Raw genomic sequence first — 144,179 nt, 5'->3', positions numbered from 1 at the left:
GTTAAGAGTCTGTTTCTTGGTTTGCCTGTCTCTCTTTTTTTTCTCTTTGCTCATTTATTTTGTTTCTTAAATTCCATAGATGAGTGAAGTCATGTGGTATTTGTCTTTCTCTGACTTGTTTTGCTTAGCATAATACTCTACCTCCATCCATGTTGTTACAATGGCAAGATTTCATTCTTTTTATGGCTGAGTAATATTCCATTGTGTATATATACCACATCTTCTTTATCCATTTATCAGTTGTTGGACACTTGAGCTGTTTCCATAATTTGGCTATTCTAGATATTGCTGCTATAAACATTGGGGTGCATGTATCCCTTTGAATTTGCATTTTTGTGTTCTTTGGGTAAATACCTAGTAGTGCAGTTGCTGGATTGTAGCGTAATTCTATTTTTAACTTTTTGAGGAACCTCCATACTTTTTTCCAGAGTGGCTGTTCCAGTTTGCATTCCTACCAGCAGTGCAAAAGTGTTCCTATTTCTCCACATCCTCTGCCACACTTGTTTGTTGTGTTATTGATTTTAGCCATTCTGACAGGTGTTAGGAGATACCTCATTGTGGTTTTTATTTGCATTTCCTGTTGATAAGTGATGTTGAGTATCTTTTCATGTGTCTATTGGCCATCTGGATATCTTCTTTGGAAAAATGTCTGTTCATGTATTCTTCCCATTTTTAATTGGATTTTTTGTTTTTTGAGTGTTGAGTTTTATAAGTTCTTTATATATTTTGGATACTAACCCTTTATCAGATATGTCATTTGCAAATATCTTCTCCCATTCCAAAGGTTGCCTTTTAGTTTTGTTGGTTGTTTCCTTCGCTGTGCAGAAGCTTTTTATTTTGATGGAGTACCAATAGTTTATTTTTGCTTTTGTTTCCTTGCCTTGGGAGACAGACATATCTAGAAAGAAGTTGCTATGGCCAATATCAAAGAAGTTACTCCTTGTGTTCTATTCTAGGACTTTTTTGGTTTCAGGTCTCATATTTAGATCCTTAATCCATTTTATTTTTGTGTATGGTATAAGAAAGTGGTCCAGTTTTCCACCACCATTTGTTGAAGAGACTGTTTTTCCCATTGGATATTTTTTCCTCCTTTGTCAGAGATTAATTGACCATGTAATTGTATGTTTATTTCTGGGTTCCCTATTCTGTTCCATTGATATGTGTCTATTTTGTGCCAGTACCATACTGTTTTGATTACTACATCTTTGTAGTATATGTTGAAATCTGGGATTGTGATACCTCTAAGTTTTTTTTTTTAATTATTTTAATTCAATTAATTAACACATAATGTGCTATTGGTTTCAGAGGTACAAGTCTGTGATTCATCAGTCTTATATAATACCCAGTGCTCATTACATCACAGGCCCATCTTAATTTCCATCCCCCAGTTACCTCATCCCTCCCCTCCCCTCCCCTCCAGCAACTTTCCTATGATTAAGAGTCACCTCCAGTCTTGTTCTTCTTTTTCAAGATTTCTTTGGCTATTTGGGGTCTTTTGTGATTCCACACAAATTTTAGGATTATTTGTTCTAGTTCTGTGAAAAATGCTGTTGGTATTTTGATAGGGATTACATTAAATTTGTAGATTGCTTTGGGTAGTATAGACATTTTGACAGTATTCTTTCAGTCCATGAGCATGGAATGTCTTTCCATTTGTTTGTGACATCTTCAATTTCTTTCAGCAATGTTTTATAGTTTTTAGAGTACAGGTCTTTCACCTCTTTGGCTAAAGTTATCCCTAGGTAGTTTATTATTTTTGGTGCAGTTGTAAATGGGATTGTTTTCTTAATTTCTCTTTCTACTGCTTCATTATTAGTGTATAGAAAGGCACAGATTTTTGTACATTGATTTTGTATCCTGTGAATTTACTGAATTCATTTATGAGTTCTAGTAGTTTTTTGGTGGAATCTTTAGGGTTTTCTATATATAGTCATGTCATCTGCAAATAGTGAAGGTTGTACTTCTTCCTTACTGATTTGGATGCCTTTTAGTTGTTTTTGTTGTCTGATTGCTATAGCTAGAATTTCCATCATTATGTAGAATAAAAGTGATGAGAGTGGACGTCCTTGTCTTATTCCAAACCTTAGCATAAAAGCTCTCAGTTTTTCCCCATTGAGTATGATGTTAGCTGTGGGTTTTTCATAGATGGCCTTTATTATGTTGAGGTATGTTCCCTTGAAACCTACTTTGTTGAGGGTTTTTATCATGAATGGATGTTTTACTTTGTCAAATGCTTTTTCTGCATTTATTGAAATGATCATATTGTTTTTATCCTTTCTCTTGTTGATGTGAGGTATTGAAACTGCAGTCTTGAGGCAGAACTCCTAAAAACCTGTTTTTGCTCTTAAGGCCTTCAGTTGATTGGATGAGGCCCACCCACATTCCCAAGGGCAATCTCTTTTAAAGTCAACTGAGCACATATATCAGTGTTTGATTAAATGACTGGGTACTATAGCCTAGCCAGGTTAACACATAAAATTAACCAGCACACATGCTAAATAACAGATCTCAGCTGTCTAAGAACAAATGAAGCAAATGACTGGTAATGATCCAAGGTGCAAGCCAGCAGTCAACTCTGAGTAGTAATAGATCCAGGTTTAGAGGAAGAACATCCAAGAGTAGCAGATAAGAAATCTAGCCTCTAATAGGAATTGGAGAACATGGCAGGCACTAAGTCACTGGGGCACAGGGAAAATGGGCAGAGGTTTTGTCACTGGATACTTGCTGTGAAAGAAGATACAGCATATCAAATGAGCAATTTTAGAGTCAGAGAGCTCTGGGTTCATATTCCAGCTCTGCACTTACTGGGAAAACTCTACTTTTGTGTTACATTTCACCACTATTATGGATGTTATGAAGCCAAATGGAAGGAATCTGATGAAAATGAAATACCTTCATTTAAAACATGTGCGTAGTAGTCACTGTAACATGATAAGTGCTCAACATTTTTAAAAACTTTTCCTTTTCTCTTCATGTGTAGGGAAGTAAGATGAGATCTGGGAAACTGAGATACCTGAGGTCAGAGTGGAATCAACAACAAGAAGTCTCAACTCAGAGCTGCAAATGTTGAGCTGACACCTCCAACATCCCCTTTCCATTTCCCTGAGGTCTACAGCTAATTCTGGGTTTAGTCAAGGAGAGGACCTGATTCTGGGATAATCTGGGAATTTAAAATTTCTTACCAGTTATAAAATCAATGGGGTCAAGTTTTGAGGTTGTAAGCATTAAAGTAAATTCCATATGTCTCACAGCCAGGAGGTTCCAGGTCATTATCCAGCACTTGCTGTGCAATCTTATAATTCTTGTAACGTTGTCACCATATCATCACAGGTGATGAGCTAGGTTTCTAACAACTTGAATAAAGGGCTCATCTCATTGATGAACACCAGTGGGGTCATTTAAGGGTTATCTGCAAGAGTTAATTCCTTCAACCTGTGCCCCAGCCTGGCCATATGGTTCCAGACTTTCTGGAAGGATCCTTCCAGGACAAACGTACAGGGCCAATTAAAAATATACCAAAGCAACAACAGTATCTTTATCACCTGGAGATATGAAGTGTAGCTGATTCATTAGACTATTGGTGTCAGGTGCAAAAAGATAACTCCAGCAAATCAGTGATGATGAAGTGACTATAACACTAGGATGCAGGCATTTTATAGAAATTTGGGGCATTTACAAAAGCCAGAGAGATAGGAAGTGAAGGAGTCTTTGTTTCCCTACCTCCTCAAAATCTTAACCAACTCCCAAAAAGGACATGTTACAATTTTCACAAAAGAAGCCAATAGCCAATCAGAAAAGCCATAGGACAAGTAAAATGTTACTATAATTAACAGAGGAAGCACAGTATTGTGAATTGGTAAAGAAAGAAAATTTTTTAAAAAATGGACTAGCTCAGCAAGAACGAAATTCACCAAACTTAGTGTGTGAGGTCCTTGCTGCCTTTTTGCCAAAGACCTACACGAAGTTACTTTCCTCTTTTGTTTTAAGAGAAATTTTTTAAAATATTAGAAGGAGGAGGGGAAAGATGGCGGAGGAGTAGGGGACCCTATTTCAACTGGTCCCCGGAATTGAGCTGGATAACTACCAGACCACTCTGAGCACCCACGAAACCAGCCTGAGATGTAAGAAGATCTGGATCTCTACGAACAGAATATCGTAGGCGGTTGGTTTTGAGGTACGAAGCGGAGAGCCGTGATTCTGCTGGCAGATATCAGAGGATAAACGACAGCAGGAGGGTGCCTGGCCATGGGGATCCTACACCGCAGGTGAGTGACAGTCTCGCGCACTGCGGGCTGGGCACAGACTCACAGACCGGTAGCGTCGGGAAAGGACTTTAGGGCAGCCTCCAGGGTGGAAAACGAGACCAGCGGGGTCGCACGCACGTGAACCGCAGACCCCCGGACAGAAACCCAGAGCGTAGGTCGCGCCCACGCGAACTGCAACCTCCGAGAGGAAACCCGGTGCGCCGTGGTCGGACCAGTGAACTGCAACCCCCGGGGGTGGAAACCCCGAGCGGCGGAGTCACATGCACGCGAACTGCAGGCCCCAGGACAGGACCCCAAGCGGCGGAGTCGCACGCACGCGAATTGGGAGCGACTGGCGGTTTTAGAAGCACAAAGGGCAGAGACGTGCCCCGACCTGGAGGCAGGACTGGGAGCGCTGCGGAGGGGCACACAAGGACGCTGCACTTTATAGCAGCACGGACAGAAACAGAGACAGTGTGGCCTGGAGAGCTCACTGAAGAACAGACTGAGGTCTCTCTGCTCTGAGGCAGAGAGTTGGAACCATCTCTTCTGCTCTGACTCATGGAAGAGACACGGAAAGGCACCAGAGAACAAAAGCCCCAAAGACAGATTCCCACTGAGCCCATCCCCCGCCACAGGGGCGCAGGGCAACTCCGCCCAAACAGGGTTGACTGAGTAACAGCGCAGCAGGCCCCTCCCGCAGAAGACAGGCTGGGAAAACAAGAGGCCAGCAACCCTAAGGTCCCAAGAAAACAGGTGCATCTTGCTTGGGTTCTGGTCAATAATTTCGACTCTATACATTCCCTCAAACACCCATCAACAGAATGACTAGGAGGAGGAGCCCCCCAAACAGAAAAGACTCAGAGATTATGACTTATGCTGCAGATTTACAAATGGATGCAGATATAACCAAGATGTCAGAGATGGAATTCAGGCTAGCAATTGTGAAGACAATGGCTAGAATGGAGAAATCAATTAATGGCAACATAGAGTCTCTAAGGGCAGAAATAAAAGGGGAATTGGCAGAACTTAAAAATGCTATCAATGAGATCCAATCCAATCTAGATAATCTAACAGCTAGGGTAACTGAGACAGAAGAGAGAATAAGCGACCTGGAAGACAGTATAATAGATAAAAAGGGAAAAGAGGAGGCCAGGGAAAAACAACTCAGAATCCATGAAAATAGAATCAGAGAAATAAGTGACACCATGAGGCATTCCAATGTCAGAATCATTGGAATCCCGGAGGGAGTGGAGAGAGAGAGAGGACTAGAAGATGTATTTGAACAAATCGTAGCTGAGAACTTCCCTAATCTGGGGAATGAAACAAACATTCGAGTCCTAGAGGCAGAGAGGACCCCTCCTAAGATCAAGGAAAACAGGCCAACACCCCGGCATGTAATAGTAAAACTTGCAAATCTTAGAACCAAGGAAACCATCTTAAGGGCAGTTAGGGGGAAGAGATTCCTTACGTACAGAGGGAGGAACATCAGAATAACATCAGACCTATCCAGAGAGACCTGGCAAGCCAGAAAGGCCTGCCAAGACATATTCAGGGTACTAAATGAGAAGAACATGCAGCCAAGAATACTTTATCCGGCAAGGCTTTCATTTAGAATGGATGGAGAGATGCAGAGCTTCCACAACCAGCAGAAACGGAAAGAATATGTGACCACTCAGCCGGCCCTGCAAGAAATATTAAGGGGGGTTCTATAAAAGGAGAAAGACCCCAAGAGTGATCTACAACAGAAATTCACAGGGACAATCTATAAAAACAACGTCTTCACAGGCAACATGATGACAATTAATTCATATCTTTCAATAATCACTCTCCACGTGAATGGCCTAAACGCTCCCATAAAAGGGCACAGGGTTGCAGATTGGATAAAAAGACAGGACCCATCCATATGCTGTCTACAAGAGACTCATTTTGAACCTAAAGATACATCCAGACTGAAAGTGAAGGGGTGGAGATCCATCTTCCATGCCAGCGGACCTCAAAAGAGAGCTGGGGTAGCAATTCTTATAACAGACAAATTAGATTTTAAACTAAAGTCTGTAATAAGAGACACAGAAGGACACTATATCATTCTTAAAGGGTCTATCCAACAAGAAGATCTAACAGTTGTAAATATCTATGCCCCCAACATGAGAGCAGCCATCTACATAAGCCAACTGTTAACCAAAATAAATAGTCATATTGATAACAATACATTAATTGTAGGAGACCTCAATACTCCACTCTCAGCAATGGGCAGATCATCTAGGCAGAAAATCAACAAGGAAACAAGAGCTTTGAATGATACATTGGACCAGATGGACCTCATAGATATTTACAGAACATTCCACCCTAAAACAACAGAATACTCATTCTTCTCGAGCGCACATGGAACTTTCTCCAGAATAGACCATACACTGGGTCACAAATCAGGTCTCAACCGATACCAAAAGATTGAGATTATTCCCTGCATATTCTCAGACCACAACGCTCTAAAACTGGAACTCAATCACAAGAAAAAATTTTGGCAGAAATTCAAACACTTGGAAGCTAAAGACCACTCTGCTCAAGAATGTTTGGGTCAACCAAGAAATCAAAGAAGAACTTAAACAATTCATGGAAATCAATGAGAACAAAAACACATCGGTCCAAAACCTATGGGATACTGCAAAGGCGGTCCTAAGGGGGAAATACATAGCTATCCAAGCCTCACTCAAAAAAATAGAAAAATCCCGAATTCACCAACTAACTCTACACCTTAAAGAACTAGAGAAAAAGCAATAAACGATGCCTAAGCCACGCATTAGAAGAGAAATAATTAAAATTAGAGCAGAAATCAATGAATTAGAAACCAGAAACACAGTAGATCAGATCAACGAAACTAGAAGTTGGTTCTTTGAAAGAATTAAGAAGATTGATAAACCACTGGCCAGACTTATCCAAAAGAAGAGAGAAAGGACCCAAATTAATAAAATTATGAAAGGGGAGAGATCATGACTAACACCAAGGAAATAGAAACAATTATTAGAAATTATTATCAACAACTATATGCCAATAAACTGAGCAATCTGGATGAAATGGAGGCCTTCCTGGAAACCTATAAGCTGCCAAGACTGAAACAGGAAGAAATTGACAACCTGAATAGGCCAATAACCAGTAACGAGATTGAAGCAGTGATCAAAAACCTCCCAAAAAACAAGAGTCCAGGGCCTGATGGATTCCCTGGGGAATTCTACCAAACATTCAAAGAAGAAATAATACCTATTCTACTGAAGCTGTTTCAAAAAATAGAAACAGAAGGAAAACTTCCAAACTCATTCTATGAGGCCAGCATTACCTTAATCCCCAAACCAGGCAAAGATCCCATCAAAAAGGAGAATTTCAGACCGATATCCCTGATGAATATGGATTCCAAAATCCTCAACAAAATCCTAGCTAATAGGATCCAACAATACATTAAAAGGATCATCCACCACGACCAAGTGGGATTTATCCCCGGGATGCAAGGGTGGTTCAACATTTGCAAATCAATCAATGTGATAGAACACATTAATAAGCGGAGGGAGAAGAACCATATGGTCCTCTCAATTGATGTAGAAAAAGCATTTGACAAAAGACAACATCCTTTCCTGATTAAAACTCTCCAGAGTATAGGGAGAGAGGGAACATTCCTCAAGCTCATAAAATCCATCTATGAAAAACCCACAGCGAATATCATCCTCAATGGGGAAAAGCTGAGAGCCTTTCTCTTAAGATCAGGAACACGTCAAGGGTGCCCACTCTCACCACTGTTGTTCAACATAGTACTAGAAGTCCTAGCAACAGCAATTAGACAACAAAAAGAAATAAAAGGTATTCAAACTGGCAAAGAAGAAGTCAAACTCTCTCTTTTCGCAGACGACATGATACTTTATGTGGAAAACCCAAAAGACTCCACCCCCAAATTACTAGAACTCATCCAGCAATTCAGTAATGTGGCAGGATACAAAATCAATGCACAGAAATCAATTGCTTTCTTATACGCTAACAACGCAACTGTAGAAAGAGAAATTAAAGAAACGATTCCATTTACAATAGCACCAAAAACCGTAAGATACCTCGGAATAAACCTAACCAAAGAGGTAAAGGATCTATACTCTAGGAACTACAAAACACTCATGAAAGAAATTGAAGAAGACACAAAAAGATGGAAAAATATTCCATGCTCATGGATCGGAAGAATAAACATTGTTAAAATGTCTATGCTACCCAGAGCAATCTATACCTTCAATGCCATCCCGATCAAAATTCCAATGACATTTTTCAAAGTGCTGGAACAAACAGTCCTAAAATTTGTATGGAATCAGAAAAGACCCCGAATCGCCAAGGAGATGTTGAAAAAGAAAAACAAAGCTGGGGGCATCACGTTGCCCGATTTCAAGCTATATTACAAAGCTGTGATCACCAAGACAGCATGGTACTGGCACAAAAACAGACATACAGACCAATGGAACAGAATAGAGAACACAGATATGGACCCTCAACTCCACGGTCAAATAATCTTTGACAAAGCAGGAAAAAACATGCAATGGAAAAAAGACAGTCTCTTCAATAAATGATGCTGGGAAAATTGGACAGCCACATGCAGAAGAATGAAACTCGACCATTCTCTAACACCATCCACAAAGATAAACTCCACATGGATGAAAGACCTCAATGTGAGACAGGAATCCACCAAAATCCTATAGGAGAACATAGGCAGTAACTTCTTTGACATTGGCCACAGCAACTTCTTTCAAGATACATCTCCAAAAGCTAGTGAAACAAAAGCAAAAATGAACTTTTGGGACTTCATCAAGATAAAAAGCTTCTGCACAGCAAAGGAAACAGTCAACAAAACAAAGAGGCAACCCACAGAATGGGGGAAGATATTTGCAAATGACACTACAGATAAAGGGCTGGTATCCAAAATCTATAAAGAACTTCTCAAACTCAACACCCAAAAACCAAATAATCAAGTCAAAAAGTGGACAGAAGACATGAACAGACACTTCTCTGAAGAAGACATACAAATGGCTAACAGACTCATGAAAAAATGTTCATCGGGCACGTGGGTGGCTCAGTTGGTTAAGCAACTGCCTTCGGCTCAGGTCATGATCCTGGAGTCCCGGGATCGAGTCCCGCATCGGGCTCCCTGCTCGGCAGGGAGTCTGCTTCTCCCTCTGACCCTCCCCACTCTCATGTGCTCTCTCTCATTCTCTCTCTCTCAAATAAATAAATAAAATCTTTAAAAAAAAAAAATTTAAAAAATTTAAAAAAATGTTCATCATCATTAGCCATCAGGGAAATCCCAATCAAAACCACACTGAGATACCACCTTACACCAGTTAGAATGGCCAAAATGGACAGGGCAAGAAACAACAAATGTTGGAGAGGTTGTGGAGAAAGGGGAACCCTCTTACACTGTTGGTGGGAATGCAAGTTGGTACAGCCACTTTGGAAAACAATGTGGAGGTTCCTCAAAAATTTAAAAATAGAGCTACCCTATGACACAGCAATTGCACTCCTGGGTATTTACCCCAAAAACACAGATGTAGTGAAAAGAAGGGCCATATGCACCTCAATGTTCATAGCAGCAATGTCCGCAATAGCCAAACTGTGGAAAGACCCGAGATGCCCTTCAACAGATGAATGGATAAAGAAGATGTGGTCCATATATACAATGGAATATTACTCAGCCATCAGAAAAGATGAATACCCAACTTTTACATCAACATGGATGGGACTGGAGGAGATTATGCTAAGCAAAATAAGTCAAGCAGAGAAAGTCAATTATCATACGGTTTCACTTATTTGTGGAAATAAGGAATAACATGGAGGACATTAGGAGAAGGAAGGGAAAAATGGGCGGGGGAATTGGAGGGAGAGATGAACCATGAGAGACTATGGACCTGAGAAACAAACAGGATTCTTGGCGGGGGGGGGGGATTGGTTAGCCCAGTGATGGGTATTAAGGAGGGCACGTACTGCATGGAGCACTGGGTGTTATACGAAAACAATGGATCGTGGATCACTACATCAAAAACTAATGATGTAGGGACACCTGGGTGGCTCAGTTGGTTAAGCGACTGCCTTCAGCTCAGGTCATGATCCTGGAGTTCCGGGATCAAGTCCCGCATCGGGCTCCCTGCTTGGCAGGGAGCCTGCTTCTCCCTCTGACCCTCCCCCCTCTCATGTTCTCTCTCTATCTCATTCTCTCTCAAATAAATAAATAAAATCTTAAAAAAACAAACAAACAAACAAAAAACTAATGATGTATTGTATGGTGACTAACATAATATAATAAAATTAAAAACTACCAAAAAAAATATTAGGAGAAAATGAACCACAATTACCCTTTTCAAATAATCTGTCATATTTTACCATCTAGTGTTTGTCTTTATACATCATATTTTAGAATTGTAATTAGTGTAAGTACCTTTTTATACTGGCAACTCAATTACTGTGCTAACATAGCAAGTTTTCCGTATGACTAAATAGTTTTTAATGTTATTATTTTTTTCTCAATACTTTCTTATTTTATAGCTCTCCAAAGAATAGGAGGTAAATCCTACAAATATTCATGGCTTACCACATATATAAAATTTTTAGGGCATTTATCAGGAACACAGTGGGACATCCTCTCAAAAAGTAAAATCAGGGGCACCTGGGTGGCTCAGTTGGTTAAGTGTCCGAATCTTGACTTCAGCTCAGGTCATGATCTCAGGGTTGTAAGATTGAACCCCGCGTCAGGCTCCATGCTAGGTATGGAGCCTGCTTGAGATTCTCTCTCCCTCTCCCTCTTCCCCATTGCCATACACACACACACACACATATATATATACATACATATATATATATATATACATATATATATATATATATGATCAAATTATTGCACAGTGCATCTTCAGCTGCAAAGGAGGAAGCCCAATGTGTGGCAAGCCACTCTGGATTCTGGAAGTAGCATATTTCACACTGTGAATACCATGCAGACCTCTGTACTACAAATGTAAAAACAAAAGCAAACAGACAAACGAAACTTACCAGTTTGAGTGGGGCCCAGAATAGGAAAGTCTGCAATGGTACCAGGTTATGGTTCAAGAAGTCCTTCCATGAGGGCAGTAAAATCTGGAAGACTCTATGGCAGATCACATAGGGTATGAATTATGTGAATCATGACTACCCTTTTAGATAGCTTTTAATATGAAAGTTTGTCATAAGATTTTGTAGTCCTAATAGTTTATTAGAATCCCAATCTACATGTTTACCTATTCATCTGACTCCTACTTATTTCTCATATCTAACCTGAAATGTCATTTTGTGATAGAAGACCTTTCTGATTCAACTTAAATTATTCCATCCCCAAATCATCTGGAGTTATTCTGTCTTTCATAGACCTTGTTATTTTCCTTCATAATAATGGTCACACTTGATAATTATATTTGTGTGTATATTTGTTTTATATCTGTATCCTTCTACATCTATATCAATTCATCATGAGAACCGTGATCACCAAGTCTGTTTTGTTCACCACCATATACTCAGTGCCTAGTACAGTGCCTGGCAATAAATAAATGTTGAATGAATGAATGAATGAATGTTTAAAGATGTTTTTCTTTTCTTCTTTGTATGAAGCTTTCTTATAAATAAATATGATTAAAGTTTGCCAATTTAATGGAAATGGAAGATGAACTCATTAGAATTCTGGCTCTCATGGAGCTTTCATTCTGGTTGTAGAGCCTCTCTGAGAATGTAACATCTAAGCTAACTTTTTAATTATTAGATAGAGGCCTGCCCTGAAAAGAGGATTAGGAGAAGGGAGCCTGTTATATACAAAGATGGGTGCAAATGCAGAGATTTCATGGTGGAATTAGGTGTGGCAAATATGGTGAACAGAGAGGTGTCCAATGGGTCTATCAAGCATAGTGAAAAGATAATTATAGAAGATGAGGCTGAGGCGCACCTGGGTGGCTCAGCCGGTTAAGCATCTGCCTTCAGCTCAGGTTGTAATCCCAGGGTCCCAGGATTGAGCCCTGTATCGGGCTCCCTGCTCAGTGGAGAGCCTGCTTTTCCCTCTCCCTCCGCTCCTCCTCTTGCTCGTGCTCTGTCTCTCTGTCTCTCTTTCTATCTCAAATAAATAAATAAAATCTTTAAAAAAGAGAAGATGAGGCTGGGAAGATAGACAGAAACAAAATCATATAGGACCTTGTGAGCTTTTGTAAGAATATTTTACTTTATTGCAAGTGAAGTGAAGATCATTGGAAGTTTTAAGCAGAGCAACAATATCTAATTCACACCTTAAAAATGCCAGTCCTTGTGGAATACAGATTGGGGATGAAGGTGGATGTAAAGAGTGAACACAAGGGTACCAGTTAGGAGACAATTGCTTAAGTGTAGGAAAAATATGGTGGCTTGAACTAAAGTAATAGTTTGGAGGCAGAGAAACAAGAGAGGACTTAGTACATGTCTTCAATTCTAACATGAGTTGAGTTGGTTGTGAGACCCTGAGGAAAGGAAGGGAATCAAAGATTCCTACATTTTTGGTTCAAGACAGTGGGTGGAAGGTGGGTTTATTTATTTGCAGTAAGGGCAGTTTTGATTGGAGACAGAATCCGAAATCAAAAGTTCTCTTTGGGGCATGTTAATTTTGAAATGCTTACTAGAAATCTAGCTGGAAATGTCCAGTAGACAGCTGGGTAGCTAAGTTTAGAATACAGGGAAGAGAGCAGCACTGTGAGGATACATAAGAGAGCAATCAGTATCTATAATCAGTTGAGATCAAGGGGGTGTGAGAAGAGAAAAAAAGGAAAAAGCATTGGTTGCCAAGCCCACTAACATTTACAGATTAATTGGAAGAGGAGAAGCCAACAAAGGAGACTGAGAGAAAACACAATAATGTTTTATCATAGAAGCAAAGAAAATAATTTCAGGAAAGAAAGAGCAATCTAGTCTACCAAAAACTGTAAAACAGTAAAATAAGGACCACCAGATCTGGCAAGCTGGAGACCATTGGTGATCATGGCAAACATCGTTTTGGTGGAATAGAAAGAATGGAAGCTTAATGAGAGTAGGTTAATGAGAGAACACCTTAATGATATTGGCCATATCACTACTTCACAATCATACCTATTCATCAGATTAGATATGTAATCAATAAATTCCCAGTTTATTTATTCAGTCATTTAACAGTTCTGCCTAGCTAAAAGCTAAGATTTCAAAGTAATTAAAGGGGTGGTTTCTTTCCTTAAAGATACTATTTTTAGATATCTCAGAAACTCTCAGGAATATGTCATTCAGTTCTGGGAATTTTCCTAATGTAGTTGTTCAATTTTGTATCTGCCAAGATATGATTTAAAATTATACACCTCTCTGATGCTTTACTCAGTAAGGAAGGAAGCTAAGACTTGATTTAGTCATTCACCTTTTTAAATTCTTCACCCTGACAGAGTATTTTCATTCATTTTATAATGTCCTTTCCATGTTCAATATATTAAAAAATCTTTTTATGGGCTTAAATAAAGGAGAGGGTGACTATTCATACTTGTAACTTCTTTAACAAGTTACTTTATTTGGCCTATATTCTTGTCCTAAATGACTTGGCAGTTTGGGGTCAATAACAGACTATGAATAGATACTCTTATTACATTTCTAGTTCTTCAATAACAGCAGAGAATTCATTACAATGAATGAGTTTCTTAGTGCAATAATTAGAGAGTTTGATATTGATTTCCCATGCTATGACAATTGCTGGCATTTCTGTGACAAAAATAACCATTATATTTAGAAAATCCTTTACTGGATAGAAAAAGAAGTTTGAAGCATAAACAAATCCATTATTATACCAGAAGTAGTTAAAAAAATTTTCCCTTTACTGTATCCAATGATACAGAACTGTTCTTTTACCTTGTTGACTGGAAGAACAGGTTAGAATGTATTTTCATGCTATTCTACTTTCAAAGTAGAAGGTATTTACTCTTATCACTGAGGTAGGGTTAGAGTTTTTAAAAAATGATCATACAGAAATTTTAAAAGTAAAAGAAATCCATGATCCCACTATCCAAAAATAACTATTGTTGAAATTCTTATATATAACCCCTTACATACATTTTCTCTGCTTATATCTTTAAAGCTTTTTGTTGTTGTTGTTTGTTTTTAAGATTTTATTTATTTATTTGACAGAGAGACACAGCGAGAGAGGGAACACAAGCAGGGGGAGGGAGAAGCAGGCCTCCTGCTGAGCAGGGAGCCCGATGTGGGGCTCGATCCCAGGACCCTCGGATTATGACCCGAGAGGAAGGCAGACGCTTAATGACTGAGCCACTCAGGCGCCCCAGTTTATATCTTTAAAGTTTAAAGAAGGTACTCCTTACAGAGGACTGGGCAGAGAGAATGAACAACAGATGCTGAAGGGCCCAGGAGCTACAAACAGGTGAAAGCCATTAATTATGGCTCTTAGACCCGAAGGACAAGAGGAAGAAGAGTGTTGCTATCTAAGAGCTGGTGCCATGGAAGAAGGGCCATGGGACAGGAGGAGGGTCGAATCTCTCGCCATAATGTGCCAGAACCAGGACACATAAGAAGTGAGAAAGCAAAAAAGAAAGACCAACTTCCTTCTTTTCTCCTGTCTCCTATCAGTGCCTTGCATTGGCCAGAAGCAACCAGAAACCAGCCAGCCCAGGGAGTCTGGGCGATGCAGTGTGTAGGAATCAGCCTTAGGGCACAGAAGAGGGTGGAGAAGGGCAGAAAGGATGGACGGAACAGGGAGGGAGACTGACACAAATGCATTATAAGAATTATCTTTTACTTTTCAAAACTATCTTGTCAGATAGATGTAGTTGTTCTCATTTTAAAAAGTGAAAAATTGAGATTCAGGGGTGCCTGGGTGGCTCAGTCAGTTAGGTGTCTGCCTTCAGCTCAGGTCATGATCTCAGGGTTCTGGGATTGAGCCCACATAGGGCTGTCTGCTCAGCAGGGAGTCTGCTTCTCCCTCTGTGCTCTCCCTCTCTCTCTCAAATAAATCAATCTTAAAAAAAAAAAAAAAAAACGGGGCGCCTGGGTGGTTCAGTTGGTTAAGCAACTGCCTTTGGCTCAGGTCATGATCCTGGAGTCCCGGGATCAAGTCCCACATCAGGCTCCCTGCTCAGCAGGGAGTCTGCTTCTCCCTCTGATCCTCCCCCCTCTCATACTCTCTCTCTCAGTCTCATTCTCTCTCTCAAATAAATAAAATATTAAAAAAAAAAAAAAGGAAAAAGTGAGATTTAGAGATGGTAAAAATAAGTTCTTCCGTTCCTGAGTCAAAGAGCTGAATGATAGAACTATTCTAGATGCAGAGTATGTGCCCCAAAACGTTTGCTTCAATAATTAATTGGTTGAATGGGGGCTATATTTGATGTAATTAGGCATGCATTGTCTTTATAAATATAAGCTAATTAACTACGGTAATTATTGGTCTGTAAAAAAGAGATGACTTTTCTCCCCCGTGTTACCAAATGCCACTGAATTAGGATTAGGAACGACTGAAGGAACATTCAGGATTAGAGTTGAAAGGCAGAGGGAGCAGAGATTCACTAGAAATGAAGAACTCTCTGTGGCAGGTTTTCCTCAGGCAGCCAACAGAGCATAAACTAGCTGAGTTCCCCCGAAAACATCTCTCCCCAGGCCTCCCGCGAGGTTCAGGCAAACCGTATCAATCCAGCGTCTGTGCGCGCAGTCCATGCTCTGACTCTGAGCTGTTCCCTGGGCCTGAAATACCTCTCCTCCCTTCTCCTGATCTAATTAGCCAACTTATCTTTCAGAGGCTTTTCCTCAGTGAAGTCCTCCTGAAGGCAGGGGAGGGGTCTTACACCTCCATGTATTCCTCATGCCTTACAAAGAGCCCGAAACATAAGGCACTCAGTGCACATGTTTAAGTTAATCAAACTGAGGAGAAAATGGGTTCTGAAGACTGTAGGCTTTGGGGGAAGCAATGTAGAGGGACGTAGGCCTGAAACAGGATAGATATTAGAGGTTGATCAAAGAGATATAAAGAGCCATCAATACAATTTAAGCACATCCAGAGCTAGACACTATTCCCCTGCAGTTGCCCGCACCGCCATGAGGACGTCTGCTCAGTCTCCCACCCAAAGCCTCCCTCTGTGTCTCCTCTTCCTCTTTGAAGAATTTGCACATGTATCTCATTATCTTTCTCACTTTGACATTTTATCTTTTCTTTTATCATATGCAGCTAAAATGGACTTGAATCATATTGCTCACAAATAAATGTATGTTATTCCTTCCCTAACAGAAGGACTACATTTTAATAGAATCTCTTCACATTAGTCATTATTCATCTCAAATTTGATTAGTCTTGAAACTCACTGTTAAAAGTTTCTCTTACTCCCAATTCCGCCCTCCCCTCCCAGATTTATATGAGGTTGATTGCTGTGATATTAGTTAAGGCATCATACAAGACATGGAGAGGCTATGAAAATGAATAAGATTATGGTTTCTGATGCTAGGAAGTTTAAGCTGCAGTAGAAAGAGTAAGAAAAATGCACAGTAATCTCAAGAGTAGAAGTTTTGAGGTGCAAAAATAATTGCTAGGGGATAAAGAGATGAGAGAACTCATTTCTAATAAGCAGAATAGGAAGGGCTTCATGAAGAATATAACATATTTTTATCTTTATCCAGTTTTCAAAGTGCCATAGACCTTATGTTCGTGAACCAAGGAGCGGATAGGAGAATGATGAAGGTTTTATCCTATCTCTTTTAAAGAGATAAGAAAAGAAATGGCATTCCATAGTGAGAGTGACACTAGAAGAAAGAGGGGCAGCATGCGTGCCATGGAGGAATGATTTAGAAAATTATCCAATTCAAGGGAAGCAGAAGCTCAGAAACCTACATGACTCAGGAAAGTCATAAATTCCTTCCCTTCCCACCCAGGACCACCACACTGTACAACATGGGATGCCATGCACATCGTAGCCTAGGTAAATGTGACACAGTAGGGAGTCTTAAGGAGTCTTTTTAGATCTTTTCCCTTATTGCTTTCTCATGAAACTTTAATACCACGGATATACTGTATGTCTGTTTGTGTACTGTGTATATATCTGTGCTTCATTCATAAAAGAATAAGAGTTTCTGTTCTTTCCCTTACTCACCCCCACCGATAAGAACAAAAGTCCACCCTCTTGGAAGTGAAATCGTCTTTGTTGAGAACGTATGATGGAGAAGAGGTACCCATTTGGGTTACAATGGCCATCTTTACTACCGACCATCATGTGAATAGGTCTCCAGCTCCCCCATGGCACTTGGAATCTCACGGGAAAGGAGACAATCATTTAGCAGCCCTGTGGCAGGCATATTTCACTTTGAGTCATTTTCATTTCAATCTCAAATATTAGGTTATCCCAGTTGACATCTAAGTCACGTCATGAATAACAACAAAAGCCATTGCCAGATACAGAGGAGAATTCCCACATTTTTACAAAGCTAATGGAACTTTTCTGAAAAGCTCTAAATCATCAGTCACACAGGCATTTGAGTGGGTAGCAGCCTTTAGTGAAAGATTAGGGCTGCTCGTGCTCAGACTTTCCCACTCAACACAACCCCCCACCTTATTACGTGGGCCGATTGACCCTTCCTGATTCTGCATCTCTAACACCATTGTATCATTATTGGCCTTACCTTCATCAGGGCTGCTATTCTGAACTGGCAAAGACTTTGAAATATCATTTGTTCATTCTCACTCCTCCTATTAAACTTTTCCATAGACGAGGACAGTGTAAGAAACTTGTCTTCATTCTGATAATAACTGTCTCCCCAATACACAAAGATATTAAAAGGTTGAAGTGGTTATTGTTCATTATAGTTTTAAGTGACTTTTTTTTTCCCATTAAGGTGAGTCATGTATCATTATAGAGCTAATGTTGCTATCTCTATTTTAAAGTTGAAAGGCTCTATTTGGGGCTGCTAGCCAGACTTGCTTTTCTTCCCATTTTTCAAGTATCGTTCTTTGTAATGGCAAACAACAGCAAAACACTTTCACTGTTCTTTAATGGAGTGATCTGTCTTGAGAACAAATTAGATTCTCAAGGGCCTATTCAAGCATAAGACTCAATGACCACTTTCAAGTTTATTAAATATAAGGAAAATTCTCCCATAGAAAACAAGTGTAGACCTTGAAACCCCTAAGGTCTTGTCTAACTCTTAAGATTCCAAAAACAGTATTTTTTTTAATACTGCAGGAAACTTAGAGATTGCCAGTGTACCAGGTTCAGGTGATAAGCTAGAACTACAATAAATATTTCACCAGCCACTCTCCTCCCCAATATTAGCCAGAGACTGGTCTATACCATACCCATCCATCTCCTTTCTTGCCTAAATTTTTGTGATATTTGATCACTAAAAATTTGGGAGATTTTACTGCACAGTTTAAGGAATGTGTCCACATCGAAAAGAAAACACAAAAGTACCTTAGAATCTCTCTTCTTTAAAACATCCAGTACTGGGGCGCCTGGGTGGCTCTGTTAAGCATCTGCCTTCAGCTCAGGTCATGATCCCAGGGTCCTGGGATCGAGCCCCGCATTGGGCTCCCTGCTCAGCGGGGAGTCTGCTTCTCCCTCTCCCACTCCCCCTGCTTGTGTTCCCTCTCTTGCTGTGTCTCTCTCTGTCAAATAAATAAATAAAATCTTTGAAAATAAATACATAAAACACCCTGTATTTCCTACAGCATAATTCCTTCCTCATCCCCTGCAGAGGGATCTGATCCCATCCCCCAGGCCTTCAGTAGCTTCAAATTGCCATCAGCAAAAAAGTGACAGTTGCTTAGCATGACATACAAAGTCATCTCCAGCCTGATCCCATCTGTATTTATGACCTCATTTCAAGCTAGCCTTTGTCTTACTTTTTCTGTTACTAGGCTTTTCTAAACAAGGCTCCCTTCCTCATGTTTATGCTTCTTTGCATGTCATTCCTTCTGTCTAGAAGTTAGGTACTTTCTCCTTGGGATGACCATTAACAATTAACAACTGACACCTCCCTTAACAAGCTCTTATAGAACTAGTCGTGCTTTCTTCTCTATTGTCAGGATGCTTTGCACACATCTCTGTCACAGTTCTTCTCTGAATGAATTGCAGTTATTTGTATGCAGACTTGCTCCTGCTGATAGGCAGTCTCTCTTTTGAGGGCAAGGACTGTGTTAACTCAGTAAAATGCTTATGACATTATGCATTTATTTACTAGGCTGAACTACATAAAACTGCTGATATTTAACCATTTTTGACCTACAAAAATGACAATAGTTATATTATTTATAATCTACTTCATTCCAAAACCACTTCTCAAAATCCTGTCAAAAATACACTGAGACAGAGGTAGTCTGCTCACCAAGTATTGCAGCCAAACCCTTACTTTTCCTGATGCCTCTACCATTGGGTTGGGCCATGGAGCCAAGTATGGTCAATAAAGCAACAAAAAGGTGAACAGAAGTATGTTACTTGCTGGCTGAAACAGTGAAAATAGCATGTGCATCTTTCCAGACTCTTCTCTTGCTACAATGACCAGCCTGCATGTTCCAGATGGTGCAGCTACAGATGGTAAAACTTTAGCATGAGCTGCTGAGTGACATATGGAGCAGACACCCCGACACCAACCAATAACGTGCATAAACAAGAAATAAACCATTGTTGTGGTGAGCCACTGGGATTTCAGCTTTAAATCTGGCTGATCTTATACATAACCAAGTTAAATAACACAGACAAAGAAATGAGGGAAAGGGACATAAAGATAGAGAAGTAAGACAGGATAAGATTAAACGCAAAGTGCAAGCCATTAATTATGTCTTCTGTGTACTAAAGGTATGATACAAATTTGATTTGAGCTTCCCTGTGATCAAGAAAAAGAGGAGAAACCATCTCTTGCAGAGTTTGACATCTCAAAAAAATAAAAACTAACTTACAACAATGCTTTAAATTTTTACATATACTGAAGGAATAAACGTATCATTTTTTATGTGTAGGCTGTATATCAGGAAAATAGAGATAGCAACGTTAGCTCTAGAAAGATTAAAGATTCTTTCTGAAAATGGGTCAGAGAAACCTCTTAACTATGTTGAACCTAGTCTAACATTAGATCAATTACCTTTCTATCTCCAGAGGTATTAACTTCAAATTTCCAATTAGCAAATGATTCTAAACAAAAGAAGGCTGATAATGAGGTAAACCACTCAATTTATACATGCATCTTTAATAAGCTCTTTTTAAAAATATTATTTTAGATAATGCTCAAGTGCATATTAACAAATCCACAACAAAGGATTTTATATTAATAAATTCTTAGCTCAGAGGTGAGAATAACACCTCCAAGAATTTTGTGGGAATCACAGGGCATAGAGACTGATAATAAGATATGAATAACTTTATCCTCCAAACTTCTGGTGAAACTAAGACAGTAATTATTTGAGTTGTTATCTCTCCTGTACATATTTCCAAATTAAGATATAAAGATAAAATTTATATGCATATACAATATATGCATGTATAAGCATTTGAGTCAAAAGGCTTGTGAGATAATGGATGATTTGTATTATCTTCCTTATACTTTGCTTTTTTTCAAAGTATTTAATAACAAACTGCATTATTTTTACAATCAGAGAAATGCATTTTTCAAAATATATAAATTCAAACACTTTGGCATTTTGATCCAGCCTCTCCTCAATACTATCCATCCACCCACACTTCTCATTCACAGCCTTGAACTGAAGTTTCTTTAAAGACAGAGATCATATTGGGGTGCCTATGTGGCTCAGTCATTAAGCATCTGCCTTAGGCTCAGGTCATGATCCCAGGGTCCTGGGATCGAGCCCTGCATTGGGCTCCCTGCTCAGTGGGAAGACTACTTCTCCCTCTCCCACTCCCCCTGCTTGTGTTCCCTCTCTCACTGTCTCTCTCTGTCAAATAAATAAATAAAATCTTAAAAAAAAAAAAAAACAGGGATCATATCATACTTACCATTTATTACCCCTTTACTGCCTCTATCATTGAAAGCTTCTCTGACGACAGAAATTCTTATTATAAACAAGCCTGATAGGTCTATGAAATACCAAAGCCTCTGCATTTGCACTGGCAAAATTCATAGAGAAGCCCACTCCTAGTTCACTTTAGAAACTCCTGCTTCAGCTCATGTGTGCCAGCAACTCATCCTGAATAATGCGATGTTCTTGTTTATTTAATATGATCTTGGGTCTGTTCTGTTGTCTCTTTTCTCAAAGCCAAAATTATTCAAACATTTTATTTTTATGCCCTTTTTATCCACTATTAAAGCCACATGACTCATTTCCAGAAATGCACATCCAGTTTTATTATTCTAGTCAAAGCACATGGCATCTCTGCACAGCAGTTAACTTCTCATATAATGCTTTAATAAGTTGGAAAGAAAGAAAAATATGAGTGCTTTCTTCATGTTAATTGATTTAAAATCTTGAACACTGATCTTTTCACTTGGTGTTCAATAAACAATTATAAAATCAATCTGTCAGTAAATTATGACATATTGCAATAATATCTTCCTTTACCTAAAATTTAGGAAAGGAAACTTAGAAAAATAAAAGCAATACTTCCCTGTTCAAACCATCAGACCCTCCATGTTTTGAGTAAACATTTTGCACTCACACACACACAAACACACACATGCACACATAACCCTCCAGGTAGGGCTGAGCAGCTCACTAAAAGTCCTCATTTTGTCCTCCCAAATCTTTAGATTCAGGTTCTTCTTAAGCACAGGTCTCACAAATAATCCAAAATAATGTCTTTAAATTCCAAAGGTCAGGCCCTTTTGTTTCCATTATTCCTGGGACCCAATTTATCTCCACCACAAAGGAGCTATCTGGTGTTTTCCTGAAGAAATACAAAAGACTGCATCATTAATACTTTGATAGACAGAGCCAGTAGTAAACTTAGTTCACGAAGTCTTTGGGAGGGCAGTCTTGCAACATATCTTTAAAGTGTTAAATTCCTGCATAAACTCTGACTCCAAATGTTTACTTCTAATAATTTATCCTAAGGAAATAATAATGGATATGTGCAAAGTTTACTTAAAAGAATGCTTATTATAAAATTATGTTGTTCCTGGAAAAAAGATCAACAGCTTTTATTTCAAGGTAATACGATTATGTCTTTTATTATCTTCTTGATAGTTTTTTTATTTATTTAAATTTTCCTATAATAGAAATTTAATCAGACATAAGAATTCCAGTTTCTGATCTGAGGATAGGCCTTGCTTACAAGCAGTTGGCAGACAGAGATGACTGACACTAATAATTTCACCTTTCATGTAAGACTTTTTCCTCCAGAATCAGAGGGAGGGCGTGGTCAAAGCCAACATTCAGGAAGTAAAAGGAAGGCCATTTACCCACATTGCCATAATAAGCAGGTTTTTAAAAAAATCACTTCTCGGGCGCCTGGGTGGCTCAGTTGGTTAAGCGACTGCCTTTGGCTCAGGTCATGATCCTGGAGTCCCGGGATCGAGTCCTGCATCGGGCTCCCTGCTCGGCAGGGAGCCTGCTTCTCCCTCTGACCCTCCTCCCTCTTATGCTCTCTGTCTCTCATTCTCCCTGTCTCAAATAAATAAATAAAATCTTTAAAAAAAAAAAAAATAAAATAAATAAAAAATAAAAAATCACTTCTCATTTGAACTGTCTGAAGCAATTTCTGCCAAAATCCTTCTTTAGCTGTTCAGTTTAATAGTCTGTATTTGTTTTCTTCTACAGTTATAAGTCATCAGCCCCCTGGTTTAGTTTGAATTATTGAAAATGCCTCAATAGCAGTGCAAATACAGAAATAGTGCTCCCATGTATTAATGTTCCAGGGAATAATCCTGGCCAAAGGCCATAGCTGACACCCAATAGCTGGTTGATGCCAGACATTTGCTGACAAATGTCTGAAACACTTGCCTCAATTTATAAAAATCTCCAAGTTGCTATTTAAACTCTAGAGTTCCCTATGAAAATGACCAGGACAGCAGTGTGCTGGAGCCAGGTCATACCTCCTCACAAACCCCATTTTTAAATATTCAGGGAAAGTGGCTGGGTCATTACCTTCTCCTCTTGAGCAAAGTTGTTAAACCTCTTGGAGCCGTAGTGTCATTATTCAAAAATTCAATAATTCCTACCTCACAAGAATATTGTGAGAATTAAATAAGAAAGTGCCTGGCTCATAGTAAATATTTGCTAAAACAAGAATATGCTAGCAAAAATTGTACCTGACCACGAGAAAATTCTCCAGCATGACCAGGGAGCTCCTGGCCATTTTCCTTTATAATGCCCCCCACCCCCCCGCCCTTTTTAAAAATTTTCTCTAGCATTTCCTCGACTGGAAAAAAAATGTTGCAGTAGGAATAAAAAAGATGGGTTTCAGTCCAACCTCTGAACCTGTGATCTGGAGTAACACTCTCTGGGTTACAATGACTATAACAAATATAAGGCAGGATGGCTATTTAAGGTCCCTGCAAGTTACAAAATTGTATGTTCTTATTTTTTTCAACTTTTCCATGCAAACTTTCCTTTGTTTAAACCCTTCTGGTTCTCCCATTTCCCACAAAACAGCATCCCTTTCCAAGTAGCTTTAAATATTGTAGTCCCAGCTCAGCCGTGAGAATGTAATAAAGGTTCGAAGAGAGACCGGGAATATTGTGATACAAACTTAGCTTAAATTACTAATGAAGGAAGCCATTGCCAAACGAACTTGCTCTCCTTAGTATTGCAGTCGTGCATCGGGAACTAACTGCATTTGATTTACTACATGTCTTCACTGACCTTCCAGCCCATTGGCTAAGCTGTTAGGTTTGCCTTGAAGTCCGTAAACCTTGGGTCCCTCTTGTTCTCAGTCTGGACCTTGGGCATCACGCAGGCATCATTCACCTTGATTGCCTTAGTGACCTTTCCCTTTCACTCACTGGAGCTTCTGGAATGTTTTCTTTTTATCCTCCATGGTAAAATATCTTTCACAATTGAGATCTCAGAGCCTCGGATAAGAAACCAGTTAAGGTATCTTGGACCATTTTTCTGTACCTTGGAAAGATATTATTGCCATAATATATGGTTTGTTAGTTTTTTTCAACCAATTTCCCTTTTGAGATCCCTGTGTGTCTCTTGGTGCCTCTAATTATTCCTGAATTTGAGTAGCAGCATTATAGATTTAATGCAACAGATGATACTGATAGTCTGTGCCAAAAGTCCAAATTGCTCTAAAGACCATGTATGTAAATTTAACTGGTACCTAAAATGTATAAAATGTTACCTTTTCATTATGAGGCCAATATTTTCTTTTCAATATTTATTTCACAACCAAATTTCTATAATTCACTTATGAGGCAACTTGGTGAAGAGGAAATAATCTATTAGGCTTTTGAGCTATAGGTTGGATCCGATATCTATGGGTTCTAGAGAGTCTCCATCAGAGAAACCCCTATGTAAACCATAGAACAGCTTGAACCTTCTCATTTCTGGGGAAGCTTGCATGGTACATATTTTAAGAGAAAAAATCCAAGACAGCTGAACTACCACTTGAGGGTCAGGCACCTGAATAAATCATAAGGTATAGCTTCTGCTACATATATATAAGTGCTCTCCAGCCATTCTTTGGGGGCAGAGCTCTTGCTGGCCAAGGAAGATTTTTATGAATACCAGAGTGCTCAGCAAGACTGGGGGCTCCCTGGAAGCGGCTGAGGTTACAGCAGTGATTGGGACAACCTTGGTGCCTTGGTCTATAGCAACAGAGGTACGGAGTGCAGGCCTAAGTAGAACACATTCCTATGTGGTTGGTGAGTGATGTCCAACAGACACTGAACAAAATTCAAGGGGATTGTAAAATCATGGAGGTGGTCCTGACAACTGTTGGCATTTAGCCTGGAGCTCACCCAGTCCCTCTCTGTGCTCCCTGCAGTGATATCCAAAGGTCATACCTTTAAGAGATAATACAAAATGTATGAGAGGATCTTGTATTGTGTTGATGCAACCCAAAGTAAAGCAAACTGAAACAGAATAGTCGTGGCTTCTTTTTGGTCCTTGTTGGATAGAAGTAGGTGCCAATTCTAGTGCCAACATTCACCAGCAATATGACTGGGGGCAAGTTCCTTCAACTTTCTAAGCCTGGCCTTCCTCATCAATAAATTAGACAAAATAATGTATACCTTATAAGGTCATTGTAGGATCAAACTTAATAGCCTATGTAAAGTCCTTGCTGTGTAATAGGTCCTTAGTTAATGGCATCTGTCTTTACTGTTAGGCTGATGATGAGATGATGATGGTGGTACTGATTTTTAAACAAATACTTATTACAGAGTTTGGCACACAGTAAAAAATTAATATTCATTTTCCTTCCTTCTTGAGGTTTCTTTATGTCAAATATTTATAATGTAATCTACCCGTAGCTTTTTTCCCTGGTGCCCTAAAGAAAAATGTACTGTCTTTAAAAAAAAAAAAGTTACCACTGATCTTCTCTCCATAAGACACTCTTGTGTTTTGTGCTAAGATGTGGGGAACAATGGCCTTTGGAGTCAGAATACCTGAGTTTTTCCTCTTTAACCATTCTCTAAGTATTAATGAACGTTCGTGTTAGAGTCATTTTTCTCTTATTAATATAGAAAACAATTAACTTAAAAAATAGAAAGCATTAATTGTACCAAAGCTCCTGAATCTTACTCCATCCAAAATATAATGACCATTTGAGAACACATACAGTGTACAGGTGTACTATCTCATTTAATGCTTACAATTTTATTAAGTAATTGTTACTGCCATTCTGATTTTACAGATGAGAAAAATTTGGCTGATAAAGGTAAAAAAAACCTGGACCAAGGTCACAAAGCTAATAGGCAGTTGGGAATTAAACTTCTGCCCAATTCTAAAGCTTGTGCTCATATCTGTTATGCTAAATATCTAAGACAGAAACTCTTAGAAAGCTTATTCTCTTAGTGAACTATGAAATAATAAAAATCGTGTGAACAAAATGTCAACTTGTTCATTAGGATAGGAAGTACACATAATATAAAAATGATAAATCAGTAGACTTTTTTTATAACCTCAGTGTTCCGTGAGAAAACTAAACTCATCAATCTTCTCCCCAACTAATCTTTTCAACATTAATAATTTCCTAAAGTAAATTAGGAACTGGGAATTAATTTAATGAGTTTTTCTTCCTAATGACATAAGCCTCATATCATTGTAGTTTCCAAAGCAAATTGTCATTTAAGTTATCAAAAGCTGTGGATTTCAGCCCTCTATGGAACTCAGAGTTAAAAACAAAATTTAATAATTAGAATTTATCATTGAAGTGGACACTTCTCATTCTCAAAAAAAAAAAAATGTGTTAACATAGATAGCAGCCTGATTTCCTTAACAACTTAAGGATGTTTGTTGCTTCTCATGTGTTACCTGCTCCACAAAACACACGCTGCCAGTATAAAATATGGCTTGTATACATTTTTAAATACACAATTATAATTTTCAATGAGCCATGTACTAGAGATATATTGGTTCATGTCACTTGTATAAAATGTCAGTCAAGTTGGCAGCTAGTTCACCCTTTTGATGTCCTTGAAGCAGAGCACAGAATGCTGAATCTCATGTTATCATTAGTGATGCCAATCAGAATAAGAATCAGTCACTCACTTTTGGAGCGCCTGGGTGGCTCAGTCGTAAGCGTTTGCCTTCGGCTCAGGTCATGATCCCAGGGTCCTGGGATCGAGCCCTGTATCGGGATCCCTGCTCTCTGGGGAGCCTGCTTCTCCCTCTCCCACACCCCCCTGCTTGTGTTCCCTCTCTTGCTGTGTCTCTCTCTGTCAAATAAATAAATAAAATCTTTAAAAAAAAAATCAGTCACTTACTTTTAACCAAAAGAATGAAAAATTGAATTACCTCTGATTTGTCAAATCATTCCATGGAGTAAGGATACTATTAATAAATCATACTAGTCCTACAAAGGGACTAGAATTCCCACTGTAACATTTATGGGCGAGTCATTATATTTATGGATTAGGAGGATTCAATCAAAAGGTTTGGATATTTCTTTAAGTATATTAGTACTTGAAAAGATTAAATAAGTTGAAGTATTATCTGTCTAGTCAATCTACATTTGTTTGTTTGCTTGTTTGTATGAATACCCATCCTGGACAAGAGTCTTCTGATAAGGGGATGACAGAACAGTACAAAAAGTTGAGTTGTCTCTATGCAAAAGAATGAGTAGTTTACAAAGTTTGTAGGAGAGGTGGAACTATGATAAGAACATATGAGGAGTGGCTGAGGAAACTGGATTTATTTAGCCTCAAGAAGATTCGGCAGAGAACATGCTATTTATTTGAAACTGTCATATGGAAGTTGATTAATAAACAAAACAAAGGCAAATGAGTAGCAGACACAAGAAGGCAGATTTCTACTCATCATAGGAGAAGACTGTAAACATTACAGCTGTGCATTGCTGTTTAATCTGGAAACCATTGAAAATATTCAACAGATTGAGGTTGAGAACATCATATGGGGAAAATGTATTCTACACAAGAAAACTAGGTAGATGGCCAGTACTCTTTCTTTCAGTCCTAAATTTCTCCAGTCTAGAGAATAAGACACAGAGAAATTACTCAAGAATAATTTTAAAAGAAAATGACAGAAATTAACAAATACAAAAAAGAGAAATTCAAACTGAGGGTGAAGTATTGTCACAGCTGACTCTAAGACTGAGTTAGTTTGCTGAATGCTTATTAAGGAGCTCCCTTAGAGACATCCCTGTGGAAGAGAGGAGAAGGAAGTAGGACTGAGCAGAGAGAGAAGTCAAACTATGAGGCACCCAGGACCAATGGTAGCCTCAGCCTGCTCCCGGAGTTGCTCTGAAGCTGGAAAACCCCTTAACAGTTGTCCTGAGTTGGTTCAAAATGGCCAGGCCTTTATTTACTTTTAGCAATCATTCACTAGACGTAGACTCCCCCAGGAAGGGATGCAACCTTGGGCAAGGTGACTCCCTGCAGCTGAGCCAGACCCTGAGATAGCCTTCAGCTGTCAATCAGCAACAATTGGGGTAATAAGTCCTTCACTGAAGGGGCGTCTGGGTGATATATCATAGTGTCTCCAAATCACCCCTTGTGCAAGTTGAATCTAGTTCTTCATATACAATTTAGGAGCAACTTTTATAGGATTCTAGTAGACCTCTCTTGAATGAACTTCAGTGGGGAGGAAAGTTGGTGGGACAAACTACAACCCCTTCAGCTGGTCTCAGAGCCACAGGTGGTACTCATTGTCTCTCTCCAACAGTGGACCAGCGCTCTCCATTCTAGATGCCCCTTCGTGGCAGTATTAGCTCAATCAGCAATGGTAATGAAAATCCATACTACTGGGCATAAGTCCTATTGTGTCAGGTGGGAAGAACCCGACTTAAAGGAGGAGTCTGAGACAAGGGATTTCTGGCACCTGGGGCACCCAGGTGTTTCACATCCTAGGACTCCCTTGCCACCCTTTCCTAATTCCCTTATATTTCCCAAGATTCCACAAGATTGGGCTTCCTCTGTGAAGAATGGTCACGGCAGCAGCACCTCGTATCTGATTAAACCATTCTCTGAGCTGATGCTCAGCACATCCCAGCCCATTCTCTCCCTGTGCTTCCATTGGACCCACACTTACTCCCCCACATACCCTAAACCACATAGTCCACCCTTCGGGCTCCCGTTTGCCTTCCTGGGAAGCCTCACATTCCCTTCCCTTCCCTGGTTCTGGCTTTCCGGTGTCACTCATGGTGTTCAAAAGAGAACCTTTCCTGGTGGAGGGGCCAGCTCCCCCATCTCAAGGTGTTGGAACTTGGGCTGCGTAGAAAGGAAGCAATGTGCTGACGCTGTTCTGGGAAGGCCAGAGGAGCAGATCACAATGGTCTTCTGTGATGAATTCAAGACCTCTTGCAGCTGCTGGGAGGAAAAACTGACCCCGAGGGGTTACACCGTGTGATCATGTTGCTACAGACTTTGACCTTGCCAGAGGTAAGCTTTTCACCCCTAGAGCCTGTGCTATATCCTGGGACTTTGGCCACCAGGGACCTGGGCATCCTGGAAGGTGTTAGACTCTAGGTACTTATCCATGTCCCTCACTCCTTGCCAGCCCCTGGAATGAGCCACCATTACTGTGTGACTCTGACCATTGGGTTAGGGGAAGTTTAGTGTATGGAAATCACTTTGATGTGGTCTCCCGATATTGAACGGGTGAGGACGAGATTGACTAGATGTGTACGAGGACGGGGGTGTAACAGTGCTAAATTACAAGGGGGTCGTGGGCTAGCTGATAAGGGACTTGTGCTTGATTCTTGATGTTGCAATTTTATCTTAAGATGGATTATTGCTGGGCCCACCTGACTTTACGACTTGGTAAATCTGACAGAACCAAGCAAATGATGGGCACTTGGGGCTGTATGGTCAGTTGGTACCCCAAGCTTGGTACTCCATCTCTACAAGGGCTCAGTAGCACACCAGGAGTTGTTTTTCAGAAGATATTGGAGTTTCTGCTGCAGGTGGCTTGGCCCTGCCCTCTGTGTTGTGAATATCTCACTGGAGCTTGTGTGAGTTTCAACATGCTGTTTTTTCTCATAGCTGGTAATACCACAGGGTCTGCCTGGTTATATGTTCCAAGTGGCAAAGCTGCTTCCACCAGTGCCTGGCCTTGCCAAAGAACTTTTCCTGCTTGGGGCCCCACTCAAAGCTTCTATGTCACGTGGTATATGGGTCAACACAACAACTATTCCTAGTTGTTGAACATACTGCCTTGAGAATCTGAAGAGGCCAATTAGTCACTGTTCTTCTTTGTATTAGAAGGTGAAGATGCATTAATTTATCTTTTACTTTGTATGCGATGTCCTGGAATACCTGTTACCACTAAACCACCAAAATTTTACTAGTGTGGCATACTGGAGTCATCCTAGGGTTTATCTTCCATGCTCTGGAGTACATGTATTGTAACAAGTTCCCTAATAGTCAGCCCTTCTTGCTCTTCTAGCATAATACAAATGATGTCATTGATATAGTAGATCAACGTGGTATTTTGCAAGATATGTAGATCGTCCAGACCTCTTCACAGTATATTATGATAGCAGAAGGAAAACCCAAAATAATCCTGGAACTAAGCTGTAAATATATACTGTTGCCTATTATCTGAATTCAAACCATTTCTGGTCCCCTAATCTGACAGTAATGGAAAAAAATATATTTGATAAATCAGTGGCTACATTTCAGATAACCAGGGCTGTTTTAATCTGCTCAAAGGTATTCCACCTGGTGTGGTGGCTATAATTAGGACTACTCTTTGGTTGAGTCTGATGCAAGTTTCTAGGATTCATCTGGTTTTTGCAGGAGCCAGACTAGTGAAATAAGTGCAGAAAGGGCTGGACCACCAACTCTACATTCTGTAGATTGAGACTGCCAGGAAATGCTACCAATTCCATGGGATATGGTATTTTTGATTTGTTGTTTGGGAAAGGAGTTTGCCAGTGTTAGAAGCTTCCACTTAGAATTTCACACTAGAATGACTTTCACCCCACAGGCCGAGGACCCAATGTAGATGGTGTCCCATTATCAATGATGTCTATTCTGACTACATTTGGAAGAGGATAATGACCGCTAGGTGGGTGCATGCACTCGCTGTCCCCCTGTGAGCCAGTTTTCATTTATTATATAGCCTCCATATGCCCCCACTCTAACAAACAGATCATGATGAAACTCCAGGCCTCCAGGTATCTGTTTAACTCTCTTTATTCATTATTCCATAAAGTGTTTGGGTATTTACTTTTCCCTAGGGCACAATTATCCTGGCTTATAACTGGTCATCTTTGTGAATTTAATCTGAAAATCTGTCTAATTTATGTGTTTGAATTATTTTCATTTAATGTAATTATTAATATGCTTGGACTTTGGCCTAACACATTCTTATTTGTTTTCCCTTCATCCTTCTGTTTTTCATTTTTGTTTCTCTTACTTGATTTGTGGCAGGTTATTTGAGCATGTTTTAGATTTCATTTTAATTTATCTACATAGCTGTTTGATTTTATGTCTTTAGGTTTTGTTAGGGATTTTATATATATATATACATTTATATAAAATAGGAAGGGGAGCAAGATGGCGAAGGAGTAGGAGACCTGGATTTCGTCTCCTCTCAGGAATTCAGCTGGATAGGGATCAAACCATTCTGAACACCTACAAACTCAACAGGAGATCGAAGAAAAGAAGAGCAACAACTCTCTCATCAGAAAAGCGACCACTTTCTGGAAGGTAGGACGTGCGGAGAAGTGAATCCGAGGTGATATTCGGGAGGATAGATGGCGGGGAAGGGGCCTCCGTTGGCCGCTTCTGGCAAGTGATAGAACCATGGAGCACAAAATCGGAACTTTTAAAAGTCTGCTCCGCTGAGGGACGTCACTCTGGTGGCTAAACGGGGGGTGGAACCCTCCGGGACAGTGTGGTCTCAGGACCCTCGGGGTCACAGAAAGACCGGGGGTGCCTGAGTGTGGCAGAGCTCCCAGGTAATGGAGCAGGGAAGCCGGCTGCAGAGGCAGAGCCCAGGCGCGGGCTCTCAGCTTGGGGTTGCCATAAACCGTGATCCGCGGCACAGTCGGGCCACTGCTCCTCCAGCAGGGACCCAACAAGCGGCAGATCCAGGGAGACTCACCTTCCTCTCCCGGGACGAGCCGCGAGGGAGCGCACCGCAGGGATCTGCTGGGTTTGGAGACTCCACCCGGGGTCGGGTGCCAGAGAGAGAAATGCGCGGTCACAGGCTGGGTGGGCACGGAGTGCGGCCAGAGACCGGGGAGACGGGAGTGACTGATGGCGTTTCTCTGGGGGCTCACTGAGGAGCGGGGCCCCGAGTTCTCGGCTCCTCCGGGGCAGAGATTGGGAGGCCGCATTTTCACTCTCCACCTCCAAAGCCGTACAGAAAGCTGGCAGGGAACAAAAGCTCCAGAGAGCAAACCCAAGCAGATTACTTAGCCGGGAGGGGGCAAGGGCGGGGCAATTCCGCCTCTGGCAAAGACATTTGGAAACCACGGCAACAGGCCCCTCCCCAGGAGATCAGCGAGAACAGCCAGCCAAGACCAAGTTTACCGATCAATGAGAACGGCAGAACGCCAGCGCTAGGGGAATACTGCACGTAGAATTCATGGCTTTTTTACCATGATTCTTTAGTCTTTCAAAGTTAATTTTTTTTAACTGTCTTTTTTTTTTTTGAATTTTTCATTTTCCCTTTTTCAACCAACATCTTATCAATCCCTTTTTTAAAAAACATTTTTATTTTTCATTTTTAGAGTCATATTCTATCCCTTCATAGTAGTTACCCGTATTTTTGGCATATATATTTAAGTTGTTCTCTCTTTAAAATTTTGAGATAGTTTCTTCTAACAGATCAAAATATACCCTAAATCTCTAGTATATAGTTTTTTCTACTCCCCTGCCTGATCACATTCTCTCCCTTTTTTTTCTTTTTTCTTTTTTTAAATCCTCTTCTTTCTTTTTTCAAACAACTTCTTACCAATTCCTTTTATAAAATTTTTTATAATTTCCATCTTTACAATAATATTCCATCCCTTCATCATATCAACCCTTATTTTTGTACATATATAAGTTTTTCTTTCTTTAAAATTTTGGGAGGCACTTTCTCCTAAAAGACCAAAATTCATCCCAAATCTAGTGTGTGGCACTGACCTATATACCAGCCTGATCATATTTGATCACATTCTGGTTTTTTTTGTTGTTGTTATTTTCTTTTGTTTGTTTTTGTCTGTTTTTATCTTTATCTTCCTCTTTTTCTTTTTTCTCTCTTTCCGTTTCTTTTCCCACTGCTTCAGGTCTTTTCTGATTTGTTTAGAGTATATTTTCTGGGGATGTTGTTACTCTGCTAGCATTTTGTTCTCTCATTAATCTATTCTCCTTGGCACAAAATGACAAGACGGAAAAAATCGCCTCAACAAAAAGAACAAGAGGTAGTACCGCCTGCCAGGGACCTACTCAATACGGACATTAGTACGATGTCAGATCTAGAGTTCAGAATCATCACTTTAAAGATACTAGCTGGGCTTGAAAAAAATATGGAAGTTATTAGAGAAACCCTTTCTGGAGAAGTAAAAGAACTAAAATCTAACCAAGTAGAAATCAAAAAGGCTATTAATGAGGTGCAATCAAAAATGGGGGCGCTAACTGCTAGGATAAATGAGGCAGAAGAGAGAATCAGTAATATAGAAGACCAAATGATGGAAAATAAAGAAGCTGAGAAAGAGATAAACAACTACTGGATCATGAGGGCAGAATTCGAGAGATAAGCGATACCATAAGACGAAACAACATTAGAATAATTGGAATCCCAGAAGAAGAAGAAAGAGAGAGGGGCAGAAGGTATAATGGAGCAAATTATAGCAGAGAACTTCCCTAATTTGGGGAAGGAAACAGGCATCAAAATCCAGGAAGCACAGAGAACCCCTCTCAAAATCAATAAAAATAGGTCAACACCCCGACATCTAATAGTAAAACTTACGAGTCTCAGAGACAAAGAGAAAATCCTGAAAGCAGCTCGGGAGAAGAGATATGTAACCTACAATGGTAGAAACATTAGATTGGCAACAGACCTATCCACAGAGACCTGGCAGGCCAGAAAGGACTGGCAGGATATATTCAGAGCACTAAATGAGAAAATTATTCAGCCAAAAATACTATATCCAGCTAGGCTGTCATTGAAAATTGAAGGAGAGATAAAAAGCTTCCAGGACAAACAAAAACTAAAGGAATTTGCAAACACAAAACCAGCCCTACAAGATATCTTGAAAGGGGTCCTCTAAGCAAAGAGAGAGCCTAAAAGCAACATAGACCAGAAAGGAACACAGACAATATACGGTAACAGTCACCTTACAGGCAATACAATGACACTAAATTCTTATCTTTCAATAGTTATCCTGAATGTAAATGGGCTAAATGCCCCAATCAAAAGACACAGGCTATCAGACTGGATTAAAAAACAAGACCCATTGATATGCTGTCTGCAAGAGACTCATTTTAGACCCAAAGACACCCCCAGATTGAAAGTGAGGGGGTGGAAAACCATTTACCATGCTAATGGACACCAAAAGAAAGCTGGGGTGGCAATCCTTATATCAGACAAATTAGATTTTAAACCAAAGACTATGATAAGGGATGAGGAAGAACACTATATCCTACTTAAAAGGATCTATCCAACAAGAAGATCTAACAATTGTAAATATCGATGCCCCTAACAGGGGAGCAGCCAATTATATAAGGCAATTAATAACAAAAGCAAAGAAACACATCAACAACAATACAATAATAGTGGGGGACTTAACACCCCCCTCACTGAAATGGACAGATTGTCTAAGCAAAAGATCAACAAGGAAATAAAGACTTTAAATGACACACTGGACCAAATGGACTTCACAGACCTATTCAGAACATTCCATCCCAAAGCAACGGAATATACATTCTTCTCTAGTGCCCATGGAACATTGTCCAGAATAGATCACACCCTAGGTCATAAATCAGGTCTCAACTGGAACCAAAAGATTGGGATCATTCCCTGCCTATTTTCAGACCACAATGCTTTGAAACTAGAACTCAATCACAAGAGGAAAGTCAGAAAGAACTCAAATACGTGGAGGCTAAAGAGCATCCTACTGAAGAATGAATGGGTCAACCAGGAAATTAAAGAAGAGTTAAAAAAATACATGGAAACCAATGAAAATGAAAACACAACTATTCAAAATCTTTGGGATGCAGCAAAGGCAGTCCTAAGAGGAAAGTATATAGCAATACAAGCCTTTCTCAAGAAACAAGAAAGGTCTCAAGTACACAACCTAACCCTACAGCTAAAGGAGTTGGAGAAAGAACAGCAAATAAAGCCTAAACCCAGCAGGAGAAGAGAAATAATAAAGAGCAGAGCAGAAATCAATGAAATAGAAACTAAAAGAACAGTAGAACAGATCAACGAAACTAGGAGCTGGTTCTTTGAAAGAATTAACAAGATTGATAAACCCCTGGCCAGACTTATCAAAAAGAAAAGAGAAATGACCCAAATCCACAAAATCATGAATGAAAGAGGAGAGATCACAACCAACACCAAAGAAATACAAACAATTATAAGAACATATTATGAGCAACTCTATGCCAGCAAATTAGATAACCTGGAAGAAATGGATGCATTCCTAGATAGAGATGTATCAACTGCCAAAACTGAACCAGGAAGAAATAGAAAACCTGAACAGACCCATAACCAGTAAGTAAATTGAAGCAGTCATCAAAAATCTCCCAACAAACAAAAGCCCAGGGCCAGATGGCCTCCCAGGGGAATTCTACCAAACATTTCAAGAAGAATTAATACCTATTCTTCTGAAACTGTTCCAAAAAATAGAAACGGAAGGAAAACTTCCAAACTCATTTTATGAGGCCAGCATTACCTTGATCCCCAAACCAGACAAAGACCCCATCAAAAAGGAGAATTACAGAGCAATATCCCTGAAAACATGGATGCAAATTATTCACCACGACCAAGTGGGATTTATCCCTGGGCTGCAAGGTTGGTTCAACATCCGCAAATCAATCAATGTGATACAATACATTAACAAAAGAAAGAACAAGAATCATATGATCCTCTCAATAGATGCAGAAAAAGCTTTTGAGAAAGTACAGCATCCTTTCTTGATCAAAACTCTTCAGAGTATAGGCATAGAGGGTACATACCTCAATATCATAAAAGCCATCTATGAAAAACCTACAGTGAATATCATTCTCAATGGGGAAAAACTGAGAGCTTCCCCCTAAGGTCAGGAATGTGGCAGGGATGTCCACTATCACCACTGCTATTCAACATAGTATTGGAAGTCCTAGCCACAGCAATCAGACAACAAAAAGAAATCAAAGGCATCCAAATTGGCAAAGAAGAAGTCAAACTCTCACTGTTTGCAGATGATATGATACTTTATGTGGAAAACCCCAAAGACTCCACCCCAAAACTGCTAGAACTCATACAGGAATTCAGTAAAGTGGCAGGATATAAAATCAATGCACAGAAATCAGTGGCATTCCTATACACCAACAACAAGACAGAAGAAAGAGAAATTAAGGAGTCGATCCCATTTACAATTGCACCCAAAACCATAAGATACCTAGGAATAAATCTAACCAAAGAGACAAAGGATCTGTACTCAGAAAATTTAAAATACTCATGAAAGAAATTGAGGAAGACAGAAAGAAATGGAAAAATGTTCCATGCTCATGGATTGGAAGAACAAATATTGTGAAGATGTCAATGCTACCTAGAGCAATCTACACATTCAATGCAATCCCCATCAAAATACCATCCACTTTTTTCAAAGAAATGGAACAAATCATCCTAAAATTTGTATGGAACCAGAAAAGACCCCGCATAGCCAGAGGAATGTTGAAAAAGAAAAGCAAAGCCGGCGGCATCACAATTCCGGACTTCCAGCTCTATTACAAAGCTGTCATCATCAAGACAGCATGGTACTGGCACAAAAACAGACACATAGATCAATGGAACAGAATAGAGAGCCCAGAAATGGACCCTCAACTCTATGGTCAACTAATCTTCGACAAAGCAGGAAAGATGTCCAATGAATGTTGTCTCTTCAACAAATGGTGTTGGGAAAATTGGACAGCCACATGCAGAAGAATGAAACTGAACCATTTCCTTACACCACACACAAAAATAGACTCCAAATGGTTGAAAGACCTCAATGTGAGACAGGAGTCCATCAAAATCCTAAAGGAGAACACAGGCAGCAACTTCTTTGACCTCAGCGGCAGCAACTTCTTCCTAGAAACATCGCCAAAGGCAAGGGAAGCAAGGGCAAAAATGAACTATTGGGACTTCATCAAGATAAAAAGCTTTTGCAAAGCAAAGGAAACAGTCAACAAAACCAAAAGACAACCGACAGAATGGGAGAAGATATTTGCAAATGACATATCAGATAAAGGGCTAGTATCCAAAATCTATAAAGAACTCATCAAACTCAACACCCAAAGAACAAAGAATCCAATCAAGAAATGGGCAGGAGACATGAACAGACATTTTTCCAAAGAAGACATCCAAATGGCCAACAGACACATGAAAAAGTGCTCAACATCGCTTGGCATCAGGGAAATCCAAATCAAAACCTCAATGAGATACCACCTCACACCAGTCAGAATGGCTAAAATTAACAAGTTAGGAAACGACAGATGTTGGCGGGGATGTGGAGAAAGGGGAACCCTCCTACACTGTCGGTGGGAATGCAAGCTGGTGCAGCCACTCTGGAAAACAGTATGGAGGTTCCTCAAAAAGTTGAAAATAGAGCTACCATATGACCCAGCAGTTGGCACTACTGGGTATTTACCCCAAAGATACAAAAGTAGCGATCCGAAAGGGTACGTGCACCCCAATGTTTATAGCAGCAATGTCCACAATAGCCAAACTGTGGAAAGAGCCAAGATGTCCATCGACAGATGAATGGATAAAGATGTGGTATATATACACGATGGAATATTATGTAACCATCAAAAGGAATGAGATCTTGCCATTTGCAACGACGTGGTTGGAACTCGAGGGTATTATGTTGAGTGAAATAAGTCAAACAGAGAAAGACATGTATCATATGATCTCACTGATATGAGGAATTCTTAATCTCAGGAAACAAACTGAGGGTTGCTGGATTAGGGGGTGGGGTGGGAGGGATGGGGTGACTGGGTGATAGACACTGGGGAGGGTATGTGCTCTGGTAAGCGCTGTGAATTGTGCAAGACTGTTGAATCTCAGATCTGGACCTCTGAAACAAATAATGCAATATATGTTAAGAAAAGAAGAAGAAGAAGAAGAAGAAGAAGAAGAAGGTAGCGGGAGGGGAAGAATGAAGTGGAAATCAGGGGTAGACGAACTGTGAGAGATGATGGACTCTGAAAAACAAACTGAGGGTTCTAGAGGGGAGGGGGGTGGGAGGATGGGTTAGGCTGGTGATGGGTATTGAGGAGGGCACATTCTGCATGGAGCACTGGGTGTTATGCACAAACAATGAATCATGGAACACTACATCTAAAACTAATGATGTAATGTATGGGGATTAACATAAGAATAAAAAAATAAGTATATATATAAAATTTTATATATATATAGTAGGAGGAGAGAAAGAGGGGGAAGAAGGAAGAGGACATATATCAGAAATAATGAACTAAAGAAGAAAGACTATGCAAAAGGAGCAGTGAAAAAGTACCTAGCCTCTTAATATTTATACATTCTATTAAAAGACAAACAACTCTTATTTTTAAATACTAAGATTTTAAGTGACATTAAAAATTCTTATTTTCATTCCTCCTATCAAATGTAACAATATCCCAACTAAACATGCTCCTTATTTCATTTGTCAATATGCCTCTTTTATAATTTTGGCCATGGCTAAAAAAAAGCTTGGAAGCTGCCAAGGTAGGACAGAGGTGGTGCTTTGGAGAAGATATGTATATTTAAGATAGGAAGACCCATTGACAACCCTGTCAGACAAATTTATAAACTTTTCCTTCTCTTCATTCTATTTCATCTAGAATGTCCTTATTTTTCCTTCATTTCTTTTAAGATTTTTATTTATTTGAGATAGTGAGAGAGAAAGCATGAGCGTGAGCAGTGGGAGGGCAGAGGGAGAGGGAGAAGCAGACTTCCCCCTGAGTGAGGAGCCTGACAGGACTTAATCACAGGACTCTGAGGTCATGACCTGAGCTGAAGTCAGCCACTTAACTGACTAAGCCACCTGGGTGCCCCTTTCCTTCATTTCTGAAGGCTATTTTCTCTGGGTAGAGAATTATGGATAGACAGTTTTTTCTCCTAGCACTTCAAAAATACTTTTCCTCTGTTTTCTGCCCCTCATGGTTTCTGATAAGAAATCTGAGGTCATTCAGGGCGCCTGGGTGGCTCAGTTGGTTAAGCAACTGCCTTCGTCTCAGGTCATGATCCTGGAGTCCCGGGATTGAGTCCCGCATCGGGCTCCCTGCTCAGCAGGGAGTCTGCTTCTCCCTCTGACCCTCCCCCCTCTCATGTACTCTCTCATTCTCGCTCTCTCAAATAAATAAATAAAATCTTAAAAAAAAAGAAATCTGAGGTCATTCAAATTGATGTTTGCCTGTATATCGTATGTTGTTTTCTTTTGGCTGATTTCAAGACTTTTCCCCCTCATTTTCAGTTTTAAGTAGTTTGTTACATATTTGGATGTAGTTTGTTTTTGTTTTTTGTTTTTGTTTTTGCATTTATCCTGGTTAGATGTCACCAAATTTCTCATATCTGCTCATATCTTCTCACCAAATTTGGGGAATTTTAAGTCATTGTTTCTTAAATTTTCTGCATTGATTTTCCCTCCTCTCTCTATCTGGGACTCCAGTGACAGGAATATTTATTTTTTAATATTTTTAATATTGTCCCACAAGGTTCTTGAGGCTTTGTTCATTTTTTTTCCCAGTCTTTTTTTTTCAGAATATAAAATTTCAATTGGTCTGTCTTCAAGTTCAAAGTTCAACTTTCCTCTGTCATATCCAGTTTGCAAGTGAACTATTTAGGCAATATTTTTAAATTCCATTATTGTATTTTTCAATTCTAAAATTTCCATATTTTTTTCTATAAAGCTTCTACTTCTTTGCTAAGAACTTCTATCTTCCCATTCATTTCAACGATATTTGCCCTTACTTCATATAACATGGTTATTTCTGCTTTAAGTTGTTTGGTAATTCCAGCATCTGGGTCATTTCAGGGTTAGCATCTGTGAATTCTCTAGCATCTGTGAGCTTTATTGAGACTTTTACTGGTACTTTGCATCAAGTACTTTTCAACTATATCCAAAACTTTTTAGATGTTATGTTGTGAGCTTATTAAATTCTTCAGAGAATGTTATTTTATTTTAGCAGCAACCAACCTATTAGGTTCAGATGCAAGTCTTAACCTGTCTTTTGTGGGCTATAGTTTAGATATCAATTTAGTTTTCAAAGTTTATGCAGTGCTATTTGTGCCAATATGGGAACTTGTCAGTGGTTTACACTATAGTATGACAGCACACCTCAGGTCAGTTTTTTGCTTGTGCAGTTCAGAGGGTGAGTGCTGGACATCATACACAGATTTAGATATCTCTTACTATAAATCATTCCTCTCTCTGATTCCCCCTCTTCCCACCACACACACACACACACACACACACACAGTGTCTTCTTGTTGATCCTCTGGCCATTAAGCTGAAGTTTTAGTGTCTTGTGCTATCATAGACTTCCTAGAATTGGGTCTACCTCAGCCGCAAAATGGTGTGAGAGAAAAAGAGAAAAATAACATGAATCCCACACTCTTTGGACCGTGGATACTTACTTTGTGGGTTCTTTTGGTCAGAATGAAGGATTTTTATCTCACAGTTTTAGGTGCCTGAGCAGTCATCACTGTAGTCCTTGCTAAGCAAGAGCAGCTTCATGGCTGGGGCTTTGCATAGGGCTGGACTGGGAGAATTTTTTTTAAACTAGAATTTCCTTTACAACTATTGGACAGGGCTCCCTTTCCTCAACCTTTGGCCAGAAAAGGAGGGAGAATTTCTTGGTGATTTTTTTCTGTCCATACCCACAAATTTGGGGTACCCTAAAACCTAAGGTAGGAGTCATGCGAGAAAAAAACAAAACAGGAGACTCAAGGCTGTATTGGTTATTCTTTGAGTTTTAATTTCTCTCTGAAATCTGCTTGCTGTTATTTACTTTTCAGGCTTCTCAGTTAGTGCCTTCATGTATTTGGTCTAGAGCTTTTAGTAAGTCTTAATAAGTGGAAGAAGTAGGGTGGAGTGTATTTACTCCATCCTAATTGGAATTTGAACCCCAAAACCCAGTCTAAAAAATTTAGAAATAGATTATTGTGAACCTCACAAAAGAATGTTAAGCATTACTTAGTCATTACTATTCTGATAAATTAGGGTCATGACATTTAAGAAACCTAAACAAAATAACAGTAAGGAACATTCAGTAGTTTCTTTCTTATTAGACCATTTTTACTTGGCTGGTTTTTGAATTATCCTGTAGCTTCAGTTCTTCTCATGCATTAAATGATTTCACCACTCCTTGACATAATAAAGACTTTAAGTGTTTGTTTGACAAATGGCTCATTTGACCTATTTATGAATGAATGCAGTTGTTTGACATTTCTAGTACAAAGAGTAAAGATCTCTTAATTTTTCTGTGTTTTTCTAAGTGAAATGACTTCTTAAATGTTAAGGATTTTAGTCATTTTTGAGAATAAATTGCTTTATTAAAAAAATAATTTTAACATCTACATCACAATAATAGCATCTCTATATTCTCTTTGCGCAACTAAAACTTTTTTAAATGCAGCATCAAGAACATTGACCGTAATACTATGCCTTGGTGATGCATTAAATTAAATAGTTCTTGTAATAAAAAGGAACAACTTAGCTTCTAATAATTGCCATGCCTCCTAAAAAGTCTTACCTTCATCAAATTCCCATAAGTATTTTAGTCCTGGTCATGACATTTAAATTAAAAAAATAAGACTTTTTTTCTGTTCCCCTTCTTACTAACAACCACCCTAAGCAAGTTTCTTCATCTGTCTGTGCTGCAGCTTCTCTGAGTGGTGTTTGTGCGATATAGTCCTTCCTCTGTGCCTCTCGTTTTCTTATGTAAAAATCTTGCCAGAACAATGCACTATCATTGCACTGAGCAAAAATCACAAATTCTATTTTTTGTTACATTTTCATTAAAGTAGTGAGAGTCAGAGGCCTGCCACGGAACAAGAAAAGAATGAAGGATGCTATCTGCCCCAAAAGCACGGGTAGTCCTAGCAGCTCCTACAGTCTCGTGGACCCCAGGGAAGGACACACTTCTATGGCAGATTTGCTTAAGCCTCTCGGCTTGCTTCTGGTTTCTGTAAGTGTGTTTCAGTGAGATATTGTAAATCCCAGTCACATCTATTCTCTCTCCAGTTCCTTGTTTTAATCCATATAGCTCTGAATTCTCATCTCTAAGTTCTCTATAGGAACAAATACAAATATAGAGTGAGAGAAAGTTAAGCCTGGGGCATAAGTAAGGGCATAAGTGAGAAATAATTGAATTTGAAATAAGGATGTTGATTAAAATATATTACATATTTAAATGTGTTATACACTGTGGAGCATAGCCTCCAGCCCTGCCTGACGGGGAGGCCTGGTCAGAGCCCCGGGCAGACAGGTCTGCCCTACAGCTGTGTTACTGCATGAACTAAGGCCTGCCCTCGGTGCAGCATAGACTCAAGCTCCGTCTGACCAGGGGACCCTGATAAAGGACTCCAGGCAGCCATGGGGCCCAGACTTCTACGTGTATTTTTTCCAGCACCACAAAGCAATTAACTCAATTCTCGGCAGACACTGACCCCATGTCCCACAAATTTAACTCCATTCTGATACTATCTACCTGGGGATGGTGTCAGATTCCACAGATTAAGGGCTCAGTCCCAGAAGACTGCCCAAACTTCAGATATTAATTTCAGGTCCAGATGGTTACCTGTGTTTCTGACCACTGGCTATAAAGATCCCACAAGCTTCTCCTTGGGTTTCATTAATTTGCTAGAGCAGCTCACCAAACTCAGGAAACCAGTTTATTTATTAGATTATGGGTTTATTACAAAAGGTATTAAAGGATATAAATGAACAGCCACATGGAAAGATCCATAGGACAAGGTGTGGGGAAGGGGCCTGGAGCTTCCATGCCCACTCCCATTGTCACTCTCCCAGCACCTCCACAATTCACCAACCTGGAAGCCAGCCCAAGCCCAGCCTTTTAGGTTTTTATGGAGGCTTCATGATTAATTAAATCATTGGCCATTGGTAACTGAACTCAATCTCTGGAGTCTCTCCCTTCCTCAGAGGTTGGGGAGGGAGAGGGATGTAAGGGCTGAAAGTTCCAACCCTCTAACCAGGCTGTTGGTTCCCCTAGCAACCAGCCCCAATCCTTAGGTTACCTGAGAGGGGTTCAATAGTCATTCATTAACATAACAAAAGACACCTTTATCATTCTCTTCACTTAGCAAATTCTAGGAGCTTTAGGAGCTCCTTGCTGACATCCCAGGACTAGACCAACTGTAGATGTCCTATAATCACAATATTACAAACACCCACTCTTCAGAGAGCCCAGCCTACAGCTCGCCCCAGCAGCCAGTCCAGGCTAAGGCCCTACCCAAATGCAAAGCCCAGCCTGTGGCCTCTATCAGACAGGAAGCCCAGTCACTGACCCCACCCAACTATAAAGCACAGCTTCCATCCCCACTAAACTGCATGGTATAGCTAGAAGCCCTATCTGAATAGAGAGCCCAGGCAGAAACCATGTCCAAATGCAGAGCCTAACCAGCTGCCAGCCCATTCAACAAACCCAACTACTGGATGTACCGCGTGGCCCCATCTGTGTCCCCATCCAATTGGGAAGCCCTGCCTGCAGTCCTACCTGAATGTGGAGTATAGCCAGTGGCACCATCCAGTGGGGGAGCACAGCCTGAGGTCCCACCCAACCAGGAGTCACTGGGGAGCCCTCCCCCATTTTGGAATTCTACTGGGGGCACCAGCAGGCCAGGGAGCACGGTCTGCCATTCCCACCCATCCGCTGTGACTGAGGAGTCCAAGGAGAGTCCCTGGCTGACTGCAGAGCCCAGCTAGCAGCCCCACCGGCCAAGGAGCCCAGTAAGTGGCCATTCCTTACTAGCTCCCCGCCTCAGAACATGGGCAGCATCCTCACCGGACTAGAGACCCCAACAGCAAGCCCCGCCTGCTTGTGGATCTACCAGCTGACCCACCCAGCCCCCCAGGCTGAGCTGACTGAAGGTCTTTCCCTGCCAAAGCAAACCTGTAAACACTGGATGAGATCTTATTTTCAAATGCAGTAAGATGTTATTCAAAGGGTACAAACTTCCAGCTACAGATGAGTAGGTTCTGGGGATCTAATGTATAGCATGGTGACTATAGTTAACAATACTGTATTGTGTACCTGATAGCTGCTAAGAGAATAGATTTTAAGTGTTCTCACCACACCCACACAAATGGTATGATGGATGTGTTAACTAATCGTACGGTGGTAATCATTTTGCAATGTATATCAAATCATCATGTTTTATACATTAAACCTATACAATGTGGGATGCCAATTATATCTCAATAAGCCTGGAAAAATAGAAGTGTTTTATTCTCTCCCTATGAGCCTGGTAATAAGACCAGTGTAGAAATAAAGCTTGTTATTTGCCACTTGTAATTCATTTGAGCATTTCCTTTTCTCTTTTTTCCTCTGTCCCTTCAATCCCCACTTTCCAGAACCTCCTTCTCCACCATTGATTCCCCCCTCCACATCCCACCTCCCAACAACTGCTAGCATTGGTCTTCTCTGAGGCTTCACTGGTTGTCAGAATACCTTAGTATGTCAAGGATAAACCCTGGTGGCCCCTTAGATGCTAAATCATAACACTCCTTATTCACTCCCTCCTTGGCCCAGATCTTAGAACTGTGTTTCTTCTTTACTGTTCATGTTCTGCTTTCCTGGGAATGGAACTATATAAATTCAACTTCAAGTCATGTCCCCAGGACTACCTCCCTTTCCGATAATATTTCCAGTCCTAACTTCTCCCATACAGATATTCTGGAAACGGGTCCCCAGCCACTTGGGTGGATGCATTCATTCTAATTCATCAAGCTATACTCTTATGATTTGTGTACTTTTCTATACCATGTTGTACTTAACAAGATGTTTATTAAAGTAAAAAATATAAGCAGAAAACAAGAGGGCTGAGTGCAGAATGCCAACGATGTGGAAAAAGTGGCTCTATCTCTTAGAGGAATAAGATTTGGTAAGAGAAAATCTGCATGGTTGAGGGGACTCATAAAAGCTGCTCAGGGTGGGTGGATAAAGTCATCTCTGTTTGGCATGGAGAGGGGTGTGTGTGTGCAAAGAAGGCAAGCAGCTAGAAAGCCCCTGAAGATTGAGGAGTCTCGCCTTTTGGTTAAACCCAGCAATGCTTTTAATAAAATGGCTTATCTTGTGCTTCTCTGCTTGATGTTTCCAGAGCTCCTTGGCGACTCCAGGTCTTCCTGGATTCTCCTTGCTATGTCCCTAACTGCCTCAGTGGCATCTCCAGATGACAGAATAAGGACTCTTCCACCCCAGGGCCTTCTCAAGCATCAGCCTGTTTCAGGTTCTGTTTCTATAGGCCCTGCCCCACTCCCTGTGCCTGCCTGAACACCCATCCTGTAGTGACCCCAATATGCCCACATCAGCAGCCTGTTTTTGCACATAATATAAATGTTTCTGTTCTCTAATGTTGAGTCAGGCCATAAAACATACTCAGCACTGTTACTTAAAGTTCATCTTGACCTGGCTCCCTGGTTGACTGGGGTGAGAAAATTCAGAGCATGAAGGCTATGAGTTTCCATGAGTCAGGAAAGCTCATTTAAGTGATAAATCTGGAGGACAAAAGTAAAAACTGTCTATAGGTAAGTTATATCATGACAAGACTGAATAACCCTAATCTACCTCAACGATGCTACCCTGGATAAAACTTTAATTCTTTTTCCTTTAGGACACTTTGAGGTCGCTCTAGGCCATACTTTCTAATTACTGTGGAGTTTTGTTTGTCTGTGGACTTCTCTCCTAGTCACACAAAGAAGAATACGGAGCTTGAGCAAAGAAAAAATGAAACCATATTATAGAGATTATATTTTAAATTCATTTTGTTTGAAACTGGAGATAGGTGAACTCCAGAAGTCAGTTGTAGTGTCTGTCTTTGCCAAAAAATGGACTTTGTAAATGCTAAGTTCCTGAGACTACCAGTTCTGCTCTGTAAAGTGTAACAGGATTTGGTCACTTTGATTACTGAAAGCGAGGTGCTGAAAATCATCAGGAGTATGTGAAGCATTGTAGTTACTCCCTTTATTCTGAACCCGCTCTGAGGAAAATTGATTATTCATTAATTGTCATGAAGGTGCTAGGGAAACATAGGTGAAAATATTGTTCTTGAACTCAAGCAGTTGATGGTCTAATTTAGGATACAGAAATACAAACAAATACAGTTCAGAGTCGTGAGGGCTCTAACGGAAGAACTAGCTTCTCGGAAGCCTAGGTGTGTGGAGAAATGCATGATGCAAAGAAAGTTATGCTTACATTGGGCTTTCAAGAATGAGGGTTCATCAGGAAGAAATGTTGCCTGAGGTGTGGAGCAAGAATGACCATGTGCCTCACGCTACGCCCGGAGCAAGCTGAGCAGGAGCCAAGGAGTCCTGTGGTGGAGGCTGGCCTGGCAGCGCAGACCAGTTTAAGTATGACAGCCCTTGCATACTTAGTTTGTAGCTAAAGGGGAATAAATAGAGTTTTAAGAGAATGAGATGATCAGATCTGCATTTTAGAAGGATACTGGAAGTAGCGTGAGCAATGGACTCACGAAAAATAGACAAAAGACAAGACCTGTTACAAGGCCCTGGCAAAAATCTCAGAAATAAAACTATCATATTTAACATATTTTAAGTGTTGGAAAGATCTTATCAAAGGCAGAATTATATGTTTGAAATTACATCTATAAAGGCTTTGAAAATTATTCATTTAATAAACACATTCATTTAATACACTATCATGTATCAAGCATTGAAAAAGCAGATATATAGGATGTGTGCAAAAGATTTAATTATAGCACTGTTCATTGCAAAGTTACAACTAAATATCTGCAAATAATCAAAGGACCCACAATTATTAGATTGCCTAAAATATTTTTCTATTTTATACATACACATTATACATATATAGTATGTATATACACAACTTTTTAAAAAGGCACATGACTTTTGTACATTTTTTTTTCAAAATATGAACAATTTCCATAATTATTTGTCATTTAAATGTAAATGCATTCCATCATAATGTTACTAGATAGAGAACCGGTTCCAAACTCAGGTTCAGCTGCTTGCTGCTTGAAAATCAGTACTCTAGAAACCAAGTGATGGTGGGAAAGAAAAGGTTGCTTTATTCAGGAAATCGGCGAACTAATGTCTCAAAGGCCATCTTCCCTGTCCAGGCGAAGCTAGAGGGCTTTAAAGGGGAAGACATGGGGAAAACGGGAGGAGGGGGGTGGGGGGGGAGGCGCGCGCTATGTGCAGAACAAGCAGGTGCCCAGGCGGTGAGTGGAATGTGGACATGACCCTGAACAGACTCGCTGACATCTGTATGAGAATGAAGTTAGGCCTTACCTTCTGGGGAAGTTTGGTCCTCCACTCCTAAGGCCCGTGGTCTGCAAATCTCAAAGTGTTCCTCTCCCCCTCTGTTTTCTGAAAGACTGTTATTACTTCTTCCTTGAATGGTAAAATTTACAAGTGAAACCCCATGGGACTAAAGTGTTCCTTGTGGGAGGATAGTCATTTGAATTGCATTAATAGATGTGAGGCTATTCTGGTTCTGTCTATTCTTGTCAGTTTTGGTTGAGTTTTATCTTTCCAATTTGTCTAAATTGCTGCATTGGCATAAAAAATCATAATTTTTTTAGGTATCCTTTTAATTAGGTAAGAGCCATAGTAGTAACTCTTCTTTCCATCTTGATATTAGACTGATTTTGTTGTTCTTTTGAGAACCAGTTAGCAGTTTCACTAATTTTTTCTCCACTGTTCTTCGGTCCTATATATGCTGACTTCTACCTTTTATTATTTCCACCTTTCTATTTACTTTGTTCTTATTTATTTAGAAAATGGAATATTAGACCATTGAATTTGCACCTCTTTTGGTTTTCTAAATCTATCATTTTTTTAACCGCCCCCCCCCCCAAAAAAGGGATTCCTGACCATAACAGAAAAAACTAGAAATCTGTAAGAAAATATTACCTGGAAATTAAATACATTCCAAAAGAATCCAACAGTCAGAAGAAATGTCAAAGCAAATTAGAATATATTTTGAACTTAAAGATGAAAATGCAACATACCAAATTTTGTGAGATGAAGCTAAATGATATAGCTTGCTAGAAAGAAAGGTCTCAAGTCAATAATCTAACCTTCTACCATAAAGCTAGAAAAGAGCAAAGCCCAAAGCAAGCAGAAAAAAAGGACAGAGCAGAAATCAAAGAATTGAAAACTGAAAGGCAATAAAGTAAGTCAATGAAACAAAAAACTGGTTCTTTGAAAAGACAATAAAATCGACAAACTTCAGCAAGATTGACATAGAGAAAAAAACATAAATTACCCATACCAGGAATGAAACAAGTGATAGCACTTCAGATCTTGAAGACATCAAAAGGATAATGAGGAAATACCATGACCGCTAAACAAATTACAAATTTGACAATTTAGGAGGAAAAAATTCCACAAAAAAACACAAAGCTATCCATTATAAAAGATAAATTTAAGTAGCCCCATAACTATTAAAGAAATTGTACTTTACATTCTCCCATCCCACCCCCCAATCTCTAGGCCCAGTTTCACAGAAAAATGCTAATATTTAAAGGATTAAGAAAAATTCTATATGATTCTACAGAAAATGGAAGAAAGAACATTTCCCAATTCATTTTATAAAGGTAGCATTATCCCAAAACCAAAGAAAGCCAGTAGGGAAAAACAGAAAAGAAAAAGAAAACATACTGGTCAAAGTCCTTCATGAACATACACAAAAATCATGACCAAACTATCAGCAAACAGAATCCTCTAATAAAGGCATACCCTGGAGTTATTTCAGGTTCTGTTCCATACAACCACAACAAAGCAAGTATCACAAGGCAAAATTTGGGGTTTCCCAGTGCATATAAAAATATTTATAAGTCTATTAAATGTGCGACAGCATATGCATATACCTTAATTAAAAAATACCTTATTGCTAAAAAATGCTAACCATCATCTATCTGAGCTTTCAGTGAGTTGTAATCACTGATCACGGATCACCATAACAAATAATGAAAAAATTTGAAATTATCATGGGAATTACCAAACTGACAGACTCAAAGAGAACAAAGGCTGTCAGAAAAATGGTGCTGGCAGACTTGCTTGCTGCACAGTTGCCACAAACCTTCAATTTGTATAAAAAAACAAACATGCAGTTATCCGTGAATCATAATAAAACAAGGTATGCCTATACATAAAAAGAATTATAGACCATGGCCAAATGGGGTTTAATTTAGGAATACCAGGTAGGTTTAATATTCAAAAATTATGTAATGTAATTCATAATATAAACAGGTTAAAGAAGTTACATGATCATATCAATCAATGCAGAAAGGGCAATGAAAATTCAATAACGCATCCATGACAAAAGCGATCAAACTAGGAATAGAAGGAAACTTATCTTGATAAAGAATGTAAACCAAAAGCCTACAGCTAACATTTAGGTGGTGAAAGACTGAATGCTTTCCTCAGAATTCTGGGGAAAAGGTAATATGCCAGCTGTCATTATTACTCTTACACAACATTGGCCTGGAACCTCAAGCCAGGGCAGTTAAGAAAAGGAAATAAAAGGCACACAGATCGAAAAGGAAGAAAACCTGCCCCGATTTGCAGATGACATGATTGTGGAAGTGGCTGGCCTATTTGATTGCTTCGCCATATTAGAAAAGGGATTCTCAAGTTTTTGCTTTTGCCTTTGTTAGTGTACCTGAAATGCCCAAACCCAACAAAAAAAAGGAATCCTTTTCAAATGTTTGACATTCTTCCTAAAATAATTTTCTCACATTTTGCGTACTGCTCATCGAGGTGGGTCTTAAATTTATTACGTACAACACACACAAATGTTCCACCTCTCAGAAGGGTAATATATAATCTATCAGAGTCTGCAGACCAGCTGCCAAGACTGGTATCTTGGCTCTGCCTCTAACTGTGTTGCCACCGTGAACAAGTTTCTTAACTTGTCTGCTCAGTTTCCTCAATTATATAATGCTGATCAACAGTACTTACCTCAAATGTGAGAACATGTGCAAATGAGAATAGCATCTGATGTAGAAAAGAGCTCAGTAAATGTCAGTTACTCCTATTATTGCAGATCTGTGAAATAAATGTCCTCATTTCCCCTTCATGTCTTCTTCTAGTCAAAGAATATGAACAACATGACTCAACAAAAATTTAATGTTTGAGGATTTTCATCCAAGAGCAAGATTATATATGACACAAATTAGGGAAGCAAACACAGAAAATATGCAGTAAAGAAAACTGGTTCGTATGGCAAAATATTCAACCTCACAAGTTATTGAGAAAGTGCTAGTTAAAACAGCAATGAAGTACCATTTTATAACTAGCAAATCAGAAGTAATAAAACTAATAGCCAGTGCTGACTGGGTTGTGGTCAACAGGTATGTGACCTTGCTGCAAGTGTGAACTGACTGGCAAACAATTTGCAATGCATTTGAGAGGAAATAAACTCCTGTCTGTCTCATATGTGGTATTAGACCTCCTGTACTTCAGCATTTACAGCTTTGTCTCCCTCTCCTCCCACAATGGACAAGAACTAACTCCAGATTCAATCCTTTCCGATGTGTTATCTGACATGAGAAGGAAGGATGAGAAATGTTAAAGCCAAGGCCAAGAACTATAAGCATATATAGAGGAAGGATAACATAAAGGAACTAATAAGACTCAAGTATCAAGAAGGGATGTGGGGCCAAAATAACATACTCAAGATGGGATTAGATCATATGAGGGCTTTCAAGATTCAAAGTTTGGAGACACTGCTCTGGCAATGTACCTAGAGATAACAGGACCTACATATAGTAATCTTATGGTGGGTGGTAGTGCTTCTTTTGAGTTCTTAAAGGAAATTCAACCTTTTGAACTGGAAAGCAGAAGACATTAAGAAATATAATAATCAACAAATTTTGAGTTCTTTTGGTAAAATAGATGGATCTTTTTATAAATGTATAAGAATGAAGGAAAATAAATACATTCTCATTCACCAATAGACTGTACTGATTGGACTATGAAAAGCCAGACAAAAATCTCTGAAAACAGGAGACTTCAGATAAATGTGGAGGGCAGCATGCAACAGACCTTCTCCCAGACTTCTATTAAAAACCGGTGAAGACTTTTGAAAAACTTAAGATTGCACAGACCAATTACTAAGCATATAGAAACATGATATCCAAACATCACTGAGTCTACATCAGGGCTCTGGCATTGTATCTTCACAGAACTAACCACAAACAGCTCCTGCATGCCTAACAGCATCCTTTGTGTTCCCATTGTTGGTCCAGATACTTGCTTTATAAGTCTTCCTTACCTAAATGACTTTCTTAACAACAGAAAACACACTAATATTACCTTAGGAATTAAACTAATTAAAAGCTGACTATCAGCTATATTTATCCTATAATTTAATTTCATGTTTCTTTGATTTTTTAATTTTGCAAACAGAATTTACCCACCAACCATGTATCTCAGGCTCCCCAATATATATATATAAAAGAATTGTGTAAGAAAACGTTTGAGGACATGCATAAAATCACAATCACAGTAATTGGACCACAGTTACACTAATTAAGAAGAGAGGAATCTATACTCATTTATAAGTGATTACATAAAGGAAGAGAAGATACGGGTTAAGTAACAAAACATTACATTTTTACATAAATAAGTAAAGCCAAAGTTCTTTGTTTAAAAAACAGGTCAAGGTGAAGGAGTAAATTTGTACTTTTAACTTCCAGATGTGGTCATTTGGGTCCTTTTGCCTTGGATGTGGTTTCCTTTGGAATCTTTCCATTTTGACACTGAGTAAATCTGGCTACTGTAGAAACACCATCCACAAACTTGGTTTTGAAAAGGACATTTGCATTGTTGAACATACCCTCCTTCAGTGACACCACAATGAACTTAAGGGAAAAAAAGAAAACATAAAAGATACTTCTTGTAATCTGAAGAAATGCACTCCTGTTTTTATTCTGGGGTTAAGAACTGTGTGGAGATATGCTGATTTTGTTACTTCTTTCAAAGCTTGGCTCAAAGCAAAGGCACCATCCTCAAATGCAAGTAACAAATAGTTCTAATATTGGGCACCTAGATGAATTCTAGCTTTCTAAATTTGGTTTTAGGAGTCTCTTAATTTTACCTGGAGTGCGTCATCACCCAGGTTTACTAATTCCTACTGCTTGTTGCTGTCCTCTGCAGCTAGCTGGCATCACTGTTTTGCTGCTAGCTCTAAATGCCCCGCTGAAATAGCCTTCTCTCTGATATTTTAAGAGTATCAAAGAAGGCTACTAGTTCCTACACGCACTACCACTAGGTCAGATGGAACATCTACAGAATTAAGAAAGGGTACCACTTCACTGTTACCTGCTAAAAAGACTACCATAATAATAGTCTGTGATAACTACGATAAGTGAAGCCCCCCGGAGTTGTACGGTGCATTATCAATATAACCATGTGTGGCAGCCCCAGTTCCTGCAGCAACAGTTCGATAAAAAACAAACTGTTCTTAAAGGGCTTTTCTCTATTTCCTACCCAGGAAAAATGACGAGTGCCCCCATCAAGTACCACATGATTTTCTGATTTCCTAAAACAGTCTTGCTTTGGGTGTGTATCCTCTGGCAGCTAGCTAGAGAAAAAAATAATGTTAAATTAATTCCAAATTATGGGAAACTTAAGATTCTCCCTCAGGGTACAACCAACAATGGTAATGCCTGGCTCTTTCTTTAATAGGAAACCAAACCTTTTTTCCTCCTATATCCATTTGAATGTAAGTATATGTAAATCTTCACTATATATTTAAAGAGATACACAATAATATTTCTCAATCCTAAATATCTTCATATTGGCCATTACTAAAGAACAGTTTCAGAAGAACAAATAACTAAAACTATCCCGGAGACGTCTTTTCTGGTTCTTACCTGAGAATGTGTGAAATGAGTACGCAGCATCTGTCCAATATTCTGGGTGTGAGAAAGGTCCAAGGCTGCATCTACCTCATCCAGGATATAAATTGGAGCAGGTTTGAAGAGGAGCATGGATAATATTAATGACAAAGCTACTAACGACCTGCAAAAAAGACCAAAAGAGAAGTTATCAAAAGTTGATTTTACCACTCTTTACCCAAACACGGAAGCAAATCTGCTATCCTCTTATTATGGAATAGTGCAGATTTAACTGAAAGATCACCATAGAAATAAAGAATCTTAAGTTTCAAACTTCAACATTTTTGCTGTATTAAAATGGTTCTCTTATTTTAGCTTTTCCTTTTTTCTCTTCAATGGAGTTTTATTTTACAGGTTTATATTCTTTCCAATCAAAGAATCAGGATAATTGGCACTTACTCTTAAGGAAAGATCATGTTAAGTATTCTCTTTCCTTCCCCAATTGCTGTTAGATGCCTAGGTAGCAGGCGAGTGAGGGCCATAGACTCACTGGTTGACAACCGCTAGTGCTTGGTGATACTGTAACTGGTTTAGGTGCCCTCTTTCAAACTTTTACTATGCATGCATCTATGAGTACCTACACACACATTCTTATTGGCACCATTTAAGAGTAAGTTGTATAGATTATAGCCCATGACTTCCCAGTGTCAGAAGTTCAAACAATTATTATGTGATGGTTAATTTTGTGTGTCAACTTACTTGGATTACGGAGTACTCAAATATTTGGCTGAACTTTATTTCTGGGTATGTCTGTGAGGGTATTTCTGGGTGAAATTTGCCTTTGAATTGGAAGACTCAGTAAAGCAGTTTGTCCTCTCCAATGTGGGTGGACATCACAGTCTGCTGAAGGACTCAATACTAAGAAAGGTAGAGGAAAGAATCTGTTTTTTCCTGCCTCATTACTTGAGCTGGGACATGGATATTCTGCCTCAGTGTTCCTGGTTCTCAGGCCTTCACACCCAGACTGAATTACACCACTGGCCCTCCTGGATTTCTAGCTTGCAGACAACAAATTGTGGGACTTCTCAGTCTCCACAATAAGACGAGCCAATTCCTTATTAAAAAACAACCTCTTCATACACATACACGCCCTGCTGGTTTTGTTTCTCCGGAGAACCCTAATAATACACCTTATTTAAAATTTGTAGTTAGGCATCTCAGATTCTATAGGTCTTTTTCAGTTCTCTTCTAGCTAACCATTCCCTGTAACTGTAGCTGGTTTTGTTCAGAATCCTAATAATTCTTATATTTTTTTCTTAAACGTTTTATTTAAAAAAGGCTTTTTTTTTTTTTTAAGGTGAAACCAAAATATCTAGCAAGGGAAATGTATGAAACAGTGCAAAAAACAGTGAGACTGACTCTACCTCAATAGAGGGGAGCTGAGGTCATACAAGCAACCTAAAATTATTTTTCATTGGCCTTCTCTGTGCCAAATGCTTATGGCACTGAGCTTTCTTCCAACTTAATTTTTCAGAAAAAAATATCTCACCAAGAGTTAAAACTACTGTGCTGGATATACATCTAAAATAATGGTATATATCTAAAAATAATTTTGTATCTTAATTATGGAAATAATTTTCAGGTCCAATAAGAAAATAAGCATACTAAATTTTAGGTTTTCCTCAAAATATTTTCTAGGACTTTGGCAAAAAAAGTTAGATATTGGGATCTGAACTGTGGAATTCAATTTTAACAGTCACCAGAATGTGTCTTATACTGTTAAAATATTTAGGAATCTTACAATGAAATAAATCAAGGGACCACTATTCTAATTATAAAAATGACAAAGGATTTCACAAGGAAAATGAACAGGTCTTAGTATTTTCTACATATGTAAGAGTAACATGATGGCATCATATGGCACATGAGAACAATTTAAGGACTAGGATTGCACATCCTGAAAGGGAAAAATAAATAATAACCATCTTTAATTAATGTGAATATTCACGATTTTCTCTTAGTAGGTTTTAATTATTTGGTTCTCTGCAGCAGGTAAGGAGGGAGGCCACATGACCTCTTAAGTTTCTCCTTAGTATGCTGATTATCTGAATTCACTCCTTTATGTAGATCCAAGTTTCCTTCTGGTAAATCCTTTTCCTTTCACCTGAAAACTTCCTTTAACTTGTACAGTTCTGCTGGGATCAAACTCCTCCAGCTTTTGCTTTTCTGAAAAAAATATTTATATTGACTTCAATTTAAAGAATATTTCAATTAGACATAGAATTCTTGGTTGACATGTTTTTCTTTTAGCACTTTCTAGATGTTGTTCCAGACTTCTGGCTTGTACAGTTTTGACAATAAGCCCGAAGTCATTTTTCTCTTTGTCCCTTGCTGCTTTAAGATTTTTCTAATCATTGGCATATAAAAATCACAATTTCATATAACATGCTTTGCTATGTTATTGTATGTATGTGGGGGGGGGGCAGGGGATGTGTTTATCCTACCAAGTGTTCACAGAAATGAAGATTGTGGGTTTATAGAACTCATCAAATTGGGAAAATCTGGGGCCATTATTTCAAGTATTTTTCTGTTTTGCCTCTTCCTTTCTTCTTGGAACTCCAAATACACGTATGTTAGATGGCTTGATAGTCACTGAAGCTCTGTTTTTATAGTTTTGTGTTTCTTAGTTTAGCTTTAATAGTTTCTATTTGCTGTGCCTTCAAAGTCATTCATGTTTCTTTTACACTGTCTAATCTGTTAATGTCATGTGGTGAACTTTTCCTTTCAGGCATATTTTTTTATCTCCAGAAATTCCACTAGGTTCTTTTTCCCCTGTAATTCTTGGAAATAACTAACATAATTCTATAACTTCCTTGTCTCCTATTTTTATCACCTGCCACTTCTGGGTCTGTTTCCATCGAATAATTTTTCTCTAGGCTATAAGTCACATTTTCTTGATTTCTGTCCAGTGCTTTTTATCAGATGCCAGACACTGTGTTATGTTAGAGTCTCAAGTTACATGAGGATCAGCTTGCTCTCTTCAGGGTATGTGATGAACTCGGCTGTGTGTGTAGAGTAGCTTTCACTTCGGGAACAGTACAGACTGAATGCTAAGCAGGGGCCTCCCAAAATTCTAATCTGTTTCTTTAACTTAGTGAGACTACTAGGCTTCATATGGATTCCCCTCCCTGCACCTGCAAACCAGAAATTCTCCTATGGAGAAAGCTGGGGTGAACACTGAGCTCAGCAGTTTTGTTTCATTGCTCTCAGGTATCATATTCTTGGCCTATTCATTTCCCAAAGTCTGAAAACAGTTGTTTTTCATATATTTTATCTAGTTTTCTAATCGCTTACCCTTATTTCTCCTTTGTTGCCTACTATCTTAAAGGTTTATTTATTTATTTGAGAGAGAGCATGCACATGCAAGCGGGCGGAGAGGGAGAGAATCCCAAGCAGACTCCCAACTGAGTGTGGAGCCCAATGTGAGGCTCAATCCCATGACCCTGATATCATGACCTGAGCCGAAATCAGGTGTTGGATGCTCAACCAAGCATCCAGGCGCCCCTGTTGCCTATTATTTTAATCAAATGTTTTTTTAAAAAATCTGCAGTCTTACATATAAAGCTCCTTAAATTCTACATGTAAAGATTACCTACCAATTTTCAATTTTGTTTTGCTTAGCTGTGAGATCATGATGGATTATAATACAATAAGAGGAATGAGAAATTATAATACTGCAAAGGGATTGCTTACCTCTGACCACCACTAAGTTCTGTTAGGTTTTCTTTCCAAGTATTTCCTAAAGCAACCTTGAACTCCAAACCATCCAATACAGTTTGCCCCTCTGGTGGTGCAAGCATAGCATTAGCACCAGGCAAGAGAGTAGAAAAAATAGACCCAAAGTCCTTGTTCACCTGGATTTAAAAAAAAAAAGATTAAAATAATATAGAAAGCTTTCCAAGAATAATCAAATGTTGGTATGTATATATTCAATCTAGCAGATGCATTTTGTTGTCTGTTACTAACTCAGGTTTTGACATATTATGGCCCATGTGACAAATCTGGCCATGCCCATTCATTTATATACTGTCTATGGCTGTTAGCACTAAAACAGTAGTCTAGTAATTGCAACAGAGACTATATGGCTCACAAAGCCAGAAATATTTATTACCTGCCCCTTTACAGAAAAAATTTACTGGGCTCTGCTCTAACTTCCAAGGGGAACTACAGGCTATACTTCTAACTCTATCCTGGAATTCTGATACTTTTGTAAGCTATATTACAGGAATCTTCAGAGACACACAACTGTATAATATAGGAAACTGAAGTTGCAGTTGGGAGAGGCAGAAAAGGAAAACTCTCTTTTGGCATAAAATGTTCTCTTATAAAACTTGTTTTCTGACTGTTTTGATAGGCCAGTGGTTATCAGCCAACCTTAAAAAGCCTAAGATCAAGGTGAAGTCTAGGAAAAAAAGAGGCATGAAATCAAACCGCCAGATCTGTTCAAGGTGTTGAATGGTCCTTTTCTGTAGGCTTCTTCTCAGCCAAAGAAGTTGTCAAAAGACAGGAGCAGGACTGGACCCCAACAGAAAAAGGCTAAAGAAGCTGTCTGGTTTATCCCCATTAAGCCACAGATTTACCTAGAGATTTAAGTCAATATTTGAATTGTGATTGGGTAATTTCTGTGCATACACACTTGATCAATGATTTGAGAATTTTCAAATACACAATAATCTTAGAGTTCATCAAATTTGAGTGTGTACATTCACAGGCACAAATCCATGAGGATCTGACAGTCATGTTCTCCAAAGAAATCCCCAAATTCAAGTGCATGAATATTGGTACTAATGAGATCCAGATACAATCAAGCAGTGCTACTGAATATAGATGTATTAAGGAATACAGTTTTAAGAGCAACTGCATTACATGCTGAGTAATATTCTACACAGAGTTAATAGGTTTTAGTTTTATCTGGGATAGATTTCTAGAGCTAGGTGAGGTTCATCACAACGGAGAGGACCACTGTCTTTTTTGGGAATGATAAAGATAGCAGCATTTATAAACACCTTTGGTTCTTTTTCTTTTCTTTAATTTTTTGGCCAGGCAAGAGAAAAGCACTAAACAGAGGATTAAAACAGTAGACTACTACTAAACCCTTAACATGACCATGGATACCATGTGGAAATTCCTCCAAAGGGTAAAAGAGAAACTTATCAGTTAATGGGCAGAGAAGAATACAGCCCTATTCAAGATAGAAAATGCACTACATTCATGGACAGATATAAAGGTGAAATGCAATCAAATTCTGAAAATCCAATACGTTAAGAAGGAAACAGAAAAATAAACATAGCCAATGCCGAAAATACTCTGGCTTTCTGAATGAAGTGTGCTAGAAGCCAGAAGGAAATATATAATGCTAATAATAACACTACTACCTCAATAGGTTATTGTGAGGATTAAATGAGAAAATTAATATGAGAATGGTACTTCACATATAGTAAGTATTCAATAAATTTACCTGCTTTGAGAGAACCTTGGAAATTGGGGGAACATCAATTTAAAGGATAAATCTGTACTTGCACTAAGTCCAGGACTCATGGGGAAAACAAGAGACAAAACCTCTCAGATCCAGTGTTAAGTCCACATTTATACAAGAATAATGGGACCAACTTTTTGCATGTATTTTAAAACAAACACCACAGAGAGATGGAACACTGAAAATAAGTTATAGAGTAGTAAAAACAAGGTGACTAAAAGGGATAATTATGCTGCCATTACTGAAAATGAATTTTTCAGAATTATGAATAATTAGAGAATTAAAAAGCAAAAAAAGAGGCGAGGTGCCCAATTAAATCCCAGAGGCATGGGACTGTTGAAGTACCAAACAGCACGGTAACTATGTTTGGAATCTTTTGGCTGAGAGTCTTTTGCTAGGACAGATACAGGAAAACTTCCACATAAGAGGCTAAGGAATTATCCTACAGGAGACAAATACATGCAGTCAGGGAAGTAGAAATAATAGTAAAGAATCTTGAAATCTGCCAAAGTTGTCATAAGATAAAACAAAAAAGGCACTTAGGATTTTGCTGAATGACAGTCCAGTGAAAGAATTCTAAACTTCCTTGCTTACTGCCCTTTTAAGGGCAACAAGGGCGACAGCAGTTAGCAACTAAAGGCAATTTTAACTTTGGTTCTAATCTAGAAAAAGAGAATTCCAGTTTTTCCACCTTTGGCTATATGATCTTAGGCTATTTCAACTTTCTAGGCTTTGATTTCTTCATCTATAAAATATGGATGGCTAACTATCAGTTATGGAATTGTTAATTTACGTATAAAATGCTTTGCTAAAAACCTACAGAATGCATAATTATGAATTCTGAAATGCAGTTAATAACTTGTAAGTGGTAAGGAATATGCCAATCTTGTTAGAGTAATGTTCTGCGAAGGAATATTTGACTTCTTTGAGCCTGGGCCAGAGAAACCAAGGAAGTTAGAACCAAAGGGGTCCTTGGGAGGTGCTTTCCAACAAGCAGAGCTTCCCCAGTGCGAAACTGAGACTGCTTCCAGCTCCCAGCAGTGGGGTATGGCAGAAATCGGACAGAATCTAAGGTTTCAGACAAATGGTATCTCCTTTGAAAGTAACACAGACGTGGAAACAAGGTTAAGAATGAAAAATAAAGAAATCTAGAAAGTTAGAAATTTAATATAACTTAGGAACCAGAGAAGTAGACTATGAGAGTATGATGGAAGGACACAAATTTACCTTTGCAAATCGGTAGCAGTCAAGTCTAGAAGGTTTTAATTAAAGCATGAGTGTGTGCAAATCATCCATTTTAAATTCATCTCAGTGTACTACTGACCATTCTTCATCCTTTCCTCATATAGAATAAATGATAATATTTTTGGTTCAAATACCTTTTGCCAAGCAATATTTAGGGCTTGGTTTTTCTTCTGGTCAAGGTCTTCTATAGTTGCAAGGATTTTGGATTTGTCATTTTCTACAATTCTCTTCTTCTTCATCAAGTCATTATACTAGTAAGATAAAAAGCATACTTAATTGGAAAAATATAAAATTTTCTTTATATTCTAGAATTCAGTCAGGATTAGAGGTTTAATTTTTATATATAATATGTACACTTCTGTGTAACAAAGATATACTGCGTTAAGAGTTATAATGTAAACCAAATCATGAAAGTAAATAAATCACCTATAGGTAAAATTTAGTTGCTATTGAGAATTTATAGGACAAGCTCCTGAAGTATTTTGATTCCACTAATACACCAGATCTTTCTAACAGCCAAGGCAAAAAAGAAAATGTGTCGTATGTAAACTCAAAAGTAGCCCTAGCATGCTTTCTTTTTTTTTTTATTTATTTTTTATTCTTATGTTAATCCCCATACATTACATCATTAGTTTTAGATGTAGTGTTCCATGATTCATTGTTTGTGCATAACACCCAGTGCTCCATGCAGAACGTGCCCTCCTCAATACCCACCACCAGGCTAACCCATCCTCCCACCCCCCTCCCCTCTAGAACCCTCAGTTTGTTTTTCAGTCCATCGTCTCTCATGGTTCGTCTACCCCTCCGATTTCCCCCGCTTCATTCTTCCCCTCCTGCTACCTTCCTCTTTTTTTTTTTTCTTAACATATATTGCATTATTTGTTTCAGAGGTACAGATCTGAGATTCAACAGTCTTGCACAATTCACAGCGCTCACCAGAGCACACACCCTCCCCAGTGTCCATCACCCAGTCACCCCATCCCTCCCACCCCACCCCCCGCTCCAGCAACCCTCAGTTTGTTTCCTGCGATTAAGAATTCCTCAAATCAGTGAGATCATGATACATGTCTTTCTCTGTTTGACTTATTTCACTCAACATAATACCCTCCAGTTCCATCCACGTCGTTGCAAATGGCAAGATCTCATTCCTTTTGATGACATGCTTTCTTCTTAAGGTCAGTTTTAGCAGTGACACAAAAGTTCAATTCCTCATCATGATGTATGAGTCCTACATAATTTGGCTCTTACTTATCTGACTTTTTGGCATCCCACTCCTCCCCAGGCTCCAGCCATATGGTCTTCTTTTCAGTTCCTTGAACATAAGAAGCTCATTATAGCCTTCTAGCCCCTGCATTGTTCTCTCTTCCCAGAATGCTCTTTCTCTGTATCTGACATAATTGGTGCCTCAAGTTTCAGCTCTAACAGCACATCTTCCCAGATTGGTCTTTTCCTGGTTAATGTAGAAACTCACTGAAAAAAATTTGAGGGAGGCTGCAGAGGGATAATTACACCATGAGAAGCAGCAGCACTTTCTAAAAATTGTCTTAGCTCATTTCTCCTCAAAGCTTCAAAGGAGGCTTCAAATCCTCCCTGAAAAGTTCTAGCCAGTCCCGCTCGCTTCCTTGCTGTCTCTCTGCTTGATGGCCAAGCTCCTAAAACTCCTCTCTGCAATTTTCTCTTATTCCTTGCATAATTCCATGTAGTTTCTTATTTGGACGAACACAAAATAGAACAAAACAAAAGGCCATCTTACTGAACGACAGAGCCTTTCCTTCTGGTAAGGAAATGGGAGTTGGAGAATTCTTTTAAAAAATATTAGACCAGTTTTCATTATCTAATAAAAGCAAACAAGTGAATAAGTTTCACAATATGCAGTTCAAATTCAGACCAAAGATTTCTCCTCCACAAATATGGCATATATTGCGAAGCTTTAATGGAGAAATAAAAACCAGGAACATTTTATAGATAGATCACAACATGAGCGTTATTAGCCTACTTGGTATCTAACATTATATTCTTTGTAGACACTAATGTCAATAACAGTTACAAAAAACCCCATTATAGCAAAACTTCTTAAAAGTAATTGAACTCATAAGTATTACCACTTTTAGAGAGCTCTCATAACTCTATGATACAAATTCAAACAGAATTTTGCAAAATTAAAGGTGGTATAAGGCATAACAAAATTACTCAGCTATTTCCTATGGAGCTGTCAAGAATACGGACTGCTTTCCCCTGTGGATTTTTCTAGCAACATGGCAGACTATAAAAGTTTTGTCAGGGTTGGGGAGATGGATAACATTATCAAGTAAGTGAGCATTAAAACAGAAGACGCTGCTGGACTTAGAGATTAATAGAGGAATTTATGCATATAACAATATTAATCATTACTTAGGTAATGGTTCTAGTATACCCTAGAGTCAAAAGGAAGACAATAGTTATGGAATGACTGGTAAGGAGGCAGATAGCAGAGTACACCTTATTTTTCAAAGCCCTTTCAAGGCAAGTGAAAGAAAAGATAGAAATGTGAGAAGTTGACTAGAACAAAAAGTAGAGTTTTTACTTACACCAAGAATAAGAAAAGGGTAGAATATGTTTGTGGCAAAGCCAATAGAAAAGTTATTCAAGGTACAACAGAATATATAAATAATTGATGATGCAAAACAATGAAATAAGAAAGAACTGAAAAAGAAAGGGAAAATAGAAAGAAATTCGGTATCAAGGGCATCAAGCAACAGATTTCCTCTAGTACTTGTTGCCGGGGTCCTAGATAGCCATTGAAGCTACTCGGGTGGCCGGTCCAAGGAAAAGGACTTACCCGCTCTTCAGCTTCTGTCAGAACATTCATAGCTCTCATGTTGACATTTCTCCCCAGTTTCTCCTTCATTTCTTGCAACTTCTGAAGTCTCTGACCAGCTTCTTTTGGGTTGTTGGTTTTGAAATCATAGGCACTATTAGGTTGCCCAAAGAGGTGTTTCTCTGCATTAATCCAGTCATAGTCTTTCAACATTTTGGAGACCTAGCCACAGAGGATAATAGAAGCATCTATCATTGTTTGCAAATGGACATTTAGAAAACGAGTTTCTTGGGGCGCCTGGGTGGCTCAGTCGATTGAGTCTCTGACTCTTGATTTTGGGTCAGGTCATGATCTCAGGGTCCTGGGCTCTGAGCTCAGCAGGGAGTCTGCTTGAGGATTCTCTCCTTCTCCCTCTGTCCCTACCCCTGCTTGTGCTCTCTCAAAAGTTTCTTAAATATTTAGTAATTTTAAATCAATGACTCATTTGTAAAAATGAGGTTCACTGTGAACAGTAAACCTACACTAAGTATGAATATTTTTACCTGGAGGATAGGCTCAAAAAAAAGATCTTCCCATTACTTAAGCACTGAAAGAATAGCCAGCCAGCTCAAATTTATACAAAGTATATGTAAAACACCTCCGTTAGAATGAAATATAAGTCAAACTCAATCAATTGCTTCAAAAACAACTTGTGAAAGTTAAAATTCTTATAGGAATACTTAAGTCATAGATTTGGTAAATTTATGGAAGCCTAATCCTGACTGACAATTCTGAGAATTATTAAATAAATAAAAAACTCCCTAAACATTGACTCCATTCCCTTAGCCGCTCCCTTTTAACAAGGCACAGTAATGTACTTTATATATTATAAACAGTTAAAAATTTTAAATTATAGTGCTTAAGGAAGACTTTCTTCTACTAAAATTGTTTAAGGTTGGTTCTGACTGGTAGAATCGAATCCTTGTCCATTTGTTTGTCCTTATTAATTCCATGGGTACTGTCTCACCTCCAGGCTCCAAAGAGGATCCTTTCCAGTCTGCCTTCCCTGCTGATCCATAAGCTCTATGAAGGCATTCTGGGTACATGTTGCTTATCCTTATCTTCAGGGCCTGGCTACTATCTGATACTACTTCGTATGCAATAAATATTTGATAAATTATATACTTCAAAGAATCCTTGACTTTTTAGCAGTTCCACTTGTGAGTCTCCTTTTCACTTCCTTAACTGTAAATAAAATCCCCCAGCAATCACCACTACTGGCATTTTCAATTACAAAAAACTATTAACAATATTAACATTGGTAATATTTCAGTGAATCCACTAATATTAGGCTACCAGCCTAATGGGAAATCGACAATAAAATATTAGGATATTAATGATGTGGCTATGAAAATATTTGTATTTTTTAAATTAAGGAACAAACCTGAACAGGCACACTTGGCTCTTTCAGAGGGTAGGGTGACTGTTTTGTATGTTCTGACTTTTTTGAAGTTAAATCTCTTCTACTTTTAAGGTGCTAAAGAAGATTTAAAAGGCACCAAACTGTTACACACTCATCAGAAAACATGATGGGTGAATTACTAAGACTTCATGGGTACAGCCTCTTAACCAAGCAATGAATTTCTGCAAAAGCATGTATTCTTTTTAAAGTATTTAAGACACTATGATACATAGAAGGAAGAAACTTTTTAAGAGTGACCAAAAACTGAGATAACCTCAAAAAGATAGCTGCTTAGCAAAACATCAGATTTCAGGGGTGCCTGGGTGGCTCAGTCATTAAGCGTCTGCCTTTGGCTCAGGTCACAATCCCAGGGTCCTGGCATCAAAACCCACATCAGGATTCCTGCTCAGCGGGAAGCCTGCTTCTCCCTCTCCCACTCCCCCTGCTTGTGTTCCCTCTCCCACTCCCCCTGCTTGTGTTCCCTCTCTCACTGTATCTCTCTCTCTCTCAAATAAATAAAATCCTTGAAAAAAAAAAAAATCAGATTTCAGATGAGGCTGCAAAATTGACTGTACAGATCCTCACAAGGACATCCGGAAGCCAATTAAGTCCTTATTTTAGAAGGTGCCTGTATATATATTTCTCTGAGTTTTTAATTCATTTTGAAATTATACTATTACTATTAATATATTAATAGTTCTATGAATATTTGGGTATTAAAAAATGGTCAGTTCCATGGGAGACCACTATTCAGTAAAACATCTTGGAGATAGGAATACCTGAAATTTAGAAACAAAACATTTATGCCATTTGGTGAAAATGAACATTGCTGAGAAGCCGTTAAAATAGCTGTAAGCCTCAAAATTATGTTACACAGTTCTGCCATTTTATTGAATTCTTCATTGAGCAGTTTACCAGAATATTTCAACAACTTAGAAGTAAAAATCTGATTATGGGTAAAAATAAACAACAGAAACGTGCCTTTGCAGCAGCATCTTCAGCTTCCCGTTTATGTTTGCTGATGTTGTGGTCCAGTTCCTTAATTTTAAGCTGAGAATCATTGTTTTGTTCCTTATGTGTTGCTACTTCGCCATATTTAGCTTTAATTACGTTGTCTTGGGCTGTTATCACTTCTTTTTGCTTGGTCACCTCTTCTTGGGCTTTATTTACAGACTCCTGAAACATAATTCAAAGACAACATATAGCAAGGTAATATGGACCTATTTTTAGTTTATTAAAAGATCTAACAAACTTTAGGGCAAGATGGGAATCTGATTACAGGCAGATGGTCACCTAACCCTCTACATTTCATATCCCCATTAAAATGGCTAATTTACATACAGGAGAAAACTTGTTTTACCACTAGAAATACGATGCGTTGCAGTGTTCATGCTGGAAGCAACAAAGTTTCTGCTGGATACAGCTTAGTTGGGATCAACTTGCAGAGGGGAGGAGAGACTATAGCAATCTGACTTTTGAGGTCTCAGAAAAGTGGCATTTTTTGGTACTTAACAAGAAGATAATATGACAGATCCCCAAATATCATTTACCAGGAGGGGTAGAATGTGGGCTGGGGCTTTCTACTTTTCCCTTCTATAGTTATAAGCCATATTTACCAGTGACAATGGAAGGTCATAATGTTTGGTTCTAGCACAAGGGTCAAAACAGAAAAATAAGAGAGAAACTTTCTGAATAAATAGATCTGTGGCACAAAGAAAAACTTTCTTGCTTTGATTTTTATTTTCCCCTACTTCCCAAGGCTGAAGCTACTCAATCTCCAAAGTGGTAATTATAACTGCAGTTCAGTCTATCACTAATCCTCTGCCCCACAAACCCCTTTGCTTCATCTTAGATCTTAAAAGAAATCACAAAAATATCTAAACCAAAAAAAACCTAGTTCAACTCATATTTAGGTAGGGGGAAAACCTAAGTAAGACAACTTGCTTCAAGCATCTGAGGAAGAACGGTTCTTCATGATGAAAAGCACAAATAAAAAATCTAGCAGTATTTTAGGCATGCTCATTAGGAAATTATCATTTTGAGCAACAAAGAATACTTAATGTTATGGTTAGGTTATTGAATGTTCTCAAAGTGCTTTAAATTCCTTGTAATGTTTAAACTGTGTCATTAGAGGGTCTTTTGAGGAAGGAAAATAAATCATGGCATTCATATAAAGACCTAAAGATATTTTAGCTTTTTGAAACCTTTGAAGAACAAGAAAAGCAAGTGAAAAATACTCTGGTGATATTAACCAAAGGGAAAAATAACAGACACAGGTTTATTAACTAACAAACACCGTATGTAAAAAAAAAAAAAAAACATGTTTATGAAGATTCTCTCAGGGCTACAGGTTAAAAATTGCATTGCAGGGGCACCTGGGTGGCTCAGTAGGTTGAGTGTCTGCCTTTGGCTCAGGTCATAATCCCAGTGTCCTGGGATGGAGCCCTGCATTGGGTTCCCTGCTCTGTGGGGCGCCTGCTTCTCCCTCTCCCACTGTAGCTACCCCTGCTTGTGCTTGCTCTCTCTCAAATAATAAAATCCTTAAAAAAAAATAGTTTTGACTATTTTCATCTTTTTTATAATAGAAATCTGTCACTAAGGTTGAGCAGAAATGAAATTTTCATTTTGTCTAATTAGTTATAGGCAGTTTCTTTTCTTAGCCTCCTGGGAGTGTCCTTTGATACTCTCATCAAGGAAAGGAAACAATTTAGAATGCAGAGCCTGAAAGAACAACCTTTAAAAACTAAGTGATCCATTTTATACTTTTCCATAAAGAGAAATGGAAATAGGTACATGTTCTAATTTTGACTTTATTTAGATTGAGAAAGGAGTACCTAACTATTTTCACATTTATTTTGGAAACACGTATCTAATTTTTAAATGCTACATGAAAAATATGAGATTAAGACAACAAATCAGAAAAAAAACTAAAGATAGTTTTAAAAAATGAAAACTTACTTTGGAGGCAAAATAGAAACTGAACAGAAACTAGAAAATTTAATCAGCAACACAAAAACACAAAGTTGAGAAGCATTTTGATCTCTTAATTTCAAAAAAAGAGTAAAAACTGTTATTCTAGTGATATGACAATGTGCTACAAACAAAAAAACTTGAATTTAGCCAAGAGGAGGATCAAGAGGAAAGACCTACTTTCCAAAATACCACATACTATAACATTAAAATAATCATTTCAAAGGAAAAACATAAAATGTAGAAGTAGACGACACAAGTAAGGCAAAAACACCACAATAAACGTCAAATGAACGCAACTCTCTTTTCAAAAGCTATCTACATTCAGTTACAATGAAAATGAAGGATATTTACCAATAGTATCAATAGCAACATGACAGAAAACTTTAACAGCATGGTGACTATCATGATACCGTACTGTATATTTAAAAGTTGCTGAGAAAGATTGTAACAGTTCTGATCACAAGAAAAAAAAATTATAACTGTGTGGTGACAGATCTTAATTAGACTCACTGGGGTGGTCATTTTGCAATATATACAAATAAATCATTATGCTGTACTCTTGAAACTAATACATATCAATTATACCTCAATATGAAACAATTCAAAGTCAAAATCAAAGAAAGGGACAAGAGAGTAGCCAATATTCAGGAGGAACAATCTCTAATAAAGACATACCACAATATGAATTTGCAGGTGACAGAATGTCTAACATGGGAAATCCCCTCAGCCCTAAATCCTTTACTTCCCCGCTTCTGATATCAGAACATTTCTCCCCCACCAGCAGCAACTATAGTCAGCCTCACCAGTAAAGGATGCTGTAGGGAAACTGTAGAAAGAGGTTTTACATCCCAGTTCTGGCATGCTTTTCTCAAAAGCAAGTTTGTCATGTGCCAGGGCTAGCAGCTTGCATGGCTGTCCCAACATCAAGCGGGGGGCGGGGCGGGGGGGAGAGGAGAGGAGAGCGGGGCTTTGCAGCACGTTCACATGGCCAATGCCCCTGGCATCCCATGTGGCATTTCAAACTTCACCACCAGGGGGCCACAGTTATGTCTTCTCCAACTAGATCCGGTTTGCAGCCCTACAAAGTGCAATGAGGCTCTTTGCCAGATTTGTTCCTTCCATGGGTGAACTTCCTCAGCCCTACTCCCCATATCTGCTGCTCCTATATCATTGAACATTCTCTTTACTCTTTAGTGACCCAGCACACATCATTCCAAACTCCTATTGCAGTTTTTTAAACTTAGCCTGTTCGAATTACTGTGTACTTTTTGTCTTCAGAGTAGAGCCAGACTAAAACAATTAGTATTATTTCAGGACTCTTTCTGGATCAGTAATCACTGTTTTTGCCTCTCATCAACACAAGAATGAAGAGATTGAGACCTCTAAAGTCAAATATCTTCAAGCCAACATTTTGTAAGTGATTAACATTTGCTATTTCTCCAATATGGTAAGTAAACATTACCTTATTTTTAGCCACCTCAGCTGCCATTACTTCAATCTGTACTTCGTAGGATTTGATAGCTTCATTTACAGCTTCAAGCTGTTGCTTATAGGATGCGTGCTCTCTCTTGAGCTCTTCCAGCTCCAGAGTGATAGCTTCAACTTCCTATAAGAAATCATTATCTACACATTCAACAGGCTATTAATTACTGAAAAATGAATACATACATATCAACAAACTTTGTAAGATTCTCATTCAGGTAAGACCCACAGCGTAGTTATTCAACTACCAAAACACATGTAAGCTGTTTCCCCTGAAGAAAGGAGAAAGGAAATTTATTTTCCTATACTTAAAAAAAAATGATGACAAACATATGTAGTTTTTACAGGTTCAAAGAATTTAGCATAAACTATTTCCTTTATCCTTTTATTCCTACAGAGAAAAATACAGAATTCTACATAAGAGATAAATTAGCAGAGGAAAAGCCTTTTTTAAAACAATTATTCAATGTAAAAAAAAATAGTTTCTCAATTTTCTTCTTTCCCATTATACTCTTTAGTTCGTTAGAAAATACTCTGTGCAGGTTTTTAGTGACAGAATATGAAGAAAAATAGATTTAAATAAAATCATCTAGAAAAGCGAGCACAGCCTTTGGAGACAGAAAAGGCTAGGTTCAAATTTCAGCTTTGGCACTATCCAGAAGATAAAAGCAGTTATCACCACCAGTCTACAACTGAATGGCACTTTGTAAAGTAACATGCTTTGTCTTGTATCTATCTTTCACAGTATCCATTCACATAGATGATCACCTAATAGAAATGTCACCACTCAAGCCGATAGGACATAGCTCTACTACAGGATACAAGCTTTGGTCTACTCTTAAGTGAAGCATTTACAAAAAGGCAATTTTGCTCTTTCTCTAAAATTAGCAAGACATTGCAACCCATCCTTATGACATTCATTAAAAGGTTTTCAGCAAAATGACTTAGAAGATGAATACTTTATTTCCTAAAGAACCATAGTGTGCTTTTAGATGTTGTGAATACTGATGAATAAGGCCACCTTCAGCTCTATATTGACAATAGAAGATTGGTTCCACTTCAAGAAAGGTTATTACCTGTTGTTTTTCTTTCATTTTCTTACTAGAAGCATCTGCTTTCGTTTTGGCAAAATCCAGTTTTTCCTGAGCATCCTTCAGTTCTTGCTCCCTTTCAGCCTCTGCATTTTTCATTTTATTCTCCAATACTTCATATTTTTCTTCTGCTTTTTTCTGAATTTCTTTGGTATTTTTTAAGGTCTCCTCACTTTCCTCTGCATCATAAAGTAGGCAAATGTGGCTTAATGAGGTCCTCCAACTATTAGTAGTTACAGGTAATGGTTTATTAATGCCTTATAAATGCATCTTTTAATAGAAGAAATGGTCTGAAAAATTGGAGGCTAAAATTTAAAAAAATTAACTGTTCCAACCTTATTCTAGAAATGTTATGTTGAAACACAGATCCTAAGAGCCATACTTGAATCATCTAAAGATCTATGAAGAAAGTATTTCCAAGCATATGAACTTGAGGAACATAATAAACTTTACCTGCAACTTACTTAAAAGATCACAGATCATCTTTTTAATACCTTTAGTACGCTTCTTAAACCAGAATCGACAGTATAACTATGGTATTTTCCCCTTACTTAATTGCCAAAGGCTTACAGTTAATTTCATAAATAAGCTTATGTTGTATTCTTTGCTCATTTATGCCTTTTCTTAAAGCAGAGAAATACTGAGAAAACTTTTCTAGGATGAAGCATAGGAGAAATATCTCTAATTTACAAAGAAAAAAATAAAACCAAGATAAAATGAGCACATTACTGTTACAACTGCCATACACTGTTTTAGAATGTAGATACAAATATAACCCTGGAGACCATGACTACACAATGTCCTATACTACTTTTCAGTGCATAATATCACTATAAGAAATCAAAGAAAATTTTTAAAAAATACCTTAAGACAAATGAAAATGGAAATACAACATACCAAAACTTAATGGGATGCAGCAAAAGCAGTTCTAAGAGTAAAGTTTATAACAACTGCCTACATTAAGAAACAAGAAAAATCTCTAACAATCTAACTTACATGTAAAGGAACTAAAAAACAAACAAAAAACAAAGCCCAGGTTAATAGAAGGAATGAAATAAAGATCAGAGCAAAGGTAAAATGAAAGAGACCAAAAAATAATAGAAAAGATCCATGAAAGTAAAAGCTAGTTCTAAGAAAGAAGGAATCGACACACTTTAAGCTAGCCTAAGAAAGGGCTCAGATAAAATCAGAAAAACAAGGAAGACATTACAACTGATACCACAGAAATACAAAGGATCCCAAGAGACTACTATGAACAATTATATACCAAGAAATAGGACAACCTAGAAGAAAGAGATAAATTCCTAGAAACCTACAACCTACAAAGACTGAATCATGAGAAACAAAATCTGAACAGACCAATTAGTAATTGGTAAGGAGATTGAATCAGTAATCAAAAACCTCTTAACAAACAAAAGCCCAGTACCAGATGGCTTTACTGGTGAATTCTACCAAACATTCAAAGATTTAATACCTATCTTGAAGTCTTTCAAAAAACAGAAGAGGAGGGCACACTTCGAAACTCATAAGGCCAGCATCACCCTGATACCAAAACCAGACAAGGACACCAGAGGAAAAAAAAATTATAGCCTAATAACCCTGATGAACCCAGACACAAAAATCTTCAGCAAATATTAGCAAACTGAATTAAACGATACATTAAAAGGATGATACACCGTGATCAAGTGGGATTTATTCCAAGGATGCAAGGCTGGTTTAACATCTGCAATCAATATGCTACACCAAATTAACCAAATGAAGGATAAATAGCATGTTTTCAATAGATGCAGAAAACATTAGACCAATTTCAACATCCATTTATGGTAAAACTCAACGAAGTGGATATAAATGAAATGTATCTCAACATAAAAAAGGCCATGCAAGACAAGCCCACAGCTAACATCGTACTCAATACTGAGAGGCTGAGTTTTTCCTCTAAGATCAGAAACAAGACAAGGAGGACTCTTGCCACTTTTACTCAGCATAGTACTGGAAGTCCTAATCAGAGCAATGAGGCGAAAGAAAGAAAGAAACAAAGGCATCCAAATTAGAAAGAAGTTAAACTATCTCTATTTGCAGATGACATATTATATACAGAAAATCTAAAGACTCCACTAAAAAACTGTCAGAACTAATAAATTCAGTAAAGTTGCAAGATACACCAATGTACAAAAATCTGTTGCATTTCTATATACTAATAATGAACTGTCAGAGAAATTAAAAAAAAACAATCCTATTTATAATTGCATCAAAAAGAACAAAATACGAAGGAATAAATTTACCAAGGAGGTAGAAAGTTGTGTACACAGAAAACTAAAGCACTGATAAAAGAAACTGAAGAAGGCACAAATAAATGGAAAGATCTACTGTACTCATGGATTGGGAGAATACTGTTAAAATGTTCAGACTACCCAAAGCAATCTGCAGATTTGTTGAAATCCCTATCAAAATTGTAATGGCATTTTTTCAGAAATAAAACAATCCTAAAATCTGTAGGGAACCATAAAAGATCCTGAGTAGCCAAAGCTATCTTAAGAACAACAAAGGTGGAGGCATCATACTCCCTGATTTAAACTATAATACAAAGCTTTAGTAATCAAACAGTATGGAATTGGCATTAAAAACAGACACATTGATCAATGGAACAAAACGAGCCCAGGAATAAACTCATGCATGTATGGTCAATTAATTTATGACAAAGGAGCCAAGAACATGCAATGAAGGGACAGTTTCTTCAATAAATGGTGCTAGGAAAATTGGACAGCCACATGCAAACGAATGAAACTGGACCACTACCTTATACTACACATAAAACTTCACTCAAAATAGATTAAAGACTTAAATGTAAGACCTGAAACTATAAAACTCCTAGAAGAAAACATGAGTGAAAACCTCCTTGGCACTGGTCTCAGCAGTGATTTTTTTGGATTTCACACTAAAAGCAAACGCAGCAAAAGCAAAGATAAGTGGACAATATCAAACTAAAAAGCTAGAGCAAAAAAACCCATCAACAAAAGGCAACCTAACGAATGAGAGAAAATATCTGCACATCATTTATCAATAAGGGGTTAATACCCCAAATACATAAAGAACCCATACAGCTCAAAAGAAAAAGCCAGTCTAATTAAAAAATGGGTAAAATATCTGAATACACACTTTTCTACAGAAGACACACAGTCAATAGTTACATGAAAAGATGCTCAACATCACTAAGCACTAGGGAAATGCAAATCTTAAAACTACAATGAGGTACCATCTCACACCAGTTACAAGGGCTATTATCAAAAAAAAAAAAAAAAACAACAAGTGCTGGAGATGACGTGGAGAAAAAGGAACCCTCACACACTGTTGGTAGGAATGCAAATTGGTGCAGCAACTATGAAAAACAGTACGGAGGTTCCTCAAATAATTAAAAAATAGATAAGATCTAAATAAAAGTTCCACTTCTGGGTATTTGAAGAAAACAAAAACACTCAAAAAAATATATATGCACCCTATGTTCACTGCAGCATTATTTTTAACAACCAAGATATGGAAACAACCTAAGCATCCACCCATGGATGAACAGATAAAGAAAATGTATGTGTATATACAATGGAATATTATTCAGCCAAAAAAAGAAAACCTTGCCATTTGCAACAACATGGATGAACCTTGAAGGCATTATGCTAAGTTAAAAAAGAGAAAGAGAAATATGATACAATATCACTTACATGTTGAATCTTATTTTAACCAATTTAAAAAAATCTTAGCTAACGCATACAGAGAACAGATTAATGGTTGGCAGAGGTGGGGGGGTGAACAAAATGGGTAAATTACTTTTATAAAAAGGGAAGAAAATATATTAGTGGGAATATTGTCCTAAAGAATGAGAAAAACTAAAACTACCATATACAATTAAATTCTAATTAAGTGTAAGACAAGTTCTTAAAATTAGGGGTAGAGGCGGCTATAAATTGAATCATGTCAAACATTAAAAATTTCTGTTTAATAAAAATACTATAAACAAAGTTAAAAGACAAGCACATAAACCAAAAGATATTCGTAATGCAGATAATCTACAAGAAATCAGCACTCAAACAAACCATAAACAACTCAAAAGAAAAATGGGGAAAAGAAATAGAAAATTCAGAAAATAGAAGTAGAAACCAAAAGGTCCAAGGAACATCTATAGATCCTAAGCTTCACCAGCAAATCAAGGATCTGCAAGTTAATACTAATATGCTATCTCTTCAGGACAATCAGATTTGGAGATATTTTAGTCTTTCCAGAAAAGAAAGGATTTGGAAAAATGAGAACTTTCATATGCCACTGGTGGAAATGTATACTGCTGCAAATGGGCAGAACTTGGCAATATAATAATAATAATATCTAATAAAAATATTTAGTGATTACTTCAAATAAATATATAATAAAGAGGAGATCTAAAATGTCTAAAGTAAGGTTATCAGTAGAAATAAGATAAAAACATTCTGTGTTTAACCTACCAATGATTTTTTTAAGAGCATCTAATTCTTCTTGTTGCTTATGATATGAGCTTTGCTGAAGCTTCGTTTGCAATAAATCTGCCTCCTCAGTTTTCATCTCCCATTGCTGTTTTAGTTGGCGATACCTTAGAAAAAGAAATTTACAATAAATGATCACAACTTTTCTGATATTTGAGATATGCATTTAAACTGTAGGCTCTTAGCTAAAGTAATCTCACAATATAAAATAGGAATAAATAGGTTCCCTTAAAAATGGTCTCTCCTACTGATCCTTACCAAGAAGAAAAACTCCACAATAGCTCCCCACCACAAAAACACATTAAAATGTAACCATCACACAAAATTTCAAAAATCTGGTTATCAATTCCCATTTTCAAATATTAAAGTTCCCTACATTTTGTAATGAGACCGATAGTTTAAAAAGGCACAGTACTGGGGTGCCTGGGTGGCTCAGTCAGTTAAGCATCTGCCTTCAGCTCAGGTCATGATCTCAGGGTCCTGGGATCGAGTCCCGCATCAGGCTCCCTGCTCGGTGGGGAGCCTGCTTCTCCCTCTCCCTCTGCTGCTCTCCCCTGCTGATGCTCTTTCTCTCTCGCAAAAACAAAAAAAATAAAAAAATAAAAGGCACAATACTGAACTTAAACATTACAGTGTGCTCTTCTTGCAAATCCTGTAATTATAGCCCATTTCTAGCTGCTGAATATTCTTTCTTTGGAAGTTATTTAGCTAATTCAGCTGCAGTGAAATTTCAAGCTGTAATAAATTCACAAGGAAGCTTGGCACTAGAAATTCATGAGGTCTGAGGAAAAAGGAAGGAAGCAACTTATAAAACATAAATATTCCCTTGAGTATTCTTGCCTGAGAATGCTTGACAGCAATTAAAACCATAATTTTCAAGCCATTTCTCAATTCGTTTAAAAATGTGGAATGCAGAAATTTGAAAAAAGTTAGAAACTTTTTTCATAATATAGTCCGTGAAAGAATGGCTTTAGGACCTTTCCACGCTCATATTTTTTAAGTAGGCTCCATGCATCTTGCATGGAGCCTAACACAGGGCTTGAACTCACGACACTGAGATCAAGACCTGAGCTGAAATGAAGAGTCGGATGCTTAACTGACTGAGCCACCCAGGGGCCCTCTACTCTCATATTTTTAACAATCTATTTCCTTTCCTTGACCTCAATGCCACTATCAGTCCACAAGACAATTCTGTAAAATAACTTTATTCAGTAGTATTGGATCATTTAACAGGAAGCCAAATGCAACTACAAACTCATTGCCTTGCCAAAGCTTCCACAGATCTCAGAAATCTTCTTCCCATCTTTTTCCAAGAAAAGTTCATTCACTTTTTGGTAATTTATGTTAATGAAGGTAAAATCAGGCTTTACATATGTATATGTTTGAAAGTGGGCATTTTGATACAATTTCTATCTTAGAACGATTATGACCATCTCTTCCATATGTATAGTATTCCAAAAAAGTTTTGGCACCATTCTAAGCTTTCATAATTCAGAAAATGAAAGCGAAAAATTTACAAATATATATATATTAAAGTTTATCTACATACATATTTTAACCTTTATTCAGTATTGCAAATTCCAAAAAAAGTGATTTTAATTTTAACTCTGTTCCCATTTGTCATCTTCAGAGAGACTGGAAAAAAATCAGAAAGTTTCAAATAATGTACTTTTTAAGTTTGTGGCATTTTTCCTCTTAGAACTTAGCATTATCTAATATGTTTTACCAATTTAACTTTTTTTAATTGTGTTTTCCCAGCTATATATATGAAAACAAGAAGGAAGAGATTTATCTCTTTGGTTCACTGCTATATTCCCGCTCCTAAAAGAGTACTTGGGACATAGGAGACACTTAGTAGTAAATAACATTAATTGACAAAAAGAGGTTACATTAAATAGCATGATCCCAATTTCAAAAAAATAAAAATATGTATCTACCTATATCATACACAAACAGAAGTAATGTTGAAAAGCACACATGCATACCCATATCCACACCTACACAGAAGAAACACTGTTAAGGAAACACTTTACAGTGACTTTCTACATGAACTTGTTTACTTCCTCAGTGGGAAACCCAGTGATCTTTATTATCTATCAGACAGCAACAAGCTGCTAAACTTAATGCTGACATGTGATTGATGCTATACTGTTTATCATTTCAAATCAAGGACTCCAGTATCCTCTGGTATCAACCTCCAGAGTATCTATGGATTTCCCCATCAATCCCAGTAGAATGTTACCAGTATATCTCAACAGGGAAAGAAAAATATCTGGCTGATGTTTTCTTCCTTTTGTTTAATTAGCTTTCCCCATTTTCTTAAAACAAAGACATTATTTTTATCAGAAAAAATAACTGATATGTAAGTTATCAACTCACAATTTATTCAAATAAAACCAAGGATATTATGAAAAAAGGCAAAAGTTATATTTCTTTAGATAAAATTCTTTCATTTTCTACCATGCAAGTCTTTGACCAGAAAGAAACTTTAATATATAATTTAATCTGACAGAAGTCTTACTTTTCAGCTGTGTTTTTAAGACCTGCTAATTCCTCGTCTAGAGTCTGTAGCTTATTCTCCTTGATTCTCAGCTCATCTTGAACATCTTTGAGTTCTTGAAACTTGGTTAAAATAGAAGCTGCCTGGGATCGAGCACCTGATAGAAACAAATTTTAATAGGCCTTAGACATTAAGTTACAACATACTTAGTAGACAAAAACTTTCTAAGAATTATACTTGAAAAGATTCAATAGCAAATCTTTTATAGTAAGCTTATAAAGATATAGAATTCATTTTATCATTAGAATCTTAGGGCATATATACTTGATAAGAAAATACTTCTAAGCAGATGTGGTGGATTGTTTATTCAAAATAATCACTGCCCCTTCCTACTGGGCCCATCCCTCTCAGGGCCATTTTCCTCTCTAATATCAGCTTAGCTATGTAGTTTTCTCTGGCCAATGAAATGGAAAATGTGCCTCTTTTGAAAGTAAGCTTTAAAAGGGAGCACATAATTCACCATTTGTTTTCCCTCTCCCCTGAGAAAAGCATGTTCAAAGTGGGGCTATTTTTCCTTTAGCCTGGGTTCCAGAATGAGAATAACACAGAACAGAGAGAAAAATGACCTACAGGTAAAGTAGCATAATTATGGTACTATTTTAAGCCACTGAGATTTGGGGGCTATTTTTTACCACATCATAATCTGGCCTAAACTTTGATATAGCAGAGGAAGCAGAGGAAATTGGTTTCACTTTACAAGCAACTATAATTGTCTGACAACAACAGGTTGAGTTATGTTGGCAAGAAAACTCTAGGTTTGATGGGAGAATGCAAAGTCAATTAGCAATGCTATTATGAGCACTTTGGTAATATGATACAGGGACAGATATTTGCCATCCCTGAAGTAGGAACTTCAAGAACATCCAAATCAATGAAATCTAAAAAGTTTCTTCTATTTTACACATTTAAAAATATTTGATCTCTCTTTATCTTCCAATTACAGATATTAATCCTCTTATTGTATATACTGGAATTCATTTCGCTGGCTATTGTTTTCTTGGCCTAGAAAGAAATTAAGTCACTTGATACCTCAACAGGCATTATACTTGGCTTTGTTAAAAGCACAAACTGGGAAAACAGATAACCTGAATTCAAATCCTGGGCTTTGCCACTTACCTGCAAGTTATTTAACCACCCTGTAAGTTAGTTTCTACAACTGTATACTGCAGATGATAGTAATACACCTGCCACATTGTTGCTATAAGGATGAAAAGAGTTCATTATTTAAAGCCCTGAGAATAGGTCTTCATAAAATGATAAAAATGTTGTGTATCTGCATTGCGCAGTTATCCATTAACTATTTGTGGTCAGAGTCCTTGAAATGTGACTAGGACAATCGAGTAAATTATTTTATTTAACTTTAATTATCTTAATTAAATGTAAAGAGCCACATTTGGCTGCTGTACTGAATGGCACAGTCTTAGAATGTTGCCTGGTACACAGGAAGTACTATTCAGTGTTTGTTAGCTACTTGATCACTCAACATAGATCTGGAAACTCAATGTGGCAAATATTAGAATAAGAAGAATATGATCATTATTTTATTCTCAAGGGCAGATTTAATTCTTTTGTTTTACTTTTCACAGATGCAGTGGCATATACTCAAGTTAGAATTTAGCGTTTCCTGAACAAGGGTAAAAATGTACTGAATTAAAAAAAATTTTCCAGTGACTAGAATATCCTAATAGGGCAAAATGCAAGAGAAAAAAAACAAAACAAAACAAAACAACCCAAAAAAACAGGAACAGACTTACTTGAGAAAAATTAAAAAAAGCAACAGGACTGATTACTACACTATGAGCTCCTTGAGGGCTAAAATACTTCAAAATTTCTCAGTATTTAATTAAATAGCTGTGACACGGTAGGTAATCAAAAGAAAACCCAATCCTTAAGTTAGAAATAAAACTCTGGATTAAGTCATTCCAAACCCACAATTTTCTATTTTAAAAAACAAAACAAAAAAGTCCCATCCTATTTACCACACAGAATTTTGAGGACAAAATAATATAAAACTTACCTCCGAGATTTGCGGGGAAGATGGAAGCAGAATAGAAGGACCCTAGGGTCACCTCACACCATGAACAGAACTAGATAACTATGAAATCATCCAAAACGCCCCAGAAATTGACCTGAAGACTGGCAGAACAAACTCCACAAGTAAAGGCAGAAAAGAGACCACATCAAAGAAGGTAGGAAGTGTGGAGACGTGGTTTGGGAGAGAAACGGCTGCCGTGATGGGGTGGGAGTTATGCTGAACTAGCACACAGGGGAGGCCACACAGGGAAGACAGATCCCCTAACGACTAGCTTCGAGAGTGAGAGGGGCCAAATTTCCTGAGTTTTGGCAACCGGCAGAGCTTAGAACCTACAGTTTTAAAGGTCAGTGTGCTTGGGTCTGGGAGAGCCCCAAAGGTATTGTTCTTTGGACAGAGTAGGGCAAACAGCCCACCAGCAAACAGCATGGTAACAGCTTTCTGCAGAGCACCTGGGGCACGCAGTGGGGAGGTTGTGAGCTCATCTGGAAGCATGTCCCAGAGAGCGTTCACAGAGAGACCCCTCCTAGAACAAAGGAACGAGTAGGCATCATTCCCCTCTCCCACCTCTCAGTATAAACATAGGGCCACATTTGAGAACCAACCCAGCAGACACTTGCTACCTAACATCCTTACACCAAACTCCATCTCCCATGCTCAGGTGGTTTCCCCCTTCCCAATCACTCTTGCCTCAGTCCCAGAATAGCAGGCTCCCACCCCCAGAAGACCAGTGCAAACCCCTGGCAACACCATGTCTCCCGACCTGGGAATTTTACAGGGCTTCGGTTCCACTGGCAACAGGTCTCATTTCACGAACAGACCAGAGCACACCTAGTTAAAAATGCTCCACATTCAGGCCAGGGACTAAACAGTGTTGCCCACAATAGGCAAAGAGAGCCTCTGCAGACAATTGGCCTGAAGGATAAAGAGGCCAGGACATACTGCAGACGCTCGTGGAAACACCAGGTCCTGGAGAATAAGGGACACTATACTGCTAGGCACTACAGAGACCTCTTCTCCATCAAGCCATTACCATCAAGAAAAGGAGATGACTTTCCTAACACAGAGAAACAGGCAGAAACTTAGACAAAATGAGAAGACAGAGGAATCTGTCCCAAAGAACAGGAAAAGGCCACAGCCACAGATCCAAGCAAAACAAATACAAGTAACATGAGTGAAAAAGAATTTATTTATTTAATTTTAAAGATTTTATTTTTGCAAGAGAAAGAGCAAGCACGTGAGTACACAAGCAGAGGGGAGGGGCAGAGGGAGAAGCAGACTCCCCACTGAGCAGGGAGCCCGATGTGGGACTTGATCCCAGGACCCTGGGATCATGACCTGAGCTGAAGGCAGACGCTTAATCAACTGAGGCACCCAGGTGCCCTGAAAGAGAATTTAAAGTAATGATCATAAAGGTACTGCACTTTAAAGAAAAGTGGAAGACATCAGTGAGACCCTTAAGGCAGAAATAAAAAAAGAACCAATCAAGAGATGAAGAGTGCAATAAATGAGATTACAAACACCCATGATGCAACAAACAGTAGGCTGGGAGAAGCAGAAAAACAAATTAATGACGTAGAAGACAGAGGGATGGAAAATAAACTTAACAGGAGAGAGAAAAAAGAATTATGCAAATAGAACAGACTTAGGGAACTCAGTGACTTCCATTAAATGTAATAATATTCATATTGTAGGGATCCTAGAAGAATAAGAGAGAAAAGGGGGTAGAAAGTTTGAAGAAATCATACCTGAAAACTTCCCTAATCTGGGGAAGGAAACAGATAACCAGACCCAGGAGACATGAAGAACCCCCCCAAAAATCCACAAAAGCAGATCCACATGAAGACATATTATAATTAAGATGTCTAAATGTAGTGATAAATTTTAAAAAGGAGCAAAACAAAAGAAGACAGTAACCTACCAGGGAAACTACATAAGGCTATCAGCAGATTTTTCAGCAAAATCTTTGAAGGCCAGAAGGGAGTGGCATGATATACTGCAAGTGAATGAGAAAAAGATGCAGCCAAGAATACTCTATCCAGCAAGGCTATCACTCAGAATAAAAGGAGAAAGAAAGTTTCCCAAAGAAACAAAAATTAGAGCAGTTCATGACCACTAAACCAGACCTGCAAGAGAACTGACTAGGAAGGAAAGACCAAAGTGACAGTAAGAAAGCAGGAAACACAAAAGTAATAAAAATGAGTATTTCTGTAAGAAATCAGTCAATGAACTCACAAAACACAATGATGTAAAATATCCAAATACCTAAATGTGGGGAGGAGAATGGTAAAAATGGGTTCAAACTTAAGCAAAATGCTTCCTAATATAGACTGCTATATTCAAAAGATATTATATACAAATCAAAAGATAGCCAGAAATTAAAAACGACTAAAAGAAATGCAAAGGAGAAAAAGGAATGCAAATATAGCACTAAAGAAAACCAGCACACCATGAAAGAAAAAGGATGAGAAAAACTTCAGAAACAAGTAACAAAATGACAGTAAGTACACACCTATCAATAATTATTTTGAATGTAAATGGACTAAATGCTCCAATCAAAATAGGGTGACAGAATGCATAAAAAAAAAAAAAAAAAAGACTCATCTATATGCTGCCTATAAGAGACACATTTCAGACCTAAAGACACCTGAAGTTGAAAGTGAAGGAATGGAGAAACATTTATCATACAAACGGATGTCAAAAGAAAGCAGGAACAGACATATCAGACAAAATAGATTTTAAAACAAAGACTGTAACAAGAGACAAAGACACCATAAAATAATAAAGGGGACTATCCAACAAAAAGACATAACAATTGTAGATATTTACACACTCAACATGGAGTACCCAAATACATAAAACAGTTAATAACATAAACGAACTAATCAATAGCCACACAATAATAGTAGGGGGACTTTAACACCCCACTTACATCAATGGATAGATCAATCAGAAAATCCACAAGGAAACAGTGGCTTTGAAGGACACACTGGACCAAATGGGTTTAACAAATATATTCAGAACATTCCATCCTAAATAGCAGAATACACATTCTAATCAGGTACACATGGAAAATTCTCCAGAATAAATCACATATTGGGCCACAAAAGAAGTCTCAACAAATTCAAAAAGAACTGAAGTTGCACCATGCATCTTTTCAGACCACAACACTATGAAACTAGAAATCAACCACAAGAAAAAAATCCACAAAGAGCACAAATACATGGAGGACAAAAACATGCTACTAAATAATGAATGGGTCAACCAAAAAAAAAAATCAAAGAAGAAATCCAAAGATACACAGAAACAAATAAAAATGAAAACACAACAGTCCAAAAACTTTGAGATGCAGCAAAAGCAGTTCCAACAGGGAAGGTTACAGCAATACAGTCCTACCTCAAGAAGCAAGAAAAATTTCAAGTAAATAACCTAACCTTATACCCAAAGGAGCTAAAAAAAGAACAAAAATCAAAACCAGCAGAAGGAAGGGAATCATAAGGATTAGAGCATGAATAAATGATATAGAAATTAAAAGAACAGAATAAATGAAACCAGGAGCTGATTCTTTAAAAAGATGGATAAACTGATAAATCTTCAGTTAGGCTCATGAAAGAACAAGAGGAAAGACTCAAATAAATAAAATTACAAATGAAAGAGAATAACAACAAACCACACAGATAATACAAACAACTCTAAGAAAATATTATGAAGAACTATATGCCAACGAATTGGAGAACCTAGAAGAAATGGATAAACTAGAAACATAAACTACTAAAACTGAAACAGAAAGAAATAGAGAATTTGAATAGTGATTACCAGCAAGGAGACTGAATCGGTAATATAAAAACTGCCAAAAAGCCGAAGTCCAGGACGAGATGGCTTCACACGCAAATTCTACCAAACATTCAAAGAACAGTTAACATACCTATTCTTCTCAAACTAGTCCAAAAAAAAAAAAAAAAAAGAAAAAGGAAAATTCCTTCCAAATTCCTTTTCTGAGGCCAGCATTACTCTTATACCAAAACCAAATAAAGACACCACAAAAAAAGAGAACCATAGGCTAGTATCTCTGATGAATATATATGCAAAAATCCTCAACAAAATCTTAGCAAACCAAATCCAAAACTACATTTTAAAAAAATCATTCACCATAATCAAGTGGGATTTACTCCCAGGATGCAAGGGTGGGTCAACATTCGCAAATCATTGTGATATATCACACCATCAAGAGAAAGGACAAAAACCATATGATCATTTCAACAGATGCAGAAAAAGCATCCCAGAGAGTAGAACATCCATTCATAATAAAAGCCCTCAAAAAAGTAGATTTAGAGGGAACATACCTCAACATAATAATGGCCATCTATCTACAAAAAACCTACAGCTCACATCCTACTCAATGGGGAAAAACAGAGCTTTTACTCGAAGGTATGGAACATGACAAGGATGCTCACTCTCACCATTTCTATTCAACATGGTACTGAAGTCCTAGCCAGAGCAATCAGCCAACAAAAAAGAAATAAAAGGCATCCAAATTGGTAAGGAAGAAGTAAAACTTGCACAATTTCCAAATGACATTATACAATATATAGAAAACCCTAAAGACTCCACCAAAAAACTCCTAGAACTGATCAGTGAATTCAGTAAAGATTCAGGATACAAAAATCAATGTGCATAAATGTTGTACTTCTATATACTAATAATGAAGCACCCGAAAGAGAAACTTAATCAAGGGGGTGAAACACCTATATTTCCAAACTCTACAAAAAACTGATGAAAGAAACAGAGGTGACAGAAAAGATACTCCATGCTCATGGAATGGAACAAATATTGTTGAAATGTCCAAACTACGCAAAGCAATCTACACATTTAATGCAATTCCTCTCAAAATACCAACCAGGGTTTTTTCACAGACTAGACGAATCCTCAAATTTGTATGGAACCCCAAAAGACCCCAAATAGTCAAAGCAATCTTGAAAAAGAAAAGCAAATCTGGAGGTATCACAGTTCCAGACTTCAAGTTATATTAAAAATCTGTATTCAAAATAATATGTTACTGGCACAAAAACATACACACAAATCAATGGAACAGAACAGAAAACCTAGAAATAAATTCACAATTATATGGTCAATTAATCTTTGACAAAGGAGGAAAGATATCCAATGGGAAAAAGAGATCTCTTCAACAAATGGTGTTGGGAAACTGGTCAGCTACATGCAATAAAAGTAGACCACTTTCCTATACCACACACACAAATAAACTCAAGATGGAATAGACGGAACTGTAAGACCTAAAACCATAAAATTCCTGGAAGACAATACCGACAGTAATGTCACTGATATAGGTCACAGCAACATTTTTCTAGACACATCTCTCAAGGAAAGGGAAATAGAAGCAAAAATAAACATTTGGGACTACATGAAAATAAAAAGCTTCCGCACAGCAAAGGAAACAATCAACAATACTAAAAGACAGCCTACAGAATGGGAGACGATATTTGCACCTGACATACCTAATAAGTATCCAAAATATATAAAAAACTGATAAAACTCAACACCCAAAACCCAAAAAATCCAATTAAAAAATGAGAAGACAGGGCGCCTGGGTGGTTCAGTTGGTTAAGCAACTGCCTTCGGCTCAGGTCATGATCCTGGAGTCCCTGGATCAAGTCCCGCATTGGGCTCCCTGCTCGGCAGGGAGCCTGCTTCTCCCTCTGACCCTCCCCACTCTCCTGGGCTCTCTCTCTCTCTCTCTCATTCTGTCTCAAATAAATAAATAAAATCTTTAAAAAAAAAAAATATGAGAAGACATGAAGAGGCATTTCTCCAAATAAGAAATATAGATGGCCATTAGACACATGAAAAGATGCTCATCACTCCGCAAGGAAATGCAAATCAGAACTATGAGGTATCACCTCACATCTGTCAGAATGGCTAAAACGAAAAACACAAGAGACAAGTGTGGCAGAGGATGTTAAAAAACAGGAACTCTTTTGCACTGCCAGTGGGAACGCAAACTAGTGCAACTACTGTGAAAAACAGTATGGAGTTTCCTCAAAAGGTTAAAAATGGAACTACCCTATGGTCTATCAATCACACCACTGGGTATTTACGCAAAAAATACAAAAACACTAATTCAAAGGGATACATGCACCTTATGTCTACTGCAGCATTATTTACAATATCCAAATTATGGAACCAGCCCACCTGTACATCGAATGATGAATGGCTAAAGAAGAGGTGGTGTATGTGTGTGTATGTATGTATGTATGTACACACACACACACACACACCCCATGGAATATTATTCAGCTATAAGAAATAAGGAAATCTTGCCATTTGCAAAGACATGGACAGAACTAGGAAGTATAAGGCTAAGTGAAATTAAGTCAGTCAGAGAAATACCATATGACTTCATTCATATGTGGAATTTAAGAAACAAAGAAGAAAAAGAGAGATAAGCCAAGAAACAGACTCTAAACTAGAGAACAAACTGATGGTTACCAGATGGAGGGCTGGTAAGGTGATGGGTGAAATGGGTTACAGGGACTAAGGAGTGTACTTGTTGGGATGAGCACTAGGTATTGCATGTAATTGTCAAATCACTAAATTGTACACCTGAAATTAATACATCACTGTATGTTACAAAGAAAAAACTGATACAATCAATATTGCATAATGATTCTTTTTACTTTTTTGTTTGAGTCTTATTTAAATTCAATTTAACTAACACATACTGTATTATTAGTTTCAGAGGTAGAATTTAGTGATTCACAAGTTGCATATAACACCTAATGCTCATTCCATCAAGTGCCCTCAATGCCCCCATCACCCAGTTACCCCATTGCCCCCACCTTCCCTCCAGCAACCCTCAGTTTGTTTCCTAGAGTTAAGAGTCTCTTATGGTTTGCCTTCCTGTTTTCCTCATTTTTCCTTCCCTTCCCTTATGTTCATTGCTTTGTTTCTTAAATTCCACATATGAGTGCAATCGTATGATTTTTATCTTTCTCGGAACTTATTTCACTTAGCATAATACCCTCTAGTTCTATCCATGTCATTGCAAATGGCAAGATTTCATTCTTTTTGATGGCTGAGTAATAGTCCATTATGTAAATATATATGTGTATTTTATACCTTATCTTCTTTATCCATTCATCTGTAGATGGACATCTGGGCTCTTTCCATAGTTTGGCTATTATGGCCATTGTGGCTGTAAACATTGGGGTGCATGTGCCCCTTCGGATCACTATGTTTGTATCTTTGGGGTAAATACCCAGTAGTGCAATTGCTGGGTGGTAGGGTAGCTCTATTTTTAACTTTTTGAGGAACATCCATACTGTTTTCCAGGGTGGCTGCACCAGTTCTCATTCCTATCAACAGTATAAGACGGTTCCCCTTTTTCCACATCCTCGGCAACACCTGTTATCTCCTGAGTTGTTAAATTTAGCCATTCTGACTAGTGTGAGGTGGTATCTCATTGTAGTTTTTGATTTGTATTTCCCTGATGCCAAGTGACATTGAGCATTTTTTCTTTCATGTGTCTGTTGGCCATTTGTATGTCTTCTTTGGAGAAATATCTGTTCATTTCTTCTGTCCACTTCTTGATTGGATTGTTTTTTCGGTGTTGAATTTAATAAGTTCTTTTATAGATTTTGGATTCTAGCCCTTTATCTGATAAGACATTTGTAAATATCTTCTCCCATTCCGTAGGTTGCCTTTTAATTTTGTCGACCGTTTTCCTTTACTGTGCAAAAGCTTTTTACCTTGATGAAGTCCCAATAGTTCATTTTTGCTTTTGTTTCCCTTGCCTTTGGAGATGTATCTTGAAAGAAGTTGCTGTGGCCGAGGTCAAAGAGGTTGCTGCCTGTGTTTTCCTCTAGGATTTTGATGGATTCCTGTCTCACATTTAGGTCTTTCATCCATTTTGAGTTTAAAGTTCCAGTTCCTTTTGACTCAATACATTTAGTACTGAGTATTAATCTTGTCTTCTAGGCTTTCTTTTGTTGCTGTTTGTCTCATATCTTGTGTATTTTTTTATTTTTACTTTTTTTTTTTTAAATCATTTAGGTTTAAGCCCAAAAGTAAAGCCCAAAAAAACCACAACCAACCCTAAAAGTAAATAAAAAGTCAAATCCATAAATCTTTGCACTTCAATATTAGATTTTTAAGTCACTAGTAAACTGATATGCTTAATAACTCTGTTTCTGCTTCTCCTTTTTATAATTTTACCTATCTCTTAGAGCTACTGAAACATTAAATGAACTAATGGTATGGTTCCTGGCATATCCTAAGTTCTCAATAAACATACAGAGGAAAGAATATTTAGTAGAGGTTCAACATTAGCTCTGAAATCCAACTCTTTGAGTTAAAATACTAGCTCTAACACTATTTGCTATTGAATGCATTACTAAACTTTTCTAATTTTAATTTCATTCCCTAAAAAAGTAGGAAAATAAAACTTTATAGAATAGTTGTAAGGAATAAATGAGGGGGAAAAAAAAAGCAAATATATATAGCACCTGGCATAGAATGAATTAAATATTAGCTATTTTTATTCCTTGCAAACAAAAAAGCAACCTACCTCCACTCAATGTCCCATGAGGATCAAACACATCACCCCCTAGAGTTACAGTTCTAGTCATTATCCTTTTATCAAAGGCCACTTTTTTTGCATTATCCATATTATTACAAACAAACGTTGTTCCAAAGACAAATTCCATTGCTTTCTGAAGTTCTGGTTTGTATTCAACCAGGGAAAGAGCCACGTGAACATTGTTAGGACCAACCTGTGGGAAAACAACAAATATATCACAGTACATACTACCCCTTTCTTTTCAAATATTTTACAAAACAGAACTGCTATACTAGAAATTTAAGTACCACTTACCTAGCACTACAATTCCTTTTGACCTTTCTAAAATACTATGGAAAACAAGAGTTTTAGAAAAAATTTCAAGTTTAAACATTGAAACTTCTATGGCTAAGTAAAATATTTAAAGTACCAGGTACTATGAGAGTGTCTATTAAGCAGGAGCCAGTACCAAGTTTCTAAATCCAAAATGGACTATTTGGACACACTCTCTTAGTTAAAATACGGCAATTGCTGGATCAACACAATTATATAATATGTTCTATTTCAATTATTAATTTACTTTTTCTATAGTGAATACATTTTCATTCAAATTAAACATGCTAAGCAGCCACCTATCTATCAGTTACAGAAAAACACAACTAGCCATTGAGAGGGCAAAAAAAATTTTAAATCCCTCGGTGTTGTATTTTGATCCAACTGCCTCTTCTCAACCTTTGTTGATGTGTACTTCTGCCCATCTTTTTAAAACAACTAAGCATCCTTTAAGGAGCTTAGCAGCAGCAAGACAAATCAAAATGAAGGCAGCTCTGTATAACAAATGTTCAGCATTGCCCTCTGACATAGCAGCTATCATTAAAAAGGTTTGGCTAAGGGACCTGGCTAGAAGTATTTTTGCTACTACCTGAAACCCCACTTCTTACACTGGGACTTGTCCAAAAGCTGAAGTAACTTCCAAAATCTTCCAGACCTAATGGTGATTTTTCAAAGTAAACAAAGTACTAACCAGAAACACTACCTTTCTTTTTTTTTTAATTCTTATGTTAATCCCCATACATTACATCATTAGTTTTAGATGAAGTGTTCCATGATTCATTGTTTGTGCATAACACCCAGTGCTCCATGCAGAATGTGCCCTCCTCAATACCCACCACCAGGCCAACCCATCCTCCCACCCCCCTCCCCTCTAGAACCCTCAGTTTGTTTCTCAGAAACACTACCTTTCAATTACTCTGCACTCATTTTCCTTCTGAGTATACATGTCAATACAACTGTATTTTAAAATAATTTTCACTGAAGGCTTCTCAATAGCAGCAAGAACACTGAGTATCCATTTAGTATCTTAATTATAAATGCATTTCTAAGTTTCACAGAACTGTCTTTTCAACTGATGCACTTGGAATGCCTGCTCAATAACAAACTGGTAACACTGCTGAACATTAGGATTGGCTTCATGTTATTACCCAATATTACACAACTATAATTGCCTTTTAAATGTATTGCCTTGTACTCCTCTGGGGTTTGTTTTTATTTTTTTTACTAATAGCAATACCACTTTAGATCCACCTCAGCAGCTGAATGGGTATCCTGGTCCCCTGCTTTGTATGTCCAGAGGCTGGAAGGCAACCGAGAGAAACTCTAAGCATCTCTGTAAGATTGATAGATAACAGATGTCACTGTGGGCAGTTTTACTGTGTCTGGCATGAAAAAAAACTGAAGAATTCTGGTATTTATAAACTCTGTAATTCTCGTAACTCAGAGATTGGAAATTTAATATCATGTGATTGTCATGTGACCGGACTGAAGGTTTAAAGACATTTTAACATTACAACTTTGTAATATTCAAAGGTAGTTTTAGTTTTCCACTGTTTCTACTGGTCCTTCCATCTATTTTCACAAAAGCCAACCCTTTTTTGGTAGCTTAAATGTTTAAGGCATGGTAACAACAAAATTTTGTGGTTCTACATATGATTATGTCCCCCAAGTTAATGTCCTCTAACTAAAACAAAACAAAACCAAACTAAAAAACAAGATGTACATAAAACATAAAGAAGACTTACAAGATTCTGAGCGACCCTCAGAGTTTCTGGAGCAATACATCGGGCTGAAATTTTATTGAGTGGAATTATAGTGTATCGACGTTTCAATTCCCCCTTTTCTAGTAACTTTTTTCCAGTAATCTAAAAAATTGTGCATTTGAAATAAGGAAATATTAATGACAGAAAACGTTCAGAGGGAAAGAGTGCAAGTTTAGGAATCCACAATTAAATGTTTAGTGCCTAGTATCCTGAACAATGGAAAGTCTAAAACTGGTAATATGCATTCTGGATTCCTAAGTAAACATAAGACTTCTTTGGGAATACAGTTTTATCAAATATACTATAATCAAGAATATAATAAAAAGTCATTAACTGAACAGCTACACCTGTAAAGATAACCAACCTTAGGAATACCTTAAAACATCAAGAAAGTACTTAATTCTAGCAGCTCATGATTTTTCCAGCTAAGGAGGAATTATAAATTTTCTTTAATTAATTTACCTCTGTGTCTACTATAACATTGTAGAGCCGTTCCCCAGCCACCAATTCTAAAGCTGTGGTTGCAGAAGTATCTTTCACACTAATCAGGGAAGCTACAAGTCCTTTCACACAATTTCTATTCCAGTTCTTCTCTGGATCCCTAAAATAGAACAGTTGACAAAAATTAATCTGAAACAATAAAATAGAAAAAGTTGTATTTTACTAGTGAAGAGCTCGTCCTAGCAACACATCAAAAGCATGTACACTTTTAAGAAAAACAAAAATTTGGGCGCCTGGGTGGCTCAGTTGGTTAAGCGACTGCCTTTGGCTCAGGTCATGATCCTGGAGTCCCGGGATCGAGTCCCGCATCGGGCTCCCTGCTCGGCAGGGAGCCTGCTTCTCCCTCTGACCCTCCCCCCTCTCATGTGCTCTCTGGCTCTCTCATTCTCTCTGTCTCAAATAAATAAATAAAATCTTTAAAAAAAGAAAAAAAGAAAAAAAAATTTAATGTTCAGATGACTAGTCAACTCTTATTTTAAGTCACTCAAAAGATCTTTCAGTACATATTGTTTTCAATGAAACAAAAACAACTTTGATGTTATAATCTTTTTTTTTTTTTTAAGATTTATTTCAGGGGCGCTCAGTCGTTAAGCATCTGCCTTCGGCTCAGGTCATGATCCCAGGGTCCTGGGATCAAGCCCCACATCAGGCTCCCTGCTCCGTGGTAAGCCTGCTTCTCCCTCTCCCACTCCCCCTGCTTGTGTTCCTGCTCTATCTCTCTCTCTATCTTAAAAAAAAAACTTTATTTCAGAGAGAGTGAGTGCAGAGCCCCACACAGGGCTCAATCTCAGAAGCCTGAGATCATGACCTGAGCTGAAACCAAGAGTCAGACACTCAACTGCCTGAGCCACCGAGGCTCCCCTGAGGCTATAATCTTTGTAATACATATATTACTCTAAGTATTCCATGAAAAAAAACCCATGTAAATTTGTAAATTGTAAAATGTTAATGTTAGATATTTAAAGAAACTCTGGACTGAGATCTAATTTCCCTCATTTTGGTCTTAAGAATTCCCACTGCCAACACTTGAAACATTTCAATAAATTATTTAAGGAAAAAAATGCCAATTAAGGAAAAGCAGCTTACAATATTTTTCATACAAAAATCTTAATGTTAACAAAATTTTCAGATTGTCTTCCATCTTAAATGAAAATATATCTTGGTTAACATTTCAGTAAGTGTTTAGGGAAAAAATACCAATTAAGGAAAAGTAGCTTACAATATTTTTCATACAGAAATCTTGATGTAATGAAATTTTCAGATTGTCTTTGAGCTTAAATAAAAATGTATCTTGGCTATTACCATGTTAAAATTTAAGGTTTAAATCTCTTACCTGTAGGCAAATTGAATATTAGGAAATCTGGCTAAGAGAGCTTCATATGTTTCTTTCAATCTACTGATATCACGAGATAGCTGCCTGCGCTTTTCCAGAAGTCCTTCCTCTTTGTTTTCTGAACAGTAAATCACAAGTAAATGGAAACAGAGTTTTAAAAATGCAAATATTCTACAGTTTTAAAGAAACTATCAGTAACCTCTATTTCCAGAGCATTCCTAGAAGCAAAATACAAATTTCTGGTATTAAATAAAAAGCATGCTTAATATTAAAGATCAAGTAGACAATTATTACCAACAAGTAACAGAAATTTTCATTCCAAAAACAATATATGAATTGAATAACTACAAATGTGGAAATATACAAATGACATTTTGGGAGTTTTCAAATGGCACTTTGGTGACCAAAGCAGGAAACTGTCAGTAGTGAGTTTTCAAAAATTCAAAGAGCTGGGAAGATGGTAAAGTGGAGAATCTTAACCTCACCACATCCCATGGATTCAACTAGATAACACCTACATCAGTGTAACCCAGAAAATTGCCCAAACGCTGACAGAACAGACTCTCCACAGCTAAATGTAGAGAAGAGGCCACATGAAACAGGGTAGGAAGGGCAGAGATACAGTCAGGAGCCAAGCAGACCTGCAGGACTGTCAATGGAAGGGAGGGACACCGAGGGCACAGAAACGGGAGAGAAATGGACTGTAGTCACACCAGGCACCCCAAGCACAGGGAACCGCAAGGGGAAAACAAATCCCCACTGAATGGCGCCTGGGTGGCTCAGTCAGTTAAGCATCTGCCTTCAGCTCAGGTCATGGGCCTAGGGTCCTGGGATCAAGCCCCGCATCTGGCTCCCTGCTCAGCAGTCGGCTTCTCCCTCTGCCTGCTTGTGCTCTCTCGTGCTCATTCTCTCTCTCTCCCCTCTCAAATAAATAAAATCTTAAAAAACAAACAAAACAGAAAAACCATTTCTCTTTGAAAACCAGAGGGGCATAATTTCACAAGTTCTTATGATCTGTAGGGACTAACACTTGGAACTTTAAAACTCAGCAGGCTCAGCTCTAAGAGAGCTGAGAGGGTGAGAGGAAACAGACTCCCCATCCTTAAAGAGATAGCACGACAAATAGCCCCACAGAGACACAGCATAAAAGCAGCAGTTTGAAAAGCTGCCTAGACTATTCTGGTGGGAGATTTGTTTACCAGTCTCAGAGCATGTGCTGGAGGGGCAGGGGTCCTTGGGAAACTTCTCCAGGAACAAAAGAGCTGGCAGGCACTATTTTCCTCCTCTACCACCCCCCGGATCCTAGACACACAGACACTTGCAGGAACCAGCATAGGTCTCCACCTAGCTTGCTAACAGTGCATCTCACCCAAGTTTTGCAGACTTGTCCTTTCCCACAACAGACCTGTGCAAACCTTGATAAAACTGCTGCCGCACTCTGCTTTCTCGTGTGGACCTGCCCCCTCCAATATGCCCTGGGTCAGAGCCCATCCAAAGCAGTCCAAGCCAGGCAGGGTACAAACAGCCCCAACAGGGACCAGCCCAACTCTAAAATAACTCCCTACGCTGCAGAGAGGGGGAAGATAACGACATATACCAGTCCTACTGAGGCCTCAGCAGTAGGCTGGGGTCATATACCTGGTCTGACTGTAGGCCTCACCCACCAAGGGCTTTCTCCGGGGAAAACAACAAACAGTTCTGTGCTACCCCAGCAGTTCTGTGCTAATGGGCCATCATCACCTACCTCTTCTCCCCTCCCCCTCTCACTTCCCCTGACACTAGCTGCTGACTGCCCCATGATTTAGGAGCAGTGTTGGGGTATCCATGTGGTCTCAGCAGCTTCTTCCTCTCTGGCAAACACCTGGTCTGACTCCACTCAAGCCCAAGGCAGCCCCAGACTGGCCCACTAACAACTCAGGGTTCAAACCCTGTCCATGACAGGCAAAGAGAGACATTCCAGACAACTAGACTGAAGGCAAAAGCAGCTTAGCCACAAGAGTAGGGTACACATATCACATAGGAGATACCACTGAAGCATCAGGTTCTGGTGAACAGGGGACACTGCACTGAGGGTATTACAGGAACTCTTCTTCAGAAGGACATTACTCTCAAGAGCAGGAGACGTAGCTAATGTTCCTAACATGTAGAAACAGACACAGAGAGACAAAATGAGGAGATGCAGGGATATATCCCCAAAGGAAGGAAGAGGACAAAAATCACAGCAAGAGAGCTCAATGAAACAGAGAGGAGTAATATGCCTGATAAAGAATTTAAAGTAATGATCATAAAAATACTCACTGGACCTGGAAAAGAGTGAACTTCAGTGAGACCCTTAACAAAGAGACAGAAAACATAAAGGAGAACCAATCAGATGAAGAACTCAATAAATGAAATTAAAAATACTCAAGATGGAACAAATAGACTAGAGGAGGCAGAAGAACAGATCAGCAACCTAGAGGACAAAGTAACAGAAGGCAATCAAGCTGAACAGGTGATAGACAAGATAACAAAAAATGATTACAGACTTAGGGAACTCAGCAATACCATCAAGTGTAATAACTTTCCCACTATAGAGATTCCAGAAGGAGAGAGAGAAAAGGGGGCAGAAAATTTGAAGAAAGAATAACTGAAAACTTCTTGAATCTAGGGAAGAAAACAAGTCTAGATCCAGGAGGCAAAGAGAGATCCCAACAAAATCAACTCAGTGGGGTCCAAACCAAGACACAGAGTAATTAAAATGGCAAAAAGTTGTTATAGAGAATTTTAAAAGCATCAAGAGAAAACAGTTACAAGCAAGGGAAACTCCGTAGGTTATCAGTTGATTTTTCGTTGCAAACCTTGTAAGCCAGAAGGGAGTGGCATGCTATATTCAAGTGCTGAAAGAAAAAAAGCCTGTAGCCAAGAGTATTCTATCCAGCAAGGCCATCATTCTTTTCAAGTGCACATGGAACATTTTACAGAATAGATCACATATTAGGCCACAAAAGAAGTCTCAACAAATTCATACCACAATGCTAAGAAACTAGAAATCAACAACAAGAAAGTCTTCAAAAAGTACAAACACATGAAGGATAAAAACATGCTACTAAAGAATGAATGGGACAACCAAGAAAAAAAAAAAAAGGAAATAAGTACATGGAGACAAATGAAAATGAAAACACAGTGGTCCAAAATCTTTGGGATGCAGCAAGCTGTTCTAAGAGGGAATTTTATAGCAATACAGGCCTACCTCAAGAAGCAAGAAATACCTCAAACATCCTAACCTTATACCTAAAGGAGCTAGAAAAAGAACAAACAAAACCCAAAACCAGCAGAAAGAAATAATATAGATTAGAGTAGAAACAAATGAAAGAGAAACTAAAAGAAAAGAATAAAAGAAACCAGGAGTTGGTTTTTTTAAAAAAGATCAACAAAATTGATAAACCTTTAGCCAGACTCAGCAAGAAAATAAAGAAGACTCAAATGAAATCAGAAATGAGAAGAAATAACAACCAACACCACAGAAATACAAATAACTGTAAGACAATATTATGAAGAAATATATACCAACAAATTGGACAACCTAGAATGGATAAATTCCTAGAAACATACAACCCAACAAAAATTTATTTCTTCCTGTTTCAGTTTAACAGACTGACTACCAAAAATGAAACTGAGTCAGTCAGTAATATAAAAACTCCCAAAAAGCCGAAGTCCAGGACCGGACGGTTTCATAGGCAAATTCTACCAAACTTTTTTTTAAGATTTTTATTTATTTGACAGAGAGAGACACAGCAAGAGAGGAAACACAAGCAGGGAGAGTGGGAGAGCGAGAGGGAGAAGAAGGTTTCCCACAGAGCAGGGAGCCTGACGTGGAGCTTGATCCCAGGACCCTGGGATCATGACCTGAGCTGAAGGCAGACGATTAACAACTGAGCCACCCAGGTGCCCCTCTACCAAACATTTAAGGAACAGTTAATACCTATTCTTCTCAAACTATTCCAAAAAATAGAAAAGGAAGGAAAACTTCCAAATTCATTCTATGAAGCCAGCATTACCCTGATTAAAAAAAAAACAAAAAACAGATAAAGACACTAAAAAAAGAGAACTACAGGCAGTATCTCTGATGAATATAAATGCAAAAATCCTCAACAAAATATTAATAAACCAAAACCAACAATACATTAAAAGAAATCATTCACCACAATCAAATTTATTTATTTATTTATTCCTGGTGGTTAAATAGTCACAAATCATTCAATGTGATATATCACATCAACAAAATAAGGGATAAAAACCACACAATCATTTCAATAGATGGAGAAAAAGCATTTGACAAAGTACAACATCCATTCACGATAAAAGCCCTCAACAAACTAGGTTTAGAGGATATATACCTCAACATAATAAAGGCCTTGTATAAATAACCCACAGCTAACAACATACTCGATGGGGAAAAACAGAGCTTTTCCCCTAAGATCAGGAACAAGACAAGAATGCCTACTCTCACCACTTGTATGCAACATGATACTAAAGTCCTAGCCACACCAATCAGCCAACAAAAAGAAATAAAAGGCATCCAAACTGGTAAGGAAGAAGTAAAACTCTCACAATTTCCAGATGACATGATACTATATATAGAAAAATCAAAAGATCTACCAAAAAACTGCTAGAACTGATAAATGAATTCAGTAAAATTGCAGGATACAAAATCAATGTACAGAAATCTGTTGCCTTCTATGTACCAATAATCAAACAGCAGAAAGAAAAATTATACACCAATAATGAAACAGCAGAAAGAAAAATTAATATTCCCATTTACAATTGCACCAAAAATAATAAAACACCTAGAAATAAACTTAACCAAGAGGGTAAGAGACTTGTATACTGAAAACTATAAAGCACTGATGAATAAAATTATAGATAACATAAACAAATGGGAAGGTATTCCAGGTTCATGGCTGGAAGAACAAATAATGTTAAATTCACCATACCACCCAAAGCAATCTACAGATGTAATGCAATCTCTATCAAAATACCAGTATCATTTTTCACAGAACTACAACAAACAATCCCCAAATTTGTATGGAACCACAAAAGACCCTGAAGAGCCAAAGCAAATCTTGAAAAAGAAGAACAAAGCTGGAGGTATCACAATCCTACATTTCAAGATATACTATAAAGTTGCAGTAATCAAAACAGTATGGTACAGGCACAAAAGTAGACACACAGATCAATGGAATAGAATAGAGCGCCCCAAAATAGATCCATGATTATATGGTCAATCAACTTTTGACTAAGCAGAAAAGAATATACAATGGGAAAAAGTCTCTTCAACAAACGGTGTTGGGGAACTGGACACTTTCTTACACCATACACAAAAATAAACTCAAAATGAATTAAGGACCTAAACGTCAGACTTGAAACCATAAAAATCCTAAAAGAAAGCATAGGCAATAATGTCTCTGACATCAGCTATACCAACATTTTTCTAGATAGGTCTCCTGAGGCACAGGAAACAAAAGCAAAAATAAACTATTGGACTATGTCAAAATAAAAAGCTTCTACACAGCAAAGGAAACAACCAACAAAATTAAGACAACCTATGGAATGGGAGAAGATATTTACAAATGACACATCCATTAACGGTTAGTATCCAAAATATACAAAGAACTTAAAAAACTCAACACTAAAAAAACAAATAATCCAATTAAAAATGGGCAGAAGACATAAACAGACCTTTCTGCAAAGAAGACACAGAGATGGCCAACAGACACATGAAAAGATGCTCAACATCACTAATCACCAGGGAAATGCAAATCCAAACCACAATGAGATTTTACTTCACACCTACACACCTAGCTATACTCAAAACAAGAGACAATAAGTGTTGGCAAAGTTGTGGAGAAAAAGGAACACTTGTGCCCTGTTGGTGGGAACGCAAACTGGTGCAGCCACTATGGAAAACAGCATGGAGGCTCCTCAAAAAATTAAAAATATGATTACCATCTAATCCAATAATTTCAATACTGGGTATTTACCCAAAGAAAATGAAAACACTAATTTGAAAAAATATACACCCTTATGTTTATTGCTGCATTATTTGCAATAGCCAAATTATGGAAGCAGCCCATGTGTCTATCAATAGATGAATGGATAAATATATGATATAGATATACAATGGAATATTACTCAGCCACCAAAAAAGAATGAAATCTTGCCACTTGCAACGCAGATAGATCTAGTGAGTATAACGCTAAGTGAAATAAGTCAGTCAGAAAAAGACAATTACCATGATTTCACTCATGTGGAATTTAAGAAACAAAGCTGCAAATAAGGAAAAAAAAGAGACAAACCAAAAAACCACTAACTATAGTTAACAAATTGATGGGGAACGTGGTAGGCGGATGGGTGAAATGAAACAGGTAAAGTGGATTAAAAGTACACTTAATCATGATGAGCACTGAGTATAGAACTGTTGAATCACTATACTCTACACCTGAAACTAAAATAACACTGTATATTAACTATACTGGGATTAAAAAGAACAGCTGTTTTATACTTAGTTGACCCTTAAACAATGGGGCGACTTGGGAGGAGGTTGGGGCACTGACACTCCTGCCCCACAGTTCTAAATCCATGATTTTTTTTTTTTTTTTTTTTAAGTAACCTCCATGCCCAACATAGGGTTTGAATTCACCACCCTGAGATCAAGAGTTGTATGCTCTACCACTGAAACAGACACCCCTAAATTTGTTTAACTTTTGACCCTCAAACTTAACTAATGGTCAAATGTTCACAAGAAGCTTTATGGAGAAGATAAATGGTTAACACATAGTTTGTTTTATGTATTATATATTGTGTTCTTACAATTAAGTAAGTTAAAGAAAATACATTTACAGTACTAAATTGTATTTATCAAAACAAAAAAAAGCCTCAAGTAAGCAGACCCATGCAGTTCAAGCTAATGTTCAGGGATCAACTGTATTTAGAAATATCTCTTACACTAACACCCATTAATAGAGTAAAAAAAAAATTCGTACTTGCTATTTCCTTTATTTAATTTCGTTTCTATCAACAATCACTACCTCCTAATGATTTAATATCAAGTGTTTAAATGCAAACCTTCATAATTTAGCTTTTTCATTTCGGCTTCAAGTTTTTCTTTAAGTTTCTTCACAGCCTCTAAAGCTTCTTGATCCTTCCTGTAGCCACTATCCATCTTCTTAACTTCAGCCTGTTTAGTCTTTAATTCTTGTTGAGCATGTTTCAACTTCATCTGCGCCTGTTATTGAAAATTTAATAGACTATGTGAGGCAAACAGTGCTAATGATTAAATGGCCAAAAATGCAGATTGGTTTAAGAAACATCAGCCTTGAAAATGTAACGGTTAGGTCACTTGCATTAATATCTCAAGGGATGAATCATTTCCCAGTATTTTCTCCTCAGAAAACTACTCAGAGTCTAAATGAATATATGCTTAACCTAATTCATCAAATCATTTATAATTTAAGTCCATATTTTTAATACTTATTAAAGATTACATTACTGAGTTCAAAAATTATATCCAAGAATAACTGTCATTAGCTGGTTAAATTAAAAACACAATAGAAAGCTAGTAATCAGAACTCTAGTTCTCTTCCTTTCATATGTGTATTTGTATTTGTGTATTTGTGAGTGTTGTTCAATTAACAGTGGAGAAACTGTATTGAGCAGTAAGAAAATTACACTGGAATGGGAAACTAAACTGACAAGAGAAATTTCAGTGCTAGGAGTTGGATATTCAAATGCTAGTTTATGTAACTGAGTACACTGTTCCTTAAAAGAATGAACCAGTATTCTGAGATCTAGGTGGATGTCACCTCATCTAAAACTGAATAATGGTGGACTTTTCCCAATATATAGTAAGTTAACAGAAAAACTGAGAGGACCTGAAAGTTTTTCTATTGATTTCTTACAGATTTTTGTGACCATCATCTTTGAATGGAAAAGTTGCAAACGTGTAACAGAAAATGTTGAACAGGATTAATACCAACACAGATATGAACATCTGTATATATTTTTAAAGAGGAGTTGTCTTTTAAAAAAATTTAAAAATGCGTGAAAAAATATATGTATTTTTTCTTTCTGCCCTCAAAACTCTTGCATCCATAGGACTTTAAAAGCTGCACAACTATCTAAACAAATTTGAGGGGCGCCTGGGTGGCTCAGTCGTTAAGCGTCTGCCTTCGGCTCAGGTCATGATCCCAGGGTCCTGGGATCAAGCCCCGCATCAGGCTCCCTGCTCAGCAGGGAGCCTGCTTCTCCTTCTCCCACTCCCCCTGCTTGTATTCCCTCTCTCGCTGTGTCTCTCTCTGTCAAATAAATAAAATCTTTAAAATATATATATATACAAATTTGAAAGCCTTCACTGACAAGCCTTAAAGATTATGAAATTAGTGTAGGGAAAGGGAAGACTAGAATGGGGGAGAGGGAGGTAGAGGTACTTCCAAGGACGAAAGGTAAGGACTAAGTGCGGTGGGCACAGAAATGGACAGGATGTTTGTTTTCCTGTTAAAGCTTAAGACTGCAACTTTATGTTGCCAACAAAAACAGGGAAAAGAAATAAGAAAAAACAAGAAATTAACCTCAAATATTCCATACAATACTACAAATAAAGCACTTACTGAATTTACAATTTCAACTAACTATGAAAGTAGTTAATGTTGTATAGCATCTTAAAATATTGTCATCAATATTTAGTAGTTAAGATATAGAGTGGCAGAATAACAAATTCCATGACACTGATCTGAATATTGTCAATGTTTTACAACAACTGCTAAAGCATAATGTGAAGCAGCTTCTAAAAAAAAAAAAAAAAAAAAAAAAAGGCAATCACACGGTCGTTAACGTCTGTATTTACCTGTTTGGCTTCTGTCTGAGCTTTACTTATGTCATTCTTACAGGCCATCATTTGACCAGCAAGAGTTGCTTCGGCCCCATCGTCACTGCTCGACAGGCCAGCGGAAACAGCATTGAAGTGTTGCTGTGCAGCAGCCAAAGCTTCAGCATCTTTGTTACCTGCTTCCTGAAGGGCGTTCAGCCCATCTGTTATCTTTTTAACCTCTTTTTCCTTTGCTGCTAAAGTTCTAGAATCCTTCAGAAAGAGTTTAAGATTGGAAAGTATTAGGTTTTAGGAAAGACATCCATTTTTTCCTATACACCTATACCTTTAGGTCATCAAATTTCATAGCATTTTGAAGTGGACATGGTTAAAAGGAAAATAATTTAACCATCATAACTTTAAATACTTTATTTCCATTTTGAAATTCACCCTGTTTTTCAGATAAACGTGCCCTTATACTACCAGAAATACTTTCATTCCATATGTTACAGTCTAATCTAGAAATTAGCTAAAATATTATAGTGCAAACCAACCATTTGAAGAAACTAAAAATCACTTTCTAGAGCTTTAAAATTGAATAACCATTCTACTCTAAGCTTCAAAGTAGAGACTGTAGGATTAGGAGCGTGTACACGAAAATTTATAAACTATCAAAGGCCATAAAATTTAAATATTAAATACTTATGGGAACAGCATTACTAATACTTAACATCTTTTAAGTTATATGCACTATAACACCATATATACTAAGATACCAGCACTGGAAAAAAATAGAATCCAGCTAAATTATTTACATGAAAGTGACCAGAAATTTTGGCCCACGTTTAACTCATGATTCATTAAATATTTATTAGATGTTTACCATGTACCAGGCATTGTTCTAGACATTAAAGACATGGTCCTCAGGGGCCCTATATTCTAGAATGGAAGACAGAGGAAAAAATAAAGCAAGGTAAAGGGACGGAAAGTGATGGAAACTACTATTTTAAGAACAATGAGGGAAGGCCTTTTTGTGGTGACATTTTGAGAAGAACCTACATGAAATAAAAGGAATGATCATGCTGATACTAGGGGGACAAATAATAGGCAAACTGCAGAACATGCTTAGGTGTTTGAGGAACTGGGGTTGGAGCAGTGAGCAAGTGGAAAGGAGCCAGGAGCCCTATCAGGTAGGGATGGTAAAGGCTCAATTATACATGTGACTTTGAAACCATTAAGGAACTTTAAGTACAAGAGTGATGTGATCCAATTCATATTTCAGCTTCTGAAAGAGCTGACTGTAGAGCAGCAAGAGTAAAAGCAGGATAACTGATATGGACACTATTACAGCATCCCTCATGGGTGATGATGGCTTGCAGGTTAGCAGTGATGGAGGTGATGAAAAGTGGCTGTATTCAGGATGTACTTTTAAAGTCAAGAGAGTTTGCTGATGGACTAGATATGGAGTTTGAGAAAAAAAGGTGGAATGCAGGAAGACTCCAGGATTTCTGGACTGAACAATTAGGTTAATAGTGGTGCCTGGTACCATTTTCTAACACAGGGAAAATTCAGCTACTAAAAGAGGTTTGGGGGGCACATGGGTGGCTCAGTAGTTAAGTGTCTGCCTTCGATCCTGGGATCGAGCCCCACATTGGGATCCCTGCTTGGCGGGAAGCCTGCTTCTCCCTCTCCCACTCCTCCTGCTTGTGTTCCTGCTCTCGCTATCTGTCAAATAAATAAATAAAATCTTTAAAAAAAAATAAAAGGTTTGAGTAGGCAGGGAATATTTAAGAGTTCTCTTTTTGATACATTAAGTTTTAGACTTTTTGTTAATCAAGTATGTAAAAACGTCAATCCAATAGCTGGACAAATATTCAGGGAAGGAGTCAAGGTTAATTATAGATCTGAACATCACCCTGCAGATGGTATTTTAGGGCTACCAGGCTGGATGGGATTACCTAAGAAATGAGTGCATATAAAAAAAGCCTTTTTGTGGTTTGTCTATCTAGACTGGATTCAATATTCCCATATTCAACTACCTAATCAACATCTCTACTTAGATGTTTTAACAGGCACCTCAAGCCTATTATGTTCACACTGTACTTCTTTCTATTCTCTACTAAGCTAATGGTAACAATATTTCCAATTGTCAAAGACAAAAATCCAATGCTATATTCCTAGCCCAAACTATACTTGGTCCATAGCACACACTCAATAAATATTAATGTAACAGACAAATGTATACTAGTGGAATTAAACTGAACTTCATATTTACTTACCTCAATCATATTTTTCTCTAGCTCTTTGCGTTTGTTCTCTTCACTTGCCAGATTTTTCTTCTTGAGATCAAAGGCACTTTGAGATTTAGTATTAACTCGCTGAGCTTCTGCAAGAGCATCTTCTAAAGATCGGAGTATACCTCCAATTTCCTATAATCAAATGCACCCAATTCAATCAACGTACTTATAATTTACTCATGTCATCATCTTCTTGTATGACTTCTAGAAGATTTACTTTTTATAAGCTATTTATTATCATACATTAAGATTAACAAATCAATATGGAAGACCATGCCCAGTGAATATTAGTTATTGTATATAACTTTTTCACAGTATATTATCTATTCTTACGTATATATCTGACCTTATCTTTTCCTTTTTCCAACTCTTCTATTTCATGACTAAGTGCTTTTATTTTTTTATCATTCTCAGACAATTTTTCTTGAAGCTTTACAACTTTATCTTGCATTTCTTTTAACTCCTCGGCTGAGCGTTCTTTTGTATCTTCAGCCAGCAAAAACTGATAGGCAATATATAAACGACTCAAATGTTCTATTTCCCTCATTACTTTTTGGTACTCCAAGTAGGAAGATCTTTCCTAGAAAAGAAATCACCAATAAAGTATAACTCAAACTTCGTATTTTTCAACAAATTTAGAAAGACTCAAACTATAGCAACATGTATAAAATTTCCCATCACATAATAGATTTTGTCTTAGATTAGTGATCATGGATTATAGAAACTTTAACATTAGACCTCTGGCTTTTCAGACAGAATTATACCATCCCCAGTGAATCCCATGTGGCTATTTCTTCCAATATATAATCAGGCAGTTGGGATTAACAAAGAAATGTAGACATAAGGTTCATAAACTGGGGTTAGTAAGTAGTCTATAAATATGACCTATACAACCACCAATGATATACTATTACACGTATTTTGTAGTAGTATTACCAAGATGCCTACCCAACATTCAATCATGTAACTACTTACAAACATATGCTCACACATTACTAAACTTGATTCCAATAAGGACCTGCTAGGGCAAACAGAATAATAATTAAAATCTCGAACTTGCAGGAGAAGAAATGAATTCAGTGTGGTTAAATGACCTCTCCATGTTGTCAGATTTAGAAAGAATTTGGCAAAATCAGGTATAAAACCTAGGTTTAAACTCATGATCTAGTGTTTTCTACTAATCATTCATATAAACAGGATACCTTCAAGATCACTTTTCAGTTTTTCTAATAACATCCACACTACTATATGGATTCAGAAGACAACTTTTGAGAAGTATCGAATTTTAATGAGCATTTAATGAATTCCTAAATGCGTAACTTTAAAATCAATGCACTCTAAGTGCATTTTTTCACTGAAACATTGATGTCAGAAGCTACAAAGATTATAGAAAAAATCTGGACATCTGTTTCAGTACCCCTCACTTACCAACTGTCTTGACAGCAGTAATTGCAGTGATAGCCCCTATTATCCTAGAAGTTATTCACTCTACCAACAGGGTTACTAGGACTGTGATATCCTCAAGAAATAGTTCACTAATTCCAATTATCCAGGAAAATTCAGACTTCTCTTCAACAAAGTATTACAATCTGGCATATCATTTTCTGAGATTATGAAGAGCAATGATTAATAGATATGAAGAACATGCCCTCTACAAGCAGAAGGCTGATTATCAAGTACCAACTCTTAACTCCTATCTCTCCCACAGAAAAATTCCTGAGACGTGGTATACATTTCATCTCTATTTGTATAATCTTGAATATGTCACCATTTTTGAGAGATGTTCTAGCTGGCTATCCTCTATATAGTATATACCTCTTTTAATTTTTGAATAGTTGGAGTAATCTCTTCTTCAAGTATCTGGAAAATAAAGGAAAATCAATTTTTCAGTATGAAAGTACCATTAAAAAAAACTGAAAAGCAAAGGAAGCATGAAGTCCAAGGAAAACTAGGGAGGGGGAACTTCCTCTTTACAGAGAGAAACTCTGAAATTACTCTCGTTAAAAAACGTTTTATGTAAATTTAATTACCGTCTTAATTTCTTTCAGCTTAGCCTCTTTTTTTTCTATAGTTTTCTGGGCAGCTATTTTTTTGTACTCATACATCCTGGTTCCAGCTGCTTCTTCTATCATGGACAAAATCTGGAAAGACAATTATATTAATGTTTTTAGAATCCAAGATAAAGAACTTCATTGGAGTTTACAAAAAGTATATAATTTAAGGTCTTAACTTCACTAAGCATTTTACCAAAGTATCCCAAATGGATCAGAGATGTTAAGTGCATGTATTACCCATAGCCCTAACATTCAAGAAATATTTCTGACCTTTACTCCAATCCTAAAATCAAACTGCATGCTACACTGAGGTTGCAGAGTAAATCTCTTTTAAAATTGAAGCCAGGGGTGTCTGACTGGCTCGGTCAGCTGAGCATGTGACTCTTGATTTTGGGGTTGTGGGTTTGAGCCCCATGTTGGATATACAAATTACCTAAAAATAAAAATTTAAAAATAAAAATAAAATTGAAGCCAGTAATTCCTCCCTCCTCTTTTCCTTCATATATAAGTCTAAAAAAGTAAAGACTAACAACACTCAGTTGTCACTTTAGAAATTCCTAATTTTTTGTGCCAGTTTCTTCATCCACAGGGTACTTAACATCTCACAACACTATTGAGAATTACACAAAGTAATTCATGTGAAAAGCACTCTGAAAAAGGCAAACACTAATCAATTATGTTTTAAAAGTAGAACAATTTTACCAGCACTCCTTTTTCAGAAGCTTCTACTCACCACCAATCCTTATCTCAAGAGGATTATTTCTCTCAAAACCATTTTGATTTCTATGTATTTGACAGGTTTCAAATTAGAAGTTTCCCTTAAGATGTTATCTAAAGAAGATATGCATGACCTATGTTCCAACCAGACTGGTGTTATCAATTACCAGTTTTTTCTTCTTAGCTCTTCTCAATAGAAAAGAGTAACTATAGAGACTTTGTTCTTATACAAAACATTCATTCCTTCATACCAACTCTTTTCAAGGGGGCTCCAAGAAACAAATTAAAATTAAGTCTTAATACCCTGTGCCCTAAGCAATCCACTGTATTCAATGAATTAATTTCACTCAAATCTTCTTCTGTAGGGTTTTTTGTTTTGGTTTTTTTTTTTTTAAAGATTTTATTTATTTATTTGAGAGAGAGAATGAGAGACAGAGAGCACGAGAGGGAAGAGGGTCAGAGGGAGCAGCAGACCCCCAGCTGAGCAGGGAGCCCGATGCGGGACTCGATCCCGGGACTCCAGGATCATGATCTGAGCCGAAGGCAGTCGCTCAACCAACTGAGCCACCCAGGCGCCCCTTCTGTAGGGTTTAACTCTGACACAGAACACTGGTTGAGAAAGGCTGCTTGATACAGTCAAATTTCTTTTAATATTGGGCACATAAAACTCTTAGAAGAAAACACAGGAGGTTAAGCTCCTTGACATCGGTCATGGTGAGGATTTTTTTGGATTTAACACCAAAGCAAAGGCAACAAAGGCAAAAATAAACAAGTGGGATTATATCAAGCTGAAAACCTACACAACAAAGGAAACCAAAAACAAAATGAAAAGGCAACCTACGGAACGGGAGAAAATAGTTGTAAGTCATGAATCTGCTAAGGGGTTATTATCCAAATACATAAGGAACATGTGTATGGGAACAAACATTTTTCACAAAAAACATACAGATGGCCAATATGTATATAAATGGTACTCAACATCACTAATCATCTGGGAAATTCAAATTAAAACCATGAGCTACTACTTCTGTCAGAATGGCTATTATCACAAAGACAAGAAAAAACAAGCGTTGGTGAGGCTGTGGAGAAAAGGGAAACCTTATGTACTGTTGGTAGGAATGTAAATTGGGTGCAGCCATTATTGAAAACTATGAAGGTTCCTCAAAAAATTAAAAATAGAACTACTATATAATCCAACAATTCCACTTCTGGATATTTATCCAAAGAATACAAAGACACTAACTTGAAAAGGTATCTGCAACCTCATTTATAATACCAAGACATGGAAACAAAGTGTCCACTGACAGATGAATGGATAAAAAAAATGTGATATGTATATACACAATGGAATATTATTCAGTTATTTAAAAAAAATACAATCTTGCCATTTGTGACAACATGGATGCAACTTGAGGGCATTATGCTAAGTGAAATAAGTCAGACAGAGAAAGACAAATACTGTATAATCTTACTTGTATGTGGAATCTAAAAAGAAAAAAAGAAAAACCTGAGCTCAGAGAGAACATATTAGTGGTTGCCAGAGATGGGGGTTAGTGGGTGGGCAATATGGGTATAGGTGATCAAAGCTACAACCTTCAGTTACAAAAGTCCTGGGGATATAATATATAGCATGGTGACTATAGTTAATACTGTATTGTATATTTGAAAGTTGCTAAGAGAGTAAATCTTAAAGTTCTCATAAGAAAAAGAAAATTCTGGGGCGCCTGGGTGGCTCAGTCGTTAAGCGTCTGCCTTCGGCTCAGGTCGTGATCCCAGGGTCCTGGGATCTAGTCCTGCATCGGGCTTCTTGCTCAGTGGGGAGCCTGCTGCTCCCTCTCCCACTCCCCCTGCTTGTGTTCCTGCTCTCACTCTCTCTCTCTGTCAAATAAATAAATAAATAAATAAAACCTTTAAAAAAGAAAATTTTAATTGTGGTGATGGCTGTTAAATGACTTATAAGGATCACTTTGCAATGACGACATGTATTTAATCACTATGCTGCACACTTGAAACTAGTATATCACTTATACCTACATTAAAAAATATCTGCTCAACAATGACCCGTGGCTTTTCTTAAACATTCTCATTTAATCCTCAAAATACCTGAGGTAAGGACTTTTGACTCTAATCTACAGATGAGGAAACACAGGCTCAGAAGGGTTATGTTATACAGCTTTAAAAAGGTGGGGTGACACAGTGCCAAATAGTAAAAAACAAACAAAAAAACAAAAAATGACTTTACTAATCACTTAGTAATGTTTCCAAGAATTTTAATGGAAGAAATTATGCTTAAAAAATTGATTTAAAAGATTAAAAACAATATCTACAATTATAATTTTTACTGTCCACAAATAGTATCCTTACCTCTGGAGGTTTCATATTCAATACTTTTGTAATTCGGCCCTGAAAAATAAAATGGCAGTTACTATAATGATAGAGTCATATAGGCATACATGTTTATCTGCCCTGAAGTTGTTCCATCCTAATATACAAATCTTTTGGGAGTTCTTTTACCTACATTACATTTGAGACCAAAGGTGCCTTATAATTCCAGACATTTGCTATTTACCTTTTCACTTACCAGTGACATACAGTTATTAATACAAAGTTAACTCAGACCATATTTCTGAAACAATAATGACATAGAAGTCTCCAGCAAGTATATAAATATATAAATGTTGGCATAACTGTTGAACACTTCTTGTTTTTTTTTTAATGGCTGTGCTCCAAGATAATTTCTAGAAATACACTGCACACTTCTGGGCCTCAAATAAAAGAGTAACATCTTTTATTTCAATGCCAGCATATCACTATCAAAAAACAAAACAAAACCCTACTAACCCAACTCTGGGGCATCATATTACTTAGGATTTAGATTCATTTGAAATCAATTTTCAGCTTTGAGGCTGTGATGTGGTAAAAATAATGTTATTTTGGTTGCATTAGGATCCTGCCATTGGCCTTGCTGGGATTTTCTAAGAGGAGAGATGGATGGGTCAAGTGAGGTAATATAAGGGCAAGACAATATTAGCACTTATTTTTCATTTGAATAAGTTTCTAAGGAAGAAAATTACTTAAAATTTAGTATATATGTGAAATAATGAAATGCTTGAATCCAGTACTTTAAAAAGATACATTATGACAATATATTTTTAAAAATTTTTACAGTGACCGTGTATTATTCTTGCAATAACAAAATAAGTCCAGGAAAATTACTTCTAGACATTCTTCAAATGTGTATCTTAGAACATATCAGTACATATAAACCTATACTCTTAACAGGTACCCAAATACCAGTACAATAGAACACCCAAAAAGAAGCACTTCTCCTATTATAATAACTTAAAAAATAAACGATGTCAAAACCATTATATAAAGACCATAAATAAAATACCTGCATGATGAGAAAGTGAGGGTTGTTAACATTAAGGCCAACAGAACAGAAGAGATCTTGTACTCTGGTATTGTTTGCATTTACTCCATTGATTAAATATTTATTTCTACCACCAATAACCACCTAAAAGGGAAGTATTTTAAAATATATAAATGAACATACACATCTTGAACTAAGATGATAAATTCCCAAATATGTTTCACTTGTTTGTTCTGTCCAACTAATGGTAAATAAAACCAATCCTGAGTAAATAATGGAGGAAGTGTGAGATGGTCAACAAGAATATAGACGTCAATTGTCCTGACTCAATCCAAAGACTTTTGCTAACTAGTTATATAACCATGCACAATCCTCCTAACCTCCCCTGCATTGGACTAGATCTCTAAGGTCACTTTTGACTTTGTTTCCAAGCATGTGTAAAACATATTCTAACCCTGATCACTCTTTCTGCAATTTTTCCACGCTCAGAGGTTAACCCCTCTTTCCTCGTTTTAATTTCCAAAGAACAGAAGTCAGATACTAAAAACTAAAGACAGGCGGTTTTGTTTTGGTTTTTCTCATTTTGTTTTTGTTTTTAAGAGGGAAAGGGAAAGAGAATCTTAAGTAGGTTTCACGCCCTGCGTTAAGAACCACGAGGGGGCTTGATCTCACAACCCCGAGATCATGACCTGAGCTGAAATCAAGAATCAGACGCTTAACCGAATGAGCCACTGAGCTGCCCCAAAGACAAGAAGTTTGATAACAATCCTTGACAAGATTCTAAAAGGGGTTAATAAAGATATGACTTGTGAATTCTTGAAAGAAAAAGAGTAATCATAGAGCTTCAAAGAACTTATACCAGACACCAGCTTGTTCAGACTCTACTATTGCACTTCTATTGTCACCTAAATAATCATCTCACCCATAGTATTTTGAGGTCCTTAATAAGATGTTACTCATTCTTCTATCTGTATTTCCCAGTGCCTTCAAGAATGCCCAGCACACAGCAAACATTTAATAAAATACTGAATGAGTGTTAATTCATTTCTTGACAGGAGTATGAAGCTGATCATATATTAATATATTTGAACAGACCTAATATACATAAATATTTTAACAAAATCCTTATGACAAAATTTTGGTGAAAATACAGGCATATGGAATGCATGAGGAAAGGATTTTTAGGTAGATTAGTAGCAGATTTACTGAAAATTCCTAAAAGTATTTCATGGATACTTAATGACACACAACAGGATTTTATCCTAGTCAATGCCTTATTTTTTTTTTAGCCAGAGGTTTTTATTAAAATAGAAAGGGGATTCATAAGTTACATAATGCTAAGATGGAGAGTAAACAGGACTTAACAGAATTTTTAAAAATAAAACTGACAAAGTAACATTGTATGACTATAAGAAAAAGGGACAGATGTATGGTCCTGCACTGGTTTTAAAAACCTGCATACAGAAATGGCAGTAACATAGCTAATAACACACATTTAAAAAATTAGAGTGATTTTTAAGTAAATCAGATATGAATTCATAATGTATTATGAACTCTCCAATGTCATATAGGGGAAAACAGAAGGGCACTTAAAATTAAAGAAATGACAATTCTGCTTAATCCTGTCCTAAGGAGACTATTTCTGGTAAATGCAATTTAAGGTGCCATGCATTAAAAATAATAAGGGCATAAAAAAACTAGAGCAAGTTTGTATTCAGTGTGATCAGACAAGTGAAGAAAATAGAAACAATTATCAGTTGAAAGACCTAGAGAGATTTAGCTTAAATATTAAATATTTAACACCTAAATATTAAACCTAAATATTAAAATATGGAATACATTAGATTTGCTTTTCGATGCTTTCAAGGAACCAGATTTAATGTGTAAAAGTTGATGACAACACTTCAGCTCATTTTATAGGAATAACTAATTAGACCTGACCAGTAACAGAATATATTACCTCAGAAGATAACAAGATCCCAACTATAGGTATTCCAGCACAGAGAAGATTCAAGTATGGTTCAAGATTTAAGCATGGTTGAGTGTCTACACTGATTGATGGCTTTTCAGATCCCTTTCAATCCTCTTGGTAAATGGTAGAATTTGCATGATCAAATTTTTAACATAAGGAAGATACTCTTAAGAAATCTAGTCAGGGGGTGCCTGAGTGGCTCAGTCGGTTAAACATGTACCTTCAGCTCAGGTCATGATCCCAGGGTCCTGGGATGGAACCCTGCATCGAATCGGGCTCCCTGCTCAGCAGGAAGCCTGCTTCTCCCTCTCCCACTCCCTCTGCTTGTGTTCCCTCTCTCGCTGTCTGTCAAATAAATAAATAAAATCTTAAAAAAAAAAAAAAGAAATCTAGTCAGTATTTGATCAATTTTGCTCATAAACTTTCTCTCCACGAAAGTCACATAGCCAAAAACACCTCAGACGTAAGTTCCTAGATACCCAGATATTTCGAAACCACTCACCTGCCTTGTTACTGTAATTTCATCATGAACCTCAAATCCTAAAGGGCTTTGCTTTTTGTCAGAATTATCAAATGTGATTGACACTGAGGCTTTGGTTATACCAGCCTGCCCATTTTTGTAAACTAAATCTTGTAAATTAGAAGCCCGAACCTAAAACAAAAGAAAAGGTCATCAATTACAAAACCCCGTACTGCACAAAATGGCATTAAAATTGGGTTTCTTGCTGTTGGAAAACCACCCATGTAGTATCCATTAAGTAGCCAAGGACAGACAGTTGCATTCAGAACTAAGAAAAGCAAGGAAAATGGGAAACCACCTAAAATGAGTGCCTTTCTCCACAGGGCTTTTCCACCCCTGCATTGAATGGTTTTCCACTCATTTCTTAACTGAAGTTCATTTCAAAGATTTAGGAAGACAGCATCTAAGAATTTCACTGTTCATCCAATTCCTTTAGATCCTGAAAAGGCATTATAATGAGTGGATAGGAATACAGACTCTGGAAGAAGACTGCCTTAAAGAATACCTGACTTTGAGTGTTGCTCCGAACATCTTAAAAGGGATGAACCTTACGCAACACCAAGTTTCTGTTTTCTCACCTGAAAAACGGAGTAATAATATCTACCTCTAAAGGATTGTGGTGAGGTGTAAGATAATTTGCATAAACAAAAATGCAAATGAAGAGAATACTGGCAATAGTCTCTAAGTCCAATGTGGATTCCCCTGAGGGTCCCCAAACTTATAACCCACATAAATCAGAAAGTTTACCTGAGAGAGGTTGGAGATGCCCAGTAAAAAGCAGATGGAGTCCAATATGTTGGATTTCCCACTACCATTTAAACCAGTGATAGCATTGAAGAGGGGGTCAAAACCATTGACTTCAGTCCTCTGAGCATAGGACTTAAATCCTTCAAGGATGATTGACTTAACATGCATTTTCACTACTGCCTTGGACAGGTAAACGTCTGCTAGGAATCCAACAGGCCACAAAGCAGCTCTGTATAAAACAGAAATAGATAAGTGGGACAGAAATCTGTAATCATAATGTATGTAAAAGACTAAAACGTAAGAATGACAGCTTAATAGAAAACAGCCACTTGCCGAGCTACTTCCTCTAATGTAAAGACACCTTTTTCCAACTTAATTAATTGGAATTAAACCATTAATTCAACCTGAAGTCAACGACTTACTTTTCTAGGCTTACCTTCCATCTTTATCATACTCTAACAGAAACTGATTATTTCATATCCCACTCCCTTTGTCCATAATGTCCTGCTCCCCAAAAATGACATGACTCGCTCTTTACTACACTCAAGTCCTTGCTCAAACGTAATCTTACTAGGGTCTTTTCTGACTTCCCTATTTAAAAACGCACCTGTGCCCATCCCCTCACTCTGCTTTTTCCTTCATCGTACTTAGGATGACACTAAACAGTATTTATTTACTCGTCTATCCAGACTATCGTAATGCAAGTTCCTGTAGAATCTTTGCCTGCGTCCACCGCTGTATTCCGGAACAGTGCCTGACTCCAGGGCGCCGGGAAAGGGAAGTGCCATCAATATTCACTAAATAGATGAATCCCACATACTCTCCAGCTTGTTTTCACTCTGCCTGTTCCCTAGCCCCACCAGGCCTTTCTATCAACACGTTTGCCCTACTCCAAGGCTGGAAAGGAAGTAGCCACTCTGTCAGGGAACCCATTAGGACTCACTTTAGTTTGAGGGCCCTTCTCGCTAACCCCTCTCTCCCCTGGCACACACAAAAAAACCCCTCCTCCTCTCCAGCCAAGGAATGCCAGACTAGGCCCAACCAGCCGCGCGCACGCACCCGCCTCACCGCTGCGCCAGGCCGCCCCGGCTTGAGGCGCCCTAGAAGCTACTCCTGGTTACAAGAGCAGAAAGCCGGCCCGCTCTGCCAGGCTTCGGGCGCTACCAAGAGAAGCCCTCCATAGCGGCTGCAACACCCGCCCCGCGCTCCGCATCAGGGCCGGAAATATTTATACCTTTGAATTTCGGCGCGAGCAAAGGACCCCACCTCCACTGCCTATTTCATTGGCCGGTGCCTAGGAGATGCCTGACTTAGGGGTTCCATTTTTCCCTCCCATCGAACAACCAAAGTGACAGGGAGATAGGAAAGAGCGTCACGACATGGGCAGCTCTGGGGATGCGACGGCTGGGGCCTGAGGACTAAAAGAGCGAGTGGCATGTGTTGAACTCAGCATCCGGCACTCCTCGGGCAGCCACGCACCTCAGCCTCGGGGCCTCGCGCCGCGCCGGCCCCGCCCCACCCCAGGCCCCGTGGGCCTCGGGTCCTCCCAGCGGCCCCGCCCCGTCCGGCGTCCCGCGGGCTTGGCGGGGCTTGGTTGTACGGACGCTGTAGCCTTAGAGTCGTGGAGGCAGGGAGGCGGGAATCCTTGTGGCCGGTGTCCTCGTTGTACTTCAGAAGCCTCAGGATTTACCCGATTTGGCTCACATTTATCAAGAATGGGAGGCTACGCTTTGTCCGGGCTGGGGAGGCGCGGAATTTGGGCGGGCTGTGGGGCGCGTTCTGGCTCCGCCCCTCCTGGCTCCGGACCCTGGCGGGCTTTTTCGTCTCAAATTTCGCAATGGGGAGGGACGTTAGTTTTCGCGGACGCTCCCGGAAGCCGTGCTGATCCCAGAGGAGAAATTGTGTGGGGCCGGCAGCGGGAGGTGGACGAATAGGTGCTCCCTCCCTGCACTTCGATAAAGCAGTGGCAGAACTAACATTTCAGAGAATTTCTTTGGAAACCCGACAGCTAATATTTATTGAGCTTTGTGTGACAGGCTGGGTTCCAAGGGCTTTAAAATCCTGCGACAACTCTGTGATACTGCCCTAACTTGGAGAGGGAAGGGCTGGAAGTAAAGATAGACCATAGGGTAAATGTAAAAATAAAACACTGTTCTCGTTTCATCACCATGGATCAAAATCTTTTGAAAGGTTCAAGATTGACAGGCCGGGGGAGTTTTAGTCCTTATGTACAAGGCGGGCAGCACCAACAAAGGCACTGATAAAGCCATAAGGGGGACCTAGGAAAAAGATTTGGTCTACTCTTCCAGGACACGGAAGGACAGCCTTTCCCTGGGTGCACATTTCTAATTTTAGAGTTCTCAAGTAGCTCTTCTTGGGACTTAGATGAATTCTCTCACCCTGCAACTTAGGACCGAAGAAAAAATGAAAGGACTTTACCTTCCCTGCAGACATAAGGAAAGGTTGATTCATTTTGTTGAGAGATTAATTGGGGTTCAAAGGAATGAATTGATAATGACGGGAAGTCCATATTGTAAAACTGTATTGCATACCAGCACATTTTGAATACACCAAGTATAACCTGTTTTTTTTTTTTTTTAAAGATTTTATTTATTTATTTTGAGAGAGAGAATGAGAGACCGAGAGCATGAGAGGGAGGAGGGTCAGAGGGAGAAGCAGACTCCCTGCTGAGCAGGGAGCCCGATGCGGGACTCGATCCCGGGAGTCCAGGATCATGACCTGAGCTGAAGGCAGTCGCTTAATCAACTGAGCCACCCAGGCGCCCCCAAGTATAACCTGTTTGACAAGAAATATAGCTGAACATAATTTAAGTAATAGAAAAGGACGTGACCATTCATTCACCTATGGGATCCAGTTAGGCCCATTCACTTTCATTTCAATGACAAAACTGTTTTCAGTACTACATGTTATGTTTGGTTCTTTGTGAAATCTGTCTATATTCTTTCATCATAATTTCTGCTATTTTGCCTCTTTAATCAAATATCTTTATCTTCTCTTTCAGGTACTTCCAGCTTTTGAGTTCCTAACTCTACTATTTACAACATTTGCTGAGTTTTACTCCATAGTGATTTATATCCTCCCCTGGTACTGTTCTGGGATGGGGTGGTTTTGTTGATGGGAGTCTCTTATGCCAAGTTGTGAAAGAGTCCCTTCAGAACAGTTATGTATTTGTTTCTGCCAGGGTTTTTTGCCTCTTAAATATCCTGGGGCATTTGTGAATGATTATTTCTCAGTTTGGGGTTCCTGAATTATGCAGATATTGTAAATTTATGTCATGCAGGCCTGGGGTTTTTATTTCTCACAGGTACCTTTTGTTTGTAACCCCTATTCAAAGCCCCAGGCAAAGAACAACCTTCTCTACTTCCCCAGACTAGCAGGTGGGATTTTTCAGTCCCAGTGACTGGCAGTTGCTTAAGGCTTGAGGTTTTACCTAAGGGCTTAGTTCCTGCTCCTCTGCCTCACTGAGGCTCCAGGCCTTATGCTTGTGCCCTGAAACCCAGCCACTGGCTCCTGAGCCATATAGCCAGGTTATAAAATGTGGGAACATTGCAATTTTTCAGTTTGTTTCTGGCACTGAGAATTTCCTGTTGTGGTTTTTTGTTTTTTGGGTTTTTTTTGTTTTTGTTATTGAGCTGGGCATATGGTTTATATAATTATTACTATATTTTATCCAGTATTACTATATAAAGGGAAGTTCAGTCAACAGTATTAGAGGAGGTCTTCTTGATGTAGTTTTTTAATGTAGATGAGTTGGTGTTGGTGGGGTGAGGTCTGGAGCCAGCAATCAAGAAAGAATTCTTGAGACCTCTTTGGTGCAAAAAGGTGGTTTTATTAAAGCACGGGGACAGGACCCATAGGCAGAAAGAGTTGCTGCACTGAAGTTTTGAGGACTGGCTGATTACATACTTGGGAGTTGGGGGGGAGGTAAGGGAGAAGGGAAGTTTTCAAAAGAACATTTTTATGCTAATGAGGACCCACAGGATATTGAGACCTTGCCATTGTCAAGTTAAGGTGGTTTTTCCCTCTAGCAAATCATTAACGTTAAGACACTTGGGAGGTTGTTATACTCTGCCTATCACAAGTCCTTGTCCATTGGCTGCAGGTTACAAGGAAATTTTATTTTATTTACATTCCCTTCTACCTTTGTTTCCCACATCACTATGGATGGGTAGGTGATGTTAGGGCTCCAGGAAATTGAGTCTATGGGTCTATGGAAGTTGGTCTATTGATAAGAATGCTTTTTCCTTGTAAATCACTAAGACATTTGTAAACTGATAGAGGCTCATGTCTTGTGGGACTGTGATCTCTATTAGTTAACCATTTGTTTTTGTTGGGTTTTTTTTCCCCTTTCCTTAGTTTGAGGGCAGCCAGGAGTGCCTGAGGAATGTCACATATATCCCACATGGAAGTGGGGGTGGAGGTTTGCAGGGTGTCAGCTTGTGCTTTGTCCTCAGCTTGCTTTCTGTTCCCTCATCATTCTCGTTTACTTTTCATGAAGAACATCAATGATCTCTGTTTTGCACTGCCAAGCATTGCTTTCAGATTCTTACATTCCATATAGAAAGTAGCTTTTCCTAAAAAACAGAAGTCTGGTACCAACTAGCTCTTAAGAAAATATTTTCACACAGTACTCATAAAATGCAAAATTTTCTTATTTCATATTTGTAATTTCAGTTTTTCAGCTCTCTTTGGCTTTTATCACTTCCATGCTGGCTTATGGCCAAAGCTACTCATCTCCTTTTTTCTGTTTTGCCACACCCCTTCCTTTATGAAGATGATTACTGGCTCCCCTTTCTCAAATGTAATTCTCATTTCATTGTTCTCTTTGTCATCATAGTATCTTTTTATTTCAAATCCATACACATCTGCTTGATCTTCCTCCAACTGGTTTCCTTTTATTACTAAGTTAGTTCTTATTAGATTCAGACTCTTCACCTTTGGATGTTTATTTCACAAACTCTGCATCTTCTGTAATTAACATTTTCCTTGTACTCCTCTACATCATTCTTCAGTCCTCTAGAGTCACAAGTATTTCTTATTCTTTGAATTCTGACTTAAATTCCCACTTCAACAAATATGTATTAGTACCAGTCTCTGCCCTCTCTAAAGTTGTACAAAATACTTATGTTTCTGTATCAGAAATATGATGTCTCTGGCTATTCCCTTTCAGTCTCCACTCTTCCTCTCCCCAAATCCCACTCCTACACATAAGGGTGGGGTCTTGCCCTTTGTTTCCCAAGGGACTTCAGACCAGGATAATGTAACATCAATACATTTCTAAGAGTTTGAGGGTGTTTTTCCTTCAAAATACAGCATTTTATGGACATTCACGGCAGAGCTCATGTGGGCCTTCAGCAATCCAGATCTAATTCTTTATATCCTTTGTCAGTGGGCAATGAAAATCATGTCTCCCAGTCTTCTCTGTCATTTCCAGTTCCCCTCTTCCAATTTCTATGGGTCACTGTTTGGAAAAAAAGAAATTGCTTATTGACTTTTATAAGGACAAGCAATAATGTACGGCATAGAATAATTTAGATTCATACATAGTAAAGAACCATTTTTTTTAAAAGATTTTATTTATTCACTTGAGACACAGAGATACAGAGAGAGAGAGAGAGAAAGCATGAGCAGGGAGAGGGAGAAGCAGGCTCCTCACTGAGCCAGGAGCCCCATGTGGGGCTCGATCCCAGGACCCTGGGATCATGACCTGAGCCCAAGGCAGACGCTGAACCATCTGAGCCACCCAGGCGCCCCAAGGACCATGTGTTTAAGAGAAACAGATTTTGCTACAGTAATATAAATATGTTATAATATTAAGCAAAGCTGTTTATTTTCTTGATGCTATATATCTAAAATCTTTCTATTCTAGCAGAGAACCATTGCTCTACATTTGTGTAAATTTGAGTATCCATTCAGATGATTCTCCAAAAACAAAGCCTTTTAATCCCTAAAAGTTTAAGCCTTCACATTTTAGGGAAAAAAACAGGCCTTGCCACTTTCAGACAACAGTTATGCCCATCACTGCTCTTCAAGGATTTAAAATAATCTTATTTCAGACTTGGCTTGAGTCATCTTATTGTTATAAGTAATTCTATTGCTTAAAATATTGATGTATACTTGTGCTGTGCCAAGTTCCAAACACTTTTCCTAAGTTACTTTATGTAACTCAGTAAGTATTTATTTATTTATTATTATTATTATTTTTTAAGTATGTCCACGCCCAGCATGGAGCCCAATGTGGGGCTTGAACTCACAACCCTGAGATCAAGAACTGAGCTGAGGTGAAGAGTCAGACTCTTAACCAACTGAGTCAGCCAGGCACCCCAACAATGCTTTTATTATCTCCACTCTATAGATGAAGTAGCAGGATCATAGAACTAGACTTTGATCACAGAGAAAAGCCAGGACTAAAGTCCATCCATTTATTCAACAAATGCTCAAATGCTTACAATGTCAGTGGGCAGTACAACAAAAATTTCTGCCTTATGGAGCTTAGATTGTAGTGGATATCAGTTTTTATTTTATTGATTACAAAGCATAACTTTTTGCAATAATCTTATACTGCCCTAGAAATAACTAGCAGTCTTAATGCCTCCAGTAATTTTCCTCTTCATGTGACTACCGAAGCCCTCAGGTCATTGAAACCCCACCAGATCCTGGACATTCTCAGTCAAGTTTGGATTTATAGTGGGTACCCAGGTTTAGGTCAAAAACATAAAACCTGAACAATTTTAACCACTGCTCACAGGGAGTGGACTCTTAGTGAAGAAGTAATATCCCACTAAGAATAAATGACAGGCTAGACAGGTAGATTTGTAAATGTTTATAAAAAGCAGATTGGATTTAGCATAGGTGGAAGTGCTGAGCAGGGACGATGGGAGGAAATGTTCTTCATGGTGCTGGCCAGTGGCATCTTCTTTTTATACAAAGAAATGTTGCCAGCAATTCTGCTTAGTCTACTTTGGAGTAATTTTTTTATTTTGAATATTTTTTATTAGTTAATGGGATCTAGGAGTGTAATAACCTGGTGAGAATTTCTCTATAAACGGCAATCGGATTAGTCTTACTCATGAAGCTCATAAATAAGCTATAATTCAACATTTTACATCTAGGGAAAATAAAAATGGGGTCATGCTGTTTAAGAGGGTAAGGGTATTTAACCAAACACTGGGGGATTTATAGCAGATTTATGATGAAGATACATTCTAACTGGAAGCTTCATTGTGATTTAAATTACAGGTCAAGCTGTGCAATGTGTTTTCTTTTTAGGGGAAAATCTTTGGGGAGGTAGAGTGTGCTTGTTTAAAGAAGAAACAGCAAGCAAATAAGAAAAGATTGCATTTTCTGCTTTTCTTTTAAAATTTCAAGCTGCTTTAAGTCAAATTGCCCCTGAGTTCCTGATGGTGGCTGTTGTGAAATTTCTTTGTTTTACTTTCTTTGTGTTATTCTCACCCTCTGTTCCAGAGCAGTTATTTCACTTGACAGTAACAAAAAGATGTGGGCAGCATATCTGCCAGCAAACTAATACGGAAACCCGAGATAAGGTATTCTCAACCTTTCTAGAATTGTGACATCCTCTCATTTTAGGCTGACGCACATAAAATTAGTAAGTTCTACAGAGGGAAGAACCCTTGAAGAATTATAGCCACTCATTTTGCCAATGGGAAAATTAAGTCTTCTAGTGATTTTCCTAAATTTACTCTTTATCTCAAGTAAATTAAGGTCTAATGAAGAAATAAAACACGCGTATGAATAATTTTAATTTAAAGCATAAAGAAATTACTTCCCTGCAAAATAAAACAGATAATCAGAGGTTGACTCTGTAGGGAGACATTCTGCTGGGAAAAGAACAGTTAGACCGGACAGCTCAGATTCTTACTCTCTGACATTTCCCTCACCCTCAGCAAAATTCCTCCATACTTACCACAACCACCATGCAGGATTCAGCCATGAATGGGATGGGGTCAGAGGTGGGGAATGGGGACAGAAGGCCTTGAAATGACCTGCTCTCCCTTTAAGTCTCTGAAACAAGGCCAAGTCAAGAATGGAACATTTAACCAATCTTCTACTGAAGCTTCAGAATAACAGGGAAACAGTCCATAGAATATGGTGAAAGAAGAACCTAGCTTACAAGTCATGATATGGGACAGCAGATACTCTGGGACTCCCAGGTTTAGGGTCATCTGTGCGAGACCCCAGAGAATCAATGGCACTAGAATGTCCTGTCTTAATTTCTCATGTTATACCCCCCACCCCCCACCATCTTCCATCTTAGTTTCTCTATGTCTCAGGCTTGAGGAGCAGCTTCATAGTCATTCACTTAGCGGGACTTCCCCATTCAAAGCAAACATAACACAGGACTGGTGTAGAGTCCCAAGAGAGTCCAAAAGAGGAAAAAAAATTATGGTTGAAAACAGCATCATTTCCTGGTAGGGTTTCCCTAGATGGCTTTTGAGCTGAATCCTTAAAGGTAAATATGCTTTTGACAGTTGGAGATTGGGAAACAACAGTCCAAGTGGACAGATCGTTGTGGACAAAAACTAAGAGGTAACGGTTTCCGTAAGAGATAACCTGGTACAGGGGCCAATAATTTTATTAGGAATTTATATTACTCTTGTCGTAGAGGATGTGTTGTCCCACACAGAATACCCTTCAGGACAGAGGCAGAAGTTCTTTCAGCTGCCAGGAGTGATGGCTGCTGATAGGACACAGCTGAGCCCCTTCCCAGGCACTGCTCTCCCCTGAAGCAAGCTGCCTTGCTGAAATTACACCTCCTCTTCTGTGACCAGCTACATCCAATGACTGGCTGATGCTCGGACACAAAAGCCCCTTTGCTTCAACCAGGACAAATATAAAGGGTCATCTAAACAGTTGCCCATACTGTCAGCAGGGGCCTTGTGATAGCCTCGCAGTTCAGCATCTCCCTGGGGCCAGTTCTGTTCTCTGCATTTGGTCACAGGTGTTGTTCTGGACAGCACTCTTGAACTGGCTTTCTGCATAGCAATCTCTGGGTCTCACTGTATTCTCTGAGGAACCCCCTAAGAAAACTCCAGATATAATTTGAGACACTATAGGCTATTTTAACAACATTTAACAAAGAATTGGGAAAGCCTAAATAGTATATATGATTAGAAGTGCTGGCTTGTGGTCTCTGTGGTAACAAGTTGGCATCGCAAATTAAGTGCTGAATTACTAAACCAATTTATATTCCACTGACAAAGAACTGGAAAGGAGAGAAATTGTACTTGAGCTGTGAGTTCTCTGTCCTCAAGCTTTGCCAAGCCCATCAATCAGTTCTGGTCACTAAGTGTTAAGAGCTCTATCAGTAAGATTGTACCACGAAGTTATGCTGTGGGAAAACTAAACAAAACCAAAACCAAACAAAAATTATCAAAGGCTTAAAAAGCAACAGTAGTTTATTTCTTGTTCATGCTATATATCCACTGTAGGCCAGCAGGGGGAAGAGATATTGCTGCTTATAGTCACCATCGGAGATAGTCTAATGGAGTAGTCTCTCCCTTAGAACCTTATAGATCTCAGGGCGCCTGGGTGATTCAGTTAGTTAAGCATCTGATTCTTGGTTTCAGCTCAGGTCATGATCTCAGGGTTGTGAGATAGAGCCCTGTGTCAGGCTCCATTGGTGCAGAGTATGCTTGAGATTCTCTCTCTAGCCCTCCCCCTTGCTCACTCTCTCTCTCTAGAAAATAAAAAAAAAAAATTTAAAGAAAAATCTGGTTAAGGTGGTAGTTGAATTCTCAATTTTCAATGGAATTTTTAAAAAGCTTGGTAGTAAGTACCTTTATTATCCTTCATTATCTTTTAAATCATATTTGCACTGTTTAGATTTTACATTTATTTTATAAACATGTGTTAGGTACCTTCTATTTAAAAAGTTCTATGATTGTTACTCTTGGAGCATAACTATGAAATAACTCTGGAATGTTTCTTTAAATACATTTGTATCTAGTTGGAGATATAGGCTTCTGAAGTATATAGGAGAAGAGAACAAAGACAAGATAGAGGCAATGTTAAGTGAATGCAAAGGAGGAAATTGTTAAGTGCCAAGTTTTATGTTTGAAGCTGGACAGGACAAAACTGTACCCTCTACAAATACACTTGAAAAGACTCTTCTGGGGTGCCTAGGTGGCTCAGTCAGTTAAGCGTCTGCCTTCGGCTCAGGTCATGATCCCAGAGTCCTGGGATCAAGCCCTGCATTGGGCTCCCTGTTCAGCAGTGAGTCTGCTTCTCTCTCTCCCTCTGCCTGTCATTCCCCCTGCTTGTGCTCTCGCTTTCTCTCTCTGACAAATAAATAAATAAAATCTTAAAAAAAAAAAAAAAAGAAAATACTCTTCTGATTTGAGCTATATAGAAGAGCTAGATAAGGAAAAGTGAGTGTTATACTATTGTTTTTAAACCCACTTCTTGATTTTCATTTCCCCCTTCCCATTTAAGACCTTTCTATTTACATCTAAAATTTTTTTCCATATACAGCACCATAAATCTTCATGTGCTTAGGATAAATTATAATGAGCTGAAAGCTAATATCATTGCTCCTTGAAACCAGGAGCCATGCGTTTTTGGTATTCTGTACACTCTCTTCCAAGTTAATGATGATTTATGGTGATAATTACAATAAATTGCACCTCTAATGCCTCTTACAGCTTATAAAGCAAGTTTACATATACTATTAAAGTTACTTCCACAACATGCTCATGAAATAGGTTGAGGAAGTTTTAATAAAACTATTTCCATATCATAGATAGAGAAATTGAGGCTGAAAGAAATAATTTAATTATAGTTGCAGTTATTTATAGCTGTGAACAAACCACCTTCAAATGGTGGCTTAAGATAATGGCACTCATTTATTTTGCTCATCTGAGGGCTGACTGGGCTCAGCTAGTCAATCCTCACTTGGGATCATGCAATCACGTGATCACTGGGGCTGAGGTCACCTCAAAGATTTCACTCACTGTTTGATGCCTGGGCTGGGAAGATTCAAACATCCTATATGAGAACTGTTGGGGCTTCTCAAGACCCAACTTTCTCTGTGGCCTGCCCACAGTCTTTCCACTTTATTTTTTAAGGTATTTATTTATTTATTTATCTATCTATCTATTTATTTATTTATTTATTATTTATTTATTTGACAGAGAGAGACACAGCAAGAGAGGGAACACAAGCAGGGGGAGTGGGAGAGGGAGCAGCAGGCCTCCCGCCGAGCAGAGAGCCCGATGTGGGGCTCGATCCCAGGACTCTGAGATCATGACCTGAGCCGAAGGCAGACGCTTAATGACTGAGCCACCCAGGTGCCCCAGTCTTTCCACTTTAGATGTGGGCCACCCCAGGAAGGGGTATGAAGTTAGCAAACATGGTTCTCTGTGGCTGAAGCAGTCCCTGAAGGTGGTGGCAGCTGACGACCGTCTGCCAGCAGGACTCCCAGCAGCTGAGGCAACAAATTCTTCATTAAGGGAGAATTACTTACTTTGGCTCCAAATCCAGTACCCTCGTATTATACCATACTGTCTCCACTAATATAACATCACTACTCTGTAGACATTAATAAATGTTAATTGTGAATTAATTATACAGTGAAAATATATAATCACATTGGGACACTTTAGCAATTATATAGCACTTTGCATGTACATCTATTACCAGAACATGCCATACCTTCCTAATTTGAAGGTATCAATGAGATCACATCAGCATTAGCCCTCAAATCTTCTTGCTCGCTTCAAGCTCCCACATACTTCTCCAACAATTCCAGCTCCTTTCCTTTCAGAGTAACCATCCTTGAACATATATGGGAATGCCCCTAGATGGGATATATGGACTACAAGTCAGTCCAGGGTACCAGTGGCTGTCAGCCTTTATTTACTGCTCCAGGCTGCACTACCAATGCTCCTATCCCTAATTCCAGGGTTGCTGCAGTGGAGAGTCATTGCTGTGATCCAACCTATCCATCAAGCTCCAGAGACTCCTTTATCCAACTGCTTAATCAACATTTCCATTAATATTGAGTCAGCATCTCAAAATATACTGGTCCAAAACCAAACACCCGATTTTGCCCACTGAAAACCCTATGCTTCCATATTTCAGTAAATGTCATAACCATTCTCCAAAACCTAGAAGTCATCCTTGACTCCTTTCTTTTGCATCCTGCATGAAAATACCTGAAATTATATTACTTATTTGCTCATCTATTTATTTTCTGTTTCCTCCTCCTCAAATTTTAGCTCCATAAGAGCAGAAAATTCATTTGTTCCATTCCCTAGTGTGTGTCCAGCACCTGCAAAAACTTAGGTCTACGATTTACATAGAGTAAGCACTAGGTAAATATATGACAAATAAATTGGTGAAGAAATGAACTAATTGAATTCTTTTAACTAATTCAGGAATCCACAGGCACCAGCTTCAACAATTCTATAGAGATGCTGCCCCAGGAAGATATATCTGCCCTAAGCAGAGATAGCTCTTAGTGGCCTTAGAATCAGGCCATCTCTACCACCACTACTTATTGAATACCAGCCACTCTCAAGATCTGCTGATGTCATAGCCAGGATCACACATATGATGGAGATTTCCCAGGTGCTGGCCTCTGAAACTGTTTTGTCTTTTTATTTTAATGGCACCATGTCCAGTGGCCTGTGATGGCATCAGCCAACATTACTGCTACCACTGTGCTAACACCACAGCATTTGTGAAGTATGTTATGTTCAGTTGTAAAAAGAAGTATTCCACAGCAGAGATATTTGGGTCCCAAATCATTACTGAGTCTAGTGAAACAGACCTTTCCATTGATACATAGCCCCTTTTATTCTCCCTGGACCTATACACAATCATAGCTGGGTTAGATGGATACAAATAAAAACTTAACACCGAAAAGGGCCAGTTTCTTTTCAGACTAATGCCTGCCATTCTTAAAGAGAATTCTCTTGGCAGAAGCTCTATTGTCCATTACAACAGTCTGTTTCCAATGTAACACAATGCATCTTTCCTACTTTCCTTCCTTCTCCCTCTTTCTCTTTCCTACTTATCTTTAACAAATATTCACAGAGCACCTATTCTGTTAAATACGGGGGAAACAAAGATGAATTAGACAGAGTCTATAATCCCAAGGTACAGACATATCTTTGGAAAGGTGCAAAATAATTATTTCAGGTTCATGACAAATATATATATGTTCAAGCCACAGTGGGTCACAAAGATAGGAGAGGCCAATTGTTAGTAATTAATAAGATCTTAATTCAGGAGGAGAAACAAGATGTATCTGGAGATGTGGTTAAGTTTTCTTCTTCAGGGTGATAATGGAGTGTTGGAGGCAAAAAAAACAAAGGGGATACAGGCAGTTGGAACAACACAGGTAAAGCCATGAAGAGGTAGCCTAACTCATGACATAAAGTATCAAATCAGTCTAAGTTGGACACCTGCAGATTTGTCTTTATCTTCAATTAAAAATATGTATTGTGTTTCAGATAGAAACAATTCACAGAAGGGAGAAGACATCCCTTCATTTTTCTTTTATGAATTTTCTTATTATAAAAGTACCATAATTCATCCTAGGAATTCAGAAAAGTACATGATAACATCCTGGCATATTTTTTCCTAATTTAAATATGTGTTTGTATATTATGTACATATTCTTAATATACAAATTTTTAATAGCTAGCTAAGGTCATATTTCATAGACGTTGTCACTTTTTTTCTGATCTGTAATGCACATATAACTCTAACTGTTCCAGACGAAGGTGTGGTTGGGTGTGTGATGCAAATTCTCCCACTGAACTGATTGTCTGTTCCAGGACATAATTACTTCTTGGATGTGGCCCAGTAGGATGCCAACTCCTAATATAAAATCATGGTCAACATAGCTCAAATTTCTGATTGATCTGATAGATCCCTTTATAAAAAAGGAGAGAGGGCGCACCTGGGTGGCTCAGTCAAGCATCCGACTCCTGATCTTAGGGTCATGAGTTCAAGCCCCATGTTGGGTTCCACACTGGGCGTGGAGCCTACTTAGAAAAAAAAAAAAAAAGGAGAGAGAAACACACACAGTTAAAGAATATAGAGTAGCCTATGTAGAAACTATGTGTATATAGCCAAATAGAATACATATGAAATATAAAAGTATCTTTCCTATTATAATGAAGCACACAGTCTATGTTTTTACTTAGAATAATAGTTATGCTTTATTGAGCACTGATAATTGGCAGATATTGTTCTCAGTTTTCTCATGTATTACACCTAACCCTCAAAACTATTTCCCGGTATTTACAGATGTGGGAAACTGAGGCTCAGGGAGATTAAATAATTTGCTCAAGTCACACATCTAATAAATGCCTAGACTGAAATTAAACCCAAGTGGATTACAGTAATTATTGTGGTATTAAATAAACACCCAATTTAGTTATCTATTCTCCTGTTAATGGATACTTCAACTGGAGAAACAATGATATTTTAATAGTTGTTATCTATATTTGGTAGGATTTTGTAGTTTAGTTTTATTCTTTACTGTTATGATGAGGAAAAATTACTATTTTTTCCACTATTTCAGACTGTGGCTCTGCCTGTTCCTAGCAGGACGACACTGGGCAAATACCCTCTTTATATTTAATTTTTCATCTTTGTCATATCTGGAAATTGAGAGTGTTGAGACAACTTTTTGAGGATCCCTTCTTGCTCTGAAATTCTGTGGCTTGTAAGGCTTGACAAGGGATAGAATATTGCATGCAGAGGACCTATATAATGTTGAGACTAAAGTTCATGTTTATATAATATTATTTCTAGAAATACATTATAAAACTCAGTTTTCTCTAGAAAATACCCAAAAAAACCCTCAGAGGAAAAACTAGAGAAAGCAAAGGGAATCATTTTGGAAGAAAGGTATAGTAGAAAAGCATTTTTCTAAGAAGCAGGACTGAGTTACATTTCAGGAATTGCTACTTTCCAGCTGTGTTGAGAAAATGCTTTCCCTCTGATTCCCAGTTGCCTCTCCCACCATAAATGAGGCAATTAGGAATTGAAGAAGTTAATGTCTTGCTGTAATATCAGGTAAACTTGGTACTACATGAAACATCAGAATCAGAGCAGTAAGCAAAGTAGGTTTATCACCTTCTGGGGGATGGAGGGAGGAAGGCAAACATTGCTGACTCTTGGACAGTAACACAACACATACCAAAGGTGCCTCATTCCAAAGACAAAATGAGCTTTTCAATATAAGCCTTTCTAGGAGAATCTGGGGGTGGAAGGGTAAGGATGTTTAGTGATTCCCAGGCTACATAATAGCAAAAGGCTTGTCCTATGAGATCTGTATGCTTATTTGCAGAGGACTCACTTGTAGATAGTCAGCCTTTAATCAAACAGTCCTTCTGTATGGGAGCAGAGAGAGGTGCCCCTACTCAACATTCCTGATTTCTTCCTCCCACAGAATGAAACCTCTTTCTTGCTGCAAACCATGGTGGAGGAACTGATATGGTTCCTCTCTACTGTGTAATGATGATCCATGATCTTGATGAAGAAAGAGTCTGACAGTTACATAGTTGAGTACACACTGAGGGCAAAGAGGAAAAAGGGATCACAGCACATTACATGATAACAAGAAATCATGTAACTTACTTTAGGGAAAAATGTGGATAAAGGGAACTCTCATATACAGTGAATGAATTATAAATTGGTAATATCTAGTGATGTTGAAGGTGTATATTCCCTACAACTCAGCAGCTTCTTTTCTAGGAAAATTCTGCCATGTGTATAAAAAGAGATATGTTCAAGATTTTATGGCGGCACTGGTTGAAAAGGGAAGGAATTAGAAACAAAGTGTCCATCAACAGGAGAAAAAATAAATTGTGTGATTTAGTCATGAAATAGAACGCTACAAATATAAAGCAGTCAAAATAAGCAAACCAGAACAACACATACATTAATATGGATGACACTCACAAACGTAATGTTAAATAAAACAAAGCACTTTGCAAAATAATACCTGTAATATGATACTATTTATATAAAGTTTAAAATTCTGCAAAGTTATAATATATATTGTTTAGAGATAAATACAAGTGTAGAAATAGTAGAAAACCCAACTATAAGTGATAAACATTGAATTAATGAGACTACCTCTGAGAAGGAACAAAGGTCATGGAAATACCAAGGATTTTAGAGAGAACCCCAGCAATAACAAAAGCAAATATGGAATAATGTGAAAGTATGATAAAACTAGATGCTGAGCACATGATTTTTATTATGGCATTCAATATTGTTGTCTGAGTTTTTTGAACTACTTAATCTTGAAACACAAATTTAAAAAGTTTAAACATTATATATAGCATGTTCAAGTTTGTGTATTTTTTAATGGGTATAAAAACTGCCTTTGACATGTATAAAAGATAAGATGCCAATCAAATGTTAGAAACATTGAATTATCACCTCTGGATTCTGTAGAAATATATGAACCTGTAAGAGGAGATAAATTAGGGAAATTATGGGTTTCATTATTGTAGAGGATTTTATCCTCTTATTGAATGAAATTTTATCCATTTGTCTGACTAATATTCTGGCTCTGAGTTTTACCACATATATAAGCACAGATATTTCAATTTTGATGTAATTTATCCATTTCTAAAATTGACATATTGGTTTTTTCAGATTATTGTTTCCAAGCTCTTTGACAAGAAAAAGTAGCTTCTAAAATTGTAAAGTCAGCACATTTGTTTGGCTATTAAACCTGATGTGTGCTTTATTTCAGCAAGTAAAACTCATAGGAATGCATTCTCACCGTGTCTGTCCAAGACACATTGAGACAGTGAAGTTCGAAGGTGTTATGTTCCTGTAGATTTCTATTATAGTAAAAATCCTTGAAGCATGAGAAGTGTGTAGCCATACTGATTTTCTCCCAGCAGGCAATGCAGAATTTATATACTCTATTTTGCTCCCATAAAAGAAAATCTATTGCCAAAAATAATGGTCCTGCACAAATTATATATTGAAAATGATCAAATACCTCCTTTTAAAATTCTCACTTTTTATGTGACATAAAAATACAAATTAGGAAACCAGAGTTTGAAGAAAAATGGTTAAAATTATCATGCCTTTTAGCATCAGTTTTTATTTTACTATATATTTTACATAGCTTGAATTAAATATAATTTTGAGGCAATAATGTGTCTATTTAATTGCATATTTTTATTAAAATATTTTTTAAAACTTTTCAGGAAGTCTTCTAAATTACATATTTCTATAATCCATTCATTTAGTACTTCTTGTAGACTTACCATGTGCAGGATATGGGGGACCAAGATGTATAAGGAACACACAATTTAGCATGTACTGAATTTATATATTCAAAGCATTTGCCAAGAACTTCTTAATATCTTATTTTACAGTAGCTCTGAAATGCAGATATTCCCATTATGTTGATTTTGGCAGCTCCTCTCATCAAGTAGAGTCTATTTCCCATAAGTTGACTCTGAACTTCTCTTTTGGTTAATTTTGGTCAACAGAATGCAGTAGAATTGACTGTCATTTCTGAGCTCAGGTTCTAAGAAATCTTCTACTTGCTTTCTCTTGGCATTCTCACTGCCATGTGAGATTTTCTAGCTCAGGCTAGCTTACTGGAGGATGAGAAATTATGTGGAAAGAGCCAGTTGTCCTAAGAGCCACTTGTCCTAACTGAGGTTATCCTACATCATCTTATTGCCAGCCAACTACCAAACATGGGAAGGAACCCAGCCACGATCAGTAAAGTTGTACCCTTTATACAAGTCTCATTGAAGATGTGTAAGCCCAGCCAAGCCCAGAAGAACCACCTAGCTTACTCATAGATTTAAGAGAAATAGGATTCTAAGTCAATAATAAAACTATAATTAATAATACTGTATTGTATATTTGAAAGTTGCTAAGAGTAAATCTTAAAAGTTCTCATTTTCTTAAAAAAAGCATTCAGAAATGCTTATTTTTTTTCTAAAGATTTTATCCATTTATTTGAGAGAGAGAGAAAGAAAGAGGGCATGGGGAGCAGAGAGAGAGGGAGAAGCAGACTCCCCACTGAGCAGGGAGCCCAATGCCAGGCTTGATCCCAGGACCCTGAAATCATGACCTGAGCTGAAGGCAGATGCTTAACCAACTGAACCACCCAGGCACCCCAGAAATGCTTACCGTTTTAAGCCACTGAATTTTGAAATAATTTGTTACACAGCAATAGTTAAGTGACACACTGATTTCAAAAAAGGGACATAATTTAAATTAGAGGTGACTAGTGAATCACACCTGTATAACATCAAAGCTCATGTTCTTTCCATACATTACATGGGATATAAATAATGTAGAAGTGTATAGACCAAAGTAGTAAAGCTATTCCAAACAGGTAGGAGTAACTTTGATTGACATGATTTAAAAAGCTGTTATAAGGAAGATTTTCTTTGGATTGTGCCCTTAATAGCTGGAGTTGGAGGAGGAGGCTTGCAGTTGAAAAATGAGCTAAGATACAAAAGCAAGAAGGTGAAAATTATGTTCAAAGAATGGTCAATGAGGCTGTTACCCAGAAAGTACAGTTGGCAGAAAAGAGCATTGGGAGATAAGGCCCCAAGAGTGGTTTTTATTCATACTAGTTTTTTTTTTCATTCAGATAAAATTTATATGGAAAGAAATTGCTATTAGTTCATAAGCAGAAATAGTAATTGGTTGAGTGTTTTGATTACTTGATTATAATTTCATCATGTTTTGAATTAAAATATACAAATGTCAAAGCATAATTTATAATAAAAAATTGGTGTTTCAAGAAGAAAATATACTTACCTTTTGAAATGACTCGATATAACTGAAAGGTCAGAGATGTTGGAGAGGCAACATCCTTAGCCATTTGGATGTGAAATTCACCTTAGCCATTTACTGCCCGGACACGGACAAGATCCTTAACATCTCTGAGACCTAGTTTCCTAACCGGCAGAATGGAGGCAATGAATAACTATCTCATAGGATTGCTGGGAAAATTAGGCATAAGGTATATAGAAATGTCCAGCACATAGTAGGCACTTGATACATAGTAGCTATTTTTACAAAACCAGCATTTAATACATTTTTAAAAATCCTCTTAGAATCAAAGTTTCACTAGTGATCTTAAAGATGGACACAACCATGAATAAATTCAGTGGTGTTCTTAAGTGCAGTGATTCTTCATATTTTACTTACATGATTTCTTAGGTTATATGTCAAATAGAAGTATTTATGCTATTCTGCAATTATGGAACCTGCAGAAACTCATCTTAATCCCTGCTTCCTCCACAAGATGAAATATATCGCGTTCCAACACCAGAAAACATTGAATTAGTGATTTTGTGGTAAGAATAAAGTGTAAAATGAATTTCTATCAAACACAGTTGAAGAATGAACCAGCAAATTGGAAAGGGGCAAATTATGGGGGGGATCATTTTCCCCTCAGAGGTTTATCAACTGTCCTTATAAACTTGCCATTGTCTTAAGAGACCTATCAGGGAGCAGCAATCTAGAAGGGGACAATGAATCCACACACCAACAATGACATATGAAACAAAACTAGTGTGACTATTAAAGGAGTAAAATCCAATGCTGTATCTTTTTCCAATTATTAACAAATATGTGCAAGTGAGTTTGTACTGAAACTAGTGCACTAATTCATACTTCTGAGAATATAAATCATAGTCATCTTTTGAAAACAAAGTAGCAAAAACTTGGAAAACTGTCAAGTTTTTTGACCTGCTATTGCTATTGCTGACTATTATTTTAAGGAAAAAGTAAAAATCACATGCAAAAGTACTCATTGCTAACTTATTTTTTTAATTGAGTTTTATTATGTTATGTTAATCACCATACATTACATCATTTGTTTTTGATGTAGTGTTCCATGATTCATTGTTTTCGTACAACACCCAGTGCTCCATGCAGTACATGCCCTCCTTAACACCCATCACCGGGCTAACCAATCCCCCCATCCCCTCCCCTCTAGAACCCTCAGTTTGTTTCTCAGAGTCCATAGTCTCTCATGGTTCATCTCTCCTTCTGATTTCCCCTGCTTCATTTTTCCCTTCTTTCTCCTAATGTCCTCCATGCTATTTCTTATGTTCCACAAATAAGTGAAACCATATGATAATTGACTTTCTCTGCTTGACTTATTTCACTTAGCATGATCTCCTGCAGTCCCATCCATGTTGAGGTAAAAGTTGGGTATTCATCCTTTCTGATGGCTGAGTAATATTCCATTGTACATATGGACCACATCTTTATCCATTTGTCTGTTGAAGGGCATCTCGGCTCTTTCCACAGTTTGGCTATTGTGGACATTGCTACTATGAACATTGGGGTGCATATGGCCCTTCTTTTCACTACCTCTGTGTCTTTCGGGTAAATACCCAGTAATGTAATAGCTGGGTCATAGGGTAGCTCTATTTTTAATTTTTTGAGGAATCTCCACATTGTTTTCCAAAGTGGCTGTACCAACTTGCATTCCCACCAACAGTGTAAGAGCATTCCCCTTTCTCCACAACCTCTCCAACATTTGTTGTTTCTTGCCTCATCAATTTTTGCCATTCTAACTGGTGTAAGGTGGTATCTCAATGTGGTTTTGATTTGAATTTCCCTGATGGCTAATGATGATGAACATTTTTTTATGTGTCTATTAGCCATTTGTATGTCTTCTTTGGAGAAGTGTCTGTTCATGTCTTCTGCCCATTTTTTGACTTGATTATTTGTTTTTTGGGTGTTGAGTTTGAGAAGTTCTTTATAGATCTTGGATACAAGCCCTTTATCTGTAGTGTCATTTGCAAATATCTTCTCCCATTCTGTGGGTTGCCTCTTTGTTTTGTTGACTGTTTCCTTTGCTGTGCTGAAGTTTTTTATCTTGATGAGGTCCAAAAGCTTCCAGACTCATTCTATGAGGCCAACATTACCTTAATCCCCAAACCAGGCAAAGACTACATCAAAAAGGAGAATTTCAGACCAATATCCCTGATGAATATGGATTCCAAAATCCTCAACAAAATCCTAGCTGATAGGATCCAATAATACATTAAAAGGATCATTCACCACGATCAAGTGGGATTTATCCCTGGGATGCAAGGGTGGTTCAACATTTGCAAATCAATCAATGTGATAGAACACATTAATAAGAGGAGAGAGAAGAACCATATGGTCCTCTCAATTGATGCAGAAACAGCATTTGACAAAATACAGCATCCTTTCCTGATTAAAACTTTTCAGAGTATAGGGATAGAGGGAACATTCCTCAAGTTCATAAAATCCATCTATGAAAAACCCACAGCAAATATCATCCTCAGTGGGGAAAAGCTGAGAGTCTTTCCCTTAAGTTCAGGAACATGTCAAGGATGCCCACTCTCACCACTCTCATTCAACATAGTACTAGAAGTCCTAGCAACAGCAATCAGACAACAAAAAGAAATAAAAGGTATTTAAATTGGCAAAGAAGAAGTCAAACTCTCTCTTTTCGCAGAGGACATGATACTTTATGTGGAAAATCCAAAAGACTCCATCCCCAAATTGCTAGAACTCATACAGCAATTCAGTAACGTGACAGGATACAAAATCAATGCACAGAAATCAGCTGCCTTCTTATACACTAACAATGCAACTGTAGAAAGAGAAATTAGAGAAACGATTCCATTTACAATAGCACCAAAAACCGTAAGATACCTTGGAATAAACCTAACCAAAGAGGTAAAGGATCTATACTCTAGGAACTACAAAACACTCATGAAAGAAATTGAAGAAGACACAAAAAGATGGAAAAATATTCCATGCTCATGGATCGGAAGAATAAACATTGTTAAAATGTCTATGCTACCCAGAGCAATCTATACCTTCAATGCCATCCCAATCAAAATTCTGATGACATTTTTCAAAGTGCTGGAACAAACAATCCTAAAATTTGTATGGAATCAGAAAAGACCCCAAATCTCCAAGGAAATGTTGAAAAAGAAAACAAAGCTGGAGGCATCACGTTGCCCAATTTCAAGCTATATTACAAAGCTGTGATCACCAAGACAGCATGGTACTGGCACAAAAACAGACATACAGACCAATGGAACAGAATAGAGAACCCAGATATGGACCCTCAACTCCATGGTCAAATAATCTTCAACAAAGCAGGAAAAAATATGCAATGGATAAAAAGTCTCTTCAATAAATGGTGCTGGGAAAATTGGACAGCTATATATAGAAGAATAAAACTTGACCATTCTCTAACACTATACACAAATATAAGCTCAAAATGGAAGAAAGACCTCAATGTGAGACAGGAATCCATCAAAATTCTAGAGGAGAACATAGGCAGTAATCTCTTTGGCATCAGCCACAGCAACTTCTTTCAAGATACATCTCCAAAGGCTAGTGAAACATTGCTAACTTATTTATAACAGTGAAAACCTGAAAGCAGCTTAATGTCTAAAAACTGAGAAATGGTTCAGTAAATGATAGAATATCAATTTGTAAGCTAGAAACCACCATTAAAAAGTATTATTGTGAAGAACAGCAACATATAAAAATGTTTATAACATAATGTCAAGTGAAAAAAAAAAACATTAAAATGTACACTATATTTCCAAACACATAAAATTATTTTCCTCTGATCGAGAGAATGCAAAATGTGAAAACAAAGGATTTGCTAGTGACGTGGGATTGTAAGAGATTTTTCTTTTTATTTCTTTCTTTCATTATTGGTCTAATGCTTCTAGTGCTACAAAGAGAAGACAGAATTAGAAATTAATAATATGGAACTAATTACTCCTATGAGAGATTTTGAAGGCACCTACAGGTTGATTATTTACAGTTTACCATTATCAGTGTAATTTCCTATTTCCAGAAATGCTTCATGTCCTTTCTTCAACAGATGCAATTAAATGTTCTTGTAGCTATAAATTGACATCAATCTGAAATAAATACTGTAAGAATAATAGGCTGGAATTTATGTAACCTCCATTGTGTAGAGTTTAGAATGAATGATAAAACAATTATTCACCAGTTCCTCAATATTTCACTACATCTTGGACTGGGAAAAAGGAAAAAATGAATTCTTGAAAATGGTATTTTCAATGTCTGTGGTTTATGTTTTGAAAAAATGAGACCACTTTTTTCAGTAATAATAGCTATATGAATTTTAGCTAATTCCATCATTCATATTCCACTTTGAGTTATACAATTCTTTATAAGAAATACAGAGCTCTTTCTTTTTCTAGCCACATCACAGAAAGACCATCATAATATTGAACATTTGAAAGAATGTGTGTGCTGAATGCTAATTTTTAGGAGATTTCGATCCGAAAGCTAGCACTAACTTCTGAAAGAGGTATTACCTGCTTTGAGCTTCAGTGATCTTATTTATAAACTGATAGTAATTTCTCTTTCCTCTGCTTCTCAGGAAAAGTTATAACAAACTATAAATTAATGAAAAGAACTGTGAATTCACTGGAAAAATATAAAATAATAAAATTGCACTTGCTACCCCTTAGAGAGGTATTAATAAATATTGAAAACGTTCTATTACAAAAAGAAAAAAACATTATCTTTCTATTTTACATATCAATTTCTTGGTCAATCAATAAATATTTATTTGGGGCCTGTAGTCACTGTGCTAGATACTTCGAATACAACCATAAAAATGGCAAAGATCTTATTCCACAGGCTAATAGGCAATAACAGTACAATTTGATACATTTTATGGTAGACTACTATGGCAGTGCTATGGATTGAATGTTTCTGTGCTCTCAAAATTCATATGTTGACTTCCTAATCACCACTGTGATGGGATTTAGAGGTGGGTCCTTTAGGAAGTCATTAGGTTTGCATGAGGTCATAGGAGTAAAGACCCCATGATGGGAGTTGGAACCAAGGTGGAAATTGGTACTGAGAAGGGGGGTTCCATTGTAACAAATACCTAAAAATGTGCAAGTAGCTTTGGAGGTGGATAATGGGCAGAGGCTAGTAGAGTTTTGAGGTAAATGCTAGCAAAATCCAATATTGCTGTAAAAAGGATTTGTAAAGGCAACTCTGGTGAGGGCTCAGAATGGAAAGAGGAAAGCTGTAGAGAGAGCTTCCATCTTCTTAAAAAATACATTAATAATCATGTATGGAATGCTGGTAGAAATACAGATGGTAAAGGCCATTCTGAGGAGGTCTCAGTTGGAGATAAGGAACATGTTACTGGAAAATGGAGAAAAGGCAATTCCTGTTGTAAAGTAGCAAAGAACATGGTTGAATTGTATTTTGTGTCCTAGTGTTTTCTGGAAGATAGAACTTGCAAGCAATAAGAATGGATTTTTAGCTGAGATTTCTAAGCAAAATATTGAAGGAGAGGCTTGGTTCCTCCTGACTACTTATGTTAAAATATGACAGGAGAGATGCTCTGCGGGAAGCTTGCTTCTCCCTCTCCCTCTGCCTGCCTCTCTGCCTACTTGTGCTCTGTCTCTGTCTGTCAAATAAATAAATAAAATCTTTAAAAAAAATATGACAGGAAAGAGATAAATTGAAGATGGAATTAGCAAAATTGATAAATTGAAGATGGAATTAGCAAAAAGAAATCAGAACTTGGAACTTTGTAAAATTCTCAGCCTGTCCATATCACAAAAAATGAGAATACCAAAGGTTTGTCTTTTTTATAAGGAGATTAAGTTTGGGCATGAACCACAGATCTTATCAGCCATCTTAACAGAAGCCAAGAATAGGGATGCGAGGACACTAGAACACACTGCTGGTTTGAACTTAAGAGGACAGAGAAAGTGGGATGAAATGAAGAAAAGTTGCTGGACTTCTTAGACCCCACAGGACTGGACCATAAATAAAGCTGTTTGGCTGTGAACTTACGCTGTCCTTCAAGAAAAGAGAAGAAGGATCCCAAGGATGATCCAGAGATCATCCAGGTGACCACCTCAACAGGCCAGATGGCTTCCAACCAAATTCTTTTCGCCACCCAGTGGGTCTGGAGTGCAGAGCTTCAAACCAAAGAGGATTATTTTTGAGCCTCAAGGTTGAATGGAGTTTGCCTTGCTGGGTTTTGGACAAACTTGAAATCTGTCACTCCTTTCTTTCTCCCCCTTTCTCTCTTTTGGAATGGGAATGTCTATCCTATACCTGCCCCATCATTGATGGTATTTGGAAATATGATTGACTTCCATATATAGACTTTGTATTCTATGACCTTGTTAAGCTCACTCAGTTATTGGACCTGCTTTTGTAGATTCTTTGGAATTTTCTAAATAAACAAACATGTCTTCTATGAATACAATTTTTCTATCCAGTCTACCAGTCTTTTCTTTTACTTCTACTTCTTTTTTTATTGTACTTACTAGTCAGTACTTACAGTTCCAAGTTGATTAGGGGTAATAAGAGAGTACATCCTTGCCTTCTCAGACTTAGAGGAAAAGCATTCAGTCTCTCACCATTAAGTATGATGGTAGCAATGGGCCCCTGGGTGGCTCAGTCATTAGGCATCTGCCTTCAGCTCAGGTCATGATCCCAGGGTCCTGGGATCGAGCCCCGCATTGAGCTCCCTGCTCAGTGGGGAGCCTGCTTCTCCCTTTCCCACTCCTCCTGCTAACTGAGCCACCCAGGTGCCCCCCAACTTTTTTATTTCTTATAATCCAGTGATGCTTTAAAAAGCATATACATACATACACACATACAATACCTATTTGTTTACTCTTTAGAAGGCCCTTCAGAATATCTTGACTCCACATGGTTATAAGTAGAAGTCACCTAATCAGTTGAGTCAGAAATACACACTCTGCTCTCTGCTACATTTTAATAAGAAGAAAACATAATAAAGATGATATGTAAGTTGCTTACAACCACATAACTAGGAAGTGTTATATCCAGACCAAAGTCCATGCTGTTTCCAAAAAACCATACTCCCATCTTCTGTAGGGTACATATAATGAGAAATATGAGGCCTTAAAAAATTTTTCATTCTTGTATGTGTTTTTTCACATGATCTTCTTATTTGCAGGAAACCAATTATTGACTTTATTAGGAAATCAGAATATTTTATTATCTGAGCACTCAACCATAGCTTTTATTTTTTAATTATAATTTTTTATTATGTTATATTAGTCACCATACAGCACATCATTAGTTTTTGATGTAGTAGTGTTCCATGATTCATTGTTTGCATATAACACCCAGTGCTCCTTGCAGTACGTGCCCTCCTTAATACCCATCATTGGGCTAACCCATCCCCTGCCCCCCTCTAAAACCTTCAGTTTGATTCCCAGAGTCCATAGTCTCTCATGGTTCGTCTCCCCCTCTGGTTCCCCCCTTCATTTTCCCCTTCCTTCTCCTAATGTCCTCCATGCTATTCCTTATGTTCCACAAATAAGTGAAACCATATGATAATTGACTTTCTCTGCTTGACTTATTTCACTTAGCATAATCTCCTCCAGTTCCATCCATGTTCATGCAAATGGTGGGTATTCATTCTTTCTGATGGCTGAGTAATATTCCATTGTATATATGGACCACATCTTCTTTATCCATTCGTCTGTTGAAGGGCATCTCGGCTCCTTCCACAGTTTGGCTATTGTGGACATTGCTGCTATGAACATTGGGGTGCATATGGCCCTTCTCTTCACTACATCTGTGTCTTTGGGTTGCTGGGTCATAGGGTAGCTCTGTTTTTAACTTTTTGAGGAATCTCCACACTGTTTTTCAAAGTGGCTGTACCAACTTGCATTCCTACCAACAGTATAAGAGGGTTCCCCTTTCTCCACAACCTCTCCAATATTTGTTGTTTCTTGCCTTGTCAATTTTTGCCATTCTAACTGGTGTAAGGTGGTATCTTAACGTGGTTTTGATTTGAATTTCCCTAATGGCTAATGATGTTGAACATTTTTTCATATGTCTGTTATCAACCATAGCTTTTACTTTTACATCTGCTTACTCTTTCTTTTATACCAACCATATTTAGATTTGCAAGAGCAAGAGTTTCTACTTCTTTGTCAGGATTCCATGGCTCCTGTATTCTGGTTGTAATCATTTATGTGTTCAGCAATTAGAGAATCTAGATTTGCTTTCATTAAACCAATCCTGAAAGCACAGCTAGTACTTTCCTGTAATTGAAGTACAATAACATTAAATACATTAATTTGAAGGCTAGGATGAAAGATTTTTATCCAGAGTTTCTTCTCTTCATACCCATTTTGTTATTCAAACATTTTGAGCATTAGTGTGCACTATTTTTTTAAGTAATAAAAATCCACACCTAATTGGACATGATTTCTTTGTCAGTTAATAAGAACACATTATACAGTTTAATGAATCTGCAAACTAAATAATGGTTGTAGTGGGTGTGAAAATAGGGATATTTAAATGCATAAGGAAATTTAGCACGCATCCCAGTGGCCATGTAAACAGACTTCTGATTCTTTTATAAATTGCAAATACTTTCTTGTGCAGAAACACAGTGAAAAATATAGTCCTGCATCCATACATAGAGCTCATTATCATACCTCAGAATGCTTACTGCATGCCTATTATCCACTTAAAAGCTCCATTTAAACAGCCACTCTGTTTCAGCAGCAGCAAAACAAGTAAAAAACTAACCCTCATTTGTCACTATTTATCCCTGGAGATTAAAGACAGCTGTATTGATGAGGTGTGTTTAAGATTATATCTTCAGTTATTTTGATAAAAAGGTTCCAAATATGACCTTGTGTCATATAGAATCAGTATTCAAAAGCTCATTATCAATATAAATTCTGGAATAGACAGACCCAAGAGAAGTGTACATGAAGAAAAATGATTGTAGGTAATGGACATTTGGTAGATTGTATGGATAACTTGCTATAAGAAACATAAGCCTTTTGGTGTAATAGTTATTTACAATGTGCATGCAAGGATATCCGACATGATCAATGCTTTACGTGAAAGTAAAGTAAAATAATTAACAGAAATTGGGCTCCAGCTTAGGGCCAAGTAAAGAAACCATATTACAGAGGCTACTGACATTCAGAATGTGTCATACAGACGATGCATTTTGAAACCTGCAGTTTTAAAAGGCTGTGATAGTCTCTTCTCTTCATTTGGCCCCATCTATCCTTTACTTGGACACCACAGACCATTGTTCTACAATCGCTGTGCTGCCCTCACAAGGGCAGATGGTAGCAGTATTCACACACACAAATCAGAATGTGTTAGGTTAAGCTTCTAAAATGAATATGAAAGAGTGACTAGTCATATGGAGATCAAATAATTTGTATGACCTTTGGATGAATTACATGAGATGAACTGTGTGGTATCTATTCAGGTGAGCTTAGATCCAACCCCTTTGTGTGCACCTGTGCTTTCCCATGTTTAAACATAAAACATGTATTGCTATCTTGATCCATTCCTTTACGTCTTTATATATACATGATTACTGGGAATTCAATACACATGTTTTTCAGCAGTGTAAAAAACTTTTTCAGAATGAATGTTCAAAGAACCTTCCTAAAAATAAAGAGATGCATGTCACTGTTTAACCATTGTATTTCAGTGTTTCTTTCTATTTCTTTTTATTTACTTATTTTTAAATCTGGAAGAAAGCTACCATCTTGCTGTTTCTTGATTTCAGGATGCAGCAGATGTTGGTTGTCTATAAACCATGATCCTTAGCCACACACATTTTTCTCCTTTAAAGAAGCCTGATTTTATTTAGTAGGTCACATGCTAGGTTCATAAAATTAAGCACGAGTCGTTGAAGCTAAACATTTCCCTATGTTAGGGACTGGAGGATTGAACATGTGATCTGGTTCTGGCCAATAAAGGGCTTGGAAGGATAGGGCTCCTACAAGGGAATTTGCTCTCTGATAAAAGGAGAGAAGGCAAGGTGTCTGTTTCCTATCTTAAAGGGGTTTTGTGGGGATCTGATGCTAGAAGCCATGCTGAAGCAACGATATTATCATGTTTCTTCTGTGCTAGTGCAGTGGATGGATTGGAGGAAAGAGGATGCATTAATGAGTTAAAAGGTTATTATAGGAGTCTGAACCAAAGAAATGGCAGCGGTGATAGAGTAGATGGAATAGGTTCCAGAGATACCAGAGAAGTAAAATGGACAGGAATTGGTGATGGATTTGATATGAGTGGGAGAACAGGAGCTGTTGAAGAGGACATGAGGTTTCTGGCTTGGGAACCAAGGAGTGGTAGTTCTCTTAACCAGGAAGATAAAAGATAAGATTTAATAGGCCTTTAAAAGTCAGGGTAGTGTTACCCAGAAAACCGTGAAGTAGGGATCTCAGCTCAGATTAGATTATAAGGACTAGAGCTAAAGCTATAAATTTAGAATCGTTGATGTATAAATGTCAGTAAAAGTCATGGATATAAATGAGGTTAAAAGAAATGGGAAGCTTCTTTAAATTATTTTTCATTAAAATTCCTTCCTGCTTGTTTTTTTCTATCTTTGTGTATTGAAAAACTTAATCCATTTCTCATATACCCAACTGCTACTGAATATTTTTTTACTTATAAACCTTATAGGCACCTCAAAAACAGAATATCTAAAATCAAGCTTGTACCTTTACCAAAACTAAACTCTCTTTTCTTTTTATCTTCAAGAAAAATAACAGAATCCTCCCAATCATTTGTGAGTCACTTAGAATTCTGCTTTTTATTTAGTTATTCCGTATTTAATCTGTTCTACTTCCTTAGTATATCTTCGGCTTATTACTTTTTCTCCATTTCATTGACTATTTTAGCTAATAAACATAGCATTTATTGACAGGATTATGGAGACAGTCTCCAAATCAACTTACTTCTAGTTTTGGTCCTTCCAATTTGTCCTCCATCCCAATTTTTGTTGGCCTAGAAAGCTTAAAGTACAAAGCTAATTGTGAAATCTCTGTTTGAAATCTCTCAGTGGTCATTACTGTCATTCAGGATAAAATTTAAATTTCTTAGCTTGATATACCAGACACTTCACTGTCTTCCACCTCACTGCACACTCACATTTCCTCCATATATATATATATATATATATATATATATATATATATATATTCACTGCACACTCACATTTCCTCCATATATATATATATAAATATATATATATGGAGGAAATGTGAGGAAATATATATATATATAAATAAAACATTGGTTTTCTAGTGCTGCCTTGAAGAATTACTACATATTTAGTGGCTTAAAATAACACAAATTTATTGTCTTACAATTTCTGAAGTTCAGAAGGTCAAAATGGGTCAATAGGGCACATTTCTTCTGGAGGCTCAAGGGGAATCCATTTCTTTGACTTTTCTAACTTCTAGAGGCCAGGTTTATGGCCCATTCCTCCATCTTCAAAGTCAGCAATGTGCTTTCCTCAAATCTTGATTCTCTCTGCTTCTGGTCATCTTCTCTGACCTTCCCCTTCCTTCTTCCTTCTTTACGTTTTAACCACCTTGTGATTAGATTGGACCCACCCAACTAACCTAGGGTAATCCCCTCACCTGAAGACACTTAACTTAATCATATCTGCAAAGTCCCTTTTGCCATGTAAGGTATCATATTCTGGGGATTAAGATATGGAAATGACAGCCAACAGGTACATGAGAAGATGCTTATCACCACTTACCATCAGGAAATGCAAATCAAAACTACAATGAGATATCACCTCACACCTGTCAGAATGGCTAAAATAAAAAACTCAAGAAACAGCAAGTGTTGGTGAGGATGTGGAGAAAATGGAACCCTATTGCACTGTTGGTGGGAATGCAAACTGTGCAGCCACTGTAGAAAACAGTATGGAGGTTTCTCAAAAAGTTAAAAAGAGAACTACCTTATGATCCAGCAATTGCACTACCAGGTGTTTATCTAAAGAATACAACAACACTAATTCAAAGGCATACATGCACTCCAATGTTTATAGCAGCATTATTTACAATAGCCAAGATATGGAAGCAGCCCAAGTGCCCATCAATGAATGAATGGATAAAGAAAATGTGGTATGTATACACAATGGAATATTACTCAGCCATAAAAAATAATGAAATCTTGCCATTTGCAATAACATGGACAGAGCTAGAGAATATAATGCTAAGTGAAATAAGTCAGTCAGAGAAAGACAAATACCATATGATTTCACTCATATGTGGAATTTAAGAAACAAAAACAAACAAGCAAAGGGAAAATGAAAGAGAGAGGGAAAGAGACAAAGCAAGAAACAGACTCTTAATTATAGGGAACAAACTGATGATGGGAGGGATGTGTGAAATAGGTGATGGGGATTAAGGAGAGCACTTGTGATGAGCACGGGGTGATGTATGGAAGTTTTGAATGATATATTATACACCTGAAGTTAATATAACACTGTATGTTAAGTAACTGGAATTAAAAGAAAAACTGAGAATAAATAAATGAATGAATAAATAAATAAATAGGGATGACAGTATTCTGCCTACCACAAATAAACCTTACAGCAGCTTTGGAAACTATATTGTTGCCTTTTCCTGGAATCCCATTCCCCTCATTCCTGTTTCACTTAACTTCAGGTGTTTCTAAGAAAGAATGCTCAACTTCAGGTTTCAATTCCCTTTCCTTGGGGAAAATCACCCACAGGCAACAAGGAGAATAAGGCACAGAAACATATATTCTAAACATATATTCTAGATAATGTCTGTAGCTCTAAGCTAAAACATATGACCATGGAAATGGATGTGGAATAGCACCTCACTTAATAGAATGAAAAATTTCAAATTTAAGAGCTTGCAGAGAGAGCTGTTTGTGAAATCTCTGTTTAAAATCTCTCAGTGGTCATTAATGTCAGACTATGAGAACAGAGAGAGATACTATGAGAACAAGTTGATTATTTTCTCCATAGCACTCTGGAAAGGCCTAAAGAATTAGAAGCAACACTTAGCACAAAAGGTCAGCATAAAGGGGATGGGGTAAATGAAAATGAGAGACTGGTTTGAAAATGTAGACAAAGAGCAGTTACTGCTTCCTCCACACACTGCAGGAGACAAGAAAATCCTGTTACTGAAAAAAACAGAACCAGGGAGTCTCCAGGTTAGTGTAGGGGTCTAACAACAGAGAAGAGTTCAAGCCAAGCATAAAAAACTAAATTGCCTTGCTCAGTTGTTTAGCAGATGCTAGAGCTAATCTGGGCACAGACAGAACTGATCAGCCCTGTGTAAGCCTAGCCCATTCACACTCCTCTAATTTCACCAGTGTCCCAGTCAGTAATTGTCCTCAGTATGTCTGTTTTCCACCTTTGCTTTGTAAATTTCCTTTTAGAATAAAAAAATTGTGAGAAAAGAAAAATTGGTATGAATAACTATTCATAGAAAAACTCATTCACTGAATCTCTATACCAAAGGGTAGTGTTATATACAGTCATATCTTAGAGTTAAACACAAAAACTAAAAGCATCACACTGATTACTAGGAAAAACACTAAAGACA

The 144,179-nt window shown here is 37.8% G+C and overlaps 1 protein-coding gene across 2 annotated transcripts; it reads right to left on the bottom strand.

The window, feature by feature from the left end:
• Window positions 1-47,381: 47,381 nt before the first annotated feature.
• Window positions 47,382-112,983, bottom strand: SMC2 (structural maintenance of chromosomes 2). Of its 2 annotated transcripts, XM_045882811.3 has the most exons (25): window positions 112,816-112,983; window positions 111,757-111,985; window positions 110,992-111,141; window positions 108,539-108,661; window positions 107,509-107,547; window positions 104,404-104,514; window positions 104,189-104,233; window positions 102,720-102,953; window positions 102,356-102,505; window positions 100,116-100,349; window positions 98,339-98,498; window positions 91,235-91,352; window positions 89,863-90,001; window positions 89,383-89,502; window positions 87,314-87,518; window positions 76,662-76,797; window positions 74,123-74,247; window positions 69,621-69,814; window positions 68,525-68,668; window positions 65,071-65,265; window positions 62,670-62,870; window positions 59,986-60,102; window positions 56,824-56,984; window positions 53,107-53,254; window positions 47,382-52,092 (listed from the first exon to the last, which is right to left on the bottom strand). In XM_045882811.3, the coding sequence occupies exons 2-25, from the start codon at window positions 111,922-111,924 to the stop codon at window positions 51,934-51,936; spliced, it is 3,576 nt and encodes a 1,191-aa protein (XP_045738767.1). In that variant the 5' UTR covers window positions 111,925-111,985; window positions 112,816-112,983; the 3' UTR covers window positions 47,382-51,933. The 2 variants fall into 2 exon arrangements, with proteins under 2 accessions (XP_045738767.1, XP_054365301.1); XM_054509326.2 differs by lacking the exons at window positions 47,382-52,092; window positions 53,107-53,254 and adding an exon at window positions 55,033-55,296.
• Between the last annotated feature and the right edge of the window lie 31,196 nt (window positions 112,984-144,179).

The sequence above is a fragment of the Mirounga angustirostris genome, unplaced genomic scaffold, assembly GCF_029215605.1.
Source record: "Mirounga angustirostris isolate CCGP_5_RB_7025 unplaced genomic scaffold, mMirAng1.0.hap1 SCAF_15, whole genome shotgun sequence".
Taxonomy (NCBI): Eukaryota; Metazoa; Chordata; class Mammalia; order Carnivora; family Phocidae; genus Mirounga; species Mirounga angustirostris.
Note: the sequence above shows the minus strand (reverse complement) of the source record. Positions and strands in the feature narration are given on the sequence as shown.

What these genes read in the sequence shown, in the direction of transcription:
- SMC2 (XM_045882811.3), bottom strand. Translation starts at nt 111,924, where the DNA reads ATGCATGTTAAGTCAATCATCCTTGAAGGATTTAAGTCCTATGCTCAG. An exon ending in CTCAGACAGAAGCCAAACAG is followed by an intron (nt 98,499 to 100,115) that starts GTAAATACAGAC and finishes TTTCAATAACAG; the next exon opens with GCGCAGATGAAGTTGAAACA. An exon ending in GAAAAAGCTAAATTATGAAG is followed by an intron (nt 91,353 to 98,338) that starts GTTTGCATTTAA and finishes TTTACTGTTCAG; the next exon opens with AAAACAAAGAGGAAGGACTT.